This window comes from Cyprinus carpio, chromosome A13 (assembly GCF_018340385.1).
Source record: "Cyprinus carpio isolate SPL01 chromosome A13, ASM1834038v1, whole genome shotgun sequence".
In the NCBI taxonomy this organism is placed as follows: Eukaryota; Metazoa; Chordata; class Actinopteri; order Cypriniformes; family Cyprinidae; genus Cyprinus; species Cyprinus carpio.
Genome location: NC_056584.1, coordinates 18,003,376 through 18,115,506, shown reverse-complemented (window position 1 = coordinate 18,115,506; position 112,131 = coordinate 18,003,376). Strand labels below are relative to the sequence as shown.

The following is a 112,131-nucleotide window of genomic DNA, read 5'->3' as shown; positions in this document are numbered from 1 at the left end:
CAGGAATGCTACTGTAATGGAAATCACAACATGGGCTCAGGAATACTTCCAGATAACATTGTCAGTGAACACAATCCACCGTGCCATTCACCTTTGCCGGCTAAAACTCTATAGGTCAAAAAAGAAGCCATATCTAAACATGATCCAGAAGCGCAGGCGTTTTCTCTGCGCCAAGGCTCATTTAAAATGGACTGTGGCAAAGTGGAAAACTGTTCTGTGGTCAGACGAATCAAAATTAGAAGTTCTTTTTGGAAAACTGGGACGCCATGTCATCCGGACTAAAGAGGACAAGGACAACCCAAGTTGTTATCAGTGCTCAGTTCAGAAGCCTGCATCTCTGATGGTTTGGGGTTGCATGAGTGCGTGTGGCATGGGCAGCTTACACATCTGGAAAGGAACCATCAATGCTGAAAGGTATATCCAAGTTCTAGAACAACATATGCTCCCATCCAGACATTGTCTCTTTCAGGGAAGACCTTGCATTTTCCAACATGACAATGCCAGACCACATACTGCATCAATTACAACATCATGGATGTGTAGAAGAAGGATCCGGGTACTGAAATAGCCAGCCTGCAGTCCAGATCTTTCACCAAGACCTTGCATTTTCCAACATGACATCTTTGCGACCAAGAAGACCTAAGACAGTTGAGCAACTAGAAGCCTGTATTAGACAAGAATGGGACAACATTCCTATTCCTAAACTTGAGCAACTTGTCTCCTCAGTCCCCAGACGTTTGCAGACTGTTATAAAAAGAAGAGGGGATGCCACACAGTGGTAAACATGGCCTTGTCCCAATTTTTTGAGATGTGTTGATGCCATGAAATTTAAAATCAACTTATTTTTCCCTTAAAATAATACATTTTCTCAGTTTAAACATTTGATATGTCATCTATGTTGTATTCTGAATAAAATATTGAAATTTGAAACTTCCACATCATTGCATTCTGTTTTTATTCACAATTTGTACAGTGTTCCAACGTTTTCTGGAATCGGGTTTGTACATGAAATACATATACTGCATCTAGACACTAACAAAAAAAGAAACACATTGACTATTATATGCTTTTATATACAGTATATAATTTTTATATACACAAAAGTTTGGGTAGTAGGATTTTTTTGTATTATTTTTGAACTAAGTCTCTCACGCTCACTGTGAGCAACTGTACCTTTAAGCTTCCTTATTTGTCTTTCACCCATGAATTAGTTTGTATGTTAAAATAGTAGACTATAGTAGTAGAGTATATCAATATAGTATATCTTCTTTATCACAAATATTTTAACAGTTTTTGTTTTTGTCATGTTAACTCCTATGTTTGCTGTATTAAAATGTTTCAAATAAACAGGCATATTAAGAGGGGAATAAACAATGAAAAGGACACAAGAAACATCAAATTAAAGGTTTTTGTTAACATGTCATGATTTCCACAGAGATAAAGGAATGAGGAGGTAAATCAAAAAAGATCAGTGAGTCTCATAAACACACACACACACACACACACACAAACCTCTGACCTTCAATCAATGTAAATACTGCTTAATTGTCCCCTTGGGCTGCAGTGCTGGTGCAGTAATGGCTGTCTGTAATTACTTTATATTCAGGGGCAGGCAAAAGGCAGGGCTCTCACAGGGTCCAACAACACTAATACAAACACACCAAGTGACTGAATTACTCTAATTTAGTAATTACAGTAAAACTGCAGATACACATACAGATAGATGAGAATGGAGAAGTGAATAATGAAAGCAAGCCTCAAGCACTCAAACTTCCACATACACACTCATCAGGGTTTAAAATAACAGTGTTCCTAAGTTGCTTGGTAGTTACTAAATATGCTGCTAATAAAATCATGTGCAACTCTGACCTACAACACTTAAATAATACCTATCATAAGATTAACTATATCTGACAGACTTTCCTGTCTAACTAATGAATGTGAACCAAACTGTTTGCTTGTATTTCATATAGAAATATGCCATGACTCAAATACCAAATTTTAAATTAAATTACTAATTAAACTGATAGTTTGCAGCTTTTTCCAGCATATAACAAATTATTGTCTGTTTCCCACAAGAAGCTTGGAAAAGTCAGTTTTTGTTCTTTGTGGAGCTTGTACCTGTATTTTAGGTAGGTTGTTGAGTATTTTGTGTTGGTGTTATTGTGTACCTGTATTTTGTTAATGTCTCTGGAGTTTAGTGAAAGGCTGAAGTAGGTTCAGTTCACGATTGCGATTCTCTGCCAGGTGCAAATACAGCAGAACTCTCTGTCCACAGAATGAGTTCTCACTCAAAGATTTAATTCGATTTCAATTCAACTCATTCAGTCTCCGCAAACCATCCAGTCCATCTACCTGACTGATATCATTCCTTTAGGGAAAGAGAGAAGGTGCTTAGAGAAGATCTCATTAAAGAATATACAGCATTGTTCAAATGTTTGTGCTCGATAAGATTTTTGGTAACACTTTACAATATGTGTGCAGTAATAAGCATTAATTAATTTTTAATTAATGCACAGATAATCCTGAGTTAATGCATGACTAATTAAGAACTAAACCATTCATTAATGATTATTAAATCAGCAACTAATAAAAAGTCTATCTGATTTGCTATTAATTAAACGTGTCATCATTTATTAAATCCTTTACAACATATAGTATAACTATTAGTCTAACTTAATGTGTTAATTACCACAATGGGTCAAGGCTATGCATTTCAACTTCCAAAAATATCATTATGTTATGACTTTACTTGTTGAGGCACTCATTGTTAAGTAAGATGACATTTTGGTTTTGACATCCACACTAAGCCATGGATTTTAATTTCCAGCCATCTACAACCAGGATTCCACTGTACCAGATAAACTGGCATCCAGTGCCTTGTTGTTTATGGCACAGGAATATATCTGGTTGAAGTTTGAGTTCTGGAATTCAAAAGCAGAACACTGAGGACATGTGGCCAGGCACTGGTATTTTCGTAACACCTTGTCTACATCGGATGCAAGCATTGTGACGCAACCAAAGACTAAACAGTCCCACACACCTCAAACTCTACCATATAGTTTGAAAACCATAAAGAGTAAAACCATAATGACAATTACTTAACAATGAGTTAACTGTCATGTGCCTCAACAAGTAAAGTCATAACATAATGATCTCTTTGCAAATTAATTAATCATAAAGCTGATTAATTAAAACAGACAACTGGAAGTTGAAATGCAGCTTTGACCCATTGTGGTAATTAACACATTTATTTACATTATTAGTTACTATATGTTATTTAGGAATACATGATGACACATTTAATTAATAGCAATTTATATAATACTTTACCTATTCATCAGACTCTTTATTAGTTGCTGATGTAGTAATCATTAATGAATGATTTAGTTCTTAAGTTATCTGTGCATTAGTTAAGAATGAATTAATGTTTATTAGTGCACCAGCATTATAAAGCGTTACCAGATCATTTTAATGTTTTTGAAAGTAGTATCTTCTTCTCACCCAGGCTGCATTTATTTGATCAAAAACAGTAATATTGGGAAATATTATTACAATTTATAATAACTTTTTATTGTAATATATTTTAAACTTAACTTATTCCTGTGACAGCAAAGCTGATATTTCAACAGTCATTGCTCCAGTCTTCAGTGTCACATGATCATTCTAATATGCTGATTTGGTGCTCAAGAAACATTTTATAATATTGTCAATGTGTGAAAAGGGTTACAGTTTTTTTATTTCAGGATTCTTTAATGAATATATAACATTCAAATGAACAGCATTTATTTGAAATATTTTCTGTATATTTCATTGAGGATATGTTTGCAGACAGTGATGAAGAGCTCTACAAGAGAGGTTGTACATACCTCTCTACTGTGTAGGAACAGTGCTCTGAGGTTAGTCAGTCGGCTGATCTGTAGATTAATTAGGTTGGATATACCATTATAACCTAAATGCAAAACCTCCAAACTGGACCTCAGAGGCTCCAGATGATCAGATGATCCCTCCCTACAAACAAAGTGAGGGAAGGGAGGAGAAGAACATTTTCAAAGAAAGTGAGAAGAAACAAATGAGAGGCACATGTAGAGGGGTGTGTGTCATCCAGAAAAGTACAGTTTACTGCATTAATACTGTATGCGGTACAGACAACAAACTTTGCAGCCTGTGAAGTTGTGAGTCCTTCACTGCTTATAAACACAGTCACTGCAGGCTGGGAATCTCTTATTATATGTAATTGTTATGCTCCCTTGTGGTTAGACAAGAAACTACAACATATCACCACAACAGATTATGAGAGTGATGTTGTGTGTGTTTACCTGCTGGGCCTGCTGTTTTGCTGCCCATATCCACTGAAACTGACTTTATGATAGAGAATCTGCTTGTTGTTCATGTGATTCTGAACTTTTTGACATACATATATATTTACATACTGTAGACACACAGTGGCTGATAGTATATAGTGTTATATAGTGTAAACATGGCCAGTAACAAAGACAAAGACAGACATAAGTGTTGCATTTACATTCTGTCCTAAACATATAAATATCTTAATGTTGGGCAGGAAGATGAGATCGCTGAATGAGGTGAGGTTGTTGTGTTCTAGATTAATATTGCGTAAATTACTGAACAAATCAGCAGGAGCAAGATCGACCATCCTAAAACACACGAGATAACAGAAATCATAAAGTGTGAAGTAACTTATTCAGTCCTGTTGTGTTGGTTTAAATTTGACTGTAGGATTGTAGTGAGAGTTCTTGTGAACCTAACTGAGTTGGACTGCAAATTGAGCTCTGACAGGTCTCTGTAGGTGGTACGGCCCAGCTTCTTAGCCACCATATCTGAATAAAAATTCATTAATTGCACAAAGTGATATTCAGATCTATGGTGCTGATGTCATTGTTGCTGACATACAGCTCGGATAAGGACTGTGACCTTTGAAGTCCATGCAGAGAGGAGATGATGTTGTTCTCGACAGACAGGAAGTCAAGGTTAGGTAGCTGGTCCAAAACTTCCCTATCTAAACACTGTAGGTGGTTGCTGTTAATGCTCAGATGAGTCAGATGATGCATAGCACACAAACCTGCCACACACCAAACAAAGAGCAGCTATGAACACTGACTAAAAATTAATTTTAGAGTGAATGAAGACCAGTAATGTACATTAAAAGACTATATAGGGTCAGTTTTGACTTTTGACAATTTTGTTATGCTGTCTTTAAAGTATAGTAATGATGTCATATTGAGAAGATGGAATAAGAAGAGATTATGAATGAATAGAATGATCGCATCACCTTGTGTGAAATATCGTCCAAATGAGTGAACTTACTGAAGCTGAGGGTCATATGCTTTAGAGCCGTAAGTCAAGAAATCTCAGGCAGTTTATTCAGACTGCTGCCATCTAGATTCAGCACCTGTATGACAGGAAATACGTCAATAAAATGATCACAATCTCACTAACTGACCTACATACTACAGAGATACGGGTTTGTGTATGTTAGGTATTGTAAGTCTCACTGTGATCTGACTGAGGACGTTTGTTCTGGTCACTGTCAGTATGGATTTCTCATCTAGACTGAGCAGCTTGGGGTGATGCTTCAGGATGGGTCCCATTTTTAATGCCTCCTCGTCCAAGTCCCGCTCAGTTAGGGACACAGATGGGGCATCAGTGGGGGATGTATGAGAACTGGACGGGAAGTCTGGAGAGGGCCGTGTTGTGTCCTAGAGAAAGATGCCATAAGGTAAAGATGTTTTGATGTCTATTTTCTGGTACGAAATTAACCGGATGGTGTAAATTTGTGAGTGTATACTGTTAAACACATATGTGTTACATACTACATGTCTAAAACGTACTCTTGCAGGACCATTTAATGACTGAACATGTACCACAGTTTCTGCCACTGTCTACAGTCACAGATGTCCGGCAGGCTAGAGGGACCCAGCAAGTCTGACGAACAAAAACACACACATACACACATTGCTGCTTTGACCACTGAAATGCAGTAGCACAGAAATGACAGACAGCACCTTCAAATTAATCTAATTTAAAGGTTCTGAGTAAATCCAGACCATGTCTGAAGGGAAGACTGTCTACAGGGCTACTTCCTGATGTCGAGCAACTCTTCTTCTGCATAAATGTCATTCACAGTCGATCAGACACACTCACACTGAGGGGGACGGCTCTCTCTCTGCCTAACGCCTGAAGGAAAGAAACACACATCCATGTTCAAGAGGTTGGATCCATGTAAAAACAACAGAAATTCATAGCCAGTCCTCACCAGGGTTTGATGTGTTGTGTACCTTATATGCATTACCAGTTTTAAAACCATTTTCTAGGATTTGTAGTATCTCATCCCTTTCATAGGAATGTTCTGGTTCGGGCATATAGAACAGATACTCCATGCAGCGTTTATACTTCCTGTCACACACACACAAATGGTAAGAATCATATCTCATGATCTTAAAAATGTATATGAACTATGAATATGGATTATTAATTCATGAATATAAAAGACAAGCAGAATCTATTTTGAATCAGCCATTTTGTTTCTTGAAGAGACACAGTAAACATCTGGCTGACTCACTGTGAGAAGGGTGAAGGTTCCTGTGTACTTTGTCCTGGAAGCGTTTTCCGCAGGGCTTGGTTATGGATCTGGATGATTCGATTGATTTTAATGTCAGTGATGTGGTGAGATTTATAATCCCACACACAGAAACGAGACAGCAAGATATTGCAACATGACGTGAACCTGAGAGAGGAAGCAGAGAATAGTACAGATCAGTAATCCTGCATGTTGTGTTCTTCACAACAGATCTTGCATGCATACATGTAGTACCAAGGTTCGCTAGTGTTTCCCTCCTCAGAGTGAATGTTTCCAGCTCCAACAGCAAAAAGTGCACCATAATATCCCTTCAATCTGAGGCCAAGGCCACATTATGTTGGTGACATGCTTCTACCCTGTGAAAAAACAAAACAAAACAAAGAAATGTAAGACCTGACAATAATCATGCACACAGGTTTACATAAAATTTATATAAAATAAAAAAGGTTTATATAAAATTCACACTCACTCATCCAGGTACCGCTCCCAGAACTTCAGTTGGTCTTTAAGAGCATTCAGTTTGTGCTACATTCTCTGCTCATGGCTGTGTTCATTATGAAGGTCAGAGGTCAAGTCTTCAGGATCTCCCTTACAAGCAGACTGTATATGAGACAGCTCACATTCCATTTGCTCACAGAGGGTCAGTGTATTTTAAGGTACAAACAAATGATAGTTTAGGGACAAATTTGAGGAGGACTTAATTTAATAATAATATTTTTATTATTATTATTATTATTATTATTTCTGAAAATGAGCAGTGTCTTCGAGATGTTTGCTGGATATGTTATATGTGACCAGGCGTTGCAGGTGTGGCATGTTATATAGGATGTGTATGTAGTAATTTTAGATCAGACACAACGGGTTTGAAATGGATTGAGGGTCCTTCAGACTCAGGGCAGTCGAGCCAGATGATCTTAAAACAAAGATCATACAGATTTTACATAGTTTTTTCTTTCTTTCAGGGATCAGGACTATTCAGGAATATGAATTAATTTTTTGCAACAACAACAGAAAAAGACATTCTGCAATGATTTTTATATTGATGTTTAGTGGTCAAGCCTGACTATTACTTTTGACCATATGTATGGTTTATTCATTTTTTATATAAATGCTGTTTGTTATTGATATTTTGATTTTAATATTTTGTAATTTTTGCAACATCTGGAAATAACTTTTGCCTACATATATGAAACATTTTGCTGCGACATTAAATGGAAGTGCATTAGTTTGCCATTAGAGAAAAGAACCTCGCATATGAGCCTGAAGCCCAGATGAACAGCACAAAAAGCACCATACAAACAGCTATCAGTGTGATGAAACCGTCAGACACAAAGTGCCGAAGCGAGACAGAGGAGCTTTCAATCACTCGACTCACACAAAATAACAAAGGCTCTCATTTAAAGATGTGCACCCCATTCAGCAGCCACACCACTTGAAAATGAAAATATGTATTCTTGTTATTGAAAAAGTATCTCTTTTTCCTTTCGAAAAAAGAGAAACAGATGAAAACTCTTGGATAGAGATGCCACATTACGATAATGATAAGAAGTGAAAAGCAAAAACCTGAATCGTGTGATTCCTGAAATGATTAGTTCTCTCTGTAGAGTTGAGAAAATACAGAGAATGGACAGAAATAACAGTAATCAGATCTATAGTGAGCAGGAGAGGGAGGATGCAGTAATGACATGTAGATACAGGCCTGCAGTAATAACGCCATGAAGGCCAGAAGGAAATTATTACCTAGTAATTTTGGACACAAACAAAAAAACAAAATGGGCTCTACACGAAGGGCAATCCACAATCTAATAAAGAAACATTGTTTTAGGCATCATTTATGTGCGCAGCAAAAACATAGGTATGCCCCAAAGTTTAATACGTAAGTTGCAGACACATTAGCAAAATTTTGGAGACAATAAAGGTCCATTGTTAGAGAGCTGCAGCCATGACACCAAATACTGGAAGACTAATTTGTCATTTCCCTCTGGGTATTTATAATAAGGTTTTCAATTTATAGTAAAATAATGTCTTTGGTAAATATAAATTGACGACAGTTGGACATTTTGCTCTTACAAGCAAATTACACACACTCATACTGAACTTATTTTTAAAAACATATTTTTGTAATAATTAACTACATAAGAACATCTTAGATGTGTGTTCCCGTTTGTCCAGGAAATTTCACTGAGTAAAGGTAAATGTGACTGTATCTTTAAGGTAATGTATTAAAAACTGAATTAAGTATAAGCAATAATATTAGGGCTGCGTGCCTTAGCAAATACTATTAAATTAAATTCAGTTCTATACAATTCATGCCTTATTCATGAAAAGAAACTACTCTGCTATGATACAGTTATTAAAATAGCAGGTCAAATAATGGTATATTTCACATACCTTGAAAGAACTGATTTTGTGATTGATTGAGATTCATTTTAAGATCCAAACTATGACCTTAGAAATAAACATGTTAAATATTAGTGTATCTAGTAACAGATTTAAATGTCTATGTATATTCTAATAGTATAGTACAAAAATTACAAAAATTGTAATTAAATTACAAGTGAAAACAGTGGTAGAGACACAAAAATAATATAATTTAAAATTTAATTTACATTATCTCCAGACATAAACATAGGCTATACCTGTATGTCAGAGATCTGGTTCTTATTAAGCCACAGAATGTGAAGGTCGACCAACATCTCTAGATTTGGGATCTGCTGGATGTGGTTTTCGTACAGAAATAATTTCTGCAGATGAACACAGTTATGTAATCCACAGATTTCCTACAACACACAAACAATACCAAACAGATCAAAATATATAGATTTATTTGCTGATTTTCATTTTAATTAGAGTAAATTAACAATCTAGGCAAAATTGCAGAAAAAGACAAAAAAAATAAAAAATACTGTAATCATACTGAAATCTAATCCATAAAACATTTTTAGAAAATTAAACTAGAAACATTCCAAATCTTTTCAGTAATTTACATTCAGTTTGCACTCCACTACCCATAATTCTTTGAGGAGTGGGCAATAATCCAGACTGTGGATTGAGTTGATGCTCTGGCCTACAACAGTGAGACTGGACAGTGTGGGAAAGAGAGAGAGGCCCACCATGCGCGGGAAACCAGAGAAAAACATCTCCAGAACCATTTCACCACTCCCCTCCTGACACACCTTCTCACAGCAGAGTCCATTAGACACACACTGAGGAAATAAACAATCCAAAGACACTTCAGCACAGACCAACACATGTGGCTTAGATTAGAAAACCACATAAAGGCAAACTGCAGATTAAGTTCATTTATTTGAACTAAAAAAAAAAAAAAAAAAAAAAAAAAAAAAAAAAAAACTACAAAACACACCAGCTCTTTTATAATTTATTCGTCTCCAGTTAGTCTCTGCTATTCGTTCTGTCATGATACCCTTAAAACAGTATTTTTGAAGGCTTATGGGCATTCAATAAATAAAACATTGTCACTTATTCTTTACTAATAATTACTACAACTGTAGCTTCTAAACATAATAATAAAATTTATCTACATTTCTATCCTATAGTTAATACTGAACAACAACTACAAAACATTCAAACTGCTGCAATATGCTGCAAAGACCTTTTACAAATCACAAAGTACACATTTCTAATTTTTACTCATTTTTACTAATGCGTATTTGCACTATAAACTACTCACCAGTGTGTGTATGTCCAACTGTACTAGTCCAGAGCCCAGCAGGTGACCAAGTCAAATTCCTTCACACTTGTGATTTTCCTTTTTATTTTGCGCACTGCAATGTTTACATCAGCCTGTTCCTAAGGAAGTGTGTCTCGCCGGTGCTAAGGAAGCCCTGTTGGAATGAGTTGTTGTCCGCCAGCAGATGGAGTTAAAACACCGGATCATCCACCCGTAAAACTGTATCAAATGTGAAAGTGTTTCAAGGCAATGTACATTATTGAACATGTTTAAATATTTTGATTTAAAATTTCACAAAACCAAAATCCTTTGATTAAACTTTTTTTAATTATTTATACAAAAGAAAAACTTATATTTACATATAATGAAGAAAAATAAACAACATCTTAATAGTGATTCCCAACAGAAATTAAAACAAACGGAAGACAGAAAACACCTCAGAAATCAACACAACAATAGCAACTGGTAAGGGTGGAGCATATAGAAAAAGACAAACGAATCATCACAGTTCTGAAGAAATAAGATGAAATAAAAACAATCCAAAATTCAACCAATTTTATCCCATTTATGCTAAAAATATATTAAGTTAAATTAAACAAATAAACTGGGCAGAGTATAAATACTGGCAATTGCTCCTATAAAATATAAAATATTGAAATAAATCGGAAATCATATAAAATAATGTAATGACTAATCAATTTAGTCAAAAACAATGTTTCTGCAAGCGCAAACAACTAAATTTAGTCATTCCAGGCCGCAACAATTAGGAAAAAGTCATGTTAAGACTGTTTCCCTCATCGCTGGGTGTATTTGTGGAATTTGCGCTTAAGTCTATTTAAAAGCTTAAATGCGTGCGTGTTATGTGTTCTGTGAGGTAGCATGAACCACGCCCGTGGGGTGGAGGCGCGCGCACACGGACCGTCCTCCAACCGGAATGTCGCTCTCCGTCCTAAATCCGTGCCAACCGCGAGCCGCACAGATACAGTGACGTCAGCTCCGAGACACTGAACCAAACACACCGAGCCCACTGGCTCCGCTGCTGCGAGACGGGAAGCATCGGTCAGGATCGGCCATATTAAGCGGCACATCTTTGAATTTCTTCTGCGATCTCACAGAATCGTTCTCGCTTCGAAACAAACTCCCTGCGTGCGATTACTGCAAGCATGTCCGCCAATTCGAGCGAGGGGCCGGGTTTGGATGGGAAATGGTTCGAGGAGGAGGAGGAGGAGAAGAACGGGATGTTTGGAAGCGCAGGGCCCCGTTTCGACGAGATGCGGGACGATCTGCACGCGCCCAAGCAACAATTCCATCCCTTTGAAGGAAGCGGTGTTGCCATGGAAACTGCATCTACAGGTAAATTTGGGCTTTTTATAATCACGCATTGTGTGTGTGTGTGTTTAGCGGCGACATCCGTGCCGGCGATAAAAGAAAAGAAGAAGCAAAAGCTGATGATGATGGTAAATTGGAGATGAAGAGAGACAGACCAGGCCATGGGTGTGACAACGCCTGGATGTCTCTGCATACACAGACGCACAGTGTGCTCCAGGCAACTGTGGTAGTTCAAACAACATGATCAAACAAACGACACACACAATAAAACAGACAAAACATTCTTCTGTTGCTCTCTAATGGTTTTAGAGTTAAGCGATCATGAACTCTTAGGATCATGATGTGTGTTCATAAAGCCACAATAATGTAATCATCATTTCTTTGTCTTTGTGCTCAGCCTGTCTCACTGCCCTCTTTCTCCTCGGCCTGTCTCACTGTTCCTGGCTCAATAATTGGGCATTGTCCACCCCTCTAATAAACCTCTTCATGTAGCACAGCGAGGCTATTAACACTTCTCTTTATAACAGCTCATACAGTATTGACAAAGTCAGACCTAACCCAATCTTTTGAGAAAATGTAACTCTTTTACACAATGGCAAACGTTTTTTGTAAGGAAAAGGTCCACCCCAAACCGAACTTGTCAGTGGGGGGTAAGCAAGCATAGGAATAAAAAAAAAAAACAGAATAATTACAAATTGCCATGAGAGTTTGTTGTCAGCCCTCCTGATTCTACCTGCTGTAGTATACTAAGCTTTTAAAAAAGACATTAGAATTCACACTAATGTTAGTATTTTAATTAAAAGTGCACTTAGTATTTTTTTGTTTAAAGTTTTAAGAAGAAATAAATGAGTAGCACTTGAAAATGATATCCAGTGAAATGACGGCTTCAGTAACATCAGGTGCCTAATCTATTTTACATGGTGCACCATCTCAGGGGGAGGGGGGCGGCACCATGTTGAGATCACATGACCAGCCAAATAGTGCTCATGTTGTCTTGGTAAACCCCTGTTATTGGACACATTTGCATACTGAATAAATTAATTATGGCTGACTGTGTGAACAGCAAATTTCTTTACAGGCATTGGTAACAAAAGTATTGTTGCTTACATGTCAAGCGCGACCATATTGGCCAGTGCTAATGCATAACCAGAAAGACTGAGTTTGCAATAAACTTTTTTTAAAGATTAGTATATTAGAAACTATATGAGAGTTTTCTTGTGTATAGTGTGATTAGTAAAACAAAGAGGCGTTGAAGAAAAGTATCCCAGACTCATATTAGTTCAGGATGTCAGCATTTATGGAAGCATGTTGGGTAAAGTTTGTGTTATTGCTATAAATTATGTTGCTTCAACATTTGAAGCAATAGCTGTTTTGATGCTATGAACAACATCTGATCAAGAAATCAATATCCTGCATCATAAAGCTAGAGTGTTTCTCTTATTTTCTGTGAACTCTTTCTTTCTGAGTATGTCTGAGCTGCTGAACTAAATCCTCACTGTGACCGTAACAAAAAAATAACAGTGAGTTCATTAGATGAGATGGTCTGTTGTTAGCCTGATTCCTAAACCTCAGACAATAATGTGGATTTAGTACCGGACAATAATAAAACATAAGAACTACCTTATCAAGAAGGAAGTGTACATGAGGTACATGAGGCAGACATACAAGCACTCATAGTGGTACTTTAATTGTACCACATGCTGCAGTGTTTAATGTGCTTTTAGTGTTTCTATGGATCGATGTGACAGATAGAGTAGCGATGTATCTATAGAAACCCTTTCAGAGTGGAGATAGATGACTACAGCCTATCACACACATATCGCATGTAAAATACATAAGGTGAAATACAGTCACATGCTTTCATACGGAAAGCCATCGCAGCTCGCTTTCATGGCTTTTTCCTGTTGCTAATTGTCAGTTTGTGCTTCTGCAGGTGCTCCTTGGTCCAATAAGAGTCTGATTGAGTCACCATTATGGCTCAGAGTGCTATTATTAGCTATTGGGGAACTGCATGCACACATACGCCCATGCACAGTCTCTCGCACATGGTCAAATATTCATGAGCCGGGGCCTGAAATCCCTCAGCTCCCCCGTGCACTGGTTAGCTGTAACACAAAAACACAAAGTCTTTCCTCCTCTCATGGACACAAGCCCAAATATGTATATTCTCTTAAATTTATTCAAATGCACTCACACAAAGAGTCTTTCTCTCTGTCTTTCACATTCTGGTTATGGTAAGGTTCTTGTTTCTTCCCTTCCTTCCCCCCCTCTCTCTCTTCCTGTCTTTCATATAATGTCGGTTTGGGCTGTAGTTGGCTCAGTCTTTAGCATTCTCTCTTTTTAAATAAACAGAGGGAGGTCTATTTATAGGCTGAGTAAGAATGAGCCATCCCACAGTCTTTTTACAGTAGCCAAGCCAGTGATCTCACGGCTCTTTAAAAGACAGGCTGGAAATCTGTCCACGTGGTGAGCAGCTCAACACAACAGAAATCCTGTAACTCTGATCGTACCATCAGTAACATCACTCACACATGTCAATATGTCCACCATAATCCACTTCTGACTGTCTCTCTCTTCCTAGTTGTCTCTCTCTCTCTGTCTGCCTGTCTAATATGCTGAAGGGAAAGGCCTAGACGAGGAGGAATGCTGGTGTGTACTGTCTGTCTGTATTCACAAAGTCACTCGGGCATGAGAGAGAGAGGCTGAGCGAGATCAACAAGCAGTGCTGGGTGTATGTAAAAAGACCGTTCCTTCTGTCACTTTCAGCCAAAGGCGGTCAGCATGCAAGGACCACTCGAATAGAGCGCAGCAACTAGGGGCCTCTGTAGAGAAATTGATTGTATAAACCTTTCCAGACAGACCTACTTAGAATTTTGAGGTTGTAAAATGGTGGAAGACAAGTCAGCATGACATCAGCTTAATTCTAAAATAATGTTTTTTTTTCCCCCATCAAAACTCTTTATTGTTTATTTAGTCTACAGAACACAAAAGAAGTGTAAACAACATTGGACCCCAATTACTTTCTTTGTATGGACAACAACATTTTTTCATTTCATTTCATTTTTCACAATATCTCTTCAATTCCACAGTAGAAAGAAAGTCGTGCAGGTTTGGCATGAGGGTCAGTAAATTTCATTTTTGAGCTTACTATAACCTTAATTTCTGTCTAAGAAATACACTACCCATAATCCTCCAACAATCAGAAAAGTCAATGTTACCATGGAAATGTGAGTCTTGCCAAATGGCTCAGCAGTGTCCGCCTACTCCCAGCAAGCATTGCAAATGACATGATGGAGTCACTGGCTGAATTCAGAGTAGCATTCTACTCTTACTATATAAAGATATGGTAAATGGTAAATATAGGATGCTACACTGAATTCAGCCACACCCATGAAACAAATTTTTATCTTTGTCAAAGAACTTTTTCACTTGTGGCCATTTTGGTTTGTATCTTAGAATTCTGTTTTGAAGAAAATATCTATGGGAGAAATGAATGTGAAAAATTCCAGAAGCAGGGTTGCTGAAAAACGGGCTGTCACTGTTTGGGGTTGGCAAGACATACACATTTTTCTGATATTCACACATTTAGTACTCAAACAAGAATGGAGAAGGCAACTCTTTAATGCACTTTTCAGTGTAAAAAAAATCTATCAAAGTTGGTGGAGGAAGCACAAATAAATGTTGATAATAAATGTAAATACTGAAAAGGATTTTTTATGAGACTGTTTGGTCTGACTGGTTTTCCCAATATTTGTATGTGCATTATATTTTTGTATTTTAGTATGGGGAAGTTAGCAACATATTAATGGCAATGCAAATTATTTTTATATTTTTAGTTTTCGTTTTAGTTTATGTTTTGATAATTCTATGTGTGTTTGCTTTTTGTTTTTAAATATTTCTATTTAGCTTTAACTTACTTTTAATTCACTTCGTCACAAGGCAGCATTTCTAATGGTCATGTAAATCATTTATGGTTTTCATCTAATATTTTTTTATTTATTTCAGCTTTATTTCAATCTCCAAAGACGATTTTATTCTAGTCAACAATAACAACACAATAACAACACTGCTTTGCTGCCTTAGAAGACAGCTGTCTGTATAAGCTGTAGACAGCAAGATGCCATGATAGGTTTTGGAATCACATCATTCATTTCCTCAAAATGCAGTTGGGCATTGATCCATTACGATGTTATTTCTTACTGTAAATTTTAGCACACGCTGATGTGCATGTGTTATTGGAGATGTAGCAGTGACAGGGTTCCTTGTCCAACTTTCATTAATCCTCTTAAGACTCAACTGATTTCACAGAGATGGAACAGATGTTTCCAACTGTGTCTCAGAGGGCTGTGTAGTGATCACAGTACTTTCATGTTGACTCTCTGCATAGATTCTTGTTCAGCTCTATTACTTTGTGTCTTTCTCTGTGTAGAACTGTGTCTTTGTCTATTGTCTATTTCTTCACCTGACATTATCGAGTGCAGATGCCCAAATATACTCTAAAATTACTCTAAAACTAAAGTGTAATCTTCTAACCTATTTTATGTATTATTGCCATTATTGCCTTGGTCATCACAACAGAACAGATTATGAGGAAAACCATAATTTTTGGAAGGGTAGGTTTAGAAGTAGTGTTAGTGTGTGTGTGTGTGTGTGTGTGTGTGTGTGTGTGTGTGTGTGTGTGTGTGTGTGTGTGTGTGTGTGTGTGTGTGTGTGTGTGTGTGTGTGTGTGTGTGTGTGTGCCTGCGTTCCTACTTAACCATATTTTGGGGACAAACTGGAAGTGAGCAAAACTTGACAAAACCACCAAAAACCTCCCTTTGAGGACGTCCTTATTTATAAAACTGTCTGTTTTGCAATATGTAAACATACAGCAGGATAAACGGGAGAGGAATTGAGTTCAGTATCAGAAGAAGGGAGACAGATGGCATCAAGTACAGCATTTTACATTACATTATGCCATGTGATACTGTATATAGAGGCATTACCGTGGTAAAGACTGCACATAACTCATCTAAAAAGTTCAGCTACAGCATACAACAGCTACACAAAACCTTATGGCCATGGCATTACTTCATCACACCTTTTGATACAGTAACTCACTGGAAAAATACTTTTACAAACATGGATTTTATGTGAGTTATGCAAGTTAGTTAATGTAAGTGTATTTTCTAACATCACAATTATTGCCTGTATTACTGTAATTATTTCAGCAACAAAGGTCATTTGAAACGTATCTTGTATTGTTTGCTCTTCAATGAACTTATTGTTAAAAGTACTAGATTGAAAGAAGATCAGACTGTTGTGTTTTGGTTATTAAATCAGATGTTCTCAATATATATTACAATAATCTTATGTTTTGTAATAAAAAATGACTATGTTGATTGAAAACATGTATAATTGTAATGAAAGCATGAGATCAGTTTTTAAAAGAATGATTAGCGATGTCACAAGTGTGATCAGTTTGGATTTTTGTACTAAGAGTTTTGAAAATATACACCTTACTTGTGAAAATAGAACCAAAGCAAATTAAAAAAAATGTAAACCAGACATGGGGGTAGACTTTAAGCACAGAGCCACTTCCTGATTTCTAGGGCCAGTCACAATGACCTCAGTTTTATCACCATTTAAAAAAATATATATAAACCCATATATAAAAAAGAAGAAGAAGAATAACTTGTTTTCTATTTACATTTTTTTTCCACACATTGATTTTCATTACTTCTCTCTCTCTCTCTCTCTCTCTCTCTCTCTCTCTCTCTCACTCTCCAGGTGACTCATTATCTGACATGTTTATGAAGTCATCATCAGGAGAGGGTGATCTATACACCTCTCTCCTTTCCTCAAAATCCACCTCCAATCCTTTCAATGATGGTGCCTCTCTCTTCTCCACTGAGGGCAACCGCTCTCCACCTGCTCCCACTGGGACCGACTCCGGCATTGGCATGACCCCAGGTGACCCCTCAGACCATCAGTCAACCTTGCAGGGCTCACACAAGACTGACCATTATAGCTACATGGACATGGGGGATGACCTCTGTGATTTTGGTAGTGTGGGCAATACCAAGAACAAGCAGCAGCCTCCCATGTCTGGCTATGGAGATGACGAAGACGATGAAGAAGATGAAGATGACATTCAGGATTTAAAGCCTAAGATTCATGAAAAGGAATCCAGCCATGACCCTTTCGATCTGGGTCGCTATTTGGAAAAGAGTCCTCTTGGATCTGAAAATACAGAGGTGAAGAGTCAGGGATCAGCCGGTGGGCAGCACATATTTCCATACGTGGAGGATCCTTCAGATGAAGAGATGGCAGATTACCGATCTTACCATAGGATGGAAACGCCACAGAGTGCCAGTCCTGTAAAGATCATGGTTACAACAGAGTCCCAGCCAGTGAAAGTGTCTCCACAAGAGGGCATGTCCGAGAAAGAGAGCATGCTCGGTTTCGGTCAGCAGAGTCTTCCCACAGTAACACTGTCAGAACCAGAGGACGATAGTGCAGCCTCCTCAGCTAACCACTCCCCTAACCACTCCCCTACAGGTAGATCCCTCCCACTTGTGAGGCACTTGCTGCACCGTTCAGAACTGAATTCAGAATGCCTTCTATTTTCAAGTAGATAGATAGAAAATACTGATCCATAGTCTTGATCTTATTGTCTTGCCCCTAATACCTAATCATTTAAATCATTTAAAATTGTGCTATTTATTTCAGTACATAATTAAGAATTATATATTATAATCTTTCTCTCATATTTTAGGCTTTTTAAAATTCTGACATTTCCGTTACTTTCCTCTTTTCCAGGTCGAGAGTCTCCATCTGATGTGCTGTTCCAGCCAGCAGGAATGAAGTCTGTGAGCTCCACTCAAGATTCCAGTGGCATCAGCTCTCATCCCATTCTTCCTGAACCTGAGGATATCAAGAGTTCAGCCAAACCCTCGTCCCCATGGGCTCAAGACCTTCAAGGCAGTGGAGATGAGTCTGGAGATTCAGAAATTGAGCAAGTGACCGAAGAATCTGATTCGCCTATATATGACCTGACATCTAAGACCCCGCCCGCAAAAGGCGGATTCAGCCAAGCAAGCAACCCGTTTGAGCAGACCAGCTACTCATCTGCCACTGATAAGGCTAGTAACCCATTTGACAAGCCACAAACCAACAAGGTCAGTGCTAGTAACCCATTTGAGCTGTCTGGGGGTATCAAGGGGGGCCTTGGTCAATCCAGCAACCCTCCACTCTACAGTCTGTTAAGAGAGGAAAGGGAGGCGGAGCTTGACAGTGACCTGCTAATCGAATCAGCTTCTGAGGAGAGTCCCAAGAGGGAGCAGGAATATTCCACCCCAAAACCTCCTGAAATATCTTCTCCCCTGACCACAGGCGTCACGTCTTCTAAGCCCATTACGACTTCCTGCACCACACCCTCTCCCTTCATTGACCCCCCAGCTAGCACCTTGAAAGTAACAGAGAAAGAAAAAGAGAAGGAAAAAGAGAAAGCAGCACCTGTTGAGAAGCCCAAGCCACAACCAGAGGACAACTGGTCCACCAAACCCAGGCCTGTAGTAATGGGAACATCTACAGCGACTCCAGAGCAGCATTCCAGTCAGGAGAAGGAGAATAAAAGCAAAAGCAGTATTGTGAGTTCCACTACAGAGAAAGAGGCTGATGTGTCCTTGTTCCTCCAAAGCATCAACAGACAGAAAGGTAAGAGGCATTGCTGTTGTTATTCCTACAAGCAACATTATTTTTTAACCAAAACTGAAACTTATTAAAAAGCATTTTTGGTAACTGAAATATAGTGGAAATAAAAGAAAACATAAATATTAGATGAAAAACTTTAACTTTAGCTAATTAAAAAAAAAAAAAAAAAAAATATTATATATATGTATATGTATATATATATATATATATATATATATATATATATATATATATATATATATATATATATATATATATAAATGACACTTAAAACTTAAACTAAAAATTAAAATGAAAAGTGAAAATATACAAATAAAAAAAAATTAAAAATATTAATGGTATGTAAATACTAATAAACAGTTTTAGAGTGTTTGCATTATAAGAGAAACTTGCTCATTAATGTGAGTCAAACTGCCTTTGGGGAGTAAATTAAATGGAAGAACTATAACAAATTGTAAAAACTATTTACCCGTAGAAGCATATCTAGGATGTCTAAGGTTTTTCTTTTTTTTTCTTTTTTGGGAACATATATGTGAGTTTTTCCTCATATTAAGCAACCAAAATGAAAATTCAAGGGAAATATCACTTTGGGTCTACTTTGCATTTAGTGACAGGTAAAATTACTGTCATAGAAACATTTTTTTTTTAAATAACACTGTGATGAAATTAATAGATAATACTGTTTTATATAAATAATTATTGCAGTAACTTTTTTCAATTAGACGGTACACAGAATTAATTTGAAATCCTAACATAGATTTGTAAGCATGGCTGTTTTTAGTGCAACAGCCAGAGAGTTCAGGACTAGAGCAATGGTTCTCAACCAGGGCTCAGCAAACTTCCAATTAAACTTAATTAAAATGCTGGAAACACACACACACACACAAATTCAGACGTAAACTGACATCATATTTATTTTCCCCCTTAATAACTATTATTTCTATTGAAAAACATACAGAATCTTGAATCTTATGGAATCACAAAATAAATCATGTTTAGTTAACTTAATATATTAACATTCCCAGTGGCAACAAGCAAAATGCAAGAGGAAATATCTCTACTAGCCATAGGGGACTTTGGAATATTGTGTTGGACAAAGTGGGGGCCTTGGAGTCAAAAAGGTTAAGAGCCACTGTTCTAGATTATTACAGGTTTGGAACCCAGCTAACATTAGTGCTGTGACGCAGAGAACATCCTCTGCCTGACAGCTGTGATGAGAGGTGGTGAGTGGCATGAACTGATGAAGTGATGGTGTGGGAGTACCAGCTCATCTCCTGTTTATCACCAAATGGCATCTCAAAACATATTCAAAATAAACGTTATTTTAAAGGGATACTCCACCCCAAAATGAACATTTTGTCATTAATCACTTACCTCCATGTCGTTCCAAACCCGTAAAAGCTTCGTTCATCTTCGGAACAAAATTTAAGATATTTTGGATAAAAACCGGGAGGCCTGTGACTGTCCCATAGACTGCCAAGTAAGTTGGACTGTCAAGATCCAGAAAAGTATGAAAGACATTGTCAGAATAGTCCATCTGCCATCAGTGGTTCAACCGTAATGTTATGAAGCGGCGAGAATACTTTTTGTAAGTGAAGAAAACAAAAATAACGACTTTATTCAACAATTCCTTTGTCAACAGTCTCCTCTGTGTCTCTCCATATCACCGTATGCTGTGTATGCTCTTCAGTCGTGCATATCAGCCGTGCTGGTTTTCATCCAAAATATCTTAAATTGCGTTCCGAAGACGAACGAAGCTTTTACAGGTTTGGAAAGACATGGGGTTAAGTGATTAATGACAAAATTTTCATTTTGGGGTGGAGTATCCCTTTAAATAGATGCTATGATCATACCAGCTTTAAAGCAACACAAGTTAACTTAATAATCAGTAGTTTACTTGATGTAGATTTAATTACTGTAGAATTTTTTTCATTTTGCAAAATTGTCATGCCAGACAAAAGGCAAAAGTCATATATTTCACACGAGTGTTGAATGCGAGTTTGCAGTCTGTTTTGAATGTGAAGCAATAAAAAACATGAACCACAAAATAATGACAAGAAATGTATTTCTGTTGGGTTGTGTACTAGTTCAGATTCACAAAGCTTTTTAGTGCTCTTAGCTTTTTAGTGAATCAAACACATACAGTATGGCACAGATAGTGTAAAGCCTGACCCCCAAAATGAATGACACTTATATTTCAGCACAACAAGTTATAGTCTGAATCAATCAGAAACGCTGTATGATTTACAGCAAAAGAGAACATTTCTGTAATATGTTATCAAAACAAACCTTATTTTTTATTGTGTTGAACCCAAAATATTAATTTAAATCATGAGTATCCTGGATATCCTTTGTAATCCACCTCACTGATCTCATTCTTTATCATCTGTTCTTTGAACGCGTAGTCATGACACTTCATAATTCTGCAATGCTCAGAGGATGCAGTGCTGAGGAGATTATTGTCACAGCTGTTGTTTTCCATAAAAGTTTAATTAGAAAAGCCTGCTTATGTTGCAAGGACTAATTTGATTCAGTGGTGGCGAGTCTGAGAGACAATGACTGTGTCCGAAAGCATAGCCTTTATGTAAGGCATTAAAGAACATCCCATTTTTGTGCAACATCCTGTCTACTAAGATGCCTTCATCTGTTAATATTTTGAAAGCAGCATAGATTCATGATTTAATGCATATGATTTGGAGTAAATGAATTCATAAATGTTAAAATTTCCAGGAATAAATGCACATTTTAGTCATTAAATGCTTTTTTATGACTAAAGCTCACTTGAATTTATTTTATATCATTAAACATGACATCATGGTCCCTTGGAAGCTGCTATGAAATCAGTTTCATTGTGAAGTACCTTCATGCTGCTTGTGAAGTCATTGACTCAACCAAGCACACAGCCACAGACAGATCCACTTTATTCTGGGGTCGATTGAGGCTGAATTAAGGGGATCATCTCCCTCTAGTGGTGGGTTTAAACAACTGCACTTTACATAACTTCACAATAACACAGAAACAGCAAAAAAAGCTCAAGTCATGGTGTACACTGACCCAAAAGATATTGAAGATCTTTCAAATTATGCAGGTCATTATTTGTTAAACCCTTTATGATTTAAGTTAAGGCTGCACATTAAAACAACATTTAAATCGAAAAGTAGCTACTGGTGTTGCTCATGATAAATCTTCAGTAGACCCATTAATAAAACTAGAATTCTTTATTTGCATATTCATAACGGGAGTGAGATGATATTCTGTTGTGTTCATGACTCCAGAACCGGAACACATAGCTCTAAACATGCTCATCTCTGAAGACAGTCCACCTTTCAGTGTTTACGTGAACCTGACAGCGGTGGGAGAAATGAACATTTGAACATAGCTATTAACTGTTTTGGATGAAGTGGTTCTCACTAGAGAAGCAGACTCTCTTGTTGCGAACAGTATTTTTATATAATTCTGTTGTAAAATGGGGCAGTGCAGATATGATGCTTCAATCACCTTGAAAGGATTTTATTATTATTTTTTGAAGTAACAGCAGTTGATTATATATTAATTAATTAGCTATTTTGCTCCCTTTATTCATTAGTTTCTAATATTACAAAATTGCAGGCAGCTACAGATAAACTGACATATAGGCTGCATGTAAGTCTAATGTTGTGAATTGCATTTTAACAGACATACAGTAGGCTATATTCCATTCATTGTCTGGTGATTGAAACTGAAGGTTCTAGAATGTAAGAAAAAGAGGTCAACGCCTTTCAGTAGCGCTACCGTAGATCACCTGCAGAGGGCGATAGAGACCGCCGGTTTATGTACACAGCTTTTGGTTTTTATCAAAGAAATTCATTATAACATTCCCAACAGATCACAGTAGTGATAAAGTATATCCTCATGCGAACAGTTTGGGTGTTTCTAATGTTGTGAGTTTAAAACATTAAAACAACAACGTTCTACATCACACTGAGACAATCTGGATCAGCACAGATCAGCCTGTTACCATAGTAACACGGGAGCGAGGGCGCTTAAGCTGTTACCGTGGAGAGCCCTTAGAGAGAAGATGCTGAGGGGAACAGAGGATGATGATGAAAATGAATAAGCCAAGACTGAAACCATCGAATACCAGTCCTACTCACACGTACCGACGCATGAAAGCACGCACGCATTTGAGTCGGCTCTTGTTGTTGAAATACCTTAGAACAGACAGTGTGTTTATTTATTTAGAAACATTATGTTGCAAAATCATCTTCATCATTATGATTATTTAACAACATAAAAAAGCAATACTACATTAATTTACAAACTGTGAAGCGTCCAAACATTAATGTTTATTTAAATATTAAAATATTGAGCTGTTCCTATATATATATATATATATATAGAGAGAGAGAGAGAGAGAGAGTATTATTATATTATTATAATTAAATTAAAAATAAATAATATTTATTTTTATTTATTTTCATTGCTTTATTCTTTTGTTTTTTGTTTTTCTGCAATGAGAATGTTAATATTTGACTATAATTTTCTCCATAATTTTAAATAAATATTTGTTGCTCAGTGTGTAAGGATATATTTTTACATATGTTAGCCTGCTATTTTGTCAAAGTCTGAATGCAATAAAATAAAAAAGCAAGAAATAAAAAAATATATATATAAAAATAAAAAACAGCAGACTCCGCCCACTTTGAGCCGACAACAATGCCAAGAAGGTCACGTGACCTTGCTTATGTTTCTGGATTAGCTTTGTTAGCTAGGGTGGGGACTCTTTGATCTGAACCCCCCCATCACGCCCTGGGCGTTGCATGTGGTACGATCCGCTGTCTGCGGTGGAGGCTGCAGTGTTTACGGTTTCATCCAGCAGAACAGCGCCTCCCTCTCTCTCTCTCTCTCTTTCGTTCCGTCTCTGTCCGTTTCCTCTCTTAGTAGCAGTAGCTCGTCTCTCCTCTGCTCTCTTCTCTCTTTTCTGGCCATTCATGCCGTTCGGACGCGTGAGGTAGTGGGTCTCGGGAAGACATAAGATCTGCGAAAGGGAAAAGAGAAAGACGACAGCAACGAGAGAACCGTCAGAGGAGGGGAAGACATGGATAAAGGGAAGAAAGAGTGCAACTGGAGCGGCTGGAGAGGGCAGGGTACAGATTTCATGTTTCTCTCTATAAAAACCGTATTTTATGGTATTCATTTCACAGCACCGTATTGTTCGTGTGTGTTTTATGATGTGTATTTAAGCGTGTATTAGGTTTTACGTGAAGCCTTCGTTCGTGGGACAAAGAGAAGAGGGGAGAGGCAGCTGTTTTGGGATGAGGGGTGGCAGGTGGTCCGTCTGCTTCATAGTAATGCTGATATGGTAACCCCGCTGTGTCGTTAGATTAGGCTTCGGTTGCCATGGAACAGAATTCAGACTGTTTTTATCTTCAATCGCGGTTACAGCAGCGCTGGATGAGGCTGTCGCCATGGCAACCAGGTCACACCCTTCCTGATTACATCATTCTCTCCAACAGGCATCCATGATACCTGGAGAAGGAAAGAGGGAGGGCATGGAAGACTAAATTGTGAGCTAGGCTTTTTTTAAAAGAGAAACAGAAAATGGTTCTCTAGACTATTCTAGCACAATGGCAGGTGCATTTTTAAATGTCCACCCAGGTCAGTGGTGTTGGGAGGGGATGCAGACACTCCATTTATAGGGATTGCATTGTGTGCAGTCAGTATTTGTGTATGGTTGTGTTTGCTGAAACTACTGTCTGTAACTACATGAAAAAAAATGACAACTTTATGACTGGCCTGACAGTATTCTCAGTATAAGGCGTTCTTAATGGTTTCTAGGACGCTGCTAGAGTATTCTGGGTAGTTGTTTTGGCATAAAAAAGGAGTCCACATGAGGGTTTCTATTATATTCTGTTGCCTATATCTGTGTTCCATTCCTAGCATAATGCATAATTTAACAACACAAACATACATTTTTACTCAGTTTGTCTCTATGCTATTTGTATGGCATCACTATGAAATGATTTCGTGTTTGTTGATTCATAACAAACCCTCTAGAGTCTAGACCCCTCTTACTGCATTCTCATACGCACAGTGACATGCATAAAGTAGCCTAACACATAAATAAATAAAACATTCAGTGCTGTATTTCTAAACCACTCACATGCCTGAAGACAGTGTTTTATTTGAACTTATCCATATACATTTGTCTGTATTAGGAAATTAAGTAATTAAATAAAATGATTGTTCTAATGTGCTAATTATTGGATAAAGCAACAGGGTTTCTAAAGTCAGGACAGAATATTCTTCCTGATTACACATTACAAAAGCGAGTACAGTATGTGTAAAAATTTATATTAACATATATTACCTCCAGGTTTGAATTATATTTGTATCGTTTGGTGGGGCTGGATTCCATTTCCTGTTTAGCTCTGGAATTTGCAGGCTTATGTGTGTGTTGTATGGGGTCTTGATTAGGAGCACAATGTATGAGCACCAGGAATGATGATCGCAGTAGCTCTGGTGTCTGGGTCACCTATTTTTGAGATTTTTGTGTCAGCAGCCCAGATCATTAACCAATAAGCTACCATCAACCCTAATTAAAGCTTCAACTGGCACACAATGTGACAAAAACAACATAGTTCATGTGGATTCAGTGAACACTAAGGCACTGATAACTTGTTTTAAAAAGATTCGACCAAAAACAGAAAATTCTGTCATCTTTTACTCACCTTTATGTTGCTCTAAACCTGCATGACATTCTTACTTCTTTAGAGCATAAAAGAAGGTTTTTCAATACTGTGGAAGTCAATGGTAACCCAAATGTTGGTTTCCAGCATTCTGCATAATATCTTATTTTGTGTTTTGCAGAATAAAGAAAGACATACAGATGAAGACATGAGTAAATGATGACAGAATTTTCATTTTTAACTGTGGTGGAAAGGTAAACAAGGACAGACACTGAGTGGAAATGTACATGGAAAGTCAAAAATAAAGTGGGCTTGGGAATTGTGAGGTTCGGAAGTGCAGAGAAGTTTTTAAAGCAGTCACACATGCTCCCTTCCTGGTCCAAGATGAGTTTCATAGTGTAGAGTTTCATTTGTGAACTAGCTTAGCATATTGTTATCTGATTAAGACAATCTTTTTATGATACATTACAGGAAGATATATCCAGTTGTTCAGCCATTTGAATGAACATTCAGGTTTCAGTCCCAACAGAGTGCTCCCTTTCTCAGCTGCCTTGGTTCCAGAAGCATGTTTCCCGTTCATTTTTCCCTTAGGGATTTTTAAAAAGTCTTTGATTAAAAGTTAAAAGCCATAAATCAAACCAAATAGCTACAAGGTGAATCACAATATTACAAACTTTAATTTGAAGGAAAAAAACTATTTTAAAATAAAAAGACAAAGGTACAAGACTATGTACTGTGTAACAGATTTAATGAACTTCAGTTCCATGGAGCATTGCAAATATAATTAACATAAAAAAAATTGCGATTTTAATTGAAATAAATATGAAATATATGGAGAAATATTGGTTTAAAGATGTTTATTGCGTATATAGAAACAACATATTTTAAGACAGTTGCAAAATATGCATAGGCTATATATAAATATTTAGGCCTAGTTTGAGAGCATAGTGAGATCAGCTATAATTTGCAACTTGGATTTTATGATTTGATTTTTTTTTTGCAGAACCATGGGTGATGTAGTTTTTCACCTGGATTTTTTCTGTTTAACACATTTATTTAAAAAAATAAGAAATAATGCAAGCTATAGTGGCTTCAACAAAAGCATATGCCATTGATTAACAACCTTGTAGCTCACAATAGGTCTGTTTTATAAGCTTTATAAGTTATCGATACACATTGATTCTGATATGAAGAAAATAAATGTGATTTTTACTTCCAGAATTCAACTGCACTCCATACAGGACTTTGACCTTGTCAGTGACCTCTCACTCAGGAAGTGAATGGTTGGATATAATGTTAGACTGGTTGTCAAGCTGGACGTGCATCTCTGATGCTATAATTACACTCCGACATTTAAACACCAGCACACACGCACACAATTACCCCCCACCATCACCTTTTTATTTTAAGCTGGCCCCCTAAGCAATGTGTGTAAGGGAAACTGGAACACTGTATCTATAGCAACCACTGCTGCCCCCTTTCTTTCTCTTCTCACACACACTTGCCACATAGGACATATGAAACAAGGTGGATTAGATTAATTAGGTTCTGTGAAAGGGTCACACATAATTTTCATTTTTGATTGTGTATGTGTTTTAGTCTGAGCTATTTGTTCCCTGTATGCTGTATTAATATGTGTGTGTGTGTCCATTATTAGCCAATGGTAGTATGAGCCGGTCCCCCTCCCTCTTATTTTCTGCCTTTCTCTCTCTCTCCTTTTGTGTGCGCTCCCACTCACTGTCTCTCTCTCTTTTTCTTGCTGTCTGCAGTCATGGGTGGTTCAGGTCAGTAGCTCTCTCTGTCTTCTGTTAGCTTTGGTGTTTTAGCATCAAAAATCAGGGATCTCAAAGACTGTTTTTTATAATGATAGAATGAATTACAGATGTCACTGGTTTTGTTGAAAAACTGAATTAAGTGGTGTTTTATTATTCGTATGTGATTTTACAGCCCATGTTAGGTCACCTAACCACTGGATATCCTTAAACACTAGTATTATACTAGTCTTCATTAGTTAAGTAATATTTAAAGATTTGTAAGGAGAAAGAGTGCCAACGTTGCTGCTTTTAGTCTTTAATTCTATTTAGAGAGTCAGTTAGCAGAAGGAAAGTAGAAAGTCAGAGCAGGAAAATATCATCAGAGCTAATAGTTTAATAATTATGTTAAAGGTTTTTGTATTTTTTGTTTTACATTATTATTGATAAGAGACAATGAGAAGTTATTAATAATAATTGACAGTGTATTCAACTCTCAGTGAAACGATCAGTCGAATCTGAAGTCTGCACTTCATCTTGGACTCGAGCAAAATCTCGATATAAAAATGGCAGATATTTTTGCCCTCCTCTAAGCTCTGCCAGGCTAAATTTAGCCCAGTGGGGCTGATTGGAGAATCACACAAGGGACTACCGATGTACACACTAGAGTGTGACAGACCAGCTTCTGTGAGTGTGTAACAGTTTCTTCTGAAGCCGCAACAAATACAGGTGTTAAAAAAGGAAACACACATAAGTTACAGGGAGCTCTCGCTTGCCGCAGAGACTGAAGAGATGATTCAGAGATCTCAAACTGCTGGTTCTCATGGCAACAAGTTCTACTTGTGTTGTCTTTGTGATATTTGGGCAAAGAAGAAAGATCTGGTTTTCTTAGATACCTGCTTGAAACCTGTCCACCATATCAAGCATTACACCTGCTCAGTAATGAATATCCGAGCGCTTTGAACTTTGATAATAAGAAGAAATGTTTCTTGAGCAGCAAATTCACTATTAGAATAATTTCTGAAGGATCATGTGACACTGAAGACTGGAGTAATGACTGCTGAAATCATCATCATAGGATTAAATTACATTTTAAATATATTAAAATAGGAAACATTTTAAACTGTAATACTATTTTAGAATATTGTTTTTAAATAAATGCAGCTTTTATGGGCATAAGAGGATTCTTTCAAAAACATTTAAAATTCTTAAAGATCCAAAACAGTTAAACAGCAGTGTATTTGTACTATAGCATGGCTAGAACTCTGTATTGACCAATCAGCATTCAGGACTATAACAATTTCTGCATTGCTACTTCCCTGCTAAATATTGTAAGAAAAAGAAGCACATTAAATGAGTAGTACAAGACATTATTTCTTCAGATTCAGTCAGAATCACATCAATAGCAAATACAAGCTCCAGAATGTTTTGCATTTCTGTGGAAGGATTGGCTCTTGGTTGTTGAGTGTGCTTGGTTTTAATCAGTTTAATGCATATACTGCATGTTCACAAAACACTTTCCCAATGAAGCTGTACTTTGTTAATGACTTGTTCCTAGAGAACGGTGGGACTAATTTGTAGGTTTGAATGCTAGTTGTACAGTTTTGTATCTGGATGATTGTGAGATGTATGTCGGGTCGGTAACCAAAAGGTTTGAACTCTACGAGGGATGATCCTTGAGAAATACACTTAACATTAGTTTGCTCCAAGGTCGATTACCACTGTAACTTAAGATGGTACACGTGTGTAGAGACGCTGTAGAAATAAATTAATCTCCAGTATATAGAGTGATGATAATTTCACTAGGTTTTGCCATTTTACATGAATATACTCTACCACATGCCAAACTAAACCTGCAGTTTAAAAGTTGTAACCTTCATGCACCTCTCCATTTCACTGCTTTAATTCTGAATGTACATTAGTATGGTGAAGCCTCATAGCTCAATAGCTCACTGTGTGTGTGTGGTCATTATATTACAGCACTTCTGATAACATGACTATTTGTACTGTCTTACCCAATAGCAATAATTAACCCAGTACAGTGTGTGTGCACACAGATGGTTAGGGTTAGATAAGTTAACAACAGGTGCTGTGAGAGGTAGACAGGTGTGAACTGATAGCCTCAAGGTTGCACATTTTCTCTTCATGCAAAATGCATGATGAATACAAACTTGAAAAGAAAATTGATTTCCAGACCTGTAAAAGTTACAATTATGGAAATGAAGACAACGAATGGAAATTTCTGATAGAGTTTGGGTTCCATTGTCGCCTTCTGGCTTGCTTGGTTGGGTTCTGAGAGACTCTTAACTTTAAGTAATATATCTGTATGACCACACTGACTGACAAAGCCTGAACTGAATTAAGCTGGATGATGGCATTATTGTTTTCTGTAGAGCTGCTTAATAGCTGAATCACATTTTGCAACATTGACACGAATTGAACATAAATGAAATCAAAACTGAACTGATTTTAGATGTATAACAACATTGCCGCCTATTGTAGAACTGCCCATAGCTGATCGATTAACTTCACACTGTTACTGATCTGAACTAACTTAAGCTTAATAATAATGACACTATTGTCTTTGCTTTATGGCAGAATCTGAACTGTCTCCTAAGCAGAGTTTTCATAATTGCTAATCTTTTTGAAGCTGCTTTGACACAATCTGTATTGTATAAAGCACTATAGAAATGAAGGTGTCTAAAATGAGCGACCATGTGCCCGAGGTTAGTAATTTGCAGAAAACATGCCCATACATCTCCATTTAAGGGCTTTCCGCACAACCTTTCCTTTACAGCCTTTCGTCTCCAAAGACACACTCTTGCCAAAGAGCATTTGATTCTCTAGCAATTCCACTTGTGCCATCCTTAAAACAAGTCCAAACACAGTTATCACCATTTATACAGACCCAGATTAGCCAGCTATACATATCTAAGTTTTTATGCAAAGGAACCTTGCAGCTCAAGCAATGACGCACATTTTCTCACTCTTTTACTATGATGAAATATATTAAGATGAAATATTTATGTTTAAAACTCTGTCTTATGTTTATAAAGCCACCCAAAGTTTGTTTTTGCACGTGTTTCTTAATTTATTCGTAATTTAGAAACATTTTTGTACCAAAGTTCAAAGGCATATTTCACGTACAGTTAGTGAATAAGACCCACTGTGTTCATTTCTTTTAGATGAGTTAATGGCCAGTGCTGCTACTACATAGTAAGTGTAACAAATACTAAACAGCTGCTAATATGAGATGGCTATGTAAACTGTTTTACAGAGCAGAATTACTGAGCTAAAATAGAACAAGTGTAGAGAAACTTCCAACATGTGATTGTGTAGATTTGATGCTGTAATTTCTCATTGTAAGATTTGTGTACTTAAGGACTGACATGGTTCTTGTTCTGATCACTTTTCTACTTGTTTTTGTCCCTCTGTTCAGTGGTCGATCTGTTACATTGGCGGGATTTAAAGCAGTCTGGACTGGTTTTCGGCAGCGTGTTGCTGCTGCTGTTCTCTTTAACCCAGTTCAGCGTGGTGAGTGTTATAGCATATCTCGCTCTGGCTGTCCTCTCCGCCACCATCAGTTTCCGAATCTACAAATCAGTCCTACAAGCAGTGCAAAAAACCGACGAGGGCCACCCCTTCAAGTTAGTCCAACACTCAGTTTGTGTCTTTCGCTTCGGTACGTATTCAAAAATGAATCTGTTCTCATGGCTTCTCTCTTTTTCAGGGCTTATCTGGAGGTGGAGATCGCTCTCTCTGCAGATCAGATCATTAAGTATGTGGATAAGATTCAGCTGTACATCAACTCCACCATGAAGGAGCTTCGCAGGCTGTTCTTGGTTCAGGATCTGGTTGACTCCATAAAGGTGAAAACACGCTAGCTGATGAACATTTCATTCCCTAATTTTCTATGATACTATTGCAGTTTCAATTTGAAAGCCTAGAGATAACCTTTAGTATTAAAGGTGCACTCATTCATTTTGTTCCACTTGTTGATACAACAGTGGTCTTGGACTTCTTACTGAAACATATTGGCGTGAACTGTTGCACAAAAGATTTCAGTTACAGATGTCATGGTAGAAATAACTGTTTGCAGGCATATTCGTCACATATTTTGGAACCAAAAGTGGCCAATAATTTTCGAGCTTGCATTCAGCTTATCATGTGATATCAAACCATGAGTGGCGCCCACCCAATATAGAATAAAACGGCAGTAATTTGACTGCTGTCTTCATCTCATGTAGGTTTACATAGTTTTTAAGATATTTAAGTGCTGTTAATTTTGTTGGACAGTGGGAAAAGTTACTGAGTGCCCCTGTGAAGGATTTAAAAGCTGTGAAGATAATTTGACATATGTGTGTGTGTTTAGTTTGCAGTGTTGATGTGGTTGTTGACCTATGTTGGAGCTCTGTTTAATGGCCTGACCTTGTTGATTCTGGGTAAGAAAACAACATAAACATGCACTACCATTCAGAAGTTTAGGGTCAGTAAGATTTTAAAATGTTTCGTAAAAAAGTCCCTTAGCATCACAAAGGCTGCATTTATTTGATCAAATATACAGAAAAAAAGTAATATTGGGAAATATTATTACAATTAGTAAACACTGTACACTTTTTTCCTGCTCTAAACCAGTGGGTGCATAGAGCAAGTTAATGTCTTGGAATTTTTAATGAAAAGTTTGATAAACTTTCTCCTATATCAGTGCTGATTCTTAGTGAAGAAATAATTTTCTAAGAAATGTTCAGCAGTTTCTGTTGTGTTGTGTGTTTGCTGTCTGATTTGCTTCCATATCTTAGGTACACACTCAAAATTCCATGTCACAAACACACACACTGCTGTAGGTCAGGCTGTGATAACCTCAAACAACTGTAATCATATGACACCACACAGCATTCTGGGAGAGCAGCTCAGTTGTCCTGACTGTATCTCTCCTTCATCCTTCTCTCTTTAGCGGTGGTTTCCATGTTTAGTGTGCCAGTGGTTTACGAGAAGTACCAGGTAATGTTTTCCCAGTCCCCACAATTATCTTTTTTTAACGTCCATGTTTTGCCACATTATCAGAACCTAGGATGTTGATTCCTATACCAGTGAAATTCCATGATACTCAATACCAATTTAGAGCAATAACTAATATGCTATTAAACATACACCTTCATTTAAAAAAAAAAAAAGTTGCATTAAATGAAAACTTTTATTTTGAAATTACTTCTGAATTAAGTAAACAATTCAATTAATAATTCAAGTACAGTTAGTTAAAAAAAGAAAAAGAAACAAACAAAAATATTGAATTATGGATGCTTGTCTGCACCACAGGAATTAATACATATATATATATCTCACAGTTATTTTTTTTCTCAAAATTCAGAATTGATATAAACTTATATAGATATAAACTCAGAGTTCAGAGAAAATGGTCAGAATTGTGAGAAAGACACTCGAATGTTTGACCTTTTCTCAGAATTCTGAGTAAATATCTTGCAATTCTTTTTGTTTCTGCCACAGAATAAAAAGTTTAAAATTTGCTGTTACCTTTTTTTTTTACATCCCATGTCAGAAACAAGCTTCTATAGTGAATGGCTTTCTTTTGGCATTGTTTTTGTTTAAGTATCGATTCTTTTGGTATCAGTATTGTGTATGGTGAATCCTCACACTCGTTTTCTCCCTTTCAGACACAGATTGATCAGTACTTAGGACTGGTGCGCACCCAGGTTAACTCGATAATGGGAAAGTGAGTTCTATATAAATATTATTACAATTTCAGATGTATTTATTTATATATTTTTTATATAATCAACCTGCTTAATTTTCTGTTTGATTTTCAGGATTAGAGAAAAGGTTCCTGGGGCCAAAAAGAAGGAATAAACTCTTTGCTTCTGTACAAGTAAACACTATAGCCAGTAAAACTACAACTTTGCCAGCACTGAAGGACCCCAACTACACAGGAGGCCAATGTCACCTCAGAAACTAAAAAAAAAAAAGCATAAACAGAAAAAGATCATGTTAGTATAATGGCACCAATTAAACCCCCCACTGTTGCCAGTCACAGGTGAATTCCTGCATAACTAACACCTATTCACATAAATAACACCTTGTGGGCAGTCGTAGAGCTATAGATATACCAGAGGGACACACAGCGATTCTCTCTTCCATTGCTTCTGATTTAAGTGCATGAAGTCCAGTCTTGAGTAAATATTTGCTATCTCTGCAGTGCTCTTCCTCTCTCTGCTTTATTTTGCAGTGCATATTTCCTGCTATAAAATGTAACATGAAAATGAAAATCATGCCCGTCATATAATCTCCTGCTGCCATCTCGAATAATCGCTTCAATTCACCGTCACTGGTAGAGTGGTTCTGTGTACAGACATACTTATTAATATCGAGTTGAATTGTGGATTGTTTTTTTGTTCGTGTTCTTTTCTGTGTATTCGAGCACAATGATAATTTGAAGATGTTATTACTAAATGTGTAACTGTAATTTTTGCAGAACTGTAGGGATACATGTAGGTGTTTAAAGACAAGCTTTGTGGTCCTTCTCTAGGGCACCTGATTGTCAGACTGCAGAGCTCCAGCTGTACTAAACTTTGTACAACGTTCAGTGTTCAGTTATTTTAAAGTCTTTAACTATTTGCACTCTGTATTTAATTAACGAATGAGAAAAATAAATGTTCCTTGATGTAGGAGGGTTGGTGTCTTGTCATTCATAGCAAAATGAACTAAGAGAAGGTCATTGTGGGACAGACAAATGGCATTATGAAAAATTATTCCGCAAAGCATTGAAGACACATAAGGCTGTGATTTATTTTGCAAGTTATGGAGGTTTGAGTTTGTTGTGCAAAATGCGAATCCTCCTAAATGATGTCCTGTTGCTATTCAATAAAGTATCAGAGCTTAATGTGAAATGAATATAACATTAGCAAACAGATAAGTAGTAACAGATGTTCCAAATTCTGACATACATTGGAGTTAAACAGATTATCAAAAAAGAAAGCAAATGTAGGGCAGGACTTTGTTCTGTTCATTGGTTGTTAATTGGATGGAGGCAGATCTGAATGTGAGCTTGCAGACAGTTGTAACAAAGGAACTGGTTAAACGGAAAGCCTTTAGTTTCAATGGAATTATGGTATTTTGATTAAAAATTTAAGTCAAAATGTTTTATAAAAATAAAATACATGCATGGATGCATCATTCACAAACAGATCAATAACATGAATTTATAAGTGTGATAGGGTGAATTTCCATTTCATGAGATTTGAACTAAAAGTGGGTAAAAGATTATAAGCATGTAACTTTTTTAAAAAATATTTTTGTTTTTTTGTATACAAATCTTTTTTGGTCTGTTCCTCACAAAAAGCTATCATACAGCTTCAGACAGCTTGGAACATAGTGCACAAATGTTATGGAAAACTAATGCTATTTCATGCATTCTGAGTTATTTACACTGTTAAAGAGTTGGATTCTCATGCTAAACATGGCCAAAGTTTTAAAAAACGATTTGGACGTATGATGGAGTATTTCTGTGCCAGATACACTCTGGATTTGCACATCATTTGATATTGAAAGACAGAGCGGTCCCAGAGATAAAAGATCCAGGTCATGAGCTGGATTCGCAGACGGTGAGTAAAACTGCATCAAATTTCTGTGTTTTGTTGGCAATCGGCGCACAAGTGCTCAAGACTCTTTAGCTCCACCCACGGCACAGCTACAGGAGCTCAGCTGTTTTTGGAAAGAATGTAAGGTTGTATCCTTCTTTTATAAATCTGATCAAACTAAAGACTCTACAGACATATGAAGGATGCAATACTACTATATAGGTACTCAAAATTAACATGAGATTGGCGAAAATGTTATGCCCCCTTTAAAACATTTTCTCATATCTATGGAAACTTGATTCCACCAAGGCTGAGATATAAACTCACAATTATAAAAAAAAAAAAGAATTGTGAGATAAAAGTAGTTGGGAGAAAAGGAGGAAAGTTGCAATTACCTTTGTTTTACTCTGTTTCAGAAATAAGTTTCTATACTTTTCCTAGTTTAATGAACTATAAATAATTTTAAACTTGATGCATACATATTTTAGTACATTATTTCAGGACTTATTCGTTGTTGCCAAGCAACAGAGGACTATGAAATGTTAAAAACTGAATTAAAATAATGCCAAGTAAACTTGTCATGTAGATGGTGTTCGATTACAATGGTGTTTCCAAGGTTACCTGACTCTCAGAGCATTCTGGGGTGTGGCAGGCGTGTCCCTCCTGCACCAGGAGGTCCGTCACGCTGACATCGCCTGTCTCCATGGAGATGTGCAGATCGACGCACATGACACCATGCAGAATTGAGTAGAGGGACACGATGGCAGATCGACCGTTTGTGAGAGTCCTAAATCGGTTACTCCAACGACCAGAATTAGCCACTGCGCAGACGGATCCATGCCTGCGATGCAAAACACCTGTGTGTGTGTGTGTGTGTGTGTGTGTGTGTGTGTGTGTGTGTGTGTGTGTGTGTGTGTATGGCATGTACCTCTACGTTGCTGTCTAGGATGTGCAGTACTTTGGCTCTATAGTATTTGGCCAGTTGCTGTCTGTCTTTGAAGGGGGCCACACACAGTAGGTTTGGATAGAGAGAGACAGATACAGGTCTCAGATCTCTCATGTTTAGGGCTGCTGTTAACTGACACTATTTTGTTGCTGTTTGTATTTTATGTGTGACGATTTTGAGGTAATACAAATCTGACTTTGACAATTTCAAGTTTATATCTCACAACTCTTTTTCTCAGAAATCTCTTTTAAAGGGCATCTAACTTTGTGGATGAAATTATTTGTTTTGTTTTTGTGTTTTATTTTATATTCCTTTTTTTGACATTCTTTTTATATTTCATTTTAATGTGTTTATTTTTTTATTTAAATGTGTTTTTTTTTCCAGATAGAGCCATTTGTCCAGAAAATTAGGCAGGTGACCTTACTGCTTTATATCATTGCCTGCCCGAATTTGGTATCCAATATTACATCAATAACAAATCATGAATCCACTAGTTTATATAGCAGAAATTACAAAAGATTAAGCTAGTAGTTTTGAAGTTGCTATTCCAGAAAAAAAAAAAATTGTGAGATAAAAAGATGCAATTACATTTTTTTATTCCATGGTAGAAACGGACTTCCATACAAAAACAGTGTTTATGTTTGTGCATTTAAGTTACCTGGATCCATTGATTTGGCCATTGATTTGTCGTTTTGGCATTTTGGTTTGAGTTGTTGTAGTTGATTGTAGAGTGGGTGTGCAAACGGAGGCACATTCCTAATCTAAGAGAGAGAAAAGACATTAGACTAACTGCCAGAAACATACTCTACACAAGTACACAAATAACTGGTCAATTCATTGCAAGTCTGAGGTATCAGTTCTGGTTCTAGAGGGGGCTCCTTTAAATGTTTATACCTTAAAGTTACTTTCAAAATCTGTGCCATTAAACCAGTTGTGTTATTCAGGTAATTGGTTATAAATGTTTATAAAATCTATCTTGCTTAACAAGATTTGTTTCAAATTATTGCTCCACGATGACAGTACTTTGTTGACAGACTTCTGTAAGTGGAGACACTAATTCCATATTCATGGTCTTTGGGTTGTTTCCAGAAAGTTCCTTAGATGCCAGCTGCTCATCAATCTCTCCCTGAGAGAAACAGTTTGGGAAAAATGCACCCGCAATGACTACCTAATCCAAAAAGACAAAGAAAGGATTAACAGATCACATTCTTGTCACACATATACGCACACACTCAAAACATCCATTACTGTTCAGGGTTTGGGGTGGCTAAGATTGTTTTGAAGTCTCTTTTGCTCACCAAGGCTACATTTATTTGATCAAAAGTACAGTAAAAAGTGTTATCTTCTGCTTTATTGCTACAATTAAAAAAAACACTGTTCTCTATTTTAATATATTTTAAAATGTAATTTATTCCAGTGATCACAAATCTGAATTTTCAGCACTCATTACTCTAGTCTTCAGTGTCACATGATCCTTCAAAAATCATTCTAATATGCTGATTTGGTGCTCTGTTGAAAACAGTTGTGCTGCTTAATATTGCTGCGATTTTTCAGAATCTTTTAATGAGTAGCAAGTTCAAGAAAAGAACAGCATTTATTTGAAAGGGATTATTATTTTTTTTTTTTATAAAAATAGGTTTTTACTGTCACTTTTGTTTAATGCATTCTTGCTGAATAAAAGTAGATTTCTTAATAATAATTTAAAAAAAAAAAAAACATCTTGCTGGCTCAAACTTTTAAAAAATAGTGTACTGTTGTGTGTGTTTGTCTATACCTGCAGGATGATTCTCTGTTTGTGCAGGCTGGTGTAGTCTGTGGGGTTTGAGGAGCTGCTGATGTGCATGTTAAATGATGGTTTTGACTTTTAAAGGGTTTGAGGAGTTTATGATGTGCATGTTTAAAATGTAAATTCTGTATAAAATGAGCATGTTTTTGTGTGTGTGTGCACAGTGTATTTACCTATCTGATTTGTTTGACTTGAATGCAGTCGCGAATTGAATGCAGTCCTTTTCCCCCCATTACTTTTATTTGTTGATTTTCAGTATATACGCTCTGTATTGTGGTTTTTTTTTTAAGGATATTTTAGAATGAGTGTCTTTAGTATAGTGTGTAATATTCCCTTTCTCGTTTTCAAATATATGATCAATATATTTTTTTACCTTTGGGTTTCTGAATTCTCCTTTAGCTCTAGATGTGTACCAGGTCCGAAAAACAACAAAAAAAGAAAAAATCTGACAATTTACATTTAAAATCAAAATTCTAAAACATTTGATGTTGGCCTATAACAATGTTCTCATCAAACTGCTGTGTAATAACTAATATTTTACTATTACAGACACCGTACTTTATTTGATTATAATCTATACCAGTCCACAGAGCATGCTCAGATTTGGAATTTTATACCTTGAAGGCATTGACGAAAGCAATGAAGTCACTCTGAACATTTTGTGCAAAGGTCAGCTTACTCCTGTGATGTCAAACAGAGACAACAGTACAGACGAATCACAGGATCAAGTGTAAACCTAGTTCAGATAACCTATGAAGTGTGTGTGGGGTCAAAGGTCAACCTACCTGTACCCGGCCAGGCGCTGCAGTGACGGCTTGGCAGAAAAGCTCTTCATGGTTTTTATGTACATTTATAACACTATACTTTGTATTATATTACCTTTTGTCAAATTACAAAAAAGTTTTGAAAGTCATGAAAACACTATTGTTGAGTCTTTTGCTATTTGAGCAAATGGGAATGCAAAAAATATTTGTGGTAGTCTCTCACTCACTGATATAGAAGTTTACACAACTATGACGACTTCTTCTGTTGCTGAGAAACCCGGAAATGTGAAAAAGGTCCATTAAAAGAGAAAAGGTGAAAAACAAAACAAAACAAAAAAAACTTTATTTTGTTTCCATTAAAACATACTGCAATGTATGTTACTTGGTTTCCATCCAAGTATTGACTGCTCCTAAGTGTATACTCCGAATTAAGAGTAATGGGCAACAAAAATCTCCAGTATGTAGATTAAAGTAAGCAAATCAGGTTCATGAGTTTAATGTAAAGCTTAAGATTGTTTTTATTTCTAGGCAATAACGGTGGAACATGTTCAATAGCTTTTTGTTGGCAGGACTTTTAGGTATGAGTTCTTACCAGATTTTCAAAAAGAACCAACCCTGAGAAATATCCACTGGATTAAAAGGTGCGGCAAATGCAGTTTTCCATCTATTCATAATGATTGATCATGAGTCATTTATGGTCATCAGATTCAGAATATGGTCAGATATGCAGTTAGGTACATACATTTCGAGACAAAAAGTCGAATTCTAAAGATTAATAGTTACTATCAAAATACTTAATACGCTTAATAGTTACTATTTTTATTTGTTTCATTCATACTCCAGCAGCATCATTTATTCGAGTAGAAAAACACGCTCAGGTCAGGCTTCAGAAACATCCGCAGTTCCGCACTAAACCCCGCCCACACCTACATAAGTAACTTCTGATTGGCTCTCCAGAACCTCATCTCCAAGATACACCCAATGACCTCGAACGGGAAGTTACTAATCCTCCCTCAATTTAATGATTTATTGCACCGCTTATCTCTGGTAGGGTCGATGAACTATGAACGATGAAATATATTATACTCCTTCTTATTTATTGCTAAAATATTTTGAACCCCAAAATGCTACAGGAGGTTTAATATAAAATATTCAGGGGTGTTACAGGAAGGTCACGGTTTTTTTTCCATGCCGTGTTTCCAGTTTCACTTGATTGCGCAGCGTTGCGAGGCGTTGATTGGTTGAGCGTTGAGATGGGGCGGTCGGAACGTCATTCATTACGGACTCAGATGAGAGAGGAGGGTCTTTTTGACAGAACTCTGTGCAGAGCTTAACCAGTACGACCAGAGCTCAGATCTGTCTTCAGCTGCTAGTGTTACCTGTAGAATTGGTCTCTGTGAATATCTCACATGGCTGCATACAAGCTGGTTCTCATTCGCCATGGCGAGAGCTGCTGGAACCAGGAGAATCGCTTCTGTGGCTGGTTCGACGCGGACCTGAGCGAGACCGGGGTTCAGGAAGCAAAGAAAGGCGGTCAAGCTTTAAAGGGTTTGTATAGTATTATATTTTCCAGCATTTTGAATGAGCGTTGTAAATCTGCCGTCCTAAGTATGTCAGATTAGATCTAGATTCGTTTTTGAAAGAACATACATTATTTCTAAATTGAGTATCAATTTGCACGCTTTGTCTTATTAATGTTTGCATTAAAATTTTTGCCTTTTTAATGAGAGAAATCAAACCGGAAAATTCTAATGACTTTCGGAAGACTGCGCATCCCCGCCACAGCCCCGCCTCCGACATGACGTATGTACGCTCTGAACCAATAAGCTGGCGCTTTGCCTTTTACTGACGGGTTGAGGGCGGGGCCTACCCGTTGCGAACGTGCAACACAGGACGTGATTTTGTTCATGTGCTGAATTTCCCAGTCAGGGATGCGTAAAGTGACTTTTTGACGCGATTACATACAGTTATGCATTTAATTGATATGTTATAATTTATAATATTTTAATAATTATAATGTTATCATTTATTTATTAAAAAATAATATTCTATAATTTTTTTTAAAAATAATGTAATATTAATTTGGATAGTTTTTATTTCCATATTAGGGCCATGCTGTATTAAAAATAAATACAATTTAAATAATAAGAAAAATAAATGATGATCACAATATATTAAGTTGTATTATGCTGAATTCTGTTTTTCATATAAAGTCTATACTGTGTCTTTGCAGATGCAGGGTTTGAGTTTGACATTTGTTACACCTCTGTGCTGAAGAGGGCCATTCGGACGTTATGGATTGTTTTGGACGGTATTGATCAGATGTGGCTGCCCGTGCACAGGACCTGGTGCCTGAATGAACGCCATTATGGTGGTCTCACTGGGTTAAACAAGGCCGAGACTGCGGCCAAGCATGGTGAAGCCCAGGTTAAGGTTTGGAGGCGCTCCTACGACATCCCTCCACCAACCATGGATGCAGATCATGACTTTTACAGCATCATCAGCAAGGTGGGGTCTTCAAGCATCTTACATTTATTATGGTAATTTAAGCAACTAATCTGTTGCATTCAAATGCATATTTTAGATGTATTTGTCATTAAAATTAGTCACTTCCCCTCCTCAGATTCCATAGATTTCTCAAAATATATAAGAAACAGTAACTTGTAAGTGTATACAAATGCACATGGTGTCTGATAGCTGCTACTCTAGAGGGTGTGCTCAGTTTTGAGCTTTCTGAATGTACATGTATGATATTGCCCAGTGACAAGCATGCCTATCAACTTTTTTTATCTGCATTCTTGCGTCCCTTACAACGAAAATAACAGAGTTCATAAGTCACTTCAACATGCATTATCCCAGCTCATGAGTTTGAAAACCAAGTTTTCAGCTACATGTTGCAATTTGTTGCCACATGTTGATGTTACACATTGAAATTGACCTTCTAGTAGTTAATAAGTGCAAAGAGTCAGAAATCAAAGGTCATACCTTATTCGCATAGAAAACTGCATACAAATGTTGATAACATTCTAGCACTCTGGTTTTCCTATGACCTAGAACAAACAAACAAATCAAGAATTTCTATTAGCCTAAAAGAGCAGCACTATTACATAGTGATATGATTATGTAACATTTGATTAATGCACCAACTTTATATCTTGTGGGATGTCTTGTCTTCCTATAGGACAGACGTTATGCTGATTTGACCGATGACCAGCTGCCTTCTTGTGAGAGTCTGAAAGATACAATTGCACGGGCGCTACCCTTTTGGAATGAAGAGATTGCGCCTCAAATCAAGGAAGGAAAGAGGGTGTTGATTGCTGCTCATGGAAACAGTTTGAGAGGCATTGTGAAACACTTAGAAGGTAATTATCCCACAGTATCATTTCAATCCCACTATCATTGAAATACTTTAAATATGATTTCCAGGTTAGGAAAAGTCATCGAAATGAATAAAATCTTTAAATCAATAAAATCTTACATATGTATGTAGTTTTTAATCAGCAAGAGATTGCTTTTTTTTTTAGTTTCTCTCCATACAATTACTGTGGCATGAAGTCAAAAGTTGCCAAGGCATTTTCATATAATTAAACTTGATGTACTAAAGTAACTAAAATTAAAATGGAATAAATTAATAACTGTTTAGACTCATTAAAAAAACTAATACAAATGCCAAAAACACAAAAATTACTCAAACGTTAAAATTAAAATGCATCATATAAAAAAATAAAAATGACTTGTGGGGTCACCACAAATGATTTAGCTTTCATTTCTTCCATAGTCTCATAGTTTGTTTCCTCACTCACAGGTATGTCTGAGGAGGCCATCATGGAGCTGAATCTGCCCACAGGCATCCCTATTCTTTATGAGCTGGACAAGAACCTGAAGCCCATCAAGCCCATGCAGTTCCTCGGAGACGAGGAAACCGTTCGCAAAGCCATGGAGGCTGTGGCAGCACAGGGCAAAGCCAAGAAATAGAGTATATATATTTTTATTATACATCAGCACTGAATTACTTTAAACAAGACTCCCATATTTAACATCAATGAGGCAGAGCTCTATGGAAGAAGTATATACAAGTAAAAAAAAATATTGGGTCTATATGTAACCAATTTGAAATATTAGAATTTTGGAATGGTTGTGAGTATTTATTAGTTAAACAGTTTACAGGGACTACACCTTTTTGTTTGGATTTGTCTTTATGTAATTAATTCCATGATTTACTTGTCTCCACTTTATTTTGAAGAATGTTTGGTCAAGTGTTGTCAATGTTGCATCTTCAAATACATTTCTTTTCACATTAAACCAGTGTTGAGTCTGTCTGTCTCGGCCTGTGTGATCCTGTTTAATAAATTGTAGAGATATATAAGGTGGTACATGTAAACTTATGTCAGTTCCTGTCTAGTTGATGGTGGTTTTGCAGGACTTTATTGCAGATTGAACATTGACTTCAACAAACAAAGAATAAAAGTGTTTCACCAAACTCCAGTTTCAGTGATGGTGCTCTTGCTGTTTTAACATTAGTTCTCACACCAAGCACAATTTAGGATCCCATAGCCAAGCCTTCTGGCCTAAAAGGAATGGGCATCCATTATCTTATGTTAACTTGCACCATAATAGCATAGATAGCACAATTTAAATGTCACTTTTTGAATGTCAATGATACAACATGTCTCTTCAGGCCTTGTTCCACATCCTTCAAATATCTGATTTGAAAGACATTATTTTGCTCCACAAACTTCTCAAACAGATGAAGGCCACCTCCTACTCCAAAATAGTGAGATTTGGTTGACAAATAAACAATACCATTCTCATCGAGCAGGTCACAGAACACATTATGAAGTGAAGAGTAGTAGTCTGTGTTGTATATGGTTTCTGATGTACAGATAATGTCATATTTCGGCGATGGGGTTTTATTTTGCATAAGTATGAGAAAAGAGTTCCAGTCGCCTGAGAAGAAACCACAACAATCTAGTAACTTCTCTGATGCATTTAGGGCTTTCCTCTTTGACGGTGGGCTGCTATTTTTCTCTTCGTTCTCATCATCTTCTTCACAATTGAGAAAGACATTTGGCATTGTTAACTGCTCTATCACAGTGCTGTTATAATCCTGGAAGTCAACTTTGGTGGCTCCTCTCTTCAATGCAAGTATGCCAAGTAGACCTGCTCCACAGCCCAAGTCTAACACTCTTTTCCCAGCGAAGGTCTCTCCTGCATCATCAATGTACTCAAGAAGGTCATAAGTGCATTCCCATATCTTAAGTCCACCCTCATAGACCCCAGAGATGAGGTCAGAGTTTTGAGTCAGTGTTTTGGCCAGTATCTCCTCACTGTCCTCTCGTTCAGAAGCAGTCTTCTCAAACACTGATTCGTTGAGACAAAGAAGAGGAGGCAGGGCACCTATGGTGATGGTTTCAGGCACCCAGTTCTCAATGTGGGACAGAGGATCCAACAAAAGTTGGTGCTCCACAGCATCCTTAATCTTTGAGACGGTTGCACTGGCTTCCTATGAAAAAACGACAATGTGCATTTGATCTTAACACATGCAATCAAATCTTACTGTGAGTAACTTCACCCACATATTGCTGATTCACGCTTTCACATTAATTGTTAAAATGGAATATCATTTAGTCCTAGAATTTAAAGTGTGTTGTACATTTCAAGCATTTAGAGCTTAAAGTCAGCTGTCTTCCAGCATTAGCAAAGATATAGCCGGTTTTAACAAGCTAATGATATATTCCCTTACCGAGCACGTAAGATGCACATCTTTTGCTTTGTCGTTTTTATCGTTTGTTTCTTCTGTCTGTAAAGGAATATCGAAGTTGAAACTGAACGCCATGTTTTGCACTATTTCGAGTCCCCACGTAGAGCCTTAGCACGTGTGAACATCTACTTTCGTTGTCCGAGTCCTGAACTGTCCCGAGTTCTTCTTCTTCTTCTTCTTCTTCTTGTTATATGGCCATTCACTCCTTTGGAGTATTACCGCCACCTACTGTATAACTTATTTACTTGCATGGGTGATGTATCTGTATAATTTTAATTTAATTGCCCCACCCACTCCCAAAGGATCAGATCCCATGCTTTAACTGGCGCTGCGTGTTCAGCTCCTCCAGCTTCCACAGTAGGCTCTTCACTCTCTGAGATGGATGAAAGCATTACTACATCTATATCCTATACTCTAATCCTGTACACTTTAAAAAGGTTAAAAACCGCCATAATATACTGATTATCTCTCAAACCCTTTTCCCAATAGGGTCCACTACACTCACTGGTTTATTCTTTATGTTTGCTGAAAAGACTATTACGCTCATCATGATATTTATTACACTTAAAAAAACACATGCTCTATTGGTTTCTAATACATCACCCGCATCACACATACCATTCTCATGCTTCCCCATTATTGCAAGTGTGTTGAATTTAATCCCTGTATGTCCAAAACCTTAACCTTGATATCATAACTTCTTCCTTTCTATGTCTTCCATAAAACTGTTCATTTTTTCCTTACTGATTTTTCAATATTATAATACCATCTGCCTGTACTACTATTTTCCCATCTTTGTTGCCACGTTTTTTTATTATTTCCTTATTTATCACTGATTTTACCTCACTTCTTCCCAGGGGTACCTTAATATCCACCAAGTTTTTCTTTAATTCTTCTTTTTTTGATTGTTGATCATTTTTTTTATTTACTATTATTATTTTTTGTGCTGGTACAAAAGAGATATATTATTATATACTCTGTTTTCAGTCTGTATAATAATGTGTAAATTTCCACCAACAGGTCTTCTCTATCAGTTCTTGTTGACATTATACTTTTGAGAGCTGATGAAGAGTCTGAGCAAATTACAACCCTATTTGGCTTAACCTGTTCAACCCACTGCAATCCTACTATTATAGCACTTAATTCTGTGGAATATACAGATAATTTATCACTTAATCTTAAGATTATTTGTGATTTTAAAATCTGGGAATATACACTCCTATACCCACTTTCTGACTCACTGGGTCTTTAGATCCATCTGTATAAATCTGTATAAAAGAATAAAATGTTTCTCTCATAAAACCACTGATTTCAAAACTATTACTATACCCTTCTTCTTTTTCCCGGGCATCTAATAATCTCATTTCAACAACAGGTTCAGTAATATTCCATACTGATACACCATGTAGTGGTATATTAGGACAGATAACTTCATCCTTCAGGTCACACTCCTTGACCCATTGCTCATATTTCCATCCAAAACTATTTCCTCCATTCTTTTTATATTCCCAGCAATCTTTTAAAACTGTTTGTGTATGGTGATTTCTTTCACTTCCCTGTAGATTAACCCAATACATCAAAGACATTTTCTCTCTTCTCAAATCTAATGGCATCTCCCCCATTTCAACCCTGATGGCATCTAAAGGGGGTTGATCTTATTGCCCCACAACAGATTCTAAGTGCTTTAGATTGAATATTTTCCAATTTCTTCATCTCTAATTTAGATCCAGCCCCATACACTATACATCCATAATCTATACTAGAGCGAATTAATGCTTGATATATATGCAATAATGATCTCTTGCTTGCTCCCCATTCATACTTGGATATTGCTACCATACAATTTATTATACCTTTACATTTATTTTCAATTTTCTTAATATGTCTCTTCCATGTTAATTTTCCATCAAAGATTAGTCCAAGATATTTGAATTCTGAAACTCTTTCTAATGGTTGATCATATAATTTCAGTGTAATTTGTTCCATCTTCTTCTTCTTTGTAAAAATCATATATTGAGTCTTTGCTACTGAAAACTTTAATCCTCTGTCCCGAGTTCTTTTGAGTCGGATCTTTTCAATGCATTGGTTGAACATGCTCAGAAATAGGTCTGAGTTATTTAAACAGCTTTTTATAAAAAGACATTTTCAGCCAACAGATGTAAATTATTTTAACAGTATAAACGTAAATTATAATTGTGTTTTAAATAGGTTTAAATACTTTTTATGGACTGGTTATTCATGACTGCAACAAACTGGGAGGAATTCAATTTCACTACATACGTTATAGAAAAGAACACATAATAAACCCGTAAACACGTAATATGCCTTTATTGGGCCGTTCTAAAGCAGATTTTAGCAAAGCCACTTGATGGCTATAAATAATAAGACCATCTCTGGTTTCAGAGTCACGCTCGGATGTAAAAGAATCACTGAATTGTTTCTTGAGCCGTTCCTTTGAAAGGAGGTGTTCGAAAGAACCGATTCGCGTAAGACTTGGGCATGAATCGAACTACGATTCCCACAATTCTCCACTGCCGTTTGTCTTAAATCTTATAAAAATCGAAATGAAGTACGATTAATTCATTAAATACCACACAATGTAACGTAATTTCGATAATTAAGAATACAAAAATATACATAAAAATATTCCCAGATAATATTTCTGCTTTCCACGCCTTAAACTCCAATTCCCAGAATTCCCAGCGTGACAGCTCACATCCATGAACGTCAGACGGAGACAGATGAAATCAAAGGAATAGAAATTACTGCTTCCAGTTATTTGTCTCCGTCTATCTCGAAATAAAATAAATAAATAAATTAAACAATTCAGCGGTATCATGAGTTGATTTTATCGCAGTTTTAGGAGAAGATCTTGGGCAGGTAGGACAACCGATTGTACAAATTTTTGCCATGCCGTGTTCTTTGATGTTTAGCTCTTGCTGTTTAATTCAGTCAGGTCGAGGTACTAAACATCACTGTAAACCCTTGTTTCATCACTTATGTGTATACAGAGAAATATATATATATATATTCATTTTTAGATTTATGTATCTATGTATGTAGTGTGTAATGTGCATTAGATAGATGATAGTTAGATAAATGAAAGATAGACAGACATATAGATAGTATATTTAAATATGTATATATCTTTTAGATATTTTACTCTGACAGTGTTTTGACCAGTGTACTAACTAAACAATATCTGTGCGTGTTTTTCTGTTAATTATATTTTTAAAGTCACAGACTCACAATCTGTCCCTGAGATTATAGTCTGTTAATGACATGGGGGGATGGTTTATGATGATGACCATTTTTACACAAATCTCACAGTATCTATTGTCCACTATAACTATTATATCTGTTTCTGCTTATGTCAGTCACAATTACAAAGTTATAGCATATGGGCAGTGTTCTCTTAACATTCACTGGTTTGATCGGGAATGTAGACTGTCCAGATCCATAGTTCATGTGTCTGAATTTTACAATTTCTGGTCATGCAGTATATGCTAACATGAAATTTTTTTGAATTCTAACTGGGAACACCAGGAATGATTAATAAATCGAAGCTGGCCTGCCATTGATTTTACCTTACCTTTGTAATCAAATAACAAAGTTTCTCATCATCATCACACATCCTTGTTTATGCATATTTTAATCCAAATTCACATCCAGCGACTCTTTATGGGATGGTTTGAAACCCTTCTAGTAAGATTAATGGTTTGATTGCAACTACAAATCCATGGAAAGATGCATTAATCACTAGCCTAGCATTCCTTGTGTTTTTTTTTTTGTAAACTTAAAAGGGGCGGGCTGTTTTAGGTGCATTGTTACTAGTAAAATCTTGTGAAGTATGCTGCTTTCTAGAGACTGACCAAAAGAGGTCATCAACCTTTTTAATATTTTTTTTATAATGGTAGATAATCCATGGGTATCAGAAAACTAAACCATGCTTGCATTATTGGTTTGGATCAATCCACACCAACTATGCTTAGGTGGATACTTGGTTAATCTAACTGGCTTACAGGTTCAGCACAAGGGCAATTGTCAGTGAGCAAATTGTGGGCCGTAGGCAGAGGAACTTCCTTGTGCCAATATTCAGGATGTTTGAACAGATTAATAAAAGATCAGATCTTGTCTTTACAGGGGCTGAACATGCGTCCCTGCTCTACTGTCATGCACCTGCTGCTCCGATGGATGCGCAGGTGTGGCAGGCACAGTCGCAGTCACATGCCCAGAAGACTAAAACAGCCTGTGAGCTACATCAGACTGATCTTCAAATCCCTTTATTTTAACTCACTCACTAACTCTGAAGTAGTGCTGGACTGCATTCTTGAACCAGTGTTTTGGATGGTGGAGGTTGTCACACGCTGGTTTGGAATGGTAAATCCATTCATTTCTCATAATTACAATCATGTTATTTTGTTACACTGTCTGTTTCTCTTACACCCTGTGTTTTTTTCCTTTTCTCTTCAGGTTTTTGTATTTTTAGTAGTAGCTCTTACCAGTTCTGTGGTTTTCATCGCTTACTTCTGCCTTCTACCGTTGGTCCTCCAAACTTACTCTCCTGGCTGGATGATGTGGCACATTTGTTATGGACATTGGAACTTGGTCATGATAGTCTTCCATTACTACAAGGCCACAAAAACTCCCCCTGGATACCCTCCAAAGGTTCGGCACCCTTAAAGGGTCATATGATGCGATTTCAAGTTTCCTTTCTCTTTGGAGTGTTACAAGCTGTTTGTGTATAGATAAGATCCCTAAAGTTGCAAAGACTAAAATCTCAAATCCAAAGAGATATATTCTTAATAAAAGTTTAGTCTCGTCCACGCCCTCCTAAAATGCCTCGTTTAAACATGCCCCCACATGTCTAAGTCACGATGTCGGAAGATTTGCATAATGCAAAAACCCAGAAGTTCAAGCAAAGAAAGAAGGCGTAACCTTTTTTAACCTTAAACTGCATAAACCTCCAAAGGTTCGGCACCCTTAAAGATTAGTTTTCTTTTTTTCATTTTTATTTGGAGTATTTAAAGATGCCACAAGATCCAGTAGAGCAGATGTGTGTGTTCAGTGTTATTCATGACCTAACAGCTCATCTTTCTTTTTTCTCGTTGATTTTCAGATAAAAAATGATGTCCCATTTGTGTCGTTCTGTAAAAAGTGTGTCATTCCTAAACCAGCGCGAAGTCATCACTGTGGCATCTGTAAAACGTAAGAGAAACAGGTTTATAAAACCTAACTGGTGACTCGGTGTCAGCTGCATTGTATACTTTTATTGTAAGAAACTTCCATGTATAAACATCCCTATATCTTTCTCTACAGCTGTATTCTTAAAATGGATCATCATTGCCGTATCCTTTTTAAATCACAATAATCCAGACATTTTGTAAAAAAGTGCACCAATTAGGTCTTATTTTATGCTAAAATTCTTATTTACTTAATGTTTTTACACAGTTAAACATTCAGTTTAAAGGAATAGTTCACCAAAAATTACAATTCTGTCATTTATTTACACTCATGTTGTTGCAAACTTGTATATGCACAAGTTGTATTGCATTCCTTCACTAGAATTGCATGGAAAAGACCAACAAGAACCGTTTTCAGAATAGTTATATAGAATAGGGTTGTTAAAATGGAACAGTTTTTATAATGATAAGCTTTAAAGACAACCTACTGTAAGTTACGAGGTTGTTAATTTATGACATATGCTTTTGTTTAAAGCCATCAGCTCACATTATTTCAACTTATTTTTTAAATAATCATGTTTACCAACAGAATTCTTTGTGAATAACTACTTTACCCATGATTCTGAATAAAAAATCCCTATTAATCAGAGAAACCAAACAGATTTCCCAAAAAAGAACACCCCCCCCCACTCCCATGAAGCACTGCAAATGACATATTTGAGCAAATCTCCCGACATTCTCAAACTACTTAAATATTTGTATATATATTCATTTTGCAATAAACATTAAATATATTTCAACATCTTTAAATCAGTAGATTTATAATATTTTTACTTTTTTTTTAAATTGTCATTCGCAATGCTTCATGGAATTGCAGTTCATTCCCATATTAAAACCATTAAAGGGATAGTTCACCCAAAAAATTAAATATTTCTCTCTTCTGTTGAACATAAAAGAATGGATACTATCCATTTGATACTATCACTTGAGACCAGAAACTGGTTACCCACATTCTTCAAAATATCTTCTTTTATGTTTAACAGAACTATCCCTTTAAGTACTTGTACCATTATATTTTTGTCCGATTTTCAAATACATTTTTGCTTCAAATTAAAATTGTGTAATATTATGAATCACCTTGTTGCTGATTGGTTTGGTTCATGGCTTATAATTTTGTAACAAAGACTTTATAAAAATCCCTATCGTAAAAAAACTGAAAAGGCAGCTGTAAAACTGGACAGGCATTGTTGCTCTTCAGTTTCCCTTTTGCATTCCACAGGAAAAAAAAAGTAGTAAAGATTTAGAATGACACAAATGTGAGTAAGTAGCAATTAGATTTACATTTAAACTGAATTTATATAAAATTTAAATTAAATTCGGTGAGTTATTCCTTTAACAGCCCAGATCCATTTCATATATTCCCACTTCTGTGTAGTTAAGTCCTTAATTATTTATATTCAGCTTGGCTTAACAACTGTGTTGGTCATTACAATCATCGTTACTTCTTCTCCTTTTGTCTCTGTTTGACTTTGGGCTGCATGTATTGTAGCATCAGCGGTCGCAATCTGTTTATCGATGCATACAATGCCATAGATGTAAGGCTTTGTTTTTTAATACATTTGTTGTTTTGTCTTTGCTCATTTCCATTTAGTACAACTCAGTCTTGGTATCATAACATTTTGAATCTTTCACTTGCTCAAAGCTTTGAAAACACTTCAGTGGGAAATTTTTTTTTCTCTACTTATACTAATGAATAAGGTGTTTTGTGTCCCTCTTAAGATAGCATTTAACTCCTCTCTTTCTGAATGGTTGTGTCTATCTGTTCTCAATGTTCTCATTCCATAGCAATTCAGACATTTGGAAGCGGAGAAACAGGGTGTCCCTGTGACAGGGATTGGGTTGCTCATCGGCATTGTACCATCAGAAGCCATGGCTGGGAAGGTAGTGCAGCATTTTCCTGCTGTTGATTTGGCTTTAGAGCTGGGATTGGTTGTTTTTTGTATCATCATTTAAACTCTTAAACAAACAGCATGCTATGAAACACCAACAAATTATTTTTAACCTTCCTTATTCCTATGCTAACAGTGCGTGTTTAAATAAGTATTACTTACTGACTCTGCTTATGTCACAATTGGATGAGGGGGATTCACTGGTGAACTTTAGAATTTTTTAATCTATGCTTGGTTCGATCTGGCACGCTATAATTTCCATTTGAATCGGAAAAATGTGCATGCGTAGTTTTCAGTTTGATGATAAGAAGAAATTTTTCTTCAGCACCAAATCAGCATATTTGAATGATTTCTGAAAGAGTAATGGCTGCTGAAAATTCAGCTTTGCCAACCCAGGAATACATTTCAGTATGAAATATATTAAAATAGAAAACAGTTGTTGTAAATAGTAATACAGTTTCACAATATTACTGTTTTTGATTTATTTTAATTGAATAATTGCAGCCTTGGTGAGCATAAGAGACTTCTTAAAAAAAAAAAAAAAATATCTCACCAACCCTAAATATTTGAACATATGTATATATGCATAAATGCACTGATATAAAATTTTTAATATATTTATTTTACAAAATTATATCCGTAAATTATGTCCGTAAGTATATATTTTTAATGAGTAAAGTAATATTTATTATTATGCTTTATATTTTGAATAATATAAAATATTTTTGCTTTTCTGATGCTTCAATGAACACAGGAGGTTTCTCAACCTCCATACACCTACAAAGACAGAATGTTTCACAAGAGTGTTATCTACATGTGGGTCCTCACAAGGTACGTCTATTCCTTCACCATGGCCCCAATACTGGTGTTACTATTTCTATAGACTCACATCTTTTGTTATGTTTGCTGGTTTTTCCATCAGCACAGTGGCAGTCGCCCTAGGAGCTCTCACATTGTGGCATGCTGTACTTATCACCTGTGGAGAAACCAGCATTGAACGCCATATAAACAACAAAGAGGCCAAACGTTTGGCGAAACGTGGAAAAGTAAGGGTGTATTCAGGCCATTCAGAATCTAAATTTTGACTTTTCTAACTTTTTAAATAGGGCTGGGAGATTTCTTTCTATTATGTGATCTCTGATAGCTATGTCAATTTTTTTTTTATTATTTTTGGTCTATGATTTACCTTTTTCCCGTTTTTTAAAGGTCTATCGGAATCCTTTCAGCTATGGTAAACTAAACAACTGGAAGGTGTTTTTTGGTGTCGAAAAGAGAAGGTAAAACTACACATTTTACATTTTCTTTGTTTTATTCTGCAGTCTGTGAGCTGTTTTTATTTTTAATGTAAATTATTATAATTGTCTTCACAGTCATTGGCTGACACGTGTTCTCCTGCCCTCTGGACACACCCCATATGGTGACGGACTGACATGGGACATTTACCCTCTTAAAAAAGACATGATGCAAGTCTGAGACATTAAAGACTTGACTGTCTTAGTTGGTGATAACCAGCATGCTGATCAGGGTGAGTCCCCCCCACTGTGCCAAGACTGAATGCAGAACCAGAGCCCTGGGAACATGGGAGTCTGCAGAGCCCAGATTTAGACAGCGATCTGACTGGATGACTTTTGCTTTTTATGGCCAAATGAAAGGGCTGTTCTCCAAAAAAAACACCATGCAAATTTTGGATATTTCTATCAATATTTTGTAATGAAATCCATGACAGTTGTCTGTGCGATCTGTGGAAGATACTATGTTTAAAGGCATAGTTTACTCAAAAATTAAAAATACTGTCATCATTTACTTACCCACAAGTTGATCCAAACTTAAATGAGTTTCTTTCGTCTGCTGTGCACAAAAGAAGATATTTTGAAGAATGTTGGCAACCAAACAGTTGATAGTAGCTAACTTCCTTAGTGTGTGTGTGTGGGGGGGGGGGGGTTTGTAACCAGGTGGATCTTAATCTAATTTAACTCATTATTTATGTCACTTACAGTATCGTTCTTTAAATGCACTAAAATCCAATAATTAATTTCCAAAGTCAAGCACATCTGAAGAAACTTGCCTAGAATTTTATTATGTATAAAATAAATGTTTTTTTACAGCATTTCTTGTTTAAAAATCTTACAGTTTTAGATTTATTTTTTACATTTATAAATACATCATTGTACATGAAATATATTACTGCCTTTAGATGGCAGTGTACCATCATTTCCCCATTTCATATCACTACCCCGGTATGTCATTCAGCCAGTTTCAAGACAATCTGATATTGCATTACATTAATTGGATTATAAATTCTGTCATTTCAGATTGGTATAAAGAAAGAAACTTCTGATTTCCACAGTCTAGTTTCCCCTCAGATTGACAGTACACTTTCTCACAGTGTCATTTACACAATGTCAGAACTATCTGATGTTGAATTCCATACTTGGATATACACACTGTTTTGTCTACACAGTCCTAAAGTAGTGTAAGTGATACTATGAGAAGGCGTACTATCAATCTGAAGGGCTTTTATTTTGTAATACAACATCAGAAAGTCCTGAAATTGGTTGAGTGATACCCTGGGGTAGTGGACTATTAATCTGATTTGAAACTGGTCTGTGGAAACAAGGAGTTTTCTTTTTAGAGCTATTCAGAATCAAAGACAAAACTGGCCATATATGAGTTTTGGGAGGGTTTTTATTTTGTAATGCAACATCAGACAGTCCTGAAATTGGTGGAGTGACACACTGGGGTAGTGGACTGTCAATCTGAATTGAAATTTAGAAAGAAAAAAAACAAACAACAATAACCACACCATAAATATAAAGCAGAATAAGACTTTGGGGAAATAACATTCTGGAGTGGTGTACTGTTAATCAAACGTGAAACGTTTTTTGTGGAAACGGGGAGTTTTCTTTTTATAACTATATGAATTTACAGATAAATATTTAATGAAAAGCTTTTATTTGGTTATTTCTCATCAGACAGTTATTTTCATATTATTTGGAAATTCTACATTTAATATTACTCAACATTTGAAGTCATTTTCATTTTATCAGACCGTTTTTTAAACATTTGTATTATTTTAAATGTATTTATTTATTTATTTATTTGTGTGTTCGTTCGTTCATTTATATTTATTATGGACAGAGGAACTGGCTCAATAAATAAAAGCCAGAGATCGGATTTCCTTTGATCTGATTTTTATACGCTTTTTCCGTAACGGGTACCGGGCTAGAATGATCGTGTTTTTCAAAGTAGAGGCTGGCCTGACCGCAGACTCGGCGGAATACAACGGGTTTGTGTGTCCCCTCGGACAACAATGCATTTGATAACCTCAATTAACAGTAAAGTAGACACAATCTTTCTTCTGTAAAAACGTCATTGTCTAGCACTTTTTACATTTTGGATCCTGTAGAAATGCATTTATTCGGGCATCCATGCATCAGAGGCTTGGTCGTGAAGTGGTTTTGAGTGATGGGAAGTTGTTTTGAAATGATACGTAAAAGGTCTCACCTGATCTCCAGGAATGCATCCAGATACAGCACCAAACGAGAAGGTAAGACTTGATCTGTCAAGGAATCCTGTTTGCAAATGGTGTTCCTTGAATGAGAAAACGTATTTGTCCTATTGTAGCAAATGAATTAATTAATTTATTTTTTCTTCTTCTGATATTTAGATACTTTCTGATATTTTAGAGATTGTATCACTATAAAAAGGCAAGCTCTGGGTAACTTTTCTATTTTAATATGAGGTTTTCTATTATTTAAAATGCCATTGACCCCCAAATATTAATTATTGTGCAAGAGACCTAAATCCTCTAAAACTAGATCCTAAAACTTAAAAGGAATCTATAGAATTTCTTGTATTATAAATATTATAATAATAATATTGTGCCTAAATTATTATTTGAAAAATATTTAGTTTCTATTAAATTACATTTTTAGCACTGTTCTGTTAAATTATATATTTATTTACTAATTTATTTATTTGAATATATTTGTTTTAAAGGTTTATTTATTTGTTTTAATACTATTATTCTTATTTATTTATTTATTTATTTATTTTTACTCTATTTATCTAAACATTTCCATGCACTCCCTTGTGACTCCTTGGGGGTCCCTGCCTGGAACCAGTTATGAAAACCCCTGCCTTATATCACCAAAATCGTATTTAAAACCTCTAGGCACTATTTTAAAGTGGGCAGTTATAGGTTTTTTTTTTTTTTTTAAAACAAAGACAGAACATACTCTATGGAACCCTTAAGTTCCTGCAGGAACTCTAAAGACTGTTATTAGTTTCTTAAGTAACCCAACATAAAAAGAAAGACTGCTTGAGTTTTCCTTTAATTATTAAATTTTAATGGTACTCATAGAAGATTTGACATATTGGACATTATATACATTTCTGAGTTAATTTTGTATTTCTTGTCTGCTTAAATGTTAACATGTTCTTCCTTTACCTGGAAATCCATTAGGATTGGGACATTTTAGATTAGATGTATTTGTGGAATTGCTAGGTTGCACCTGCTCTGGACAATCCTGGGCTTTACGGTTTATTATTGACTCTCTGTCCTGGTCTAAAATAGAGCTAGCTGGATTAAGTTTGTTGTGAAAAGTACTCATCTAAACCCAGGCCAGGGATTGTAAAGGCAAGGACTATTTCTTGCTCCTACAAGTATGCTTGATGATCTACTTTGATTTATATTTATTCAGTTGTTATTTTTAGATTCAGAAAACAGATGCCGGGCGTGTACATTTTGCAAGAAATTGGACTAAGCTACTAGCTGAGTGTCAAGAGTTTTTCTGTGACTGGACATCTTGTAGCACCGTGCAAGTGGAGTTGATTTGTCCCTCAAACCCCTGCATGAAGTCGTAGGAGTGACTGTCCAGTAACTTTTCACTGATTTAAGGAATAAGTCACCGGTCAGACCATGGGAGTTGCAAACTCAAGAGACTATCAACCAACGATAACAGTTGTGCTGAGAAGTAAGTAGCTTACAACACAAAGTTACTAGCAGTGTGCAAGATAAGATTGTTTAGATACTACTAGAACTGTTTGGGGTTGTTGATATACAGTAGCCTACTTATTTTTTAGTACAAGAAAAGTTTGGCAGTTTTTTGGTCATTCAGCTGATACTGTTTTGTTTAAAAACCATTTCATACCTGTTCTGTCACACCAAAGTTCCCTGTCCTGATTAGTCCTGCCATTGGAAGCCAAATTAAATGAGCATTTTAATCTCCTGCATTTAGTAATTGAAAAGGCTTTGTAAGTCCGTAAGATGTCAGATAGACTGGCCGTGTTGACTTACAGAGTTAGTTTGATTTCTGTGAGTGGCATTCCAGTATTAATTTAAATGTGTGTGAAACATGCTGGTTTATTACAGTATATCATGGACTTGGACTGTACAGTATAAGCCAGCATACATTTTTATGGTCTTTGTTTATCAGAAGAATGCATAATGAAACCTTTAAGGATAAATGGTTTGATATTTGTTTATTTTTTCACATTTAAATTGAAAGTGCTGAATGATGGAGTGTGTTTGTTTGGTGGCGTTCTGCTCTTGTAAACTCTCATCTGACTAGGAGTGATGCATGATGGGAAAGAGGCCACTAAATCCTGTTTTGCATCACCCGATTAAGGCTTTAATCTCAGACACTATAAATAATTTGTTTTTGTTTTGCTTTTTTTCCCAGTCTGTCGCAGTGACCTCTGCTTTGACTCGAAAGCAGGTTTATTACAATTGTGATAAAGATTCAAAGCACCTACAGTATATGTTTCTTTTGAAATCTGTGCTGTGATTTTTTTTCACGTTTTGTTTGTATACAAATGATTCAGCCACTGATGGTCTGAACCAATAGTCTTCAAAGGGATTTCCCTTTGGCCTACATGAGCTCTTCGTCTTTATAGTTGACATTGAGCTAAGATGGCTTGACTGTTGGGACTTAGGTTATGGTTTAGATGCTGATTTTTACTGTATTATTACATTTGATATAGCTTTATAGTTCATTTAAGTAGTAGTCATTAAAACAGCATATATTGTGCAACTTTAAAAAGTTATGTGTTTAGATGAAATCTTTGCTACATATCAAAGAGAAGCTTCTAGCTTGGAAAATCCACTGAATCTTATTCAGGCAAAAGCTGTGATGTCACATGCAATATTTGTTGTCCTAGTCCTTTAACAAGAGATCAGAACCGTTTCTGCGAAACAGGATTTTTACAAATGTCACCCGGATACATCGGTCTGACCCCTTAATGCATCTCTAAATGACCAGGACATTGTTCAGGTTACATTTCTACCTTTATGTCTTTTTCTTCTGTAGGACGTAATGAGCCCCTGAAGAAAGATAAGCCCAAGTGGAAAAGTGAATATCCTATGACAGAGGGCCAGCTGCGCAGTAAAAGAGATGAATTCTGGGACACGGCCCCAGCTTTTGATGGCCGTAAAGAGATCTGGGATGCGCTAAAAGCTGCAGCTGTAGCGACTGAATGTAATGACCATGAGCTGGCACAGGCTATTGTAGATGGAGCCAGCATCACACTGCCTCATGGTAAACATTTAAACAACATTTTATATACAGATCTAGTGAAAATGCTTATGTTTTGCATTTTGTGTAATACAACATTTTTTTCGTTACTAAATTATATTATTATAATTCGAATTGTTTTAAGGAATGAATACTTTTAATTCAGCAAAAATGTAATAAAAATACATTATATGTAAAAATATATTTGGTCTATAAATGCTGTTCTTTTGACTTTTCTGTACATCACAGATCCCTTGCTTTTTTCCCAGTTTCCACAAAAACATTAACCATTTTTAACATTGATAATAATAAGAAAAGCGATTAGAGCATGTTAAAATGATTTCTGAAGGATCATGTGACATTTAAGACTGGAGTAATGGCTGATTAAAACTGAGCTTTGCCATCACAGATATAAATTACATTTTAAAATAATTGAAGCTTTTGATTTGCTCTTTCAGGGTCCCTTATGGAGTGCTATGATGAACTGGGGAACCGCTATCAGCTCCCTGCATACTGCTTGGCTCCTCCAGTCAACCTGGTGTCCGAGTGCAACGATCATAATGTGTCTGAACACTCTGAGCTACAGGAGAAGAAGGAGAAGGAGTTCCAACTGAAGGTGCGTCTCTCCACCGGAAAAGACCTTCGCATCGGTGCCACAATGGCTGATTCCATCCGTCAGCTGAAGAAACAGCTTCAAATTCAGGAAGACATTGATGCCACCAAACAGCGCTGGTTTTTCTCTGGAAAGCTACTCACGGATAAAACACGTTTACAAGACACCAAGCTCCAGAAGGACTTTGTAATACAGGTCATTATTAATCAGCCCATTGTTCCCAACTAAACACACAAAACTGTGAAGCAGGTCTCAATGAACTCACACCACACGAATGCTTTATAAAAAACCTTGTTGTTGTGAGAAAATAGATGTTTTAGAGAAACATCTATTTTCTCACAACAACAAGGAGATGAAAAGGCCAAATATACATGCAAATGTAAGCATGTGTCAAACATATAAAAAAAAAAAAAGGATTTATTTGAAATATGATGTGATGAAACTGAATTATAAAGCTTTTTCAAAACACATCAGTCTATGTATCAGTGCAGATACCAGTGCATGCTTTATTTTTAACACCATGTATTGATCAACAACCTATAAATATATATTTCTGAAAAATAACTGTTTTTTTTTTTTTTTTTTTGTCTGTCTAATCATTATTTTGTGTTGTGTTTTGTTAGTAGGTGGAACCATTTTTGTCATCTTTTATTCTTTAGATATTTGAATAGTATACAAGTTAAAGCAGGTTGGAAATATAGTTTATTTTAAAATACATTTTTACAAGATACAAAGGAACAACAAACAAAGTAAAAAACAATAATATCAGTAGAGAGAGACAGAATAATTTATTACATTTGAGAATGGGACAATTAAAACTTTATGGTACTCCGGTCTGTGTATCTTTTGGTCATTGGATTTTTTGTTTAATATTGAAAGTAGAAAAATGAGAAACAGCTCCTTTTTTCGTGTTTTTAAATTTTTTGCAAAAAACGAAAAACAAGAATTCGGCTTAAATTGTAGTTTTTCTTTCAGGGGTAGAAAAATGAATAAACAGCTTGAATATTCGATTTTCTACACGTGGGTGGGAATTAAACGCCCCTTTCTGCTGATTGGTCAGACAAAAAAAAAGAAAAAAAAAAAAGATCAAACTGTCATCAGTTCTTCTGCAGTTCCTCGCGGCAGAATACTAGTCCTCTGCTGCTGCTGGGGGGATTTCATAGCCTACCATATTTTCCAAACTGTAAGGTCACTTTTTATCATGATATATACTGTGATTTATTCTAAAATGACTTAAATAATGCATTTAACGTCAAATAACCTTAATGTAGACTTTTAAAAATAGGCGCATCAAGCAGCCTACTAGCTGTGTATTGGTTCATGTTTTGCGCTAAAGCTGTGGATTCTGTTGTTTTCTTTATTTTTTCAACGGGACGACATTTTGTAGTCATTTTGAATGTACACAAATAAAAATATGCATTTTACCATATGACTATAAATGACAACTTATTAAATTATTTCGCCTCTTCAGGAACAAATCCAGGTGAATATCAACTAATTCTCAATATTAATTAAATAAACTGTTTAGATTGCTGCATATTTCCTGTGCACTTCAATACTGGTCTGTGCTTGAGAGTAGTCGCGTTTTTCTGTTTTATTTAACTAGGGTAACTAGTCAGATGTTGTTCTAAAGGCTTATTAGGTCTACCTTCTTTTTTCCGAAACAGACACACAAAAATGTCCTGCTCGCACTTACCCATTTAATGGCAGAGAACGGTGACTTTCACTTTTCATTCTTTAAGCGGATGCAAATCTGTCATAAAATAATATGCATCTCGTGGTATGCTATATTCCAAACGTTCTGAAGGTATACAGTAAGGTTTGGTGAGAAACAAACCAAATGGCAATTAATTACATTTATGTAAATCTTGTGTTACATTCCTGTGTGCGAGTGCACAAGTGTCAGACTAAAATCAGACTACAGTTACTTTTTTATAGATTACATATTATTCACACAATAGAAATAAATGATTCATCGTTTATTGATTCTATCTAATTCCTCTTTTTTTTTTTTTTTAAATGTTCCTTTCTAAAATAGTCTACCGCTTATATACACTCAGAAAGTCTTCCAGTTTGTGGACATTCACAGTTATCAGTCATTAATCCGGTGGCTATACAGCATTTGACCAATGGGTTTACAAAAATAATTTCAGGTTTAAGAAGAGTTTCAACATTGCATCAACTACTGATGAACGCATTATTTTTTATTTAAATGATCACTCAGTAGGTTAACCATGTAGTATTATGTATTATTGAAAGGCTTTTGTCTTTCAAACTCATTAAAATGCACAAATTCTCATTATTTCTTATTTGCAGACATTCTCAAACTCTTTGTCCTCTGAACCTCTTTCACCTAACATATTTACTTTAAAGGGGTGGTCAATCAGCAATTCTGTAAAAGACAAGACATCTCCCTTGCATTAAACTTTGAGCATCGTAACTTTGCAGATGTTTTTTATGCTCAAACAGCAACATTACACACTAAAGTTAAAAAAAGTGAAATCATAATCAGTGATCCTTTATTTACCCTCTGACATAGATGAATGGTCATATGGCACAAACAAATGAAGGTAAACATAAAATATTTCATCTTTTTTAGTAAGTGTATGATTTATTTTAATTTTACATTTTTATGATTTAATTATTTTTCAGACTTTCATTAAACTCTACCCCCAACCCCCCAACCCCCACCCCCCCCCCCCCCCCCCCCCCCCCCCCCACCCGGAGTTCCTTTACGAACCCCAATTTGGGAAACCCTGACGTAATATAATGTTTAATGCACTTCATGTTGTTAATTACAATGAAAGGAATATATTTTCTCACTATTCACAGAGGAAAGCCCTAGGCTCTGCCACAGAACAGGTTGTTTCGAGCCATTCATTTGTCTGGTTGTTTGATGAGAAAAAGATTAAATGTAGTTGCAATAAAAAAGTTTAAGAATATGTACAACTGCTGCTGCAGCAGAGGACTAGTATTCTGCCGCGCGGAACTGCAGAAGGACTGATGACAGCATGGTTTGATCTTTTTTTTTTGTCTGACCAATCAGCAGAAAGGGGAGTTTAATTCCCGCCCACGTGTAGAAATCGAATATTCAAGCTGTTTATTCATTTTTCCAACCCTGAACGAAAAACTAAAAATTAAGCCGAATTCTTGTTTTTCGTTTTTTGCAAAAAATTAAAAAACGAAAAAGGAGCTGTTTTTCATTTTTCTACTTACAAAATTAAACAAAAAATCAAATGACCAAAAGATACACGGACCTACTCCACATGTTATGAGGAAACATTGTTTATCTGGTGAAGTCATGGAAGTTGAGACAGTAGAGCATGGTTTAATCGTATTTCCAAAATATGAAAAAGAATGGATTAAAGCAATGAAAAAATTAGGAATTTCTAGTAATCATGAATTTAAAATTCATCTTAAACAGCTGTCCAGGAGCAGGGAAAATAAATAAAATTGTTATGAGATGAATTAGTAACAGTGTGATTTTAATCATAGGATTTAAGGATATAAAATTAACTCGTGGGTTTATTTTTATATTATTTTTTTTCCATACTCACACACAGTAGAAGGCGGTAGGCACCTGCTATGTTGATTCGCTACATTATTATAAACCAGGGGGCAAGGAAGTCGACCGGAAGTTGAAGTCGGCCGCGTGCCGCCATCTTGTAGCAGAACTTCACTTGCGTTAGCATCCCATTGACTCCCATTCATTTTTGCGTCACTTTGACAGCGAATAATTTTACATCTGAGGCGTTTAAAGACTCCATTTGTCCATTATTTATTTCTAAAGATACACGACAATGTATAAAGGGCTCCATTACCTTCTATGTTACATTATGGCCCCGTAGAAACAGTTTTTGTAAAAATAGGCTAACGATTGCGTCATAACCACTCGACTCTCTGTCGCACAGTAGAGAAATTACCGTACAGACAGGAGGAGAAGCTCGCAGGCAATCGGGGAGACGTCAAGAGATATGGCGTACTGGCGTTACATTTTAAAATACTATACAAAATAATTAATCAGAATACTTACTCCTGCTCACTCAGGTCAAAGAACTCCCCGCTCAAGCTCGCCATCTCTGCAAGATTAACGATGGCAGTTTGCACGCACAGCTACTAGAAGATTTACATCTGTCAGACAGGTTGCTGACGTCATCAAGCTTAGTTTGAGTCTGCGCGTCAGAAACGGAAGTGCTAAAAATCGCTAAAAATGGGCTTCACTTGTCTCAATTGAGTTCCAATGGGGTCGCTGTGTCCATTTCTTTTACTGTCTATGTTATAAACCCACCGAAGAAAACGATGAAGACGCCCGCTGATGACGCAAGGCCAAGCGCGACACACAGACTGCAGAGACCAACGTGACTGCAGCGCTGTAAGGATTTCCACCTGCTAAAATGGTGAAGTCCGGAAAACTTCGATCCGGAACATCCCAGAAAATCAAGCGATGGAAGAAAGGTCACAGTAGTGACAGCAATCCAGAGACAAGTCGCTATCGAAAGGCCGCGAGAAGCCGATATTTCAGCCGTCCCTTAGGTGAGACTCTGGCCTGCCTGACAACAACACATGGGTAGCTGGTCGAACTCCGTAAACAAGTTAAAAAGTTATGCTTAATTACTTTGGTGGGCGATAGCGAATTTCATTTCGAGTTTCTTGTGAAGTACTTTAAATCATAAGGTGTTTTTAAATTTCTGACAGCAGGACTACCCTTGTTTTGGCTGTATTCGTGACATAAAATTGTGTTGTGAACTTGTGATGATCTGAATGTGAGATTCATCAAACATCTGTCTATTTAAACAGAAAAAAGTGATCTGACAGTAGATGCTTTGAAACTCCACAATGAGCTTCAGGCAGGATCTCTGCAGAAAAGCAGTGATGCCATGCAAGCAGGAGATGTCATGGAGGATCAAGCCCTGACAGAGAAAACCTCTGGGACTTTTCTTAGTGGACTGTCAGACTGCTCCAACCTCACTTTTAGAAAAGTACAGCGCTACTGGGAGTCGAACTCTGCGGCACATAAAGAGGTTTGTATTCACTTTTATGGTTAGAGAGCTGCATCTTAGCTCATTATTACTACATTATCGTTAAAAGAACGGTAAAGCAAAAATGAAATTTTATTGAATTGGCTTGCCCTCAGGCCATCCTAGATGTAGATGAGTTAATTTTGTTCTTTGGAACAGATTTGGAGAAATTATGTATTTTTATCAGCTGTTTAAACTCTTACGGCACCCATTCACTTGAAGGATCCTTTGGTGAGCAAGTAATTCAATGCAAACTTTCTCCAAATCTGTTCTGATGAAGAAAAGCTCATCTACATTTTGGATTGCCTGAGGGAGAGGAATTTTGTTTTAGTTTTTTTGAGCAAATTTTCATTTTTGGGTGAAATATTTCTTTAAATTGAAACCAGATAGTGTTCAAGTGGTCTTCTTAATCTACAGATCTGTGCTGTATTGGCAGCTGTAACTGAAGTGATCCGCTCTCAGGGAGGAATGGAGACAGAGACAGAGTACTTTGCATCCTTGGTAAATTAAAGAGACCATGAAATCAGTTTGTTTCTTGACGACTTGGCTGTGTTAAAAAAGCTTAAAATGCTTTTTGTGGATCAAGCTTTACATTTCGCATTTTTCAATCTGCAGATGACAACACTCGAAGCTGTAGATAGCAGCGAATCTCTGGCAGCTGTTGCCTACCTCCTAAACCTGGTCATGAAAAGGTGAGCGGTGTGTCATGAGACAAATCAACAGCAGCATAGGAAGATGTTCATTTCTGCTGCAGCAATTGGGGTTGACCTCAGCTGTTGATCTGAATAAGTACATGTTCTTATCTTCTCAAGGTTGCCTGCTGCAGTGCTTAAGAAAAAGTTCTCAGACACGGCCAAGGCCTTCATGGATGTCATGACAAACCAAGTCAATTCTGACTCTTCGTCCTGCCTGCGATGGGTTTGTACACTCATAAATCTTAACACTTTGATCGTCGGCAGAAGCTTTTTTTTACTCTTAATAAAAATAAATGTACTATAGTTTGTTTCAATAATATTATGTTTTATTTTTAGAGGATTTCATGGTACTTGACAGTATTTGCCTCTAAATTTATTTCTAGATAAAATCATACATATTTTAGGAAAGCATTTAATTTAATACAATATTCTAGTTAATAATAAGTCAAAGACATTTAAAATCTAATGCATGGAAGGTAGATTATCAAAGAATACTTCATGGCTGATTTGTAAATTGTGCACCAAAATACTGCTATATAATGTGTTTTTCTTATTTATATTAATTTCCTGTAGCAATCGCTTTTGACAGCAGAGATCATAATTAAGACTTTTTTTTTTAAAGACAATTTAGCCTTTTCTAATATTCATGTTTTATTTTGTTCATATAGCAAGCGCCACACAAGTCGCTGTTAATTCAAAGCGTGTTAATTCAAAAATTGTCTTTTTTTTAATCTAAAATTACTGAAGATCACCAGAGATGCATGTAATGAAATTTTGATGTGGAGAGGAAGTTTGCTTTGTGTCTCCGCTTATTATTTTCCACTTTTATACTCTAATTTGGTCACTTCTATATTCCTTTGCAGATCATATCCTGTCTAGCAACTTTGCTGCGTAAACAGGATCTGTCAGTCTGGAGTTACCCTTCAACTCTGCAGCTGTACCACGGTCTTTTGAGCTTCACCGTGCACTCCAAACCAAAGGTCTGTCTGTTTGAGTCCCATTCAGTTAGAGTTGGAATGTCACTGTTTATATAAGATTCCTTTTTTGCCATATAAGATTTTAATCATACTATCCATCACTAATTGTTATAGTAATACACAATGGTAACACTATTTTTGTACTCAGATTAGAGAGTGACTGATTATGATTTTTCTGAGGTTTCTGAATGATGTTTGTCCATGTGCTACAGGTGCGAAAAGCAGCACAGCAGGGTGTTTGCTCAGTCCTTCGCTACAGCGACTTTGTGTTCTCAGATAATGCCCCGGTCCATCACCCAGCAGCAGCCGCAACAGCCAAATTCTGCTGCAAAGAATTGGAGCAGTCCGGAGGTCAGTAAACTCATGTTCTTACTGTAGAGATGCTCAAAACAAACAATAACACCTGCTTGTGATAACTCAGCCTCTGAGGCTTCTACTAAGTAATATAAATATAAAATTAATAAAATTAGGAAAATCAGCGACATTGCATTTCTGTGAAGAACCCAAGTAAAGGACAGATGCATACTTCCTTGATCTTTTTTAAAGTGTGTAAATTAATTTTAATTTTTAAAGGCATTTAGTTAAGATAAAGCATGCAATTCAAAGTTTAAAATCAAGCTGCATGAAGTTATTTTGTAGGCAGTTTTGCAGCTAAAATGGTCCCATAGCAACTCACTCACATTTTTTTTCTCTTTAATTTTATAGAATGAAATTATCTACTTTTTGATTGAGTGACTGTCTTTCTATCCAACTCAGGCAGCAAAGAAGACACTACCACTCTCCATGTGATTGGTCTTCTAAAAGACCTGCTGTCTGCTTTTCCTCTGAGCTCTGTAAAATCTTGCTGTGAGACCCTTCTCCGTCTGATGACCCTGAGCCATGTGGTGAGAGACCAGTTTAACAGATACATTTTAATTTAAAATTAATCAATCAGTTTTTGTTGACTTATCAGATCTTAACACCTGCCTCTGGTTCTCTGGCTGGTAACAGCAAATGCAATGCAGGCTTTCCACAAGCTCTTCAGTAGCAAGCCTAGTCCTGCCAGTATGTCTGCAGAACTGAATGCACAGATCATCACAGTGAGTATTATAATCGATAAACACATGCACATGATCTCAGAATTATGTGATTCTGTATTTTAATTTCCTAATATGTGGATTGATACATTTTTCAACACCTTCCTTCCAGGCTTTATATGACTATGTTCCAAGTGAGAACGATCTGCAGCCTTTACTAGCATGGCTTGCTGTAATGGAAAAAGCCCATGTTCATCTTTCCAGGTAGGCCTTTTTCAACACTTAGTCTATTGTTTGCTGACTTTGTAAAGAAACTTGGAAACTTATTAATTTTTGGCCTCTAGTTTACAGAGCTCTCTGAGTATCAGTCATCTTCCTCGCCTCTTCTCTGTCACCATGTCATGTCTTCTGTCCCCACACACACAAGTAGTCTCTACTGCGACTCAGACTCTGAAGGTATCAGCAGTGTATTGTTATTTTTTAGAAAAATAAATTTTTTACTGTTATGTGTGTTTTAAAGAGTTCTTTTCCCCCTCTCCTTCCAGACTTTGTTAAATGAGTGTGTGGCTCCACATATGGCTGAGATCGGTCCAGTTTTACCAAGCACATCAGCTGGAAATGGGGCTTGCATCCTAAAGATGTTTCGGTGAGCTTCCTGTGACTTTCATCTTTTATAATGTCATCTCTTTCTAAAGCATAGCTTTCTAAAGTCTGACCATTGTCTCTTTCAGTATCGTGGAGGAAGGGTTGTCCTATCGTTTTCATGCCTCTTGGCCGTTTGTGCTGCAGATCCTGGGCTGTTTCTACAGAGCTGCAGGAAGACAGGCTCATCCTATTATGATAAAGGTTGATTGAAATACAGTATTTTCTGTAATTGGTGTGTTTCTATGTAATTGATAGTTTACTCACAGATGTGTGTATGTGATCCTCAGAGTCTGCAGTCTCTCTGTGACCTGCGAGCCACCCCTCAGTTCCCCTTCTCTGGGGAGCTGGATCTGGCTGTGGGCGGTGCGGTGGAGAACATGGGTCCAGAGGTGGTCCTGAAAGCTGTGCCCCTCCTCATCACTGGAACAGAGTGAGTTACCTTGCTGGCACATCTAAATGTAGAAGCTAAGCCTTTTGACTTAAAAATGAATTTAATGCTGTGCTTGTTTGCAGTGATGACCTGGAGTTCCCACGTAGCTGGCTGATCCCGGTCATAAGAGATCATGTGAAAAACACTCAGCTGGCTTACTTCACCTCATACTTTTTCCCTTTGGCAAACAATCTTAAACAGACAGGTCTTTATCAGTCACAGATACACACACTGGTTTACATTGCAGTTTATTTGAAATGTCGCTTGTGTCAGTATTACTGTATTAAATTATGGTACATGTTTGTATATTCATGTCCATATGTCGATCTCTGATGTTTCAGGTGATGAACTGGAGCAGTCAGGACAGAAACTGATGGCAAAAGTGTATCAGACTCTACAGATGCAGGCACGCTAAGTATTTTGACACATTGGCAGATCATTTTGAACGTTACTATCTTTGCAGTGACTGCAGTTTCCCACAGAAATGAAAATGATAATTTTCCCACCCTCATGCTGTTCCAAACCTGTATGATTTTTTTTAATTTTTTTATGCTCTTAAATACTGTATATACTATTTTCTCGCACTGAACTTTGCTACGTACATATGAACATTTGGATGGTCATTGAGTGGAATTAATCATCCATTTAACTTATTTTTCCAGTGTTCTGAATATATCATTTGTTTTTCCAGATTTGGACCATGCTACCTGGATTCTGCACTAAACCCACTGACCTGTTAGCCTCGTTTAAGGGCATTGCTCGGTCTCTGGGTATGGCCCTGAATGATCGCCCTGATCTCCGTCTGTGCATCTGCCAGGCTTTGCGGACTCTTATCAACAAGAGCTGTGACACAGGTCAGCTGGGTTGTTAAAACAATAACTCAAAAACCGAATAGCATTTTTTCATTGCTGTGGCACTGAAGACTGCTCATTGAGATTTATGATTGTATATTAAATGCATTTTTTTTTTTTTTTTTTTTTTTCTGGGTCATCTGCAGAGGAGGAAAAGGCAGAATTAAAACGATTTTCCAAGAACTTCCTTCCCATCCTATTTAATGTCTACAATCAGCAGCCAAAACCTGGAGAGATGGTATCTGCTAGAATGGCTGTCCTGGACACAATCAGAGTCTACCTGAGCATTACAGAACAGGAGGTAATTAATTGACCATATTAACTAATTAATTCCATCATAGCAAGAATGACATCTTTATGGTTGGTTATTAATTGACCATATTAACTAATTAATTCCATCATAGCATACTCAGAATTTGTGCTCTGCATTTAACCCATCCGAAGTGCACACACACAGAGCAGTGAACACACACACACACTGTGAACACACACCCGGAGCAGTGGGCAGCCATATGCTGCGGCGCCCGGGGAGCAGTTGGGGGTTCAGTGCCTTGCTCAAGGGCACCTAAGTCATGGTATTGAGGGTGGAGAGAGCGCTGTACATTCACTCCCCCCACCCACAATTCCTGCCGGCCCGAGACTCGAACTCACAACCCTTCGATTGGGAGTCCGACTCTCTAACCATTAGGCCACGACTTCCCTTCAAGAATGACATCATTGCAATCTGTTTTAGTTTTTTTATTGTGTCGGTTCTATTGTTTCAGATGGTTTGCACGTTTCTGCAGAAAGCATCAGAGAGACTCAACAGTGCAGACAACTCTGAGTTCACACGGTAATACAGCACCACACCTTTATTGTCTTATTTACAAGGTTCTAGGTATGTTCAACAGATCTTTGAGACACTTAGAATCAAATTCTGACCATATTTTTGTGGCTGGACTATTAGCCTAAAAAGTGTTGTGTTTAGTGGAATGACACCTAAACTGAAGTTCACATCATGTTTTGGATAATAATTGGCTCTTATTTTGTAGGCTTGCAGTTATCGACTTGATTGTTGCAATGGCTCCATTTGTAGACGAAGCATCCATGACCCAGACGTTCAGTTTGCTTAAACCTTTTGTTGCGGTGAGAATCTTCCTGTTACTATTTTTAAACATATTTTTGCTCTTGTGTGATGAGTGTACTTTATGTAATGTTTGTCTGTGTAAATAGAGCAAGGTTGCTAGCATCCAGAAGAAAGCTTACCGTGTGATTGAAGAAATTTGTGGAGGAGAGAGTGCGTCTTGTAAGGCTTTTGTTCTGCAGAACCTTGAGGAGCTGAAAACAATGTTAATTGACAGCCTGACAACAGCGGCCTCGTCTTCCAAACGGGTGAGAGCTGTGAAAAACAGCAGAAAGTAATCATATTTACCCAGAGGATGTATATTGGAATAACATGTGGTGCTCTCTTGACACTTTAAAGCCTAGACTCAAGTGTCTAATTCACATAGTGAAGCAGCTGAATGAAGAACACCGTGGTTTTATTACAGCTCTGCTTCCTGAGGTTTGTTTGGCATACAGCACAATCTTAAATCAGAGTTTAAGATTCTTTATTTAATATTAGGTGATTTTATTGTGTGTTTAGGTCATTCTTTGCACTAAGGAAATGTCTATTGGTGCCCGCAAAAATGCCTACTCTCTTCTAGTTGAGATCGGAAATGCATTTGTAAGGTTTTGTGGGAACACAAAAGGTGAGAAGAAATGTTTATTTTTTTATTTATTTATTTGTTTTACTAAGATATATCTTGCTGAGTAATGAGCTGAAATAATTTATTTTAATCATGTGTTTTCAGATGCCATAAATGAGTATTTAGGCCATGTGTACATTGGGCTAACTGGCTCTGTGACGATGATCACCTGTGCAGTTCTGGCATTAACAAGACTAGTGTTCCATTACAAAGGTAAGAGTGACTTCTGCTGTCCACTTTATTTTGCAAGATAGAAGTAAGCTATTTTCTTTGAATGTGCAATACTTAATTTGCTGCTATAGGTAAATAACTGGAAGAATAACTGTTTGCATTACACACCAATGTGTTTATCATTATGATTACTTAAAGTAGGATGACAAAATGTCAGTTTTTAATATAAAGCAGTGTTATATGCATGTCACAAGCCTTGCACGTTTAAATTACAAATGTCCATTCTAGCATTAAAAATAAGGTGGAAACACTGCTTTTGAGCTATTTTTGCTGATTTGTTCCTCTGGTTGACAATCAAAACAACTAGCCTTATTCTGTTTATTATTATTATTATTATTATTATTATTATTATTATTTTGTGGGGAAGCATTAAATGTTTGTAACTTTTGATTGTAAAAATATTGTCTGGTCTTTATGTACAGATACCATAGATGTGTCATCATTGGAGCTGCTGCTGCAAAATGTGTGTCTTCTGCTTTCGAGCAGGACACGAGACATCGTCAAAGCCTCTCTGGGTTTCCTAAAAGTCTTGCTCTTTTCTCTTGATGTCAAGGTTTTAGCCAGCCATATTACTGTTATTGTAAGTGAAGAAGAGAGAATGTTTTCAAGTTCATATTTGAACATTCAAAAAGTGTCCGTCTAAGAGGTGTATGTTAAAGTGATCATGTTATGTTTTTACCCTATTATCTTGCAGATGGAGGGCATCAGCAATATGAATGATATGCGAAGACATTTTAGGTCGAAACTTAAGAGCATTTACACTAAGATGATTAGGAAATTTGGGTAAGCTTAACAGTGAACCAAACATGACCACACAGTCCTTTGTTTCTTAATGCATTTTTTTCCTTCTATATCTTTTTATGGTTTTAATGTAAAATTTGTTCAGGGTGGAGCTGGTCAAAAGCATGTTGCCAGCTGATCAACACAAGGTCCTAGTGAACATCCGTAAAACAGAGGCCAGAAATAAGAGACGCAAACTCGTGAGCAAGACAGAAGAGGACGGCTCAGACACCGAGGATGAGACACCTAAAATGAAAGGAGAGAGGTACAGCACTTTCACAGCAAACTGATTTTATGACTTTGATGTGGTGTACGTCAGAAATATTTTAGAGCTTAGTTGACTGTGCTGAGGAGGAAGTACTTCAGAGATGAGTAGGTGTTTTGCTTTATTTGTCTCTCTGTAGTATTGAGGACATTCTGGCTGAGACGGACTCTGACTCGAATGAAGATGAAAAGCCTAGAAAGGGTCAGAAGAAGCCAGTGAGAAAGGGCCAGGCCTGGTTAAAGGAAGGCATATCTGACGAACCACTCAACTTCCTTGATCCAAAAGCAGCGCAGAGAGTTTTGGGTAAGAGCTCATTACATATGTCCAGTTAGATTCAGTCATGATCAAGTACATCAGTATAACTGTGATTACATTGCTAATTTTTATTTCAAAATGTATCCAGCCACCAACCCTAATCTAAAGAAGGCCAGCAAAGCAGAGCATGGATTCAAGGTGACATCTGATGGAAGATTGATCATCAAAGAAGAGGACGATGAGGATGATGATAATACAAAAGGTGGAACACAATCAGCGTTGTTTAATCATCTTTGTTTTTTATAATTGTAATAAACCACAGTATAATTACACCCATATCTTTCTTTTAGATGCTGAAATGGATGATATACTTGAAGAGGCTGGAGTCAAAACTGTAAGTGTTTATGTATTTCAAATTTGTCATAAGAACTGAGAAGTATAATGAAAGGTTTAGCAGTGTGTAATATTCATTTCTCCTTTTCCCTGTTGAACAGAAGAAGAATCCAAAGAGGAAAATGCGTGACGAACTAGATGATGATATGGATGTGGAACCTACGATGAAATATAAAGGTAGGTTCAAAAGTTCAATTTCACCTTGTGCATGATAACTTTCACTTGCTTTGTATCATTTTGTCATGTTAACAATATTCATATACCATTGCAATCCTAGATCCTTAAGAAATGAAGTGGAATTACCATAGTACTTGTTTAAAAAAAAAAAATTAAAAATAAAGCTATTACTGTTGTACCATTGTGATTTTTTTTTATTAGTGCTGAAAGTAATGTTTTCTTGACATTTTAACATTTGTATGTATTGTTGAACTCCTCAGCTGGTGGCATTGGAATCCACAGGCCTCTGGATAGAAGACCAGAGTTTGGGACCGAGTATAAATCTAAGGTTAGAAGAGAAAGTTTAATTTTTTTTTTTAGAATTAACATATAAAATGAGCATCTGAAGGACCTCTGATAAACATCTGTTTGTTGCAGAAGGGAAAAGGTGATGTTAAGAAGGCAGGCAAGTGTGACCCATATGCTTATATACCACTGAAGAAGGCCCAGCTCAACCGCAGGTAAGGAACAAAGTCTGTCTTCACATGCGTCCTCAAATATGAGTGGTGAAGCTGATTTGACATTACTTTTAACTTTAACAGGAAAAAGGCCAAACTCCAAGGCCAGTTCAAGGGCATGGTCAGAGGGGCCAAGAAAGGAGCACTCTCTGGATCAAGAATACTGAAGAAGAGGAAAGCCTAAAGTGTGTTACAAGAGTTCTGGTTTTCCGAAATCTGCCCCCATTTCCCATAGCATCATCAAATTAAAGCTAGAGATTTCTTGTTTTCCTGTAAAAAAGCTTTGAGAACTTCCTGTGGAAGCATCTCTTCAGAAGATGATGTTTGCTGTGGTTGGATTTAAGAACAGAACATAATATGACAGTAGCTTTGTGCTGAATATATTTATGGACTTGCTATGTTGGACAGAATATAAACTGTTCAGAAAACCCCATAAAAACAACAAATCCCATATTGCCTTATGCTTTCTGTTCTTCTGTTATTTATGTGCTGAACCCCAAAAACACTGACTAATATCATGTTTCTACAGTTGAACAGTAGTGCTTTCTTAAAGCATACCTAGAATTATTTATAAGTTTCTTTATTAAAGTAATAAAAACATAGTTCCCATGTGCCCATCAAAAAGTCTTTTAAATCATAAATGGTACAGAGTGATTGATATTGTGCACTACAGTTTTTCAGCAGAGGATATTGGTGGTGTTAATGTAGATCCCAGCTGTGAGTGTGAGTGAATGAGGTCTGCTGGAGGTCAGACGTGTCCTCTTACTCAATAAGCTCGACTGGATTTTCCCTGATGGTCCCAGTGAGAATAGAGTGATACAGACTCAGTTTATGGTGGCGTCTGCTGGCTTGATTTTGAGAGCTATCTTTCGTTAACAATGCATGACAAAGGTTTATTATTAAGGGACAGTTCACCGAAAATGACTGTCATGTTTTACGTACTCTCAAGATTCTGTATTCGTTTTTGTTCTGTTGTCATTGAGCTTTTGCAAAAAAAAAAAAAAAAAAAAAAAGCTTGACTGAAAAATGGAAATTCTCACAGGACTTTGTTCGTATGTTTGAACCTCTTTTTTTCACTCACATTTTAGTCATAAAAGGACATCAGTCTGCTAAGTTTATATAGATAATAGAGATTAATAGTTTGGTGATTTGCATATGTTCAGCCAAATTCATTTTCTAAAGAAACTTTTACGTATAATTTAAGGCTGTTATGGATGGATGTCGTATTTTCATCACAATGAAAAATACCCTGGTTGCAGTTAATTGCTATTAAAATGCCAGATCCTCAATCAATTATTAAATTGAAGACTGAATCCTGTCTGATGTACTGCATTAATTTTGGCCAACAGAGGGCACTGTTTCACTTCACAGCAAAGTGAGACGTCAATGAGATGAAATTCACTCTAAAGCTCTGTTATGTGCAAATTTAAACCATGTTTTTAATTTGTGGGGTCAGATTGACCCCAAATTTTAAAATATATATCATAAATTACTCCAACTTACAATATAATTTGTTTTTATTTACTTACACTCTACCTAACAGATATTTAAAATAAATATTTAGGAAAAAAACTAACTTATTTAACTTGTAAAAATGTGTGTACAGTGTTTGTAAACACATTATTGTATGAAAGTAGTAATTGTAAAATGTAAAATAATGCCAAGGCATAAATCATATTTACATATTAGATATTTAATCATGAGAGGCAATAGAGTCTCTCACAAGAGAGATTCGTCGGGAAAAGGTAAAACACAGCAGAAAATTTTTCTGCATATAATGTTTAATCTTTTCACCAAAAAAAGTGATGGGGTCAAAATGACCCCAGACGACATCAGTTGAGTCAAAATGTGCACATGCATTTTAAAAAAAATTTAATTATATATATATATTAGATCTTAACCCTCTGACATCACAGGAGGGTTAAGAGCTGCATTCAGTTGCATACTAAAGTCTTAAGTTTGAATCTGATATCAGAAATATTGACTCTATTTAACACATGCAGGTGTAAATGTGGTCACTGAATGACTCTCCTTTGATACAAAAGCAATCAAGCTGTCGCAGCACAGCAGGCAGAGGGATATTAGTTCTAATGTGTGGCTGTCAGAGCCTGTAATGGGAACATCCCCAGTGCTGCCACAGGGCTCCAGGTTTTGTAGCCAGTAAACACACTGATGTTTCTCATGAGTGTTCAGTGCACCCAGCCAAAGGAGCTGCAGTCATCAGACCATATGAATCATGTCACTTTACATGATGTGAATCAAGCTCCTGCTGAGTTTTAAATCCTTATTCAGAGCAGAATGAGGTTAACTGTGAGGCATGAGTGGAGATAAAAGGAGGCAGGAAATGAAGCTAAAACATGCACCTCCTAGATTATAAGTCATTATCTCTATGGAATTTGGCTAAGCATTAGTATGGATGTTGTTTTTCCAAGTAGATTCATATCATATAAGCAGTTGTGTTACTTTCACACTAGGGCACTACAATATGTCCTAGAAAAACTATATAAACATGGGGTTTTATAAAATTTGAACATAACATAATGAACATAATATTTATAACATTAATGTTTTCTTGCTGTGTAGGACTACTATTAATTTTCATGATCCATAAAGTAAAACACAAAATATATTACATAAAATATCATGCTGAGTGTCCTGTATCAGTGATGGACACCCTGTCATTTTATATTCAAGTGCCTACCAGGAACCCAAGGCTTAATAAATTAGTGGTTTGTACTGCCCTGCAGTCACAGCACATCTGAGTTTCCTTTTAAAGATGTGACCAATTAATAATAAGATACAAATTAAAACAGGGCATACTGTATATCATACTTATGTAGCTCTAACCAACTGAAACATTAACATCATGCAAAATCTGATATACAAATACCCAGAGTCAACATTCAAAGCTCTTAAGTACCTTAAAAATCATTCATCTGCACGTGTAATAATTTCATGCATTACTGCAGTCCCTCTTTCATTGCCTGTATTTATAATAAGAACAAATCACATTTCATTCACTCCAAATAAACAAACTCATCAATCTGAAACTGTGGGAAACCAGTGACTTTGGCAAATATCACAAATTTGAATTAAGACTGAACTTTTAGGTTATCTGTGAAGGCCCTCCATTGTTCTCAATGCCTGTTCCCAGGGCAGGGTGGGGGTCGTGAAGGAGGGGGTCCGCGGGGACCTGGGGGTGTCCGGGCTGGTGGAGGTCCTGGGGGTGAGCGGTTGATGGAGGGTCCCCGGGATGGTGGTCTTTTAGGCGGAGGTCGCATGAGTGGCTGATGGTCTGGAGGGGGCGGTGGAGGTGGAAGTGGACAGTTGCTGCGTGGTGGTGACCTTGGCTCCTCTGCTTTCACCCGGGTAAAATTGATGCATCGCCCCTGTGGAAACAGGACAGATGGTGGGATCACTGTCAGTTCAAAGCTGAAACTACATTGCTTCAGTAGTTATATCTTCTGGGGATAAAACATAACTCATGCTCTTTACATATTTTGTATGGATAGCTTGTATTTTCATCCCCAGAGGTGACATATTCACTGTGAAATGCGTGGGATTCAAAAACAAAAGCTCGGTACAGCTGATCCCAGGCTGCATTCTCTTGCTAGCTTTCGCTCGAAATGCCCAGGAGATGAACCCACAGCACTTCAGACATTCAGAAACTCAGCTGTCAACTGCAATTCTGTCCCTAAAATCATGGGGGTGGGGTTGAATAGTTGCAGCACTGCGCTCAAGGAAGAATAGCTATTTGTGAAAACGGTTGTTGGAACAAGGGGCTGGTCTCTGAGAACTTACATTCTTCAAGATGAAGTGATTCATTGTTGTCAGCAAGGCTGATCGTTCAGGAGGAATCGTCAGAGAGGGTTCAAACTTAGGGACGGACTGACCAAAGCCATTCAAAACTCACTTTATGCTTCATTAGGTGCAAAAAATGAAACACTGGATGACTCAGGAATCCACTACAACACCCACTTTTGTCAGGGCTTTAAAAAAGTAATGTATTCATATGCAAGTGCTTGAATGGAGGCAAAGCTTTTAATCTTTTTCAGTCAAACAGAGTAAACTTGGCTACAAAAATAAATAAATAAACATTTAGAAATCGAAGTTATAAACAAAACATTCTTATACACTAATATGGCTCTTGGTTATTTTCTATTATTTTTTTGTTTGTTTTTTTTAGAATTCTCCTGCTCACCAAGGCTGCATTTATTTGTTCAAAAATACAGTAAAACATCAATATTGTGAAATATTATTACAATTTAAAATGATTTTTAAAAAAGTATGTTATTCCTATGAGGATAAAGTTGTATTTTCAACAGCCATTCCCCCAGGCTTCAGTGTCACATGATCCTTCAAAAATCATTTTAATATATTGATTTTGTGCTCAAGAAATTTCATATTATTATCAAAGTTGAAAATAATTGCGTTGCTTAATATTTTTTGTGGAAACCATGGTTTCTTTGATAAATACAAAGTTCAGTAGAACAACATTTATCTTAAATAGAAATATTTTGGAATATCTGAAATGTCTTTACTGTCACTTTTGATCAATTTAATGCGTTCTTGCTGAACAAGAGTATTAATTCTTAAAAATAAACTAAAATAAACTAAAATAAAAAAGTAAGTAGTGTAATATATTTTAATATGGAGTATAATACTTAATTTTATTTAAGAAACTTTATATTTTTTAAAAAATAATAACAATAAATAAATAAATGATGAACATCCAAATATTAGCTAGCATGGCAGCCATGATTAATCAATCTCTAGAACCACCACAGCAATTGTTACTATCACCTCAGCCTGAACTAATATGTCTCCTACTCTGATCTTGCTGAACTTCATTTAAATGACTTTCACTCGAGTGGAAAGGAGAGCGGTTAAGGGGGGAGTCAATCTCTACCATGCTGTTTGAGCACATATCAGACAAACAGATGGACAGTTTAAAGGCCACTAGCTTAATTGTCACAGGAGGGATTCCCTCCCTTTTGTTCAAGGGTCTGAGTGGACTAAGGGTAGGATCGGATATGACTTTTATTGTGTTATAGTAATAAGGGTGGTGTTAGTTCACTGATTATACAGGAGTGATCTGAATAAACAGACATACAGAGAGGTCTACAAATAACATGTGTCTGTTTTCTAATAATGTTGTCTTGGGGTGGTTTATACAGATATAAGATTGGCAGGCAAAGTTGTCAAGTCATGTATCTTTCTGTTCAGATGTTCAATCATCACATAACACTAAACTGAGGCACTGAAAACTGGGATATGTGTCATATGCTTAAGAAATCTCAACATGAGTCAACATATAGCTTGCAAATATAAAATACTCCCATTTACGTTATAAATACACCTTGCTGGCCATAGCCTATATATATATATATATATATATATATATATATATATATATATATATATATATATATATATATATATATATATATATAAATACAAAAGAAATAGCTAGTATAAATATAAATACACATACATATACATTTAAACGATTATATAAATGTTAAATTAGTTATTAAAATAATAATAAATACCATTTACACATGCATTTGTCATAAACTATGTGTGTGTGTGTGAGAGAGAGAGAGTACAGAAATTGTATTTATTATTATAATAATAAATAAAATAATAAGAATACTAATAATATATTATTTTATTGTTTATTATATATATATATATATATATATATATATATATATATATATATATATATATATATATATATATATATATATATATATATATATATATATATATATATATATATAAAACATTTAGCAATAATATATAAATAATTATAAATGAATGCATGTTTTAATGGTTGTTCAAACACCTGTATTTTTTTGCAATGTTCAATGGGACCCTGGTAGATAGCACCACCTTGCTAGTGGCCCCCAGGTTATTTGAGTTTGAGACTGATGTAAAGTCTGTAGAGTCTTGTAACTTGTTGGGGGCCATCCACAATAGTTAAAACACCATGTGGATAGATTACTCTTCCCCACTCCTTCCACCCACATCTGCACAGTATTCATGATTCTCCATTCTCATTCGGCCCATATGGTCACCCTTGTGCAGGCCTGTTGCTGTGCTGCTTGCCAAATTGTCCTTTTTACTGCTCACGACTGGCAAAATGATGGCTTTGTCCTACAGCAAGACAGACGTGAATCAATCACCCCCCCACCCCCCCAATCTGACACTAGCCCATCACAATAAAACTCAGCTACCCCTTTGCCGAATGGGCCCCATGTCACGTTATGGGGCTCTCTGTATAATAAGCTGTTAAATCAGACCACCAAGCGTTGGTCTAACACAAACCCACAAGAGAGGGGAATCCCTGAGAACAATCAGATGATGTCATTCACCTAGACTCGTAAATTATGTTAAAAAGCCACTTCTTCTGTTAACCAGAGCCTTTCTAGTCACAACTTTTACATCTCTGTGGGTCATTAGGAAAAACAAAACAAAAACACTTTCTATTCCACAGAGTTTCTTTGTGTGAAATGTAGATGGCACTCAGACATGAGGGGGAAGATACTGAGCATTTGAGGTTAAGCTTGTAAACTGGACAGACAAAGACTTTCAACAACAACAGCTTCTTTCTTTACACAACTACTATAAGTGAGCAATAAAAGAAGGCTGCCACCTCTGCATCACAATGCGTGCACCGAGGCCTATGGGTAAAAAGTTTGACCCAGACTCATTCATATTACACATTGGCTCAGGTTATACGTTAAAGGAGCCATGTGTAATGTCTGGCAAAAAAATCAAGTCATACTCCACATTCCATACCAGATGGGGGCAGTATGCCTCAATAAAGTGATTTGGTCTACTCTAGAGTAACAAACGAGAAACGGCATAGTCTCTATGCTCCGCCCCTACCTTCACAACAACCCTAGAGCCATAGCCGAAGCCTAAAGGACGTTTTGCCTCCAGAGGAACGTTGGGTGATGTCAAGTGATTTTGAAACGTGACATCTTCAAGCTACTCCCCTTCACCTTTACCAGTGAATATGTTCATATTCGTTTTGTTCATATTACATTTTGAGTTGTATATACACATTATTTGAATTAAATTAATTTGACAGACAGCATTCTGTCAACATCATTGGTCAACATCAGACAGCTGATGTTGACCAAGCTAGCGCCGACCAACGTAACCAGAGCTGCCAACTCTCAAGCATTCACCGTGAGACACACGCAATTGACTCTTTTCACACGCTTTCAAAAACTTGACCGCTCTGAATATAGTGAGTGAGTGCGCGCGCGGCCGGGGCGCTCTCGCTCTCTCTCTCTCTCGGGTTCATTATCATCGAAGACATTTCAAGCTTCTTAGGTAATGTTACATTTTAGCATCAGCTTGGTAGAGACGGGCTTTGGTAGATAACAGGTGAAAACCGGATCGGATCTGTGGGTAAGTTATAGCTAGCTTACTATCAAACGCAGCTACGGTTAGCCATCGCTAACATTAGCACGTTTATCGAACAGCCTTCGATACATTTCTATGTTATAACTTCCCGAAAATACTAGCGAAATACTAACAGCATCTTACTTACCAATCCAAAAGAAATGTTGCAAGTTCGGAGTCGAACCTCATTTCTTTCAACTCCATCAGTTGTCTCCAGCGATGGAAAGCAGTGCCGATGTTTACTCTGTTTCGGCTCCTTTTCTTATCGGATTTGATTTGTGATTCCGAGCGCGGTTGCTTGACATCAGCTTCAAGTACGCCCACAAGCCATGCGAGTTATTCGTGTATTGCAGGTTGGCTGGTGGTTATGTTGCCCGCATATTGCCTCCCTTGGCCGAAACTGGTATTATGACACCTGTCGGGCCGTGGCTAGTAATGCTAATGCTAATTAAGGTTGATATCTCTGCAGCACTATAACTTGACATTTTTTTAATGACATCATCGCCCTTATTTCTTCTCATTCTTTTGATGCGTGTAGGTCATTTTTTGGATATTTTTACCTCAATTTTTACACATGGCACCTTTAATGTTTAACATTCATTCAAAATACAAGATTGTCACTGTGACTTCTATGACTTAAACAACACTGTTCAATTTATTTCAATTACTTGCATTTATAATGTAACAACAATATTTCTGAACTAACAAAATGTCAGCAAAGACAGAAATTGCTGAAGCCAATAGAAAAATGTCTCCACTTCCTGGAGAAAAATAGTGTTTAGTAGACCACAAAAGATTACTGTTGGTGTTTTATGTAAATATAGGTTTTAGGGTTCAGTTGCACATAAGTTAAATGATATATCTGAGTTGTTTTACTGTGCCATTGCCCTTACAAAATGTTACCATGCAGTTTCTTCCAGAATTCTTTAGTTTTTTTTACAGTTGCTAGCAGTGGTGTTCTGAAATGGGGAGGAAAAGTCCCTTTTTTTCTCTCAAGCAAAGTCAAATTTTCTTGGTTAAATAAACTTAACTTACACTATCAGAAAAAAGAGAAAGAAAAAACCCCCAATTAAATTATATTTTATATTTTTACATTAACAATGTAATTAATATTCTATTTATTAAAGCCAGTATGAATATCATCAAGAATTTTACATTTATTCCAAAATAATAACTCAAGGCAATAACAATTAAAACTATATATTTTATTTGATGACTTCAATTATGTTCAGAAACGTTCAGTTATTTTTTATTTTTTTTAACTTTTAAATATTTTTGAATTTTTCGGATCATCAGTTATCAAAACTCGGTAAATATTGTTAACAGACACTTACCTTAAATTTCACCAAGCTGATTACTCACTAAAAACTTTTTAATGTCATATTTTGTAAAATTTGCAAAATACTACAAATTTTTTTCTTATCCAATTTTTTAAGGACGCACTGCCTCCCTTGCCTCCACGGAGGAAACACCCATGTGCTACAGTGTAATTACAATGAACTAATATTAATACATATTAACTTAAAACTAACATTAACACTGTAATACATTTTTTTATGTATGTACAGTATGTATATATTTATTTATCTGTAGCTTTACAGAAGTATTTAATTCCAAATTACCACCGTTTAACTGTACTAACAGTAACGATGGTATTTTAGTGGTAACTATGATTAACTTTTTTAGTTTTTTACAAGACCAATCAAGAAAAGAACGATTCAGCAAGTAAACAGATATGCAAACAGATGTAAGAAAGACAAACAATTACAATGCAGAATGCAAATAATGTGATGTCATCCTGTTGGTTGCAAAATGAATGCAGACATCTGAATGCAGAACATCCTGTTAGTGTAAATCAATTGAATTTTTGAAATGTAATGTAATACAATTTATATGAAAGTTTCTTTAAAAATATAAAGAGTAACAAAAATGCAAATGTACAGGCTAAAATTCTCAAAACAAACGTTCAAAAGAGCATGCAGAAGTTCAATAATTATGCTTGGGGTTTAGAACAAAATGACAACTTGAAATATGTATTGTAAAGGGAGAAGGATGTGAACTAGTTCATAACAAACACTTAATGTGTCTGACAAATATCAATACAGTGCTGCTTGGCAAGAAAAATGATAGTCTGTTTAGTTGCAGTCCATCTTTGAACTCTTCAAGACCTCAACAATATACATAAGAGGCCCTTTGGTAGGAATAGAAACAGAGTAAAAGACAAAGAGGATACAGAGATGGAAGAGACAGTGAATCAGTCGCAGCTAGGAAATGCCAAGAAAGATGGGTTATAAAGAGAAATATGTGGTCTAATATAGAGATTAGGCCATCTATAGCTGAGCAGAGGTCTTGTTTGGGCACAGCGAGTTGTGTGTGTCTAGGCATTGTGCTGCAGGTGGGCATGAAACACACAACTACACCCCAAATCTCCCTGAATAGCACAGCTGTTTCCACCCAAACCCCGTCCTTTACAGAGTCTGCTGCCTTTACCAGAAGCTTCTAAAGCTCATGCAAAATACATTGAGCTGCTGGACACTGGCAGTCCCTCTAGTGACAAGCAGCCTATTATGGAGCCATGAAGAATTAAACCAAAGTAATTCAGATCGGTCCATCTACAGTGGGAACGGAGCTATAGCCTGCCCATGTCAATGGGATCATACTGTACCGCCCGGGACACTGCAGACCACATGAAAGATGCCTTTCATGGACACACAGATGTGTTGCCATGACACAGCTTGTGCTGATGGAATAATGCAGGGTGCAGAGAGCAGGGCTCAGACACTGAGGGACGTCTCTTACAAAAGGCACAAGAGAATGAGAGACTGTGCTCGGCCACACCGTTGCTCCATGTGAGGAGGAATTAAAAGCAGCACAATTCGACTGCTATTTCCTGTCCTGGCTACTGAGCATGCTTAGAAAAGATGGGAATATCATAACAGCTGTATTTCAAAAACAAGTGAGCTGCCTCGCCTCCTTCTATGGCAGCACCCAGTAAGCACAGATTTATACAGAACCCACCAACTTTGGATCAAATATTGATATTTAATTACAACTGAATCATATTTAATCAGAAATAAGTCTCTTATGCTCACAATTGCTGTATGTATTTGATCAAAAATACAGTGAACACTGTAATATTATAAAATATTATTATAATTTTAAAATATCTTTTGTATTTTAAAATATTTTATAACAATTTATTTCTGTGATGGCAAATCTGAATTTTCAGCAGCCATTACTCCAGTGTCACATTCCTTTGGAAATCAATATGATGCACATTCTTATGCTTATTTTTTTTGTGTGGAAACCATAAGCAATCTATTAGGATTATTTAATGGATACAAAGTTCAAAAGATCAGATTTATCTGAAATAGACATTTTTTGTAACACTGTAAATGTCTTAACTGCTACTTTTGATTATTTAAATATATCTTAATAAAAGTACTTTGATACAACAATATATTAAAACACTTTATTACACTTTATTACACATAAACACTATTACAGAATAGCAAACTGGAGCTGGATTCCCTAATTCAAAAGAGCAGCTTACTCAAAGAATCAATAAGATAAACAAAGGCACTATGAAAAATGGAAATATTATCCATGATATTCAAGCACAATTATGCATCAGGTCTCTATTCTGTGGAGTATTATTTGTCTGTATTGGAATATCAGTAACTTGAATGTTCACTGTACCTGATCTCCGGGCTGAGGTCTCATGAGTGACACCTGGTCGTATCCTCGACGGAAAAGGGCCCACAAAGCATCCAGTTTCCCCTAAGACACATAGAACTGTTCTATTAAAACATTTTGGACTTTAAAATCTTAAAGTCTCAAATATTGGACTATTATAGTGTTTCTTTCTACTGATATTCCAGGGCTAATTTAGTGAATACAGATACAATTCTATGGAAAAAAACTCATATACCTGAATAGGACTGTACCACTTTCTATGATGGGCAGGTCTGCGCCCATACAAATTCCTGAGTTTAGGTTCATAAGGCTCATATTCATCTTCAGGCATTTTCACTACAGCATTCTTTGGCTTCTCCAGTTTAGCTCCTTCCTCCGTGGAGCCCTTGTTCCCCCAACGCACCTAAAGACACGGGAACACAGTCCACACAGACTATGGAAAAATAGTTGTTTCACCATGAAAATATTATTAAGGAGATGTGTTAGTGTTCCTTGGGGCAGTGGAAAGGCTTGCATGTTTCAATAATCCTGAGACCAACAGAGCAAAAGACACTTCACGTAAGCATGCATTAACACTAGTGTCTTTAAGTAGTGCACTTAACAAGTAATAAGCACTGGGACTGTGCAAAAGGTGTGTGTATTTTACAAAGAACAATAATGCAAATCTCCAATATTGCTACCTTTGCAAATTACAGGAGTAAATCTACAGGCGTTGGCATGTCTTATGATGTCACATGATCTAGTTTTGGCACCAGGCAGAAAGGGACCATTTAAGGTCACAGTAACGTGCTCTAGTGCCTTGAGGGTTCATAACATCATTAGTCATGTGTGGTCTTCATCCCACTGTAGCCCATGTTAACCTATGATCAAGACACATATAAAACTGAAACACACAGACTGTGTACAAGAACATGCATCACCTCCATTCTTTTGATTCCACCGACTCCTCTTCCTCCATAGTAGGATGCATCTACTGTAGGCCATTTCTTTTTGGGCATACCATCTTCATCATCGGATTCCTGTTGAGCACACAAAACTTGCATAAACCTAATATCACGCTAGTAATAATTAGAATGACCATACTTTAAAGTCATGTTGAAAACAACACTCTTTTTCTGTTATTTTGTTTAAATTCACTATTAGCATACTCAACCCATTAGTTTACACAGATAGAATAAACACAAAGACACAGTCAAATAACGTTAACTGCGAAAGTAGCAACCACATTGTGTCTCCAAATCAAAGAGAAGCTTCAGAGACAGAGCGCCTTGTTTGCGCTCTCAGTGTGTTAAGAAGCAGATGCACACTCTAAAGCCATTTCCACAAAGCTCTTTTATTTCCCATCAGCCTCAGTGACTGCTTGCCTTTGACCTCTGGCAACAAAGCAAACATAAAAGGATCATTATGAGCCCCTTTTCCAGAATTTTGCTATTCAGTCATCCAGTGGTTGAGCCTGTGGTCCCTACTGTGTCCACTTTCACTGCTCACTTGTCTTTATTTACATGGCCGTGGCATAGAAAATGCCCTTAAATGGTGACGGACAGTTTTGCAAAGCAGTTGCACTCCTAGCTAGTAGCTGATATTGGCAGCATTAGGGAATGCGATTTACAAGGAACGATTGAGTTATTCATTTTTTATTATGTGCTTTCTGTTTTCTCAGTGCCCTGATTCATATCGGCTCTAAATTTTCACGGTTCATTTGGGTGTATGGTTGTGCATTAACACACACATACACAAACATAGGCACAAAATGAGGTTAGAGGACGTTCGACTCACAGGCTCAGGGGGAGGGGGTGGAGGCACTTCCTTGATGACCTGAAAGAAAAATAATTCCCAGTGAAAGAATGTTATCTAAGCTAAGAAAAGTACAGTATAACTAGCAGTACTATAAACAGTACAGTAAGCATTATATTACATATAGCACTGGGGGAAGGTACAAATATTATTAAATAATTTTTTATTAAATAAAGTGTGTGAATGACACAAATAAATGTATGTTTTATAATAGTAATAGTAATAATAATAATAATAAATTATTACGGTTTAATTATTATTATACTGACATTATTAAATCATTGAGTGTGTGAATGACACAAATCAACACATGATTTATAACAACAACAACAACAACAACTACTACTACTACTAATATTATTATTATTATTATTATTATTATTGTTACTCTTTTCAAAATTTTTGGTTGAATAATGTGATGTTTAATTGCCCAGATAACTCCTTGGGCCACTGTAAACGTTAATTGTGTACAGTTTCAATCCTTAAGACGTACCACTGTACAGCACAGAGGCCAGAACCACCACATCAGCACCAGACCCAGCAATAGGAAAACAGCCAGTAACGAGATAAGCAGGATGGTTCCATCATACTGCACTCAGAGAGACACAGACACATACATCTTCATGAGTATTTGCTGGCATTTGCTGGCAAGGAGGTTAAAGAAGAGGGCAAATGGTGGCTCCAAGCAATGGAACTTGTTTTTTTTTTTCACTGCTAATTTGAACTTACATGACAAAACCAGACTCCTCTGATGAAAGAAAGCAGAGGAGACCTCATAAGAGAAAAAGAAAGAATAAGAGAACAGGGAAAAGAACAAAATGGTAGTAGACATAGTAGTAGACAGCAAACCACAATGTCGAATAGGCTGAATCACTATCACACATATCCACCATTCATGTTTTTACAGGTAGAAGTGGTTTTGACAAAGGAACAAAGATGTACTTACACATTCAGTAGTGGTGATGTGCACTGAGCTTGTGATGTAGGACAGACCCTCATTCATGCTAACCTGCAGATATATCACCCTGTAACACACACACAAAAACACTTCAATCACACCTGCTGAAAAAGGCATATTCATTGCATTTCTCAGATGGACATGTGTGAGCTTGTAAAGGGTTATTATTAAAGCCATTATAAGCATTTTCTAGATCAAATTTGTAATCCGGAGCTAGGATTAAAAAATGAATGGTTAATGTCTGTTTCACAGCTGCCTGAATGACTTCCAATGCATGCCTCTTTGATGGATAACAACACAGACCCTAAAAGGCCAGCGGCTGAAAGCATGTAGGCACAGGAACTTGACTGATAAGCGTTATCTAAGGTAGAACTACTATGTGTGTCTAAACTGTTTTTATACACCAGGATGCAAACAACAAGGCAAAAGAAACTGGAAAAAATTATTAGACAGGATTTGTGATCTGATTCTGAGATCTGTTAAATATTTCAGATTTTTCTTCCGATAAAAGGCCCTTAAAAATTGCACCTGTGTTGGATCTTAAGTGTTTGAAGAGATCTAAACATCTCTTCTAAATGATCTAAATGTTTCATACTGGGATCAAATTTGCTTGGAAACCAAAGTCTGCATTCAATTTTTATCCTCACCAAGGCTCCATTTAATTGATCAAAAATAAAGTAAAATCAGTATTGTAAATTATTATTACAATTTAAAACAACAGTTGTATATTTTAATATATAGTATATTTTAAAATGTAATTTATTCCCATGACATTTCTTATTCTATCAGAAATTTCCAAAATAACAGAATTGATTTGAAATATAATTCATTTGTAATGTTATAAATGTTTTTACTTTCACTTTGGATTAATTTAATGCTTCCTTGGAGAATAAAAGTGTTAATAAAAATGAAAAAAAAAAAAAATAATAAATAATAACAATAATCTTACTGACCCCAAACTTTTTAATGGTAGTGTAAATATATATTATAAATAGAAAAAGATTATGCTAATTCTAAGTAATACTAATAAAATGTGATGTGGAATTTAAAATGGATATGATCTTCAGTAAAACATCATATTTTAAAATCTCGAGACGAGAAAGAGATGAAAAAGCAGAGTTTGTCATGTGACTGATAACAATCTATGAAGACATGTTTATGCACATCAAAACTGACAATGTGTCCATTTCCCCTGACAACTTTCTCAAAAATTGTATTTCTCCCAACATCAGGGATGCTGCCATGTTTGGCTCTACCATGGGCATTCAGAGCGCTGGTATGTTGGAAAAGTCTCAGCTTTCTTGATTTAGGCGACCCCTCTTCTTCTGCTGTGGTGGGGGAGAAGAAGGAGCTGAAAATAAGTTACTGAAGGGGTATTGCCCCGTCTCCTCTCTGTCGGTCCTACACACCCCTTCCAGTGCCACTCTGTTGGTAGGATGGGGGATGGGCTGAAAGGGGGCACAACAGGATAACAGGGGGTTGGGGGGGGTCGTCCAGTGACAGATCCATCTAATTTTCCATCAATCAGGAAGCGACTGGCTCTTTTTGAGCACATCTTCAGGAGGCCACTCAGTCACCACGCGTTTAGGTGACTGCTTTGACAGCTTCATCTCAAGAGATGTGAATACAGAGAAGGAGGACAGGGCAGACTTTGCCCCAAAATCGCCTTTTCTCACCCCTCAAAAAATAATGAACATCACTCACATGGTCTTCTACAATCAGATTATACAGACATCACTTGACTTAATGGTTGGTCTTATTATACAACAGCATCAAAGTTTGCATAAGAGGATTGCATTTTTAATTTCATGTGATTCTCCTTTGACTCTAATTAGCCTGAATAATTCCACCCCTCTTGTTACTGGATTATGATGGAATGTTTCCTCTCCGTTTTTCCCTTATATGAATACATACCACATCTACTTGACTTTTGATTAATTCAATAATCACTAAATCAGACACTAATACCACAAGACGGTATCCAGACATGTCATTGCAAAATAAATATCATCTTACCAATACACGACTCTCCCTTTCTCAATTTCAGCTGCTATAATTAAATATTTTCAATGTTAACTAAAAACTAAAACTAAAAATTAAATATTGTTTCCAATATTCGAAATAAAGCTGTAATTAAATAATATACACATATTAAAAATTAAAAATTAAAAACACTGAAATAAAATTAGTTTAAGTTGTACTAAAATGTACTAATAAATATACATTGAAAAAAAAATTACAAAAGCAGATAATTACTAAAACTTCAACCAAAAAAATACTATAATACTATATAAATAATACTAAAATAACACTGCTCCTGTTAGAGGTCACCAACCACAGTGGATATTCCACCTATTAACTTGGCATGTTTCATGCTAGATTATTACATGACCAGTTAAATAAATAAATATGTGAGCATGAAATATTGATTTTATCAAAAAAAATTAAAAAATGTAATCTTACCTGAATATTATCTTAAAGCTTCCCCTAATAATAATAACAGTTAATTATATTCAGTAATATTAATACTGAAGTACTTTGAGGTCATTTTCACTATAATAAATAAATCAGACAGTTGCGTTTGTATGAAACGAGAGAGAGTCCGCGATATGATACGAGAGAAATGAAAATAGTGCTGGTTTCAATTACTGGATGAGCTGATTGATAAAAAGTATTATATTATTAATAAATCTTACTAAGAATATTAAAAAATATCAGACTGCTGGATGGTGTAAATGACCAGTCAGAACTGAGTATTCTAGTGAGTCGTAATAAATAAAAATAATATGTATTCTTTATTCTTTATACCCCAAGACTTTGGAATGAGTTGCCCTCTTCTATTCGATTAGCTCCCTCTGTGTTCATTTTTAAGTCAAGATTAAAAACCTATCTGTTTGACAAAGCTTTTATTTCTGGCTGAAGCACTGTGTTTTACCATGATTTAAATTATTTTAAATGGCTGTGGTACTTTTTAATTTTTAAATTTAATTTTTAACTTTTACTTTTATCTTTACTGTGCAAATGTGGTGTGTGTTTTATGTAAAGCACATTTGGTCAACCATGTGTTGTGGAAATGGTGCTATATAAATAAAATTGACATTGACATTGACATTGACATTATTCTTGGGCAATATTATCATTAATCCACAATTAGGCATTTTGATTATATCCAATAACAAATTTTGCTAAGAAGGCATGAATTGATCAAAAGTTTTGAATGAATGGAAAGTGCTGAATATTGATATACCAACAGCAGCTGCTTTTGTGTCACATTAGCAAATGCAACGCAACACAGTATGCAGTGATGCAGGCTGAGCAAGAGTAGAAAAACAGCCCTGTTTTGCTTCAGGTGCCATGAGAGGTTCCTTCATTGGCATCTCAAAGAATCTTCCTGACAAGAACAAGACAGATGAAATCCTCAAGGTGTCTACAGCCGGCAGTACACATAATTATTCAGAGAGCTTGCAGGGAAATGAGCCGCCACTAGCAGCTCATTTGTTGTAGAAGGCCTGGAAAGTAACCTGTAGTGAGTCTCCGGGGCTCTGCTCTGGCTGATGTGGATATGAGCGGCTCTGTATTTCACTGTCTGTTCTTTTCTCTCTCAACACAGAAAACCACCAGAGCCCTGGGCTAACATGCACACTCACTGGGAACTTTTCACGCAGGTCAAGCCCATGGTGACTAATCTCTCAGAGAGGCTAATTATACACTCATCTTGGGCTTTTTACACCACATGCCTGTTGTCTTGATGTGTTAGGGAGCATGGAGATTGACTGATAAGAATAATTCCAAACGACATTGACCCTAATTTTTCAAGGGTAGCAATGCAGTAAGCTATAAAATGGCAGGATGAAGTGCACTTACTTTCCAGCCTCATTTATGATTGGTGCAGGGCAAAGAAGGATTGTATCTTCAACACTGACAGGTCTTTCATCTAAAAAAAAAATTGCATGAAAAAGAACTGATAATCATCATTTAGACCTACTCTCAGGGTAAATACTTTATTATTTCTATAACAGAAATGGTCGTTTATATAATAAAAGAATGTTGCACACATTATTTTTGTGTTTTCATAGAGCTTAAAAGAAGAATTCAGTATTAAAATACGGTTTGTAAAATAATGTTACTTACTCAGTGTAGCTGTGTCATTCAGTCTGAAGCTGCACAGGACCTGATTGATGTTTCTGGCATGCAAAAATCCATTTCCCCTCACAACCACTTGGAAAGAGTCTAAAGAAACACCAACCAAAATGTAATAATAAACATTTACCAAGTTCTTTTACTGCATAGTGAAATTCCTAGGTTTATTTTCCCAGAAAAAAATGTAACCAAAAATTAGCTTAAATTGCGTTTTTATGTATTGTTTAAGTATTTTTAAAGTATGAGAAAAATGCCTACATAAGGCTGTGCTGGCTTTTTAGATCTTTGTTTCATGTAGACCTTTTCCAAAAAAAAAAAAAAAAAAAAAAACCATACTCTGAAATTATAAAATGTGCTCAGCCATGGGGCAGGTTTTCTTTTCTTTTTTTTTTCCACTCTTAACCTTTCAGGAACACTCAGTTCAACTGGGCAAATGCATATGCTCCAGTGGTGCTAATAATAAAAGTGAAGAGGTTCACAAATCTCTAGGAGTCATGTAGCTGGAGGTGCTGCATTGGTGGACGACAACGCTGGCTGCCTGACATTTGAGACCCCCCAGGCAGTGCTGTAGACCCTCTGACGGCTGCTAAGCAGCATATGTTTGAGAGAAAAACACGCTCACTTAGAAGCTGTCTCAGCGGGCGTCAAAAGGTTGCAGAGTGGATGTGACCTTACTCATGGCACTGCGCACACCACTGTGCATTTGAGGGAGATTTGAATGGATTTGTACTGATTCTGCCGTTCATCTCTAAATAATGCTATACCTTTAGAAAATGTTCTGGTTGTAAGCCTTTAACATTTAAGTGTGTAAAGTTCACATGATGAGAAACATTCTGTGCAGTGAGCCATCAGGGAGAGACAGTTGTATGGAAAGGTCAAGAGAATATCACTGCTCTGAGAAATAACACTATACTGTAAGTCTCAGTTCTCTTCTTCTGTATCACAACCAGCATTTGAAGCTTCAAATCATGGCTATAGTAGATTTCCTCTTTTAACTTCAATAAATAAACACCTAAAAAACTTTAAAGTCAATGTAATTTGCCATTCACAACTAATTTACTTTTGTGAAATAATGATATTCAACAAATATGCTATAAATATGGGACAACGCCTGGATGGATTTTATTCATCAGGAATTGTTAAAAGTGGGCATTAGATACCAGGAAGGAGCCAACTCTAAACATGAGTCAAAATAATGCCTGTTTTAATATCGGTTAACATTATCCAATTTCCCTCATGGCCTAAGTGACATCAGCAGAAATATAAAGCTGTTTCAGTGAAAGATTTATTAAATTTTTAATAAAATGGTGAAGTTATGGAAATAGCAACAGATGTTTTATCCTGGGACATACATATACATACAAGTGAAATGAATTATTGAAAAAACAAAAACAAAAACAAAAACCATAGAGAAGTCTGTCGTGTCACTGGAAGACCAATTTACGATATTTTTAGTTAGAAATTATGAGTCAGTAAAAATCACTATACAAAATAAATAAATAAATAAATAAATAAATAAATAAATAAATAAATAAATAACGTATGCATGGATGAGTTGTTTCCAATAAGATCAATAACAGGCATTTTTAAAATAGATTTGAATTTTCATTTCATGCAAACTATAAGGATTACAAAGTCAAATTTATTCTTTGGCATAACAAAAGAATCCATCACAATAAGGCCATGAGTGTGCATTATCAATGTAAACTCTAAAGTTTACTCTAAAGATCCTTCATCCAGTACACAGACCTGGTGAATTGAAAAGGCTGATCATGGGAAAATTTCAGTCAAAAAAAATGCTCAGCATGTCTCTTGTCTCATCATGGATCTACCAAAACAAATTCCACTCCCATCCGATCCAATTAACCTGTCATTTCCTCTCTAATTATACTAATCCTGTCTGCCATGCAGAAGCCCCTCTCCACCCCACCTCTGCGTCTAAATTTGCCCAGCTCTCTTGCTCATGCCTGCTTAATGTGACGTCCATACAGTTGAAATGGCTAATTCCATTTAATTTTGGAAGCCGGGCATCAACATCCATGTCCTTTTCTTCTCTCGTTACTGTCAGACATGGTGTGTCGGGTTCTGACAGGACAACGCAGGGGTAAAAAGGTCAACACTGGCTTGGCAGCGGGCAGCGCTGGCAGCGAGATGGTGGGCAGGGGCTGGTACGCTGTCTGCTCGCGCCCATTGTGCTGCACGGGAGAGCTGACGCTTCCCATCCACACCTGAGAGCTTGATGGCTTGGGCTGTTTAGAGCAGAGGTGCCACGTCCGAGCACGGACACTTCAATCACTGTCCTAACTGGGGGATGGGGTGCAGAGGAATCACAAAGGTTAATCAAAGCAACGATTGCTGTCATGTTTGATGGCTGGGCCTCCTCACAGAACAGCCAGTGATGGCCTGTTTGCAGGCTGCACGGGCTGGTCACTTCTCATCAGTTTGATCGCTGAGACTATCAGGCACTGGAACTGCGGCCACAGCACACTAAACCACCAAGCACAATCAGATTAGCCCCAAAGTAACCCAATATTGTCCCAAGCTTCAAATGAATCTTCGGCTAAACTGTAATATTTAGAGGAGAATAATGCACTTATGGATGTATGAGTAATTTCTACAGTGCATTACTTCAAGGATTGATTTAATTACAACAATATGTTTCATTAAAGACATTAACTGCCAGTCAATGTTTCCAATAAGGATCATGTTAATGGATACTAAACCAAACCAAATCAGTCAACTAAAACACCAAAACACTAACCACAATCAAATTAGACCAAAAAATAAGTCCCAAGCTTCAAATGTAACTTTGGCTAAACTGTCATTTTACAGTACTGACTGTACTACATGTACGGCTGATGGTAATTTTCACAGTGCATTACTTCAAGGATTGATTTAATTACACAACAATATGTTTAATTAATTATGACATTCATTGTCATGCAATGTTTCCTTTAAGGATTGTGTTCATTAATCATATTAATCTAAGTGGCTTGGGGTCATTAACTGTTTTGTTTTGGATTAGTAGTTTTAAAATAAAGAAATAATACAAGATGACTGTTAAAGGGATAGTTTATCATAAAATGCAAATGATTTAGCCTTATGTTGTTCTGAAAGTATTATTATTATTATTTATTTTTTTCCAGAACACAAAAGACATTCAAAAATTTGTTTGTCCTTTTTGTCTTTACAGTGGAAGTCAGTGCAGTCTATTGTTGTTTTGGACACCACTGACTTTTATCATAAGGAGGAATACAGTTAAATAAATATCTTCTTTTATGTTCCACAGAAAAAGACCCATACGGGTGTGGAACAACATGAAGACCAGTAAATGATTTACATTTCTGGGTGAACTATCCCTTTAAATCTAATTTAATACAAATAATGACAATGATATTAATATTTTGTATTTAAATAAACTCGTAAACTAAAATATATAAATTTGTACTAAGTCACGAAAGTATAAGTGTGTGGTCAGACTGCAGGGATATTGTTGTTTTAACCACCATCTTTGCCAGTGGTCACTGTGTGGCCTTTCTCTCTCTCTCCCTCTGTGTGCTTCAGGGTTTGATGTCCCATAACTTGACAGAGAACTTATTGTTAAGAATGCTCAAGTGAAATTAGAGAGCTGTTTTTTTGCCTGGCTGGTTTTTCCTGGCCTAGTTTGCCACATCAGATCTGTTGTCTAGCCGAGGTGCTGCAGAATATCTGCACTGCAGTTCCGCTCCGCCTTTACCAGTGAAATGCCCATTTGTTTAATTGGCTGCTGCTCAGCAGACAGGCCTGACACATTGAGCACTGGTGTGTAGGCCAGAGAGGATGGATGTGGCTTGACATGACCTTATTAGCATGCACTTACTGCGCGAGAATGCACTTACAGCGCCGTTTCCTTGGTGATGCAAACAGGCGGATTAGCTCTGCCCAGACATGATCAATTTTCATTTTCTGGTGAGTGCAAAAGAGCACAACTGGCGAGCCTCCATTACGTCCCTCAGGGCTTTCACACAATTAGCAAAGACGAGCTTTTAATGTATTATGGTTTGCACACTGGTTTGCAAACCAACAGACAGATTTAATGTAAAAATCAAGGTGTTAATTACATTTATTTCCAAATGATTACAAAAACATTATAATGGTAAGTGTTGAGGTAACTCTTACCTCCAGCGCATACACTGGACGGCTCGGCTGCTAAAATCTCAATGCAGGATTTCTTGATGATCTGCAAAGAAACAAGGAGTGCCCGAGGGCTTAGTACTCAGTATACACAGACTTTTTACAGGAGCAATTGCATTCTGCAACTAAGTTCACTCAAACTGAACTATTAACGCGTAATGCAGTAGTCACTCTCTTTTAGATGCTGACAGCTCATCTAAATTGTTATGCTTTTATATCTCTTTTATATTTCTGACTTTATTTCTCACAGTGTGATTGTATCTCGCAATGTGACTTTTTATTTTGCATAAGACTTTTTTTTATCCCATATCTCACAATCAGATTTTTTATTTTACAGTGTGTTTACATATTCTGTATCTCACAATGAGACTTTTTTATTTATCTTACAATGTGACTTTATATCTCACAATAAGACTTTATCATCTTAAATTATCACTTTTTATCTCACAATGTGACTATTTCTCGCAGTATGATTTTATATCTCTCAATGATAAGTTATATCTCGCAATGTGACTTTATATCTCAAATGAGACTATATATATATCTCAAATATGATTTTATATCTCACAGTGTAATATATTATGTCAAACTTATATTTTTATAATGGGTTAAATGGTTGCCATGGCATCCATGTTAGTTGTTTAAAGTTGCAAAAATCTCAATTTTGAGAGTGACTCCTGTCTTTCGTACACACATGGAGGGATAATTTAGGTAATTCACTCTCTCATTTAAATGCAGCTGTCGCTACCAAACTTTAACTTGTACACATAACCAAGGACAGAGAGAGAAACAGAGAAACTCACAGAGTCTATCATTCCTTCAAGGGCTTGGAATCCTCCAATTACAGGGAACACATGCTCTATGGTGTCTGCAATTGTGGCCAGCTAAACAAGTAATACAATACAGGTTTACAGAGACACCTCCAATACAGAAAATATGGTTAAAATCTGAGGTGCCACTAAAGCATCTTATTGTGCATTGGTGCTGAGTTACCTGTGTCTGGTTGAAGTCTTTTACACCCACACAGTATATGATAGCTCCCAAAGACCGAGCTCTCTGCGCCTGCACATAGATGGGCAACAAACAGTCAGCTGTATTACTGAGCAAATGCCACTGTCAATTACACATCTGCCAGAGAACATGCCACATCCGTTGCGACATTACTGGCTTGTGTACTTGCCTCTTGCTGTGCTGTGACAAACTGATAGTCATTTAACTCCCCGTCCGTCAGTGCTATGATCACACTGGCTGTCCCTGTGAAATAACCAGCATCTCATTGAGGCTTGATTTTCCCAGAATAAAAGCAGAAGTGTGAATGAATTGAATATGGCATTTACCATAATTTCCGTGATATATCTGCTCATTTGCCTGCAGTTTAAAAGCAGATGTTTACAGCATTAATGCGGAAATTTTAACTTTAGTAGAATCAAAAGATTAGAAGATGTTTGAGTGATTAGTACTCAATATACAAAGACTTTTTATAGGAGTAACTGCATTCTGCAACCAAATTAAAACAGCATTAATGCAGGAATTTGTACCATAGTAAATCAGAAGACTAGAAGATGATTCAGTGATGTATTTAAACTTACTCATTTGATTCAATAAGAAAAAGGTACCTGTTTCAATCCAAGATTCATATATGTATCACCTCCTGGTATTTCTCTCTTCAAAATATTTAAGCCTGTCGTAATTTCATTTCTGAATGACAGATGGAGGAAAGTTATTACAATGCAAACAAACAATATGTGTATTTCTGTGCAACATTAACATTGTTTTGGATGCTGATGTGTGTGATACCTGTTCTCTGTGAGTTTCATAACTGTTGTTCCATGAGTTGAGAACACAATGAAGGACATCCGTAACATTGGGCTGTAAAAAAAAAAAAAAATCACATATTATTCCTTAAAGGTATCATCGCAATATGTATTCACAAAAGTACACCAAAACTAAAGCAACTTTACCTTATAAATTTCTCTGCAAGATGCTCCACAAAGGAGTAAATTTCAATCCAGTGGTTTTTGACGCTTCCTGACCTAAAATGAAATCAAACATGTAAAAAAAAAAAATTTTTTAAAAAATTACATCCTTCGAAGAGTCAGAGGCAACTATCTCTTTTGTGCATTATAATGGCTGCCTTAAACACAATTACATAACAATTACCATCTTTTCTTACACTATCTGAGAGTAGCAGGTCCTTGAGTACTCTATAAAATGCGCACATGTCACTAATTAACTACAGGCCCCAAAGCGTTCCCAACAAGGGCTAATTGCCTTTGTGCCAGATGAATCTGCCTCCTGCTAGCAGAGAGCAACACCCCTTCCTCCTGGAGCCAGCCATTTGAATGGGAACAGATGGCAATGGTTGAGTGTAACAGGTTGGGGACCAAAATAGAGCTGGCATCTACATCAGCATCCAAAAAGGCTCACAGCTCCATCTCTGACAGGGAGTCAGGAAACATAAAACTGGACATGTGGATCTAGCAACAACAGCAGCAATCAACGCTAATCTGATGTCAGTTCTAAACACACCTGCAATTTTATATATTGATATACCGTGGCTCCAAAATGGACATTTGGGCCACAATTGCAAAAAAAAAAAAAAAAAAAAAAAAAAAAAAAAAAAAAAAAATCACAGAAAGTACCTAAAATAGATGTATGTTGCTGCATTAGATTATAAAATGTGAAACCAATTGGCATTTATTTTAAAGAAACACAGCACAAGTACAAAAATAAATTTCTGTTAGTCAGCTTAAAACAATACATATGCTGTTCAAAATGAAAAAAAAAAAAAACTGGAAACTTTCTGGCTGTAAAATCTTAGTGGAAAATGCCCATAGTTAATGGGATGAACTACAGCTGCAAGTTACTCTGCGCCTGTGTGTACTAAAGGGGAACTGACTCCATATACTGCATCCAAATAACTTTAAGACCAACTGTTTAAAAAAGTAAAATAGCAAAAAATAAATAAATAAATAAAAAAATAATAATAATATATATATATATATATATATATATATATATATATATATATATATATATATATATATATATAATTAATTAAAATAATTAATAATAATAATTAAAAAAGTAGTTAATTTAAAGTCAAGCATAATTTGTTTGCAGATGACACATAAATGTGATATTTTGTTATACAATGAAATGACATTCAGACATTTTAAGTGTGGCTAAAGTGTCTAAATACTTTTTGGGGCCACTGAAATATGTCATTAACTTGAATACAATGTGCAGCAGTCTAGAATTACAAGACTGTGCTGGTTTCCTTTAATGCAGCTTGATCCTGGCTTTATCTCTTATCCTCTGAACTAAAATCAGTCTTCAGCAAACCACTGACTCAGAATGTTGTTATATTAAGAAATGTTAGCTCTCTACTGTTCGCTTTAAAAGAAGTCATAAATTAAGAGGAGTCACATATAGTGAGGTAAAACTAGTTCTCGTTCCACTGATAATGGAAGGTATTTTCTCTCTGAAAAGCAATGGAGCTGCTTTTCTTTCCAAAACTCTCTGAACCGATGGCCTGATATTAGTGTAGGGTCACTGAGTGGCATTTAAGGCCTTGAAGATTCAGCCAGAACCATTCAGCTGATTAAAAGTGTGAAAGTGTGGCAAAAGCCTGATGATGCATGCAATCCCTTAGGTCTCTAAAGGCATTCAGAAGTGTAACTATATGCATCTGCACTCCAAACACAGCAACAAAAAAAAAGTTATTGCTGGAAGAAATGACTATGTTCTGATATAGCCTACTTATTTAACTGGATTCCTTCAAATTCAACAGATTTCACTAAATGAGCAAAATGATTGTCTTAACTGTACAGACATTGCTAATGTATGCTGCTCTTGAGCTTTTACTTCATATTTGACTCAAATCGGATGTCCACAAAAACTATTAATTTATAACGTTCTCTAGCATGCTCCAGCATGTTTGAGCTTGTTTCACAACTCCAAGGGGCTAAAGAATTATGAGCAGGATGCCACTTACTCTTCACTTACACTCACTAAGAGCTCATTACACATTTAAATATGAATAACAATTTGCACTCTGCAAACATGAGATCTCTCTTTGCCTGTTATGACTGAAAGACCCCTGAGATTATGGTGCGCAAATGTGCATGTGAACTTCACCAGGTGAGAAAAAAATCATGCTTGTTAAAGCATCGCCCGAGGCAGAGTCCTGTCGTGTCCTCCGCCGTCTAAAGCCATTTAACAATAGACAAAAACATTCAGGAATCCACATCAGGAAAACCATAAACACATTGCATGTTAATAGAACAGTGAATGGTTCGTTGTTTATGTGGTTTTGGAATTTTGCTCGATTTTCATGTCATCCTGCCATATGCATCCTTGCCTGCATGGTCTCCTTTAGGAAAATATATTTTCCACACAATATATCGCCAGACGTTTTCTGGTAGAATATACCTAGAAATGACTATCAATTTAAAAATATTAATGAACTGTTTTTATATTGAAGCATTTGGAACAATTCAATTCTGTCATTCGGCTGTCTAAACGAATGACTGTGGTTATAATAGCGGTGCACGCGCGTCCGAGGGCGTCAGAGGCGTCGCGCAGCAGTGCGCGGTGAATGGAGAATAAGATGCCATAAATATGAAGGCCACTTACTTGTCGAGGACAAAATATAAGTCGAAAGCACCTTGACAAGACCTCGTGTCTTCCTCAAAATAAGGCTCAGCTTTTCCAGTACGAAACTGCATCAAAATCACTAAAATACCTACAGCAAGACTGATGTGAATCAGTGAACATGCCATTTCATCGGTTTATTCTCTCCAAAAGCACAGGGATAAATTTGCATTTCATGTTATTCCTGCAGAAAATGAAAACAACTCTTTTCCATGAAATGTATTCCTTAAACAAAATATTTGAATGTCTTGTCAGAGTTATATCCCGACCCGCTTCCAAAACACAGAAGGCTCCTCCTCAAGGAGAGATGTTTGGATGAGCGACCACAGACCGGACGGCGAGCAGGCAGCCAACAGCTACTGAAACTTCCTCTTTCCGGGAGAGGGAGAATGTTGGCTTCAACGAAATTCCTTACATTTTATTTTATTCTAATCACTCAAGCTTTATATATAATGAGAAAAGTGAAACATTTTTGAAGGTATAATTTGTTTTCTTCTAAAAATAAAATGTTCAAATAATCACTAATTAAAGCACTCTTACAAATTAGAAACAGGTTGAATAGACACAACAGAATATTCAAATATTTATTTATTTAAAAGTCATCATAAGTTACATAAAAGTTTCCATAATTGGAGAATCGTCACCAAATCGAACAGTTGAACTTTAATTCGATATTTTAGATATGGGTTTAGAATACGTTTTAAATGTGCACAGAGAATGAGCATAGAGTCTTTTGTGGTACTCCTCACAATCTAACGGTCTCTGACTTCTGTCATTGATTACCCTCGCTTTTAATTAACACTCCTGCAAAGTCAGTGAAGCACCAATCAAATTGCCACTTATGGGAGGGGTTGGGGGTTTGGGGAGAAATGAGGCGCATCAGCTCGGAGTCCTCGGCGTGGATAAGTGCCTGTCAGGATCAGGAGACAGTCGTGATCGCGCGCTCTCTGTGGATAACTGGTATCGCGTCTCCTTGGACTGTGCACCTGCTCCTGAACATCCTCAGCTCAAACCTGCTGTAAGCCGCAATTTTACTGTATTTAATTTTGTGAGATGTTACATTTTATACGAAAATGCATGCTGATTATAGGGATTTAAACGCTATTTACATGCTAAAGAACACCAAACCAAAGGTAAAATAACAGGAAAAACTGTGATGTTCTGAATTATCCATCGATTTAGCAAAATACATAGACCGATGCATTTGTTTTTCAATCTTAATCCAATTTATTGAATCACTGCATACATGGCAATATATTTCCAATGTCCCGATGTTTCAGAAGAATACCGATCAAAAGCATTAGGATATTCAAATCAAGATTGCTCCATTAATCCAATTTAAGCATGAAAACATTATTTACTTGTGTTCCTCTTTTCTTTCTTTTTTTACTTTTCATCATTTGTATTCAGATTTTTTTTAGGAATAAAACATGGAACAGAGTATTTTTCCTCGCTCCTTGTGGACTAATGACAGCAAATTTCTCCATCACCATGTGGCGGATTTCTTCACCAGTGTACAAGTTACACAGGATATACCTGCTGGAACATCATTCGGACCTTGTGTTCTTCATAATACCTTTTATGACACTATAGCCTTCATTGCATTGAAGTCCTCTGACAAACGGAATAAATCACATGCATTTCGGGTGAGTAATTTAGCATTTACTGCATATTCAAACATGCATGCACTCACATTTATATTTTTACTCCTAGATTTTTATTGCAGACTGCAGAATTTGCCTAGATTTACAGAAACTGTCTTGTCCTGTAAATGAAACATGTGTTATCCAGACATAAATTTTGTTATACACTATATACTGCAAAAGATCAATTGTTAACTATTTTATTGTAAAATGTAATTTCTTCTAATGTCAAACATGTCCCACTATCAACAGGTAGATCCCGAGGCGATGAAAGGTTCTCCATTAGTAGTTCCTTGGCTGCGGTTAGTACAGGCTGCAATGAGCACAGAAGACCAGAATACTGAGGCCTACTTGAAAGGAGGACAGCTGCACTTTCAGACTATTCGCGATGTGAAGCAAGGGGAGGAACTGCTTGTTTGGTACGATGAGGAGCTGTCACATCTTTTGGGGTTCGAAGACATAAAGACAAAAGCCCTGACAGATGGTGAGCATGTTGCTTTTTTATTTAAATTTTTAAATTTATTTTAAGAATAAAATAATTATTTAATGCTCAAATAATTTGTTAATGTACCTTCAAATTGGTTAGAAATGTCATGGAATATTCATTCATAGGCCAGTGACTAAAATATTTGTAAAAATAAAATAGGTCTAAATACCAGCTCTTCAAAACTTTCAAAACTTTGGTATTATATTTAATTTTAATTTTAATTAGCAGTCAAGCAATTTTGCTGTAAAATATTTATTTGTAAATTATTATTAATATTTAAGAAAAAAAAAACTTTTTATACCAGAGCAAAGCTACATGCAGGAAGCCATTTTGTTGTCATGTGACACAAAACACTGAACACAGAGGGTCTTTTAAACCCTTATGAATATTTGGCAACCACCAAAAATTTAACGTTTTGTTCAGATCCATAAGACAACTTATTCATGATTCAAAAATGTATTAGATTTGTAAGTATAATGCAAATTTAACATCTAAATGAATAGTTTGTAATATTAATAAATGAGTTTGTTGCTTCAATTAATTGTTGCTTAAATGTTAAGTGTCCTCTTATTGGTATCATTATCGTGGTCTGACAGTGGTCTGTATCTTCATATGCAGGCTACACATGTTCGAGATGCGGCCAAGCCTTTAAGAACGAAAACCCTTTCCTTGCCCACTGTCGTTTTTTATGTGCACAGGAAAAAGTACATATTATCCGACCAAGCAACGAACAGAAACAAGAAGTCAAGCGACAGCGCAAAATCATAGATTTTCACAACATTGCAAGAGATCTAGAACACAAAAAGAACGGTTCTCCTGAAGACATGGGCATTCCTAGGAAAAGAAAACAACAAGGTTCCTTAAGTCCCCGGAGCAAAAAAACTGCGTTATTGGAGAAAACCAACATCACTAATTACAGCAACACCGCCAACGTCAACACAGACGGTCCACCTTTTCAGGATTTGTCAGAATCAGACAATTTATCAACAAATGAGTCAAACAGAAGTAAAAGCAGCGCATTTACTGAGGTTAGAAAACCCTCAGGACAGCCAAACCCCGAGCAGACATCACGGGATGTAATGGCGTCTGAAGTAGGCCTGAAATCTGACTGCAGCGCGTTCTCGTTCGTTGTACCCAAGAGCGCGCACTCGGAACAGAAGAGCGCATTCTGTGAACCCAACAAACGCACCATCACCGAAGTTCAGAATACTTCACCACCATTTTCGGATAATATCTCAGACTCTTTCAAATCAAAAACTACACTAGGATACAGAAATATATTGGCTTCGCACCTGTTTCACGCTGACTTGCCAAGCGCTCATGCAGGTGGAGTGACGTCCGCTCCTCTGGCTACAGGAGGATCCTTTTATTACGCGCCCGAGCATTGGACCAGAGCTATAGGTGGCCAGCTACAGTCTACTTCTTTGACACTTTTGCCACCTACGTTCACACCACTGGGTGTTTCAGTGCAGAACTGGTGCGCAAAATGCAACCTCTCATTCCGAATGACCTCCGACTTGGTGTTTCACATGCGGTCACATCATAAGAAAGAGTTCGCCGCAGAGGCTCAGGTGAGGCGGAGGAGAGAGGAGAAACTCACCTGTCCCATCTGTCACGAGTACTTTCGAGAGCGTCATCACCTTTCACGTCACATGACATCACATAATTAAGAAGAAAAACTATCGCACTTTAAACAGGTACATATAATTAATTATTTAAAATGCATTGCCCATAAATGCATTTATACTGTGATTTAAATAACACCTTTGCATCTACCTAGCTGACAAAAATATGTTCTAAGACCATTTTGCTAACGGTAACATTGAGTTATGTAAATGTTATTTCTTAGTGTTCTCTGACTATTCGAAATGTCCAGTTTTTACATGTTTGATGTTGGTTATACGAAAGTTAAGGGAACATTCCATTTTATCATATTGCAAACATTATGGGAACGTTAGTTTTGAATATTCTCTGAAACAAGTTCTAAAACAAGTTGTTAGTTGAGAACATTTTCTGTTAGCTGGGTAGGTTGTTATTGGACAGGGGAAGTATTTTTCCGTCGCAATACAGAAAAACGTGAAACTTTCAACCATTTACCTTTGGTAAAAAGTCATTATGTTTTTCTTTAAAGGTCATAGTCATTTCAGCAATGTAATCTTTGAAACGGTGGGCTTTGGTAGTGCAGTTCAGGGTAGGACTACATCGCCACTAGGTGGCTATAGACATGCATAACTTTCTCTTTAGAGATAGCTATACAGTACCTAGTACATTAAATTGTGACTAATACTGTTGAATTGCCTGGTCATTTTCAACTTAACAGTGCCTTTCAAATGTCAAGATGAGTACATGTAAATGTTACTGAAAAACGGTGGAATAAATTGCTCCAGCATTTTTAGGTTTGCTAACAGGTGACTAAAATGATTATAAACTAATAACATTGGTTTGTAAAGAGATTTTATATTTGAAATATCCATCACTTCATAATGCCAAATCTTTGTTACAATGTTCTTTTCAGATGTCTACTTCTTTTTAACATTTCTATCAGCACAACGACAAGGAGGATGTATTTATTTAAATATTTCTCATTCTGTTCTTTTTTTAAGTACAGTCATTGTATTTCATTAAAGATTTTGAACATATTCCCCAGGTGTTTGCCTCTGATTTTAGCCATCCAAGAAATATGAATCTTATCAAGTACCACTTTCTTTTAGAGAAGAGTTACATTGAGATGAATCTAGAAGTTCAATGTAGTTTTGTCTAGTCGATGTAGTTGTATAATAATTTTATAAAAAGTATGTTTAGGAAATAAAGTGTCAGTTTGTATTTAAAATACTAACTTACATAGAGAACTTTCTTTAAAAATAATGAGGTTGACAATTTTTGCATCAGAATAATTTTTTGAAACATTGCTGTGACACATACACTCACCTGCACTAACACTGAGTGGCCGGTAGAGTGCACTCTCTAGCAATTCTGAAATCCCTGAAGCCTCATGATTCTCACAAAGCAGCTGTTATGATGCGAGAATGGTGTTGTGTTCACATTGATCATCGCCACATGCACAATTCCTAAAAAGTTAGTTTTACTTTTTTTGTTAAAGCAAGTCTCCCCTTAATTAGGCATAAAGTCATAGATAAACTCAACACTCTGAGAAAGTTCACCAGTTTTGACATAACCGTGAAGTTCAAAAGGACCCCCGTCTGTATTTAGATATAAACATTCTGCTCATTCAAGAACGTAAATACGGAACTTCTGAAGACATTAGATTGAATGAAAATATGTGTATACACTAGCTTAATATTGGTGCAATTAGAAGCGGTAATCACTTGAGGAGAGAGTCACAGAAAATCCTGTGTTCGCTCTAAAGACCATCTTTCATCGCTGCCATTAATTGATCAGGCCTCTTTTGGAAAATTAAATATTGACTTTTTTTCAGTAACTGTTGAGTTTTTACATTTTGACCAATCCTCTGGTGTCCTGTACAACTGATATAAATATTAAAGTGCTCCCCGGGAAACTAAACATTGCCTAAAGAGTTTCCCTCAGTGTTTCCGGGCAGCTTCAGTGGATGTTGGCGTTACATTCTCACATTCTTCTGTTATTTTATGGTCACTGTGGGAGAGCAAGTGATCTACAGTTTAACAAACCTCATTCATGCTGACACTGTCAAAACTAGCCTGAGAGAGGAAAACAGCTTTTGATTGCTTTGGAGACCATTTATCATCTCATCAGTTTGGTTGCTGCCATATTCCTAATAAATTAGTCAGTTGTTGATAACTTTTCTTAAAAACAATTTTACCTATCCGTGGTTTGCTGGTCTTCTAACCTGGTCAGGTGGTTTTAGAGAGGTTTGTCTGCTGGTGAGGCTTGAAAGCTAGCTGGATGACTAGTTACAACCAGCACTAGGCTGGTTTAAACAATTGTTATTTTCAGCTTAATAATTTTATTAATAATTGTATAAATTATTTTAATACAAAACAAGTTTGTGAATGTTTTTGAATTCACATTTGGAGAGATAAAGTGTAGTGGTAAAAGAAGCAGACACATTCACATCTCTTCAGCCTATACACAACCAAACATGTTCACATCTACAAGGGTCTCTTTTCACACACTGCACAGAGAAGCCATTCAACACTCAGCGTCACACAAAGGAAAGATATAGCAGACAGCAACTGGGTTCTGTTCTGTGAGAACACGCTTTCCGTTTTCATTCCCGGGCTAGTATTAAAAGGGTTTACATCAAATTAGTTTGAGCTGGGTGACATCATCTGTTGATGTAAGAGTTGGAACTTCCTGCACTTTGAGACCTGATGCTCTTGAAGTGGGTTGAAGGTGGGAGCTGGGGGTTAGAGATGTCTTTGATGTCCAGGTAAAGAAGTAATGCACCAGGCTGGTTTCTGATGTCAAATCTGACTAGACATTCTTATTCCGTTATTAATTTTCTTCATTAAGGGAAGAATATAAACATATAAAATGCAGAAATATGCAGCAGAAAGTAAACACTGGTGGTTTAACATTTTATTCTACTTATAAGGCTAGTTTTCATAATTTAAAACACACATTTACAAAAATACATTCTATAAAATATAATATACTGAATCCAAATGAACAATTGTTTATGCACACTGACACATTTGGCCCAGGTACTCCTTGCTTATGGCACCAAATTGAGATCATAAAATGCGTCTGAATACTATAAAGGAACCTTGTGTAATGCCTCTTAAAGTAAAACAAATGCATAGGAAAAATGAGTCAGCACCATCCATCAGAGACCTCAGCGATTAGAAACTCTCCACCTTTTGGGATCTTTTAAGTTAGTTCTGTTTCAAAACTAAGTTTAGATTAGTTACTCCAAGACTGCTTTGCAGTCACACTAATAGTTTGATGTAGATGAAAGGGTTCACATTTGTCACATGTTTTTCATCATTTATACTTTTAAATGACCCAAATATCAAGTTACACTTAGATTTCTAATGAACACCACAACATTATCTTAACCTGTCACTACAACATTCATCTGAATAATAGAATAATTCCTTATTCTTATTTACTTTCCAATGTAATTCAACAGTTCTGACACAAATGGTTTGTTGTATTCACCATGCTTTAAAACCTCATTGTACATCCAGTAATATACAAGCATGAGTCCAGCAACCATTTATGTCACAGCGATGACAGCAAAGCTGACAATTCTTAAGTATTATTTATAAGAGTAAGTGCTTATGTTACTCATCTAGTACAATGAAAAAGTTTACGCCAGATCCTTTGTGGATAAACAGAGGAAATTAAAATATCACTGATAAGCATTTATAAAAGATGAAATGCAGTCCTTAAAATGTGTGCACTTTCTAACAAGTGCAAACTAAAGACAATATGCCTCTTCAAGGTGAATTTGGGTGTCAAAACCACAACAAATGCCCATTTGTCTTTCCTTTCTTTGACCAGCGAGTCTATCTGCAAGCACACGTCTCCACAGACATGTTGGGGTAAATCTTCAACAAAATGTTTTTGCTCTCATCCAGAAATAGAACACTGAGGGGTTTCATCTTCTCTGGGACACAGCAGGGCTCTGGGATACCTGGAATTATCCCAACGGCCTTGACTATGCTCTGGATGGTTGCATGGTTGGAGGGGCGGGCTACCTGAAAAAGGCAGAAAAGAGAGGATAATGAGGTAGCATTTAGATACGCAACTTTTGTTTTGCTTTCTTCAGTGAAGCAGAGGATATTACGTCTTACAACACCCTTCTATTATTCAGTACAGAGAAATTGTAAAACTGGCTCATTTCAAAAGAAAATGTGTCCAAAATGTGCTTAAAACCTCTATTAAGCATACAATTATTTGATTGTAATTGCACATAAAGTTGTGTGCTTTATTTGTGTTGGAACTTAAACATTTTCTGAAGGGATTCTTTGTTTAAAATCCCTGGCTAGAAAAAGCTGTATTAACCATAGTCATTTTTAAATATTTCAACATGTCTAAACAGTTCACATTCGCATACGCTGATCCTCGCCATGAGGTTCTCTGACCTTTGGAATGGGGAATTCACACGTTCCTGTGCAGTAGAAGGCATCGAAAGACTTGGGAGACAAGATCCATTCATTCCACCCGATATCTGCAAAGTCCACCTTCAGGTACCTCCTGGAACAGCTGCGAGGTTCTTTCCACTGTCTCCTCCGAGCCTTCTTCATGGTTTTCTCATCAAACCGTAGAACCTGAGACTTGCCGAATCCATCAGCATGCTCCTGGCCTTTCCTCCGACGTTCTTTTTTAAAGGGCTTTGGCTTGAGTGCAAAGTAAGCGCTTTCCCACATATCATGCTGTTTGAAGCTGTTGTACTCCACCTCCGGGAGCTCATTGTTCTCAATAGGATCAGAGATGTCCAGTTCCCGCTTCACACGTATGTCAGGTGAGGAGTCCGGAGATTGAGTTGGCTGCTGGTCTGCAATGAAAGGGTCATATCTCTGTAGGCTCACAGCCACGCTGTTGGGCTCTGCAATGGCAAGGTCATTAGCATACACCAGCAAGTATGGAAGGTTGGAGGACGGGAGCTGGTCCTGATACCTTTGATACTGCTCTCCAAAGTCAAACTCCACGCTGATCAAAAGATGATTCTTATCTCGGGCCTCTTTTATAATGACAGACACATCCTTGCTCTGCCAGGTCCCACGTCTGTGAGGAACTACGGTGATGTTTCCGAGTAGTGATCCCTGGGCTGAGCTGAAGGAGGGAGACCGGAAAAGAAGACGGACAGGGGGTAGCAGATGGAAGTTCGGGATGCGACAAGAGGGGTTCTTGAAGCGCTTGCAGAACCAGGACCTCTGGTGTGGCCGTTTGTCAAAAAAGAAGTGAAACGTAGATGTGAGAATCACCTCAGACCCCTGAAGGGACGTAAGATTCAGCCAGTATGAGACCCTCTCCTCCACATTCTCTGCAAATATATGAGAGAAACTGCTGAGTTAGATATTAATTACGAATATGGGCTCAAACAACAGGCTTTTTGTTCTGTCTATGGGGTTGGAGAAAGCACAAGGAAGTGAGGAGACATGTTACTCCTAGAGCAGACATATGGAAATGTTTATTAAGTTTCCCTTAAGAGTAAGAACCTGCAACGATGTCAGTCTTTTAATCGGCACTGATTAAACGCTTTAGCAGACTGCAGAAAAAAAGACTGCATTGTTTCATGAGAGTGTAACAAATGTTATTTTAATATTTTGGTTTAAACAGCTCTGTGAATGATAATGTGAAATAACTACACGAGCCACAGCAATTGTAAGCATGCTCTTGAAAATGCACAGTTATCATGCATAGTGCACAGTTACGTTTGTATGGAATAGTTCGATATATAGAACTACGTAACTGTTTTCAAAGGTTTCATTAATAAAGTTCACAAAAAGTCAGGAATGGCAATCGACTGCGGTGGTAACCATAGCAACAGTTCCGTTTAGTATTGCACAGTATATCTACAAAACATAGCATGTTATTGACATTATTTGTCATATACCATATTAATATATATTTACAGAGTACAGATATAAGGCATAAAAACCTAGGAGTAACGCATATGCTTTGCACGAGACAAACCTCAATAGAGCTGAAAATTAGCCTACTGACAGAAATTCGTCTAAAAAGTCTACCCCCACCCCACCCAAAGAAAATCATTAAATAGCCTAATTCTCACAAAATCATTCAAAAAGACTTAGCGTTTTCATGTAAACCAAAATCAAGTCATCCAGATGACACAATTAAGCTAAAATAAATACTGTATAATTTTCTATACATAACAAAACTTTAAAACGTAATACAAATGCAGTATCTGGACATGTTATGCATCATGTATTTATTTTTTCATGTACTTACCAGCTTTTGCTTTAAAACTTCTTACAGTATTTCCCTCTTTGAGTCGGTTAGGTTCAATGTTGTACTTCTCATACAGTTTAAACATATGCTGTGAGAGCGCATCTGTGGCCACGAGCGCGTCTGTCGTGCCGTCGCGCGCACTTCTCCATACAGCTTCAGATGCGCCAGTATCGGAACCAACCCAAAGCAGTAACAGGTGCGTCAAAAAGACATATTTAACCTTCATGTTGCAAAGAAAGAAAACGTTTTCAAACGATTAAATGCCGTGTAGCTAAAGAAACGCGCAAGCACGTACTAAAACATACTAAAGGTTTCCAGTCTGACAATTTCGGAGTGATGTTTTCCAGTGATACGGTTTGTAAAGTAGCTGCTTTTCCCGCCTTTTAAAGCAGCACAGAGAGGAAGTTGTTACAGTGTTTCAGAAGTTCTGTCCGTCTCTTGCTTAACCTATGATACATCACTTATTTCTTCTGACCGCCACTGTCCACGGGAGCAGGCTGAAGCGGAGGGAGATGCTGACGTATCCGCCCATCAGCCAACGGGAGCTGCTGCTACATTACACCGATCTAGCATGAGGCCAACAAGAGGACAAATCCAGCTAACATCCACATTCACGTTTTATTTATTTATTTTTTATTTTTTGGCAATACATTTGTAAAATACATCGGTTTTCCCCTCCCTTTTCACAACATGCACTCAAAGAAGCTTTCTTTTTTTCATTCAAAATTCATTTTAAAATGTCATTATTTTAAAATGAACTACTGCTCACATCCTAATAGCTTTTACAAAAGTGTGATGAAATAGATTAGAACTGACATTTTTCTTTCACTCTCTTTTTTATTTGAATCACCAAATATAAAGTTACACTTTGGTTTTACTAATCACAAGTGTCATTATTTCAAGCATTCATCATAATTCTAAAACTATTTTGAAACTATGTTCTAGTTTACTTTCTAAAGTAATTCAATAGTTCTACAAAAATTAAAGGTTTTTATTAGCTATATTCAATATGCCATAAAACCTTTTTGTATACATCAAGTAATCTACAATCATAAATACGAGTCCAACCAATATTTCTGTCATGGTGATGACAGCAAAGCTGACCTGTTGTAAGAAAGCAAGCATAAGAGCTCATGTTAATCATCTAGAACAAAAAAAAGTTTGCAACAGATTCCTAATGGAATCGAGGGAAAAGAAAATATCATAGAAAATTGAATGTTGAATTAATTAATTATATAAAGAAAGATGAGAGGCTGTATGTGCATTTTTCCTTCTTGATCAGTTAACTTTAAAGTAAATATGAGAGTGCAAATGCATAAATCCAAAAGGTTTTATACTTCGAAAGAGTTTTGAATATTTGTGAGTGCCTTTGCTTGATTTCATTATAGTGATTTCATTCAGTACATGAAGCACACTGGGGGAACGGCCCTGTCACCTCTGTTTTTTGTGTGGAGTGTCTGCAGTGCCGTGCCAACAATGCTGGTTCTGTGAAAGCCCGGAGCTCCAGTGGAGAGACCATAACAAGCCCGACTGTTTGGGTCATTGCGTGCCATTAAACACCTTCTGTGGCCCCTGGGGACCCTACTGGAGACCCCCTTTTTACTTCACACTTGAACGTGTCTTAAATCTGCATTAAAAATCCAACGTTCCTGCCCACTAGGACACTGTTACTGAGTGAATCGAGGGATAAATTGAGTAGGAGGGGAGATACCTCTGCTCTGCTTTGTTTCCACCCCTCTTTTTATTGTCCAACTGTGGGAAGGCGACGCCATTAAGCTTCAGAATCCTACACCGCTTTTAAAAATGAATAAAAAACAGAACAAGGGTGAAAGAATTCAAATTAACTCTGGTTCACAGAGACCTTTGATGCTTCAATATGACTGCATCACTTGCTCTCTATAGCACCTGGGAGAGACCAATTCTGTCTCAGATCCTGCTGGGTCTGGATACTGAGAATGATTCTTTAATTAACAAGCTAACTACGGAATGATGCTAATAAGCATAAGGTGTTGTTTAAAGACTTGTCTCTCCTTGACAAATTCTCTTAATATGTTTGTCCTGTTCTTCGCTAGTAGTCCTGTGGTCTTGTTAAACACACTACTATTTTACTTGCCTCCTTCCTTGCCTCCCATTCACAAGCTTTATATGGAGCTTGTTGCAGAAAAAAAAGAAAAGAAAAAAAGGGTTATGTAAGGGGTAAAAAAAAGTGAAGAATTCTGTGAATGAGAGAAATAAAACTTTGTTGCAGAAGGTTTTACTGCAAAATCTCATTATTTTATTAGTTAAAACTTTTATTAGTTTTTAGTTTGATTTCAGTGCTTTTTAAAAATGAATACATAAAATATGAATTTGTATATTCTTCAGACTGACACACATTTATTTCATCTTTGTGTGAAAAAGACCATTTGTCTGTGCCTAGGCTGCATACTGAAAAACGTTTAACCACAATGTTCTGAAAGTGATTCCTATAAAGGCAGCTCAGTTCTTCCTTGCCTTCTTGC

At 36.6% G+C, this 112,131-nt stretch overlaps 9 protein-coding genes, 1 long non-coding RNA gene and 1 pseudogene across 18 annotated transcripts; 6 read left to right on the top strand and 5 right to left on the bottom strand.

Moving 5' to 3' along the window:
* Positions 1–5,362: 5,362 nt before the first annotated feature.
* Positions 5,363–9,043, bottom strand: LOC109098336 (annotated as a pseudogene).
* Positions 9,044–9,239: 196 nt separating this feature from the next.
* On the bottom strand, positions 9,240–10,559 carry LOC122147256. Its single transcript, XR_006161527.1, has 3 exons — positions 10,293–10,559; positions 9,715–9,807; positions 9,240–9,381 (listed from the first exon to the last, which is right to left on the bottom strand). It is a non-coding gene; the product is annotated as an uncharacterized LOC122147256 (long non-coding RNA).
* Positions 10,560–11,207: 648 nt separating this feature from the next.
* On the top strand, positions 11,208–34,418 carry LOC109058887 (reticulon-1-A-like). 4 transcript variants are annotated; one of them, XM_042769148.1, is made up of 10 exons: positions 11,208–11,645; positions 17,391–18,161; positions 18,423–19,319; positions 27,754–27,768; positions 31,175–31,382; positions 31,466–31,604; positions 32,108–32,177; positions 32,690–32,736; positions 33,408–33,466; positions 33,561–34,418. In XM_042769148.1, the coding sequence occupies exons 1-10, from the start codon at positions 11,456–11,458 to the stop codon at positions 33,598–33,600; spliced, it is 2,436 nt and encodes an 811-aa protein (XP_042625082.1). In that variant the 5' UTR covers positions 11,208–11,455; the 3' UTR covers positions 33,601–34,418. The 4 variants fall into 4 exon arrangements, with proteins under 4 accessions (XP_042625082.1, XP_042625083.1, XP_042625084.1 ...); XM_042769149.1 differs by lacking the exon at positions 27,754–27,768 and having other exon boundaries at positions 11,209–11,645; XM_042769150.1 differs by lacking the exons at positions 11,208–11,645; positions 17,391–18,161; positions 18,423–19,319 and adding an exon at positions 24,091–24,442.
* A 5,682-nt stretch (positions 34,419–40,100) lies between these two features.
* Positions 40,101–43,125, top strand: LOC109058875 (phosphoglycerate mutase 1-like). Its single transcript, XM_042769146.1, has 4 exons — positions 40,101–40,371; positions 41,057–41,331; positions 42,005–42,185; positions 42,629–43,125. Exons 1-4 carry the CDS (start codon positions 40,233–40,235, stop codon positions 42,796–42,798), a joined length of 765 nt encoding a protein of 254 aa, XP_042625080.1. The 5' UTR covers positions 40,101–40,232; the 3' UTR covers positions 42,799–43,125.
* Positions 43,126–43,225: 100 nt separating this feature from the next.
* On the bottom strand, positions 43,226–44,999 carry LOC109058885 (histidine protein methyltransferase 1 homolog). Its single transcript, XM_042769145.1, has 2 exons — positions 44,567–44,999; positions 43,226–44,326 (listed from the first exon to the last, which is right to left on the bottom strand). The coding sequence occupies exons 1-2, from the start codon at positions 44,657–44,659 to the stop codon at positions 43,463–43,465; spliced, it is 957 nt and encodes a 318-aa protein (XP_042625079.1). The 5' UTR covers positions 44,660–44,999; the 3' UTR covers positions 43,226–43,462.
* Positions 44,244–53,817, top strand: LOC109088920 (palmitoyltransferase ZDHHC16A-like). Of its 2 annotated transcripts, none has more exons than XM_042769143.1 (11): positions 44,244–44,381; positions 48,728–48,964; positions 49,058–49,252; positions 49,704–49,792; positions 49,904–49,932; positions 51,229–51,362; positions 51,613–51,708; positions 52,471–52,547; positions 52,639–52,762; positions 52,923–52,993; positions 53,087–53,817. In XM_042769143.1, the coding sequence occupies exons 1-11, from the start codon at positions 44,364–44,366 to the stop codon at positions 53,187–53,189; spliced, it is 1,173 nt and encodes a 390-aa protein (XP_042625077.1). In that variant the 5' UTR covers positions 44,244–44,363; the 3' UTR covers positions 53,190–53,817. The 2 variants fall into 2 exon arrangements, with proteins under 2 accessions (XP_042625077.1, XP_042625078.1); XM_042769144.1 differs by lacking the exon at positions 44,244–44,381 and adding an exon at positions 47,295–47,464.
* Positions 53,818–54,561: 744 nt separating this feature from the next.
* On the top strand, positions 54,562–59,417 carry LOC109088922 (ubiquitin domain-containing protein 1-like). Of its 2 annotated transcripts, none has more exons than XM_019103064.2 (3): positions 54,562–55,263; positions 58,028–58,255; positions 58,690–59,417. In XM_019103064.2, exons 1-3 carry the CDS (start codon positions 55,182–55,184, stop codon positions 59,070–59,072), a joined length of 693 nt encoding a protein of 230 aa, XP_018958609.1. In that variant the 5' UTR covers positions 54,562–55,181; the 3' UTR covers positions 59,073–59,417. The 2 variants fall into 2 exon arrangements, with proteins under 2 accessions (XP_018958609.1, XP_042625081.1); XM_042769147.1 differs by lacking the exon at positions 54,562–55,263 and adding an exon at positions 55,751–56,692.
* Positions 59,418–63,114: 3,697 nt separating this feature from the next.
* On the top strand, positions 63,115–73,416 carry LOC109104930 (RRP12-like protein). Its single transcript, XM_042769139.1, has 34 exons — positions 63,115–63,377; positions 63,642–63,865; positions 64,280–64,363; positions 64,478–64,554; positions 64,675–64,780; positions 65,421–65,537; positions 65,747–65,885; positions 66,291–66,418; positions 66,515–66,613; positions 66,723–66,814; positions 66,895–67,006; positions 67,096–67,196; positions 67,282–67,396; positions 67,483–67,625; positions 67,709–67,830; positions 67,967–68,031; positions 68,317–68,479; positions 68,623–68,777; positions 69,241–69,308; positions 69,508–69,601; positions 69,689–69,847; positions 69,939–70,019; positions 70,101–70,206; positions 70,309–70,416; positions 70,857–71,014; positions 71,129–71,217; positions 71,321–71,479; positions 71,619–71,782; positions 71,883–71,996; positions 72,085–72,128; positions 72,229–72,304; positions 72,565–72,632; positions 72,722–72,804; positions 72,886–73,416. The coding sequence occupies exons 1-34, from the start codon at positions 63,239–63,241 to the stop codon at positions 72,983–72,985; spliced, it is 3,852 nt and encodes a 1,283-aa protein (XP_042625073.1). The 5' UTR covers positions 63,115–63,238; the 3' UTR covers positions 72,986–73,416.
* A 357-nt stretch (positions 73,417–73,773) lies between these two features.
* On the bottom strand, positions 73,774–103,199 carry LOC109105351 (anthrax toxin receptor 1-like). 3 transcript variants are annotated; one of them, XM_042769141.1, is made up of 18 exons: positions 103,063–103,199; positions 96,946–97,017; positions 96,782–96,853; positions 96,601–96,682; positions 96,322–96,352; positions 96,165–96,238; positions 95,978–96,046; positions 95,788–95,868; positions 94,970–95,030; positions 90,803–90,901; positions 90,536–90,605; positions 86,660–86,738; positions 86,207–86,302; positions 85,696–85,734; positions 84,840–84,938; positions 84,155–84,322; positions 83,923–84,003; positions 73,774–76,190 (listed from the first exon to the last, which is right to left on the bottom strand). In XM_042769141.1, exons 3-18 carry the CDS (start codon positions 96,847–96,849, stop codon positions 75,939–75,941), a joined length of 1,449 nt encoding a protein of 482 aa, XP_042625075.1. In that variant the 5' UTR covers positions 96,850–96,853; positions 96,946–97,017; positions 103,063–103,199; the 3' UTR covers positions 73,774–75,938. The 3 variants fall into 3 exon arrangements, 2 of the variants coding, with proteins under 2 accessions (XP_042625075.1, XP_042625074.1); XM_042769140.1 differs by lacking the exon at positions 103,063–103,199 and adding an exon at positions 99,623–99,986; XR_006161526.1 differs by lacking the exons at positions 73,774–76,190; positions 83,923–84,003; positions 84,155–84,322; positions 84,840–84,938; positions 103,063–103,199 and adding exons at positions 86,443–86,461; positions 99,623–99,991 and having other exon boundaries at positions 85,695–85,734.
* Positions 100,504–104,409, top strand: LOC109061266 (PR domain zinc finger protein 8-like). 2 transcript variants are annotated; one of them, XM_019078405.2, is made up of 4 exons: positions 100,504–100,658; positions 101,051–101,286; positions 101,536–101,767; positions 102,389–104,409. In XM_019078405.2, exons 2-4 carry the CDS (start codon positions 101,071–101,073, stop codon positions 103,438–103,440), a joined length of 1,500 nt encoding a protein of 499 aa, XP_018933950.1. In that variant the 5' UTR covers positions 100,504–100,658; positions 101,051–101,070; the 3' UTR covers positions 103,441–104,409. The 2 variants fall into 2 exon arrangements, with proteins under 2 accessions (XP_018933950.1, XP_042625076.1); XM_042769142.1 differs by having other exon boundaries at positions 100,524–100,658; positions 101,062–101,286.
* Positions 104,410–105,774: 1,365 nt separating this feature from the next.
* LOC109061263 (growth/differentiation factor 10-like) lies at positions 105,775–110,165 on the bottom strand. Its single transcript, XM_042769138.1, has 3 exons — positions 109,631–110,165; positions 107,800–108,701; positions 105,775–107,412 (listed from the first exon to the last, which is right to left on the bottom strand). The coding sequence occupies exons 1-3, from the start codon at positions 109,854–109,856 to the stop codon at positions 107,221–107,223; spliced, it is 1,320 nt and encodes a 439-aa protein (XP_042625072.1). The 5' UTR covers positions 109,857–110,165; the 3' UTR covers positions 105,775–107,220.
* Positions 110,166–112,131: the final 1,966 nt, after the last annotated feature.

Excerpts from the sequence above, each read along its gene's own strand:
- LOC109058887 (XM_042769148.1), top strand. The coding sequence starts at position 11,456 with ATGTCCGCCAATTCGAGCGAGGGGCCGGGTTTGGATGGGAAATGGTTC. Across the intron at positions 11,646-17,390 it reads CATGGAAACTGCATCTACAG|GTGACTCATTATCTGACATG; the intron begins GTAAATTTGGGC and ends CTCACTCTCCAG. Across the intron at positions 33,467-33,560 it reads GTTAACTCGATAATGGGAAA|GATTAGAGAAAAGGTTCCTG; the intron begins GTGAGTTCTATA and ends TTTGATTTTCAG.
- LOC109058875 (XM_042769146.1), top strand. The coding sequence starts at position 40,233 with ATGGCTGCATACAAGCTGGTTCTCATTCGCCATGGCGAGAGCTGCTGG. Across the intron at positions 41,332-42,004 it reads TTTACAGCATCATCAGCAAG|GACAGACGTTATGCTGATTT; the intron begins GTGGGGTCTTCA and ends GTCTTCCTATAG. Across the intron at positions 42,186-42,628 it reads CATTGTGAAACACTTAGAAG|GTATGTCTGAGGAGGCCATC; the intron begins GTAATTATCCCA and ends CCTCACTCACAG.
- LOC109088920 (XM_042769143.1), top strand. Across the intron at positions 49,793-49,903 it reads CACTGTGGCATCTGTAAAAC|CTGTATTCTTAAAATGGATC; the intron begins GTAAGAGAAACA and ends CTTTCTCTACAG. Across the intron at positions 52,763-52,922 it reads GTTTGGCGAAACGTGGAAAA|GTCTATCGGAATCCTTTCAG; the intron begins GTAAGGGTGTAT and ends CGTTTTTTAAAG.
- LOC109058885 (XM_042769145.1), bottom strand. The coding sequence starts at position 44,659 with ATGGCGTTCAGTTTCAACTTCGATATTCCTTTACAGACAGAAGAAACA. Across the intron at positions 44,327-44,566 it reads ATGTGCATCTTACGTGCTCG|GAAGCCAGTGCAACCGTCTC; the intron begins GTAAGGGAATAT and ends GTTTTTTCATAG.
- LOC109088922 (XM_019103064.2), top strand. The coding sequence starts at position 55,182 with ATGGGAAGTTGTTTTGAAATGATACGTAAAAGGTCTCACCTGATCTCC. Across the intron at positions 55,264-58,027 it reads ATACAGCACCAAACGAGAAG|GACGTAATGAGCCCCTGAAG; the intron begins GTAAGACTTGAT and ends TTTCTTCTGTAG. Across the intron at positions 58,256-58,689 it reads CAGCATCACACTGCCTCATG|GGTCCCTTATGGAGTGCTAT; the intron begins GTAAACATTTAA and ends TTGCTCTTTCAG.
- LOC109104930 (XM_042769139.1), top strand. The coding sequence starts at position 63,239 with ATGGTGAAGTCCGGAAAACTTCGATCCGGAACATCCCAGAAAATCAAG. Across the intron at positions 64,555-64,674 it reads CTAAACCTGGTCATGAAAAG|GTTGCCTGCTGCAGTGCTTA; the intron begins GTGAGCGGTGTG and ends TATCTTCTCAAG. Across the intron at positions 70,207-70,308 it reads GTTTTGTGGGAACACAAAAG|ATGCCATAAATGAGTATTTA; the intron begins GTGAGAAGAAAT and ends ATGTGTTTTCAG.
- LOC109105351 (XM_042769140.1), bottom strand. The coding sequence starts at position 99,768 with ATGGCATGTTCACTGATTCACATCAGTCTTGCTGTAGGTATTTTAGTG. Across the intron at positions 96,683-96,781 it reads ATGAAACTCACAGAGAACAG|AAATGAAATTACGACAGGCT; the intron begins GTATCACACACA and ends TCTGTCATTCAG. Across the intron at positions 95,031-95,787 it reads TTGAAGGAATGATAGACTCT|ATCATCAAGAAATCCTGCAT; the intron begins GTGAGTTTCTCT and ends GTTTCTTTGCAG.
- LOC109061266 (XM_019078405.2), top strand. The coding sequence starts at position 101,071 with ATGGAACAGAGTATTTTTCCTCGCTCCTTGTGGACTAATGACAGCAAA. Across the intron at positions 101,287-101,535 it reads ATAAATCACATGCATTTCGG|GTAGATCCCGAGGCGATGAA; the intron begins GTGAGTAATTTA and ends CACTATCAACAG. Across the intron at positions 101,768-102,388 it reads GACAAAAGCCCTGACAGATG|GCTACACATGTTCGAGATGC; the intron begins GTGAGCATGTTG and ends CTTCATATGCAG.
- LOC109061263 (XM_042769138.1), bottom strand. The coding sequence starts at position 109,856 with ATGAAGGTTAAATATGTCTTTTTGACGCACCTGTTACTGCTTTGGGTT. Across the intron at positions 108,702-109,630 it reads AAGTTTTAAAGCAAAAGCTG|AGAATGTGGAGGAGAGGGTC; the intron begins GTAAGTACATGA and ends ATATATTTGCAG. Across the intron at positions 107,413-107,799 it reads GTGAATTCCCCATTCCAAAG|GTAGCCCGCCCCTCCAACCA; the intron begins GTCAGAGAACCT and ends TGCCTTTTTCAG.